Source organism: Zootoca vivipara, chromosome 1 (assembly GCF_965207765.1).
Source record: "Zootoca vivipara chromosome 1, rZooViv2.hap1.1, whole genome shotgun sequence".
Classification (NCBI taxonomy): domain Eukaryota; kingdom Metazoa; phylum Chordata; class Lepidosauria; order Squamata; family Lacertidae; genus Zootoca; species Zootoca vivipara.
In genome coordinates this window covers 105,885,154-106,029,332 of record NC_142582.1, presented here as the reverse complement: position 1 = coordinate 106,029,332, position 144,179 = coordinate 105,885,154, and the positions used below count along the sequence as shown (strand labels likewise).

Below are 144,179 nucleotides of genomic sequence, written 5' to 3'. Positions count from 1 at the left end.
CATAATTTCTTTTGAAATAAATTGTTTTTAGATTGTTACTAGCTGTCACTTTCCTCCCCCTACTTCACACACTCTTGGAAATTTCTCTTCTTTCAAAATGCCCCTAACTTTTGAAATCTTATCCGGCCGTTCTGGTCTGCTGTGTTGAACCAAAGGTGAACTGTTCCAGAAGCTCTGCAAATGCCATCTTGGTAGTCCAGTCCCACAATTAATTTGTAGTTGTTGTAGCAATGAGCTCATATATTCAATTGCATTGATATTGGCTAATTGGCTTGCTTTGATGCTATCCTTATCTGTGGGCTCTGAGCCCAGAAAGGGGAACTATCTGTAAGACTTGGGCATTTGCCATCTATGCCCTCATCTGGGCAGGAGAAAAGACGGGAAATCCTAGACAAAGTGACACATGCTGCTTTGTGTAGAAAGAACGTACGGATGTTTGCTTGGGTGCAGAAAAGCCATCTCCTTTCTGCAGTGGATCGATCCCACACATGTAACGGCTAGGAGACCTGGCAGACTGTAAGTCCGCACCTTTCTTTAATAAAGCACTAGAACTGATCCCTCTGACATTGTTGGCATCCTTCCTGTTATACCCATGCCCAACCACTCTCCTCCGTTGGGCCTACAGTTCAGAACATCAATCCCTGCATTCATGCCTGCTTACACCCATGACTGTCCATAGACTATGCTTCACCCTTGGTGAAAAAGCAAGATTTGATTTAGATCAAATTCCCTCTCCAGGACTGGTTATGTGCCCATGAGGTATATGGAATTTTTAATTTGCAAGGTACTTTACGTTGCTTGATTGTGTTTCCATCAGTTCTGTCAGTTTTAAGATATGGGGAGCGGAGGCTGAAATATGACCCAAGACTATCCAGGAAGTCCATTGCAAAGCAAAGATTTCAGCCTGTGTGTTTACAACCCATCCAATGTCCACCCACTGGATCACACTCACAGAATTTAAGAGTTTGCAATACTCCATTTGCTTCTTTACATCTCTGAAGTCAGTATCCTGGAATCTCAGTGCCTGGCCACAATTCAACGTGCCTGTTAGATCTGCCAAGGCTTTCACCCTTTGAACGGCTTCCTTTGTGCCACTTTTGAATTTCATCCATACTTCAAAAGTAGTTTGAAAGCAGGACAAGCACATTGCTGTGGAAAAGAAATGCCAAAGGCACCTCCGGTTACATATATGGAATGAATCACTCGGTTCTCTAGATCAGTGTTTCCCAACCAGTGTGCCTCCAGATGTTTTGGGACTACAACTCCCATCATCCCTAGCTAGCAAGACCAGTGGTCAGGAATGATGGGAATTGTAGTCCGAAAACAGCTGGAGGCACAAGGTTGGGAAACACTGCTCTAGATTATGACCTATATTCTGAATCTAATATTTGGATTTTCTCAACATTTTATTTTTTTATGATGCTGGTTGGTCCTGCTCAGAGTAGACCCATTGAAGCTAAGGAACATGAGTAACTGAGGGTCATTGATTTCAGCGAGTCTACTCTGAGTATAATGTAGTTGGATGCAACTTTATGTTTACATGAGTCATTGTGATATTAGGGACTACCAATTCATCATGGATATTTCTGCTTCATGGGTTTTGATTGTAGGGTCATTAGTGCCACAGAGTGAACATTGATAATAATGCCTGGTTACACAGAAGAAGGTGTATTGACGGAGATAAAGCAGATTTTCTGGTGATCTCTGTTATGACCAGTTCCTCTCCCCAGAACCTCTGGGGTGGTGATTGGGGCCATGCCCACTGGACAGACCCCGCAGACCCCCTCCAGCAACATGCGTCCCAGGAAATGGCACAACTAGGTGGCAAAATAGCTTCTGATGGAATCTAATATGCATGGCAGTACCTCGAAAGAAAGCAGATGTCAGGCAGAATCAACCCTGGCTTCCGGGATCAGTGTTTGGTTTTGACAGCAGCCTAATATCTCTTCCCAAACACCTCCAAGAGGGTGTCTTGGCTAATAGGGCTCCTTTTTGTTAACAGCCCTTCTCAGTTGTCTGAGAAGCCATGAAGCAAAATTGCTTTGGGGTAGAAAAGAAAACATATAAAGAAATGGGCAGTGCTAAGTGAAGGGCCTCTCCTGCAGAATTAATATCTTGCTGTGTGGGTTACCAAGACATCTCAACTGGACGAAGCCAAGAAAATCTCATTACAGTATATGCAAGAAATATGGATACCCAGAGTTTAAGGCTGCAGACGCACTGTACCTTTAAAGCACATTTGAAGCACATGACACCTGCCCCAAGGATCCTGAGAACTGTAGCTTACTCCAACAAAGCTACAGCTCCCAGGAAATTGCAGTTCTCAGGATACTTTGGGGAAAGTCATGTGCTTTAAATGTATGGTGTGTGTGCAGCCTAAGTCTCTACTAATGTCATTTTCTTCATTTGCCATTTTCTAGTGTCATTTTCCTTTGCTTAGGGATTATCCACACTTCCACTTGTCTCCAGTTGCCTTGCTTCCTTCCCTGCGAAAACCCACTCTTTAGTGATGAATTGGAGCAAATCTGATTGATGCTAAAAAGCTGATTTCCTAGCGGGGGAAGGAGCGGGATGTGTGAACAAGCCCTCACACCTATAACTCTTTGCATCAAAAAGTGGTTACTGTATGCACAATGCCATTTTGTTCCAAGGATTTCAAAACAACAGCAGCACTGCACTGCATTTCACTGAGAATAAATCTGGGCCAAGTGTTAGACCACATGCAAAATTCAGAAATGGTATACCGGGATGCTATTCTTGCCAGTTGCCAGGGAAGAGCAAAAGATGTCAGTCCTCTCTACATTCCCAGGTTGCACAGTATTAATAGCAGCATCATGTCACAGTGATGACAGCAGGCACGGCATTAGGGATAATGTGGATGACAAATGGATTTCTTTTTTATAAAATAGAAATGTTTTGATTTAGATACTCCAGCAGTTTACATCAATATACAAATAAAAACAAAACAAATTGTAAGTCTCTCCCCACAGCCGAACATAGGTTTGATGAACTACATTGCTCCATAATTGTAGATGTGTCAGACAGTGGATGCCAATATATTTCTTCATGTCTGTTGTAAGTGGACATCTGGTTTCAATGAAGTTTTCTTTTTCTTTTTAAAAGCATTTTATTAAATTTTCCAAATAAACACATTTAAAACAATAAACAAAACAAACAAACATTCAAAAACAAACACAACACACACAACTATCTTTTTAGCAATTTTTTCCAAATTTCTTCTTCTTCTCTCTGCCGAGCTTGACTTCCCTCCCTCCCCTCATTTGGTTTTCTATTTAACTCTTATCTCGCGATTCCTTTATTCCATCCATATAAAGTCAATTCGTAGGATTTATTTCAGTCCTGCAAGTGTCTTTAAACTTCTACAGTTCTTTTCCATATAGTCCACAAATTTACTCGTCTTTTTGGAACCTTGCTTCCCCCTGGTTCCGGATCCTGCTAGTCAGTCTCGCTAGTTCCGCATAGTCTATCATTTTTGTCTGCCACTCTTCAATCGTCGGTAAATCCTGAGTTTTCCATTTTTGGGCTAATAAAGTCCTAGCTGTGGTTGTCGCATATAAAAATATTGTATAGTCCTCCCTTGCAATCTCTTGTCCAATAATTCCTAATAAAAATGCCTCTGTTTTTTTGGGAAATGTATACTTAAAAATCTTTTTCAGTTCATTGTATATCATTTCCCAAAATCTTTTAACTTTTTCACATTTCCACCACATATGATAAAAATCTCCTTCCTTCTCATTACATTTCCAGCACATTTTATTACTCATCCTATACATTTTTGCTAATTTTGCTGGTGTTAAATACCATCTATACATCATCTTCCACACATTTTCTTTCAGGGCAGTACATGCAGTAAATTTCAATGTCGCCCCCTTCTCCTAGTGCCCTCAATCTTTCCCAACATCAGGGTCTTTTCCAGGGAGTCTTCTCATGTTGTGGCTAAAGTATTGGAGCCTCAGCTTCACGATCTGTCCTTCCAGTGAGCACTCAGGGCTGATTTCCTTCAGAATGGATAGGTTTGATCTTCTTGCAGTCCATGGGACTCTCAAGAGTCTCCTCCAGCACCATAATTCAAAAGCATCAATTCTTCGGCGATCAGCCTTCTTTATGGTCCAGTTCTCACTTCCATACATCACTACTAGGAAAACCATAGCTTTAACTATACGGACCTTTGTAAGCAAGGGGATGTTTCTGCTTTTTAAGATGTTGTCTAGGTTTGACAAACCTAGACAAGACAATAAAGTCTAAAATTACCTAACTGCACCATTTCCCCCCCACCCCAGAACCTGAAAATTTGAAAATAATCGATCGATTGATCGATCTAAACTACTTTCAGGTGTAGTTCATGCATGTAAAAGATTAATTGCAAGAGCTGTAGAGCTCTATGACATCATATACCCTGTGGCAGTTATTTTCAGTTGGTACAGTTATGACAGTTAGTAGAACAGTCTTAATAGAGCAGCAGATACGTTTTGTGCTGCTGTCTGCCTCAGAGTTAGTTAGTCTGTAATGCTCTATGTAAGACACATTAGCAATTTAAGAAGCATTCACCTGCATTGTATATATTTTAATCTGCAACTGCAAGTACACTAAGAATAATTCTTTGTTCTTTAAAAGAGAATGTCTTGCATAGTTTTCTTTTATTGGGGGGGGGGAGAACTAATTAAAGGATCAAATGACCCTTGGCTGTCTTCTTCATACTCTGCAAATGGGAATGAGAGTCCAATTTCCACAGTTCAGACAGTTTTGAACTAATTCAGCAAACTCTGTGAAACTGAATGAGTTATCTTTTTCCCCAATAGACTTCTGACAACAGCACCTAATATAGTCACTAGGCTTCAGTTCATCTCAGCTAGGAAGTTGCCGCCGCCCACGACACAATATCAGTTTCAGAGATGCTGTTGCCATAACAACCAGGCTTTTTGGATACTCTCTCTCTCTCTCTCTCTCTCTCTCTCTCTCTCTCTCTCTCTCTCTCTCTCTCTCTCTCTCTCTCTCTGCTGAACGGTTAGAAGAAAAGCAATACCACATCTGGAGTTGCAGTAACTCTCCCCCTACCCTCGTTTTCAGACTGAAACAGCAAAGCAGATGCAATTATCTTGCAACCTTTGAATGAAATGTACCAGCAACAAGCACCATCTCAGGCTCAGGCAATTTAGAAATGCTTTATTATACAGTTTGGGATCAACCTCACAGCTCTCTGATGGGGTGCATTGCTAGTGGAAACTGATATTCTTCTGTTCAGCTAGTGTGTATCCATCATATGCTGCAATTAAAAAAATATTGCATATAGATGGAGCAAATTTTCGTAGCCTCCAGTTGTCAAGCCGTGTTAAACAAATCCCACAGATTCGATTGTGCAGGCATCAGAGGAAAATAATGTTCTATTTTTAACACACCACTCCCCGTTGTGCCTCAAAAGTCATTTTCCATAATCAGGATTTTAGAGTACAGACCCAGATCCCCTTTCAGGTAAGCTTGGTTTTACATCTTTCCTTTTTTTTTTTTTGGAAAATTGGAAATCTTCACTTCAGAGTCAGATAAAGATCAGTACTTAGGTTTCCAAGGCAGCAGTCGACATGAGTGTGTTGTTTTGATCCCACTGAGTTGGAAAATGAGGGCAGACATCTCATGTGCATTCTAAAATGTCTTACTTATCACTTGTGAATCTTCTCTTGCTTCAGTATATGAACATTTCCCCAGTTCACAAGTTATTCTTTCCCAGGTTGAAATGTTGCCAATGCCCTGCACTGCACCAGAATCAGGAAGCTGCTTAGCCTTGCCTTGGCCTGATGACGATTGGCTTGTGGTAGCACAGAGGTGGGCTTTTTCACAAGTGCTGTGGAATGTCCTCACTGCTGAAATGCAAGAGGCCCTTCCCACAAGTGATACAAAAAAAGGCAAGACAGCTGAAAATTTTGATTGTAAATCCACTTACCTGTATGGTCACTGATATGATTTAAAGACTGGATACAAGCGCATTTTAAACTGCATTTCTGCCTTTCACACATGCACACCAATGGTAGAGGGAGGGAAACAGCACCGACAGCACCTTCGGAGACACACATGAATTGGGAGGTCATAAGAACAGAGGAGGAGTCACGGGAAAACAAGGAGAACATACCTATAGGGACCACGTAATGGTGAATATTAAAAGACACATTCACACATACTTGGTGAGCTTTTCTCTATCCAGAAAAAAGGAAGGACAATGAGAAGCAAAAGCCAAGAATTGCAAGGTGCCCCATTCTGGCATTTGGAATACATTTAGCACTCAAATGTGTATGTAAGGCATGGTTGTGATCGGCTCACCCCCTCCTGGCCTGGCCCTTACATGGATTCCTCCTTACGGCAAATGTGTCTTGCATTCTCAAAAGAGAGAGGCTTTGGCTATTTTGTTCCTCGGTTTCCACTTCCATCTCAAGCTTGCACATGTGCTAAAAGAGAAGCTGACAGAAACAATAGAAGGAGACAGAGGGATCAGGCTCTGTGCCGCAGTCCGCTTGCGTAAGTGGGAGGGATGTGGGGAAGAGCACATTCCAGACCTTCCCAGCTAAGTCAAATTGGCCTGAAAAAGACTTCCATTCCTAAGGATCTTTTAGATTAAACAGCGGCCCGAGCCAACCAGATTCCACCAAAATTTACTGTAACAACTGGTGTTCAATTACAGCTGCTCACTTGTATATTTTTATCCCCCTCATCATTGTTTGATTTCTCTATTTTTAGAGTCCTAAAAATGTGACTCTTGAGCTCATTGCCTGGTTTTCCCAACTCCTCCACAGATACTTTTTCAGCTCCTATTAGCTGAGTTCAAAATGTATGATTAAAACCTTATGATAAAGATGTTGGAATTAATGTCAAGTCAGTAAACTGCAGTTACCCATCTAAAAGGCAGACCAAGCATGCTTCCACACACAGGTCATAAGGATATGATTTTGTCTGTGTGGAAATTGGGCACATTTCCATCTTGTTGCTATTCCACTGCTGCTTGCCAGCCACAGCCGTAGCTGGAGCTTTGTGGAATGCATTTGGACAATGTTTTTCTCTCCCTCCCCTCAGACGCTCCTCCTCTGCTCTCCACGGCCTTTTTCCAATATGGGTGTGTTGAGCAGGTGGGCATGGCACACACCCTTTAAAGAAAATCAGAAAGTATGCAGGCCAGATTTTCCTATGTATGGCTCCCAAAAGCTGACCATCCTTGCTGGCTACTCATAAATAGACTGCAAATACAGTACTGTAATGTTAGTCAATAGGCTAGGATTAGTCAAGTTTTAGAGCCACAGTGCTACATTTTGCTCCAGCATGGACAAGCTGATAGTCTAACCTCCCTGAAAACAAATGAGGAGGAATGCTCAATAAGCAGCTTGTCTGGAAGTGGCCTATATCTCCATCTCATCTCCTTTGCACGAAACAGTAAAAGAGATCACTTGGGGAAGGGAGACTTTTCCCTCCCTGGCACAGTCAGAGCCAATATTTTTCCTTCTGATTGGTGTCAGTAAGACATTTGCCCCCCTAAGCATTGTAGCTGTCCACGGACAGTGAGTTTAGCTTTGACTGCAGTAGGAAGAAAAGAGACAAGCCTTTTCTGCACTACCTCCCTTCCCCATAATGTGCCTAAAATTTAGGATATGTAGCCACATGCTACACTGTAAGTGTAACATATAGCTTGACCCTCTTTGTTACTTATTGTGAATGAAGATGGAACAAAGGCTTTCTCTTAAAGAAGAACAAATGGAGATACCTGCAGGGCCGGCCCTACGGCAAGGCTGGGTGGCGCAGGGCCGCCAGGGGGCGCTGCGCGGCTGCGCCCGCCAGACAGCCGCACTGGGAAACGGGGTGGGGGAGGCGCCAGATATGCTTAAGACGGCCTTGGATACCTGCAAGCATCAGAAAACTGCTGGAAATCCTTGTTTTACAGCACACATTCTTCATACCCAAGGCTGAGTGGCTGTAATCAACTCCCACTTGTTGGAGAAGCGGCAGAAGAACCGACTGCTTGTTCTTCCAGTCATGCTTACCTCAAGGGCCATCCAAGTGTGGTCTCTTGCAAGGCTGCGATGGAAAACTGGCAGGAGTACAGAGGTCACACTTCATTTGTGTGACGGGTGCTTACCAGCATGCGGGCTGCTACCCTTTTCCTTCTAGATAAAAACACTTGCCTAACAAGTAATGTCTCAGTCACAACAGATTCCACCTCCACTCGAGTCAGAATAAGGAGCAGCAGAAGTCTTAGGCAAAGATTCCTTAGGAAGAAAAGAAATCCCCCAAGGGGTAGATAAGCTTACTAAATTCGTTTAGCTGTGTGAGAGGGAAGACAAAAGAAAAAGGCTTTTGAACACTAATGGAATTCATTTAGTTTCTATACAATGACAGTATAAGAGAGGACATTAATTCATATGGAGCTTTTGGTTTTTTTGCTGGTAAAGGTATTCAATTACTATGCCCTAGGACAGGGGTAGGCAACCTAAGGCCCATGGACCGGATGCGGCCCAATCACCTTCTCAATCCGTCCGGCCCATGGACGGTCCAGGAATCAGCATGTTTTTACATGAGTAGAATGTGTCCTTTTATTTAAAATGCATCTCTGGGTTATTTGTGGGGCATAGGAATTTGTTCATTCCCCCCCCTTCGAAATATAGTCTGGCCCACCACAAGGTCTGAGGGACAGACTGGCCCACGGCTGAAAAAGGTTGCTGACCCCTACCCTAGGATTGCTGAGCTATAGATTTTTGTGCTATCCTTGCTACATAAGTGGCTACAAGGGTGCCAACAGGATTTCCTTGGTCTGATATATGCGTATTAGGCCCTCTGCCCCACCCACAACCAAAAGAACAAATGTGCATAAAATTTGCATGCATATGCAGAAGTATGCAAATTTATATATTTTGTTGTTGTACTAGTAGTAGAGGGCCCAAAAATTAAATCGGGGCAACACACCAGTAATGCATTGTCCACAAGACAGAATGCCAACAAGTGAAGCTTTCCCCATGATTGCATTTCCAGGTCTTAACCTGTTGAGTTTCTGCCTGCCCAACAGCTATTAAGGACACCAGAACCTTTATGAGTTGTGAGTTCATTACATTACTGGAGGTTTTTTCATAATATGCTCTTAAGATGGCAATATTATGCATGAGACCAGTTATTACATATCAGATGGTGGTGCAGAAGGGAATGGTCAAAGGGATTCGAGATTTATTGCAACCAAGGTCCCGATTCCTCTGCAAGGCAAGGCAGTGCATTCTAAGAGAAGGTATTTATATATAGGAACTAGAGCAATGCTAGTGCGTATACTAGGAGCAACTTGTACCAAAATTTAGATTGTAAGCTCCTCGGGGCCTCATGCACACTGATAATATTCTCATTGGTTTAACTGAACATGCCACTAATAACTTTAAGAACCATAGTCCAGGACTGAGCCGTTCTGTAGCAATGCCGTGAACCAAATCTGCTTTAAGTGCTTGGTACTGTCTGCTGTTGTTATAAAGCTGATGATGATGTTGAACTTATATGCCACTTTCCTACAAAGCATATGAGGTGACTTACTGCTATAAATGCAACACAATCTCAGCGCAGAGGTACTGTACTGAACAGGGAGCTACTGTACTGTTGCTAGGGAGAATTCTTGGGTTGTCCCATGCAGTGGCATACCAAGCCCAAGTGGTATGCGGTGCAGTGCCTGTGCGGCACCCCGTACAGACTGCACATGTGTGGCACCCTGCACATGAGCACTCGATACGGGGTGCTGCACATGCGCAGCCCGTACGGGGTGCCACTGGCGTACGACGTCCTTATGAGATACTGCTGGCACACGGCAAGTGGCACCCTATACAGCTACCATGTGCCAGCGGCAGCCCGTATGGACTGCGCACGCGCGGGATGCCACACATGCGCAATCCATATAGGCTGCCACACGCGCAGTCCATACGGGGTGCCGCACATGCACAGTCCATACGGGCTGCCACTGGTGCGCAGCAGCTGTATAGGCTGCCGCTTGAGCGGCACCCTGAGTGTCACCCCCCTCCAGGGTGGCATCCGGGGCGGACCACTCCCATCGCACCCCCTTGCTATGCCCCTGGTCCTGTGCTGTGGTTTGGGTCAGCAAAACATTTTGGCTGAGCCAGGTTACCTGACTGAAAGACAGTAGACTCAATTTTCCAAGGGCCTTTGCCTCAGCTGTGCTGTAGACCAACCATCGCCACCAGAGCCACTTTGAGACCATTTGGCCCCTGAGGCAAGATGTGCTACCAGTGCTCCCAACCAATAGATCCAGGCCCATGTCCTGGTCATGCCACCCAAAGCAGTTGCCTCAGGTTGCCTCATTGGTGTGCCAGACAAGTTAAGGCAGCAAGCTAACAGGGTCTGCACTGCTTTCCAGCTGCTTTCCAGTCCTCACGCTACCTCATAGCAGGACCAGACCCTGCACTCTCCCCCCCCCCAATACATACTCTGTTAGCATCATTCCAGCTTCTACAGAATAAAGAAAGAATAACCCGGCAGCCCTCATTTGGAGCCTCTGAGCCAAGGGGATCCATCAGTCAGGCTGGTTTCTTCTGAACCCAAAATAGGCTTTATTAATAGTCCAGGCAGGGATTGTTTTTTTATTTATTTCCCTTTTCAGCTGGTGGCTGCCCTGAGCCAGGAGCAGAGTCAAGTTACTGCATCCATCTGGGAATCTTGACTATTCCAAGAGTAGGAGTGAGCTGCTGACTCAGGAGGTTTTCTGGTATTTCATGGGAGGCCCACAGACCCTCCAGAGCAAAGGGAACTATGGAATTGACTCCCTTTCCTTCTGGCTCCATGCCTGACACTCCGAGTGGAGTGAGGCCATTTGAGCTGGTCTGATTCCTCGTCACCAAGCCACTTCCACATGTGCAGGCAAAAAAAAACACCACTACAGTATTTGAGAAGCACAACACTGCAGACTTCCTTTTAAGGACTTCTCTGATCTGGATCTTTCCTTAGTCTGTGACATGTCTTCTCATGATTCTATTATTCAAGGAGCAGTTTTAAAACTGTGCAGGGCCAGCCCAAAGCCATCTTCCTGCCTGAGATGGAAGACAGAATGGTGTCTTTCCCTCACCTAAGACCAGCCAAATGTTTATTGCAGCAATTTCCCTATCACTTGTTAGACCTGATGAATTTCAGCCTACAGCACCTGTAACAAGGCAAACTTCTCCCCCACTAGGGACATAAGAAGGCTGCAATTTCAATTTCTGACCTGTCTTCATGACTGATTGTAAAGGTGGAAAAGACTTTTAAAAATAAATAACCCTGCTCTTAACTTAAGCACGGCACACCATTCTTTAAAAACGCATTAGACAAAATCATGGAGGAGAGGGCCATTGATGGCTGCTAGCCATGTTGGCTATGCTCTGCCTCCATGTTGGGAGACAGCAATGTGCTGAATGCCAGTTGCTGGAAAGCACAGGAGGGGAGAGGGCTCTTGAGCTTGAATTCTTTAATGGCTTCCTGCAGACATCTGGTTGGCCACTGTGATAACAGGATGCTGGACTCGGTGGACCATTGGCCTGATCCAGCAGGCTCTTCTTATGTTCTCTTGTGAGGTTTTTATTTCCAGCTCTCCTGTAGAGCTGCCTGGCTCTGGAGAGTGAGATTTCTGCCACGGATGTGCTCCTCCAGAAGAGAAGTAATGCAAAACACAAGTTCTTCAAACATGGGATTTAGTGGAGAATGCAAATATTTTCTATGCTGTCCATGTTTAGCAGGAGGCATTTTCAGAAATAAAATTCTTAATATTTCCAGGAAATGACTTTTAAATAGAGCTGAGCTAAACCCAGCCAACAAATATGCTCACATTCATTTTTGCCATTGCTAAGAATGGAACGATGGTTTTGAGATTTGTTCAGAGCTAGATTTGAAATGATCCTCTGCATTTGGGATGAAGTCGCTGACATTGTCATGTAATATACATATCCAATTATTCTGCAGTATGCTCTCAGCATAGCTGATGCTGTTTGGCGTCCCAGTTCATGAGATTTATGACCCAGTGTACTGATCCTTTGATGTGCTGATCCACCTACTCGATCATGTAATCTGACACCACACATTTCTCACATGCTAGGATGCTCCTTTCCATTTAGCAAAATGATCAGGGGGGCCCTAGCATCTTTTACCACAACATTTGTGGTCATTTAATTCAGAACGAAAGGAAAGAAAAGGGGGAAGGGGAAACATGAACAAGATCTATAAAATGATACATTCATTCCAGAGGTGCCAGAGAAGTAAGCAGGAAGAGAGGGCCAGGGAGAGGGGGCAGTGATGAAGACGATTAAATTCATGACTCACCTTTCAGGTGCCAATCTCAGCCTTGAAAAGCACATAGAGCTGAAGTGTGAAAGAGCAAAACTCTTCTTCTTTCAGCTTTATGTGTTTTTCAAGTGAAGGGAATTTGTGTCACGTGATAGCAAAGTTGGCAGGGAGTGCAGAAGGGGCAGAAAGCCTTTCTGGGGACCATGGGAGGTCCCGGAGCGCCTGATTGTACCCACAGTCACTATTTTGGTGACCACAGCTCTGGAAGGATCGGCACAGTGTCACACCCTCCAATTGTCCCTATTTTCCAGGGACGTCCCTGATTTAGAGAAGCTGTCCTGGTTTCTGATTTGATCCCGGAATGTCCCACTTTTCCTTAGGATGTCCCTATTTTCATTGGAGGAATGTTGGAGGAGACGTCTCTAGTTTCATCAGAGAAATGTTGGAGGCTATGTGGCTGAATTCATAGAATATAGTAGACATCAGTATGTTGCCACCTACAAGGTGTCAATGAAGTGGATCAGAAACCCTGCCTTCGTTTAAGTGAGCTAGAAAGTTAAAGTGTAGAGGGAAAGGGTATCACAACAAATGATATGTGTTGAAGGATGTCTTGCTTGTTACTATGTTCTTATCTCAGCACCAGAGCTACATGTTCAAAATAGTGTCTTGCCTCTGATAACAGAGGAAATATATGGCCATCATGACTGGCGGCTATTAATAGCCTAAACCCCTAATCACCTTTTAAAATTGTCCAAGTTGGTGGCCCTCACTATGATATTAAGCTAGATGGGCACAGTTTGACTTGGTCTAAGGTTCTCCCCATACCAGTGTCTTTTTGTGGTTGTATTCTGCAACATGCCATTGAAGCAATAATGGTGCATTGGGACAGGGACCAATTGGAAACAAAACAGCATGTTTGCCTCAATCCTTTGTATCATGAGCACAAATCATAATAAATACACCAAAAAAGGATGTCTCCAGGAGCCCCTAGAGAGGCTCAGAAAACAGGAAGTACCTACCCCTCCTTCCTGTTTTTGAACTCTAAGACTAGATGACCCTCATGATCCCTCCCAGCTCTACAATTCTATGATGCTCATGAGATGCCTGGTTTTGAATGACTTTCCTCCCCATTGCTGGATATCTGGAGGTGCCCCAAAGCCACTCCCTAAATATCTTCCCCTTCTTTTAAGCACCAGACCCTCTAAGCTATATGCATGATAAAATTATAAATAAAACAGCTAAAATCCATAAAACCTTTTATTTTAGAAATACATAAAATAATCATCAATGGGATTGAGATAAATTCATGGTTTGGTCAGAAAACTGCATTGCAAAATTTGGGTAAGTGTGAATTTTGAACAACCATAGAATTGTATAGAGTTGGGAGGGACCACGAGGATAATCTAGTCCAACCCCCTGCAATGCAGGAATCTTTTGCCCAATGTGGGGCTTGAACCCACAACCCTGAGATTAAGAGACTCATGTTCTACCAACTGACACATCCCTCTTCTGTTGCCAAAAACAATGCCCTCCCCCCCACATTAGGGGACATTGCTTGCAAAAATGTGTACATTTGTCAAAAGTGCATTCAAAAATGTGTTTATTAGGAGATATTCACACTAAATCCACACTAAAATGTGGTTTAATTTTCATACATTATAAAAATAAACGGTTGTTTTTTTGGTGCTCATATTGTTTCAGAAGGTGTGGGTTTGAGAGAATCCCCCTTAACCGTGAACTGAATCAATTTCTTCCCTGTTCCTCCTCGGAGCCTGTGATAAGCAGCAGGCCTTTGGGGGGAAGAGGGGGAAATTTCCCTACAGCCTAAAGGAGAGAATGAAAAGCCAGGCTGGAAGGGGCACAAGTATGTTCCTCTCAATGGAAAAAGGACGTAGTAGGTTCAAGGATGTAAGCCATGGCTCCGTTTCAACTTGTCTCCTGCCCTCCCAGAGAGAGGTTTGCTTCTCTACAGCACAGTGGAAACAATGCAGCTTAAGCTTTAAGGACATGGCTCCCCATGATCCCTTTGGGGATTGTGGGCAGGTGAGAGTGGGTGGGTATCCCTGCTTGGTACCAGACAGTGATACATTAAGGTCAAAGACAGCTTTGCCGATTGCTGGCAGGATGGTGATGGGGAGAGTCACGCTCCTTCTTTGGCTCACAAGCTGTTTGTCTGCCAGGACTTCCAGAGGCTTAAGAAAAACTTTCCAAGAGCAGAGTTCGTCTGAGGCGTGTGTGTGCAGGGCTGGGAGAGAGAGGGATACACAGACAGAAAGACAGACACACTCCGAAATTTGGCCATTCAGCTCTACTCCTGGCTTAAGGCTGCCAATGATATGTGTGAGAACAGAGCGCTCTCTGGTGGCTGTAAAGAGACATGTAAACCCAAACAAACATTGGCTATGGGACTGCAGTGTTGAATGGACATCCCATAGAAGGCATGGCCCTTCTAAGGCTATTGAATAAAAATGATTTTTGACCAATGCAGAGTTTGGGTGCAACTCAGCTTGCAGAAAGCCCTTCGCATGGGGCTAAAAGAGACTGAATAAAGGACTTCCAGATTCGTACACTGTATGAATGAACCTCTATGGTGTACCTTGAACCTCTATAGTGACCTCTCTATCCTTTCAAGTTTAGACTGATACACCTTAGGTTGCATCCTATGAATAGTGAGCTAGCTATCCAGGTGCTCAAGAATTGAAGGGGTGTTGGAAGGTTAGATGCAACTCAATTTGCTTTTGTGTAAACTGTGTTGCATCCAAATTTTCAACAGATTCAATATTAAGCCCGCTCCCCCTCTCCCAGTGCTCACCTCCTGCCTCCCATATTGCTTCACATACAGCCAGATGAAAAGTTCTGGTGAGTTTGAAACTTTACTCACTATTCTGTGACGTTTTGGACACACTAAAAATGCTGAAAGTTGTCCAGATAAAAGTGGCACTCTAAACCTTTGCTATGCGTTTTAACCTGCCTCTTCCTCCACTTGGCTTATTTTGGCATGCAGAGGATCAGAAAATAGCACGCTGACAGATGACATTATAGTCCTTCATCTGTTCTGAAAAAAATGGTGGCACTTTGTTCCTGCCTGTCCTGGCTTCTGCCCAACACACGCAGACAGAGGCTTTTACTTGTAAGTAAGGAAGAGATCCTTATTTAGGAAAGTGAAGGTATAGGCTCGGCAGCAGACACAGTGCTGAGGAGTCATGGATCAAGAGTTCAGGGGCAGGGCAGGCAGCTTAGAATTGGACAAAAGTTATGAGGCTGTCCCAACAAGTTTCACCACCCCTTTGACCAGCTTTGAAAGATGAGGTGTGGTCTTAAGGGAATGTCTAGATTGAAAGTGCATGCTCCATCTGCAAAGGCATTTCATTGTTCAGAATCCTGTTCAAGCTCCCCTGCTCATAGCTGATCCAAGCCCTCCTCATCCTCCAATGAGGTTCTCTGTTCCAGAGGAAGGTCACGGGGGGGGGGGGGGAGCCAGTATCCCTCCTTCCCCTTCCAAAGTGATAAAAGTCATGTTGGAAAGCAGAGAGCCCTGCTCCTCCAACCCAAGTTCCCACCACTTCCATTTCTTCCTCCCTCCTCTGACATTGGAGCCTGCCATCACAAGCTCAATCACATCTCTTGGTAGCTGGGGGTTCTGATTCCTGGGAAAGGGACAGCATTGCAGGGCAAATGGAATGACACTTGGCATTAAAATCTGCCAACAGGGAGGTCTCCTACCACCAGGAATAAGTGCACAGCAGCTGTTTTCTAGGTCATGCTCCCCGCAACTCAAAGTACAAATATGTAATGAAAAACTACCAGCAGAGATTTTTCCAAGGCACTAGTTCCAGGTACATGACTTTCAGAAAGCTTTTCCTTGTTCAGGATATTCCTTGACTTACAAAATCACGGAGAAGCTTTAGGACTGAAGAGGAATGAGTCATCTGTAATAGAAGAACTTGTCTGATTTATACACTATCAGAGATATCCGTTATGGCTTTGACCTTTCCTGCTGTCTTGCAAAGAACATTAGCATCAATCGCATGGCCCAGATAATCTGCAGTGCTGGAAGCAGTCACATTTGTCCTTGCAAACTTTCCTTCTTTGGGCTCTATTGTGGGAATAATGCAGCCACATCCTAAAGCCATGAAATGGTGCTTCTGCGCTCCACTCTCCAAGTGGTATGCAGGCACCATGGCAAGATCGGCTAGGCATAACGAGCCGGATGTAGAGTCTGTACTTCTCCCCATACCACAAGATAGATGGTCCTAGGAAGCCAAGCCAGCCATGAGGAACATCTCACATACATCACAAGTTATCCATTCCTGAGGTCATGCCAGTCCTGGGAACGTCTTCATCCATCTTTAATTATTCATTCCCCAGGAGCTCAAACTTCCCATGGGAAACATGCATACTATGGAGAACAATAGGGTCTGAGCATATATGGGCATAAGAGTGTTCTGCTGATATTATTGGCTATTGCTATATAGGTGTATTGTAATGATTGGTTTATGGCTATTGCATATGCATTTATTATACCTAATAAATATGTGGTCACGAGAGAGCTCGGGGCTCTCGTCCCACGGTTGGTTGATTCTATCAGTTGTCTGTCTTCCTTCACGAGAGCCCACCACTTGTAATAAGCCTCGGTGCTATACCCTTTGCTGCTACATCTGGCTGTTAGCAGCTGGCTGTTACTTTGTAACAAGCCTTGCTGCTACCGTCCAAGCCACTCCAAGCTGCTAGGACCCCTGGCTGTTACATCTGGTGACCCCGACGTGATCTTCGGATACGTCCTTGGGCCTCCCCTGCTCATCGCCTGGAACAGGCTCGGTGCACCCGATCTCGCTGCTGGCAGCCGTGATCTTCTCGTGAGTATGGGGGGTGGTTTCTCACAGCTCCAACAGCGCCATTTATATGAGCTGTGTGAATTAACCAAGCACAACCTCTATTTATTTCATTCTAATGGCAAGTTTCTTCATAACTCCATCTCTAAATCTGAACTTGCCTCATTGCTAAAATACGTGTGGGATAATTGCCCCACGTACCCAGAGGGTGGCTCTTTAAAACCTGAAACGTGGCGGAAGGTTGGTAACTTTCTTCATACCTCCCCACGTGCGCCGCCCAAGATTCTTAGTGCATGGAAACTGGTCTTTGAATGCCTTTTAGCCCATGACCAGTCCCTCATGAAACCCCTCTTAGATCCCCCTCCGTACAATTATTCTGTCTGGGTGGTTTCTCCCTCTGTTTCTTTTGCTTTACATATTGTTTCTCCACCCCCCTCTGCTCCGCTGCAGGTCCCCCTTACCCCCAATCAATCCCCAACGCCTAGTGCCCCCTCACAGGTCCCACTGCCGATGCCCCTGACCCCGGAACCGGTCTCCGTGCAGGATTCAGCCCTGGCCACTCCGGCCGGTACTACATGTACCACACGGGCTGAGGGACCGCAGCAAATTGGTCACATCCGCCGCGCTCTTCTCCAGGGTGCCCAGAGCGGCGCCCTAACCCCTGAAGACCTCTCCCAACTTGCCGCATTCCCCCTCGCATATGCCATTGATCCAGCTACTGGAGACGCTACTGCCAGTTGGATAGCCATACCCCTAGACCTTGTTAAGGAAGCTAAGTCCACCTGCACGAAGTATGGCGTCACAAGCCCGTATACGCAGGGACTTTTTAATACCCTGGCCCACTCCTACTTCCTCATCCCGCAAGACTGGAAAGATCTGGCACGTATGTGCCTCACACCCACTCAATATTTCTTACCTGGGACATAAAGTCCTTGTATCAGCGGCTATCCCTTCTTTTTTCCCTGCTTCTCTTTCGGACCCACCATCACCCTTGTTCGCCTCCAACAGTATCTGGGCTCTGTTAATTGGGTTCGTCCTTTCCTCGGATTGTCCACATCAGCCTTAACTCCCCTTTTCGAGGCTTTGCGTGGCGGCCTTAAACCCTCTGATCCAATCACGCTCACCTCGGCCCAATGGCAGGTTATTCACCTGATCGAAGAGGCCCTGCAGACCAGGTGGGTGGACTGGGCCGTTTCTAACATTTCCATCTCTCTGGTGCTCTTGAATACCCCCTCCTTGCCCACGGCCGCCCTTATTCAATCTCCCCCCTCTGATTCAGTGCGGATCCTGGAATGGTTGCACCTCCCCCATACCCCCCGCGCTACCATCAATCCCAAACCCTCTCAATTTGCCCAGCTTTGCGCCAGAGGCCGCCTCCGTGCAAAAGCTCTCATTGGTTGCGAACCTGAAACCCTTTTTGTGCCTTGCTCTCTGATTAATTGTGAGGCCCTGCAGGCCGCTCTTGCCGATTGGCCTGGCAGGGTGAGTTGCCATCCTCCCTCTGATCCCCGGTTCCAACTTCTACGCAATGTTCCTGAGACGAAAGTCCTCTCACTTTCAGTCTTATAACTCTGACCTCTCAATTATTAAAAGCACTAACAGGGATTTCTGAGGTAAATCAAACCTCCCACTTATCCCTCTAGCCTTTTTTTAAACCCTCTAGCACTTGTGGGTTTTCAAAAATAAAAGAGAGTCCTCTTCCAGCCTAAACGTGGCCAGGTACCTATATAGACTTGGAGCTATAAATAAGACTGTTCCTATATGTATTCAGATAAGGGTTTTCACTTCATTAGAAACTCCCTTACTGTAAAGCTAGCCTCCTTCCTGAGGTAACTTTATTATCGCTCAGAACCTGTCTCCTCCTTTAGCCCCCCTCCTTTTCTTGGTGCACTCTCAGACACAATTAACCTTCCTCCTCTAAAAGGCAGTTTTGACAGTTTAAAAGAGTTCCCCACCAACTGGGTTCCAACTCCTTGCCATCCAGCGGTTCCCAAAGCAACCCATCAATCTTATCTTGGATAGTTTGTATGTTACTCAGATCCTGCTTACCATCTATGCTGCCTACCTTTCCCCCTCAATTGAGCCTGATCTTCTGTCCCTCTTCATTGCCCTCCAGCAGTCTGTAATGAGCCGTCCTGTTCCCTTTTTCGCTACGCATATCAGAAGCCATCAGCCCTTTCTGGGCCCACTGCAGGAGGGCAATGACCGCGCAGATCATGCTGCAGCTCAGGGCCCTTCCCTGTTCCCACTGCATGCCATGACTCCGTGGGAAAGCCATTCCTTCTATCATCAGAATAAAAAGGCCCTCATGAAGGAGTTTGCCATCACAGGGGCAGAGGCAGCGACTATTATTCAACAGTGCCCCACTTGCAGCCGCCAAGCTGCCTCTGTCCCCATTGGGGTGAACCCAAATGGCACATCCGCCTGTCAAATTTGGCAGATGGATGTTACCCAGTACCCACCCTTTTCCCCTTGGAAATTTCTCCATGTCTCAGCTGATACCTTCTCTGGTTTTATTGTTGCCTCCCCCCAGCGAGGAGAGGCTGTGAAACATGTTATCAATCATTGCATTCGCTCTTTTTCGGTCCTCGGCCGCCCAAAAGAACTGAAGACCAATAATGGCCCTGCTTATGCTAGCTTGGCCTTTGCACAATTTTGTCATCAATGGAACATAATCCATAAATTTGGCATTCCATACAATTCTCAAGGCCAGGTCGTTGTGGAACGTGCAAATCACACCCTCAAAACAGCCCTCGATCCCCTTGAGCCCCATAAGGGCGCCCCTACCCTGCCAGAATTCCAAAATCGCCTCAACCTGTGTCTGTTCACTTTGAATTTTTTGAATCTCACGGGTTCGCCACCGACCTCTGCGGCCACCCGTCATTTCTCTACTTCCCCAGCAGCCCGCCCTGTCAAACCGTTGGTTCTCTTCCGTCATCTACCGGATCCAACGTGGAAAGGTCCTGGGGAACTCATCACGCACGCCAGAGGTTATGCCGCCGTCCAGTTCCAAGATGAAGTCATCTGGGTTCCTGCTCGGGCCGTCCGGCCCTATCACCCCCACCTTCCCCTTCTCCTCCTCCTCCTTCTACCCCTCCCCCCTCTTGATTCCTCTGCAGGTGCCGATGATTGTCATCAGTGCATCACTAAGGCACGGAAAGGGGGAGCAGTCACCTCAACGCTGGTCTACCATACTCAGCAACCCCGCGCTTGTCGCCCCCTACATCGCACCTGTCTGCATAATTCCACCATAAGTACCTGTGTGCCGCTAATTCACAGTGGCAATATGGCTCCCCCGAGGCCTGGCTCCCTTGTGCTGGCTCCACCCGCTGCAGCGGCTGGCAGTGTGTTTGCGATTATACGGGGGGTGGCTACACTGGCTGCCCCTATGTTACTTCCTTTTACCGGGACCGCGCCAATATTGTCTCCCTGACTTTCAGTCGCAACCATCCAGCAGTTGCCAGCTATGGGTTCGATATCGATGGCCCCGGCTCCGACCCCATCACATACATCACTGTCACGGTCTCCGAACTGTTTGAAGGCTCCCAGCGCTCATTTCATTGGTCCGTTTATGACTCTCTAGAACAATTGTCCTCCAACCCATTGCAACTTAGCCAAAAGGCTACTAATTTGTTTTTGGAAATGGCAGAGGACATTGCAAAAGAACTCAGCATTAAAAATTGTTTTGTATGTGGAGGGACCAACATGGGTGAGCAGTGGCCGTGGGAGGCTCTTGAAGCCTCCCCTGAAACCTTCAACAATATGTCCATAGCGGGTAACATTACGGCCCACACATCCAATCAGGACTTGATTTGGTCCCTCACCACAAATCTGGTCGGTCATAATTGCTTCACCCGCAATGGCTCAACTCCTGTTGGTGACCTCATTTGTTTGGGCCTATGGGACAATACTTATACCTCATGGACCTCCCCCGGTAATTTGAGTGCCCCTCCCCGGTAATTTGTGTCCCTTCTCCCCTTCCTAAATTCCTCTGCCTCCATCCCCTGGAAAATTCAATCTTACCAACTGTTGTCTCCAAATCAATCCGGTTGGTAAGGTGGTACAGACACTCACTACAGAGCTTCACCAATTGACACACAACCCAGACCAAGTTTGGAAAGGGTTTAGTTTGCATGATGTTTTCGGATCCTGGTTCCCAAAGCTCCCAGGTTTATAGGCCATTGTGGCCCTCATTGGTTTTATAGCCATTGGATGTATTTTGCTTCCCTGTGTGTTACCTATTCTAATGAGAACCATTACCAATGGCCTGTCAGTAATTGCAGAACGCAAAGCAGCTGCCCAAGTTATGCTTCTCCTTGCCCAGCAACACATTACCCCCATTGCTCCACCTCCCTCCCCAGTGGAGGACCTTCTGGCTCTCAATCCATGGGAAGGTACCTCTCAGACCAGATCTCTTAGCCTTGAAAAAACAAAAACAGTGGACATGTGGGAATAATGCAGCCACATCCTAAAGCCATGAAATGGTGCTTCTGCGCTCCACTCTCCAAGTGGTATGCAGGCACCATGGCAAGATCGGCTAGGCATAACGAGCCGGATGTAGAGTCTGTACTTCTCCCCATACCACAAGATAGATGGTCCTAGGAAGCCAAGCCAGCCATGAGGAACATCTCACATACATCACAAGTTATCCATTCCTGAGGTCATGCCAGTCCTGGGAACGTCTTCATCCATCTTTAATTATTCATTCCCCAGGAGCTCAAACTTCCCATGGGAAACATGCATACTATGGAGAACAATAGGGTCTGAGCATATATGGGCATAAGAGTGTTCTGCTGATATTATTGGCTATTGCTATATAGGTGTATTGTAATGATTGGTTTATGGCTATTGCATATGCATTTATTATACCTAATAAATATGTGGTCACGAGAGAGCTCGGGGCTCTCGTCCCACGGTTGGTTGATTCTATCAGTTGTCTGTCTTCCTTCACGAGAGCCCACCACTTGTAATAAGCCTCGGTGCTATACCCTTTGCTGCTACATCTGGCTGTTAGCAGCTGGCTGTTACTTTGTAACAAGCCTTGCTGCTACCGTCCAAGCCACTCCAAGCTGCTAGGACCCCTGGCTGTTACACTCTATGAGGCAGGGGTGGAGAAACTCTGGGCAGTGGGCCGAGTTTGGCCTCCCCATTCCTGCCTTGGACTCCTCCGAGCAAAGTGCAGGCTATAAATCAAAGAAATGAGGAAATATTTGGCTTGCTAGGACATCTGCGCAAAGCCACACAACTTGCCCTACACCTGACATCTGAATGGGGTGGGCACAGGTAAGTAAAGTTGTGATTGAACCAGGAAGGCATTTGCAGGATGCTTTGAAGTCCTGTTGGTCGGCAGACTTGCAAGCATCAGCAATCAGCTGATTATGTGAAGAGAGTCTTGCCAAGCCTAAGGCTCAACTATGAGCTAGATCGCCTGGAGGAAGTAGCTCTGGCTGTTCACCTATAATTCACCTAAACAAAATATGTGGCTTGTATACTTGGCTCCTGGCTAATAAGGAGTCTGCTCCTGCATAGGTATCTGCACAATTTGGGGTGGGTGGGTGGGTTAAAAACTGCAATAATTCCCTAGAATACAAAAAGAGGGGCAATTTCATCTCCAGCAACTAGCAGAGACCACTGAAATGTGCTTTTATGCAATCAAAACAATGCATTGTGATACTAAAAACAGGCTGCTTTATTGATAGCTATCCTGTTTTTGTTTTTTTAATGTTCTTAGAAGATTCTTTCTGCAACATGATACCCAGGCTTCTTCCAAATTTCTGTTATTTGAAGCTCTGCCCAACGTAGCTGGCCTAATTTGAGATGCAATGCTCTCACTTCAGTAGGGACAGTTTCCATATGATGCACACATTCATGGAATTCCTTGCCATATTTCACAGGAACAAGAACTGCTGTGACCAAACAGGCTTGTGATGACCCCTCCAGCCTTGTACATCTGATGGTATTGGAAAGGATGGTGCAATAAACTATGCAATCAACTAGGCAACGAATGGAAGGTGAATAAACTGACTTTTGCTTTCCGCATGCACACCCAATTGCAAACACATGTGCCAGCAGGCAAGCACAAAGCAGGATTCCTACAAGCCAGGAATTGCCATAAGCATGGGAAACGTTTGTTTCTTGTTTTTTCCGTGGAACTTTCCAATCTCGTCTTGGAATTTGCCTGCCTTCTGGAATTAAGTAGCAAACTGCATAGTCCTTCTCTATGGATTTTCACAGCACAACTGGATGGAAGATACGGCACTTGATAGAACAAGCCAGGAAAGCTCTCTGGCTTCTGGGTGGGTGGGATGGGGGGGGCAATGAAGTTTAATCCACCCTGTTGTAAAGGAAGGCTAAGTAAAACTTGTGGCTGCTGACAGCTGTTATAAAAACAGGAAGGTGTTGGTCTGTTTGTGAGCAACAAGATACAGTATATGGAAGAAGGGAAAGGTCGCAGGGTTGTTCTCGGCTCTGGGCTGATGCTTTCCTGAGGGGGAACGTTCAAAGCAAATAGATTCTGAATGGTTCTCAAAGCAAATAGATTCTCAATGGAATAGGCCAGATCTTACCTTCCAAGTTCCGGATTGCAGAATCCAGGACCGGCAGCCATTTGACACCGGAAGTTGTGTCGATGTAACTTCCGGTGTCGCTTTGCCCTTCTATGGGCACAAAAAATGGCCGTCGCCGGCTTCAAAAGTCGCTTGTACGCATGTTAGAATATTGAGTAGGCTTGTAAGTAATCCTACCAATGTGGCTTGGAAAGGGTTAAAACATATTTCCGGATATCTAACAGTAACACATGATTACTGTCTCAAGTTGTCCTCCTCAGGACCAGAAGAACTAAAGAGTTTTGTTGACAGCAATTGGGCAAATTTACCCGACAGAAAGAATCTGGAGCTAAGTTGAACATATTTTGTGGGGCCAGGCTAAGACATTGTAATACACCCAAGTATTTCAATATTGTTATCTATCTTTCACTCATTCCATGGAGGGTTTTGAGCTGCTCAGTGTTTTACAGGGACCCCTGGTGATAAATTTATGGTGAGAAAAATGTGTACTTGCAGGAATTTTTGAGTGTGTTCAATTTTATTTATTGTTGTCTATTTTTAAATATTTATTTCTTTACAATGCAAGTTGCATTTAGGCCTTTGGGTATAATACGACACATAAATAAAGTTGTAATGACAACAACCAGCAAGGAAATTTAAGGATGGTGGAATGATGTTCTAAGGCCTACAAATAAAAACAGCTGGAAGCTTGTTTCCATGGATTGTTGGTAACATCCTGGGCGAGTTTCTCCTTAGAAAGGTAAGGTGACATGGAGAGACTAGAGACTTCCTTTAATTTTGGAACTTCTGTGACACCTAGTGGCCAAGTGGTTGTATAAGCAAACTTAAGGTTGCTCATCTATAGCACACCTGTTGGTTTGAGAGGTTTTTCTTTTGCCCTGTCGCTTTACTCAGGAACAAACATCAACCAGGTTACTGTGGAATGATGTTTGTTCCGATTCAGCAGTAAACCATGGGTTTTCCTGGGGAACATGGCGGGACAAAAGAAAATCCTTTTGGGCCTGTGCCTGGAAATCATGGGACAAACAGAATGAACGGCAAGGGTGTATGGATTAGCCCTAGTCTGTTCATTTCTACCACCAGTGTTTGTTTGTTTTTCTTAAAAAAATTGCTTAGGGGTATTCTCATTTTGACTCAAGAAAAAACCACCATTTTATACTTCAAATTGGGAAAAATAAATACAGTAAACGGACAAAAGTACAAAGATTCACAAAATGTTTAGGGGTATGCATACCCCCAGAAAAAAGCACGTCTACCAGGTCTGTTGCGTTCAGGGAGCTTCCTCTGCTTCTTCCCAGTAGACACAGTCCACTGGGAAGCACACATCAGTGGTATATGAGGGCATTAGCTTTCTCCCACTGTCATTCCTAGTTACTGATTTTCAGAGGCCTGCTGCCTCCGATTCTGGCATACAGCCACCATGACTACCCTGTTTCTCATATTTTAAGACATACCCATAAAATAAGCCATAGCAGGATTTTTAAGCATTCAAGGAATATAAGCCATACCCCGAAAATAAGACATAGTGATAGGCACAGCAGCAATGCCGGCCGCGGCAGGAGGAGGAGGAAAAAAATAAGACATCCCTTGAAAATAAGCCATAGTGTGTTTTTTGAGGAAAAAATAAATATAAGACGTGTCTTATAATATGAGAAACACGGGTAGTAGCCATTGATAGCTCTACCTTCCTTGAGTACATCTCGTCCCCTTCTAAAGCCATCTAAGTTAGGGTCAGGGGCATCACTGAGCCTTGAGGCAGTCAATGGCTCCTCTTCATCCTGGAGAGTAGTGACTAGTGGGGTGCCACAGGGTTCTGTCTTGGGCCCAGTCTTATTCAACATCTTTATCAATGACTTGGATGATGGGCTTGAGGGCATCCTGAGCAAGTCTGCAGATGACACCAAATTGGGAGGGGTGGCTAATTCCCCAGAGGACAGGATCACACTTAAAAATGACTTTAACAGATTAGACAACTGGGCCAAAGCAAACAAGATGAATTTTAACAGGGAGAAATGTAAAGTAGTACACTTGGGCAAAAAATATATGAAAGGCACAAATACAGGATGGGTGACACCTGGCTTGAGAGCAGTACATGTGAAAGGGATCTATGAATCTTGGTAGACCACAAACTTGACGAGTCAACAGTGTGATGCAGCAGCTAAAAAAGCCAATGCAATTCTGGGCTGCATCAATAGGAGTATAGCATCTAGATCAAGGGAAGTAATAGTACCACTGTATTCTGCGCTGGTCAGACCTCACCTGGAGTATTGTGTCCAGTTCTGGGCACCACAGTTCAAGAAGGATACTGACAAGCTGGAATGTGTCCAGAGGAGGGCAACCAAAATGGTCAAAGGCCTGGAAACAATGCCTTATGAGGAACGGCTTAGGGAGCTGGGTATGTTTAGCCTGGAGAAGAGAAGGTTAAGGGGTGATATGATAGCCATGTTCAAATATATAAAAGGATGTCATATAGAGGAGGGTGAAAGGTTGTTTTCTGCTGCTCCAGAGAAGCGGACACGGAGCAATGGATTCAAACTACAAGAAAGAAGATTACACCTAAACATTAGGAAGAACTTCCTGACAGTAAGAGCTGTTTGGCAGTGGAATTTGCTGCCAAGGAGTGTGGTGGAGTCTCCTTCTTTGGTGGTCTTTAAGCAGAGGCTTGACAGCCATCTGTCAGGAATGCTTTGATGGTGTTTCCTGCTTGGCAGGGGGTTGGACTGGATGGCCCTTGTGGTCCATATGATTCTATGAATTTCATGCTCTGTGTGAAGATGTGTTTGCTTTATCTGCCCTAATCTCCCACTCTTCAGCTTCACTGGATGACCCCACGTTGAAGTATTATGAGAGGGAGGAAAACTTTCTGCCCACTCCCTCCTTTCTTTCTAAACTAATTAGCTCCAATTGTTGCAAGCTTTCCTCATTGCTGTTTGCTTGGAAGAAATAAACCACAAGTGCTAGCTTGCCCATCATGGCAAGTCAAGTCTCACAGTTTGTTGTTCCTGCCTCTATTGTTATAATAATAATTATTAATTATTATAATTATTATAATTTATACCCTGCCCATCTGGCTGGGTTTCCCCAGCCACTCTGGGCGGCTTCCAGCAGAATATGAAAACATAGTCAAACATCAAACATTAGAAACTTCCTGATACAGGGCTGCCTTCAGATGTTTTCTAAAAATTGTGATTGTGTAGTTCTTCATCTCCTTGACATCTGATGGTATGGCATTCCACAGGGAGGGCGCTACCGCCAAGAAGGCCCTCTGCCTTGTTACTTCACTTCTTGTAGTGAAGGAACTGCCAGAAGACCCTCAGAAGTCGACCTCAGTGTCCAGGCTGAATGATGGGGGTGGAGACACTTCTTCAGCTATACAGGGTTGAGGCCGTTTAGGGCTTTAAAAGTCGGCACCAACACTTTGAATTGTGCTCAGAAACATACTGGGAACCAGTGAAGATTCATTAGGACCAGTGTTATATGGTCCCGGCGGCAACTCCGAGTCACCAGTCTAGCTGCTGCATTCTGGTTAGTTGTAGTTTCCGAGTCACCTTCAAAGGTAGCCCCACATAGAGCGCATTGCAGTAGTCCAAGCATGAGATAACCAGAGCATGCACCACTCTGGCGAGACAGTCCGCAGGCAGGTAGGGTCTCAGCCTGCGTACCAGATGGAGCTGATAGACAACTGCCCTGGACACAGAATTGACCTGCGCCTCCATGGACAGCTGTGAGTCCAAAATGACTCCCAGGCTGCGCACCTGGTCCTTCAGGGGCACAGTTACCCCATTCAGAACCAGGGAGTCCTCCACACCTGCCCACCTCCTGCCTCCACACCTGCCCACCTCCTGTCCCCCACAAACAGAGTGCATTGCAGTAGGCCAAGCGGGAGATAACCAGAGCATGCACCACTCTGGCGAGACAGTCCGACGGCAGGTAGGGTCTCAGCCTGCAAACCAGATGGAGCTGGTAGGCAGGAAGGGCAGAGCAAAATGGGAATCATTTGGCAGTGCACTCTGTATTGCTGCTACTTCATGTTTGGTGAATGAAGCTGATGGGGAAACTTTATCAGTTTTACAAATTCTCTTTATTCTGAGGGCAAACCTTCATGGGAAAACAAAGCTCATTTCAACATGACAGCTGCGGAATTTTCAGTTTCACTGCTTTGCTACAGGAAGTTTTCTCCTCTTTAGCAGAATAGCACAGATGGGTCCCTGGCACAAAGTACAACTTAAGTTATTTTATGAATTTGGTTGTGCAGCACTGATAGCTGTTTCCAGTACACAAGCTTATGCCTTGCACTTGTTTCACACAGAAATTTCATAGCCTCACTAAAGCAAGATCTCAAAACAAACTGAGGAATAAAGTTCTGTGGCATCAATATTTCATGATATAGGACTAATCCACTCCAACTTTTAACATTTCCATGGACTTGCTTGGGATTTACTTCCAAGAAATTGTATGCAAGATTGCAGTGTTAAGAACTGAATCCTGACAATCAAGAGATCCAATCTTTTCCATCCTGTTGTCAGAATCTTCTCTCTTACTTTGATTTCACATCCCATTTGGGCCCATTGCTGATAATTCTTGACTGCCCGCAACTGGTATTTCTTCTCCTGCTACAAACTTTTAGATTCTGGATGCCACTAATAAGGCAGCTGTCATAAAATATTCCCAGTTGTTTTTCATTGCTTCCTGAGACATGCCATATAAGCACATGAAGCTGCCATATACTGAGTTAAGGCATCGTCCTTTTAGCCCCACACATTCTACATTCACTAGCAGTCGATTGTCAAGGTCTCCAGTAGAGATCTTTCCCAGTCCTGCTCTCTGATAACCTTATTACGCCAGGGTTAAACTTGGGCCCATCTGCACACAACACCTGTACCCTGTCACTGAGCTATGGTCTCCACTCTCCAGCTAAAGGACCCATTTTTTCAAGCAACCTGAGAGGCAGCTCTCCATTAAAAGGCATCCATCCCCATTTCAGAATATGACATAACCTTAAACTGGGGACACACCTGGGTAGGGATGGGCAAATCTGTCAATTTTTATTTCTCTCAGTTTCTAATATTTCCAACTTAAGTTCGGTTATCCACATTTTCACATCCGTTTGTGACCTTTTTTTTGAAGTTCTCATGAAAATTCAGTAACATTTTGTTGCAGATTTCTCCTAATATCTGCACTTTTGTATGCAATTCTGCCTAGCCCAATGCATTTTTATGTACAGTATATTATTTTTACCAATATGTGCATTTTAATGGACATTTTACCCGAGTATATGTATTTTGAATACATTATTTGGCTGGAGAACTGCATTACAAAATTAGAAGTTAGAATTTTGAAGGATAGCTGGGCTTCAATTTGCGTATTGTTTCAGAAACTGCAAATTAGGTAGGTTTGCCTTTACACACAAACTGAATCAAAATTCTCTCCCATCCCTAGACCAGGACATTACTAACAAGCATCCTATACATGATGTATACAGAAACTTCCTATACATGATGTATAGAGAAACTTCTTTATTTATAATTTATAAGTAGATATTAAAGCAAGGGGTTTTAACTTCCTCCGGCAGTCTTATTTTCTGTACAAAATGGTCCTGACCTGACACATAGCAATGGGTGCCTCAACCTATCCTCCTTCAGAGTTGCATCCAGATACTTCCATGGTCTGGATAATTCTCATAACGCTGATGTGGATACGTATCCAGCTCTGCTTCTTCAGCAGCTATGTGTGTGGAAGGCTGCTTCCAATCACATCTCTCTCTTGCCAAACTCACCAAAGTGTCTGATATCAATGAATTCTCCTTGCCTTCTAGTGAACCAGAGTGATAACTTTGTGTCTCATTACTCCTCGTGTGTTCACTGTGATTTCATTTCATTTCATCCCATCTTGCTGTGAGACCTGAGAATTTTGGAAGCTGGTTAACTTTCTTAAACACGGAGAAGAAACTTTTCTTTAGTATGTTTAGCATTGTCATATTATGATTCCAGTGTATTCTGAGGTGGTAAAACATCCTCCCCAAAAGCCATGTGCGCACTTAAGGAAGTTTTTACGCTGCACTGTGTTGTAGGGTGTGGAAATCAAACCAGACTGATTTGCCCTGTGCTAAATCACCTTTGGAGATTTCCTGCTCAACTACTAAGGGGACTAGAGTAACTCCCTAAAGACTTAATTATCTGTTCTTCTTTGCAATTTTCAAGCTGAGCCTTTGTTGCATCTTGGCAACAGTATTATGCTCTTGGGCCCATTGATAGTGGTGTCTGTGGGGAATATGTTTGTTCCCCACAGGCATTACTCTGTAGGACTTAGCCATGTCGCTCGGTTGGATACTGGAATCCACTTCTAGTTCTGAGGTGGCCATGTTGTAATGGGAACGAACTGGGGCTTCTGAGCAACTTAGGTTGGGCTCAGAGTAGAACTTCACTTCCAGGTTGGAGGCTGGCATGCCCCTTGAGGCAGAATGTGGTTCGCTCTGGGAGAGTGGGTTGCTGGAAGAGGGTGCTTGGCCAGCAGAATGTTGGCTGCTGGTGGACACCCCTGTCGCCGCCGCTGGGTAATACCATGAGCTCAAAGGGGTGGCTGAGAAATGGGTGGGAGGAGGGCTGTCAGGCTCCGGCTGCGCCACTGACTTCTGGCTAGGAGAGATCACTATCGAGCTGTGTGGTGTGGCCACTTCCACGGCACTCCGGAATGTCTGCAGCACACGCTCGTTCTTGTGCTTCTCCTTCTTCTTCTGCGACTCCTCCAGCCTGAGCTGACGCCGCTGGTCACGCACCATCTGATTCCGCGTGTCCACCAGGCCTCTGTGAAGCAACAGAGAGGATAGGTAGGAGAGGAATAAAAAATGAGGAATGAGGGAGCTGATTTTGGGATCAAAATCATTTACCTTTCTCTACCGGTACAATTGATGGTTTTGAATTATGGTGCTGGAGGAGACTCTTGAGAGTCCCATGGACTGCAAGAAGATCAAACCTATCCATTCTGAAGGAAATCAGCCCTGAGTGCTCACTGGAAGGACAGATCCTGAAGCTGAGGCTCCAATACTTTGGCCACCTCATGAGAAGAGAAGACTCCCTGGAAAAGACCCCGATGTTGGGAAAGATGGAGGGCACAAGGAGAAGGGGACGAGGACGAGATGGCTGAACAGTGTTCTCGAAGCTACCAACATGAGTTTGACCAAAATGCGGGAGGCAGTGGAAGACAGGAGTGCCTGGCGTGCTATGGTCCATGGGGTCACGAAGAGTCGGACACGACTAAACGACTAAACAACAACAACAACAACCACCGGTACAATGATTTCCATACACTGCAGGGATGGACAGAAGGTTGCACTGGCAGATAAGCCTCTGGGTGACATGCAGTGCATCGGCAAATATTTCTGACTCCTCCCATTTGTTTATCAGTGGCAACAACAAAGCAACACACACACCAATTACACTGCTGAAAGGGAAAAAGCTGCAAAGCAGGGAAGAGTAAGGGGTGTGGTCTAGGAAGAGTTGCAAGGGCCAGAGAGAGAAGTCTGGAGAGCTGCTTGAGGTTCCCCATTTCTGATACAGAGGGTGGGATAACCGGAGGTATTTTGTGTGTGTGTGTGTGGAAGGAATGTACAATCAGTTCAGTTCTGGTACTTGGGCCAAATTCCTGGGCTCAGAATTATTTTATTCAAATTGTCTATCTTTCATCGTGGCTCCAGTTGGTGGACCTCGGCCTTCCAGTAAAAAAAAAAAAGCAGATTCTGCAAGTCTTCCCATTTCTGTTATACCGTTACAGAGGAGGCTTGTGTGAGTGAGCTGCAAGGCTGGGTGGATGCAGGGGCAAAGGATGCTTCCAGGTGAGAAGTCCATTCACTCAGCAATGTAGTAGAACCACCACCTTGAAGACCCTGCCTTAGTAAGCAGCACATAGAATTGCTTTGTCCTGTTGCATGGGTTTCGTCTCTTTTATCGCTTCCTTGAGGGTGGTTTGATCATCACTGTGCTTCACGTGCTTCTCTTCTGCAGTTACCAAACCTGTCTAGTATTTCTACTAGGATACTATTTTGCAGTTGGAGGGTTAGTCTGGATGAGCTCACTCCCAGTCCTGTCTAAAATTCCAAAACTAAGGTTTGCTCAGGAGAGTGATGATGGAGCCAGCAGGACTGCTGGAGATCACCCTGATAGCAGTGCACTGGCAAAGTAGTCAACCATGCAACTTTTGCTAAGATGATTTATATCAATAGATGGAGCCTTCTGGAAGCAGAGAGTCATCTGGTAATCAGGTGTTAACATCCCACCTCCCTGGGAAAAGTCGTACCATTGGTGTGTAAGACCGCAATAGACTGGCAGTCCTGGAAATGGACACATCATTCCTCCAGGTGACATGTTTATTCAGCATTCTTCTTGATTTGCTTATGTAGCACCTGGATGATGTGCAGTCTTTACCGAACATTTGTTATGATTTGCTTATGGGGTGGTTACATAACAAGGAACATTCATTCTTATTTGCTTGTGGTGTGTCTACGCACCCTTCCTAGAAATGGGAAGGCCTGGAAAAAAACCGGGAAATGGGGGGGACACCAGGTATTCCCCCCCATTTTTCCAAAGCCACCCCCCAGAAAAATGGGGGGGAACAGTTTGATATAGTTTGAATGTTCCACACACTCCCCCCCTTTTGGGGGGGGCTTTGGGAAAAAATGGGGAAAACCTGGGTTTTTCCCCCAGGCCTTCCCATCTCTAGCCCTTCCATCAATCATTGTTCATCTGACACTTTTCAATGCATTTCCCTGTCTCTTTCCGAACTGCAAAAAGTCTGCGTGTTGTTTTTAAAGTGGATTTGTTCCACTCAGGCAATAGGGTGCTTTGATGCACTTTAATTGCACAAACCTAAAGTGCTAGTATGTACTTGAATGCACAAGTATGCACAAACAGAGACTTGACTTTCTGTCCTAGCTGTTGGACACCCCTGCTGCTGTGTAAGAACTCTTAACTTGGTCGCCTAAGCTTGCATTCCCCTCTTCCCTCCCCATTCATTTTTCTTTAAGTGGGTCATCTCTTTCAGATTGTAAGCCTGAGGGCAGGATAGGGACTGTCTCGCTACTGAACTTCTAAGCTGCACTGAGACCCTTTTTGGCCAAAGTGAAAGCTTTTAGAGAATGCTTTTAAATGCGCAAACAAACAGGATGCTGTACAGAACAGAGGAATAATGCAGTCTGCTGCACAAAACATTTCATATTAGGATTTTAAAAGAAGTTCGGTTTCCCAGGAGAGTTAGCCAATGCATTAATTTTATTCCGCTCCTGCCCTTCTTTCTCTCCATCTACAGAGCCTGGATAAAACCTTTAAAGAAAGAACAGGCCTTTGATTGGATCGTCATCCTTGAACCCGGGAAACCAAGAGCCAATTCAGATGTTTGAAATAAGTACAACATACAGTCCTCCTGGGCTCGCTTTGTTCTCTGCGATTAAGAAGCCAACCTGCAAACGGAATAGCAACTTCTTTTATAACTATGGAAACTTATTATCTAGTCCTGACAAAGCATTTTTCATCCTCTAGCTAAGTCAGAGTTTTAGCTAAGTCAGCATGCTATTTTGGTGTATACAATCATACCTCGGGTTATGGCCGTTTCAGGTTGCACACTGCACAGAACCTGGAAGTCCCGGAACGGGTTACTTCTGGGTTTCGGTGCCCACACACGTGCAAAAGTGCTAAATCATGCTTTGCGCATGTGCAGAAGCACCGAATTGTGACCCGTGCGTGCGCAGATGCGGCGCTGTGGGTTGCAAACGCTGTGGATTGCGAATGTGCCTCCTGCATGGATCACGTTCACAACCCGAGCGTCCACTGTATTTTCTTATATGCCTGAGCTTATGTTGCATTTGCTTCCCCCCAACCCCCCCAAATAAAAACATTTTCAATTATTTAAGACTCTTCTTTTGCCTTAGCTTACTCTAAGACTGTCAGTGTGCCACATTTCTTATTACCAAACTTGTATAATATCATATTCATGAAGAGGGGCAATGTTGAGATTCAAAGTACCCTGTATTAAGAAAGAAATGGTTGCACAAATTTCATAGAATCACAGAATCATATATCTGTTACAGACCTGACTTTTAATGGATTAACTTCTGCTATGGAACTTGGTCATTCTGTCAATAATTACCATATTTTCCCGTGTATAAGACGACCCCTATTTTGGGGGACTCCAAATTAAGAAAATGGGGGGGGGGAGATTGCCCAGAGTTGTTCAGCTTGGGGGGGGGGGTGATTGCCATAAACCACTCGCCCAATTGCCACAGCGGCAGCGAACCATCAACAGGCCTTGCCACAGCCACCGATCACCTGCCAAATCGCGGCTGACAATCTCCTGCTCACAGCTGCAACCAATCGCCCGGGCCCCCTCTGCACTATCCGTGTATAAGACGACCTCCAATTTTAAACATTATTTTATAATAAAAAAACATTGTCTTATACACGGCAAACTATGGTAAATCTCATCTAAAGGCTGGATCTGCACAAGGGGCATCTTGGGCTCCTCTTAAACAGCCTCACATGAAATCAATTTACTCACCTTTAAACTTTTGACATGATGACCCAGCCGCTCTGCATCTCTAGCTAAAGGTTCGTCCAGATGACCTGTTTATGCAACATTTCATCCTGATTTGCTTACACAAAGCTTACAAGGTGGTTAGACTATGTTTGGTCTTTATTGCACATTTACTCTTTGTTTACAGGGTGGTGATATGACAATGAACATTCATTCTGCATTCATCCTAATACTGTTGTGGAGTGTTTGCACATCTTGTAATGAATCATTCATTCATTTCAGAGTTTTCCATGTATTTCTCTGTTTCTTTCAAAACTACAAAAAGTCAGTGGTGTTCTTTTTGTTTTTTAAAGGGGGTGGTGGGAGGATTTGTTGCACTTTAACAGAGCACTTTAATCCGCTTTATTTGTGCAAACTTAACATTATGATAATTCCTCCTGCAAAATACTGAGATGGGAGGCACTGCAGATAACACAGCCCAGTGTTGTTACTTTGCAAAGCAAGAGTGCCTTGCAATTTGCAATACAGCTAATCTCCTTTGTCATACAGTGAAGCAAGGGAAGGATCTCAGCTCTTGAATAAGAGGAAAATTCCTTAGGAAGCCTCAGCTATTTTGAGAAGTTCAGAGAAGTTGCTGAATTGCAACTTATCACCAAGCTCAAAACCATGGAGGGACCTGGTTTGAACAGAGATATCGGATTCTTATCTCATTATACATGATAAGCGATCTTCAGCCATCTCAACCCTTGCTTTTTCATGCAAAACCATTTGCAGTCGTTTGCGGTCATCAACAGCTATCAGTCAGTCAATCACCCATTTCCACCACCCTTCTGAGTGATCCCCCCTCCCCATCCCCACCCCTCCCCACCCCTTCTCTACATAAGTGCCTGGAAACTTCCATTTCACTGTATCTGAAGAAGTGTGCATGCACACGAAAGCTCATACCAAAATAAAAACTTAGTTGGTCTTTAAGGTGCTACTGAAGGAATTTTTTTTATTTTACTATTTTGAGAAATTTGTCCAGATCCTGCAGGCATGCCTCAAAATGTGCTAACTGCAGTAATCTGAAGCACAGGAAGACAACTTCCAAATCTTTCTTAGGGCTTATCCCACTTCTGCCTGTCCTGTATCTAGAAAGCATGGTTCTGAGCATGGGTTTTGCCTTTGCCTCACCACTTTCCACCAGAAACTTCCTCTTTAGTGCTAAATCGAAACAAATGGGCAATCTGCAGAAAAGCCATTTGTTTCTATTTAGCACTAAAGTGTGGGTTTTTCCAGGAGAAACCAATGGGACAAACAGAAGTGTGGATGAGTCAGGTAGGAGAGGAAAGTTATGCAGGTAAAGCAAGTATTGTACCTGCTAAAATTCACTCCCCTGAAAGAAACAGGAACTCAATGTGCAAGGAAGGCAGACTGATTGGAACTTTTACGCTTACTCTTCATCCTTAAATCACAGCAATATGAAGTATCTTTATGTTTTCACTTTTAGGATACAATTATGCATACTATCTTAATGAATACAAGTATTTAGGAGCATAAGTATGCCAAGTCAGACTATTTGTCTACCAAGCCCAGTATTGCCCACTCTGAGACCTCAGCTGTAATGTAAAGTGCAATGTACAAATGTGACATTTTACAGTCACAGTACGTTTCCGAGCACAATTCAAAGTGTCGGTGCTGACCTTTAAAGCCCTAAACAGCCTCGGTCCAGTATACCTGAAGGAGCGATTCCATCCCCATTGTTCTGCCCGGACACTGAGGTCCAGCGCCAAGGGCCTTCTGGCGGTTCCCTCACTGCGAGAAGCAAAGCTACAGGGAACCAGGCAGAGGGCCTTCTCGGTAGTGGCACCCGCCCTGTGGAACACCCTCCCATCAGAGGTCAGAGAGATAAACAACTACCTGACATTTAGAAAATACCTAAAGGCAGCCCTGTTTAGATGGGCGGGGTATAAATAATAAATTATTATTATTATTATTATTATTATTATTATTATTATTATTATTATTACAGCGGTTTTTTTAATGTGTGTAGATTCCACTTGACTGTCAATATGGATAAGCTTCCACATCAGAGCTGTGTGGCAGAAAAGTGCATGGCTGCTGAAGGGTTGAAACACAAACAAATCACACAATGGGAGAAGCGTGTGTGTTATTCATCACTTGCCGGACTAATTTTTTAATTTTTAAAAGAGCTTGCTTCAGAAACAGCATAAATGTGTCTCTGTTTCAAGCAGAGATGGGGAACCAGTGCCCTCCCGATGGACTACAACTCCCACCATCACTGACCATTGACAATGCTGGCTGGGGCTGATGGGAACTGGAGTCCGTCAACATCTGGAGGTTCTTCATCTCCTGATCTAGAAAGCACTGAAACTGCTTCTGCCACACTATAAATATATAGCCAAATATTAGACGATGGTGTATGAAACTAAAAGGATTTCGCAAAATGGCATGAGCCTAGGTGGGAGAATCATGTTTTTCGTCACTAGTAACATGACAGGAATGTCTAACTGGTGACCATGACACACACAGTTCCACATGGGAATGTAAATATAATAATTAATAATCATAAATGCACTGCTTGGGGGGTTGTACTGTGTTTTCCCTAGAATATATTAGATTCTGTATTTCTTTCTTTTGGAAATCAGTTGATATTTCAGTATATTTTACAATCTAAAGTCAAGACTTTTTGATTCTTTCCCCACTTCCAGTACACCCCCCTCAGCCCACAGGACATGTTTCTTAGCTTCCTGCCACAACTTATCCTTCCACCCTTCACTGGCTGACCTGACTTCTGGGCCTGATTAGCCTTCTTCCTCTTCCACCTCCTCAGGCTTCTTTTCTGGCTCCTCAACTTTATAATTACTAATTTGAAAGGTGAAGGGGAAAAAACAGTGAGGATTTGTTTCTTGAAAACAGAAAGCTTACCGAGGCTTCTATCCAGTGTTGCAGAAACAGAAGTTTGCACAATGAATCTTTCCCTTCCCTTCCACCCTCTCCACCCCCCACCACCATAGCTGCCAAGTTATCCCTTTTTTACAGGGATTTTCCCTTATGCTGAATAGGCTTCCTCGCGAGAAAAGGGAAAACTTGGCAGCTATGCCCACCACATGCTGCTCCCTTTACCCCCTGAAAAGCATCTCAGGAGGGCTGGGAGCCTACCAAACATGGTGAGTGTTGTGTATTGAGTCAAAGGATTTTATATCTGTATTATTATTGTCTGTATTTGCATTAGGATAAAGTAACTGCCTTTTGGTCCCAGAGGGTACAGCTACTATTGGTTCATTTAAGCTGCTGTATTTGGATCCTCTGTCTTATTGGTTTCCTCCAAAAGGCAGCACTGTGATTGCGTGATATTGTTCCCTCCAAAATGTATCCCTTCCTAGCTAGTCCCCTGTCCCTATAAATGTAGCTTTCCTCTCCTCAGTCTTCAGTCTTGTTCACTTTAATAAAGAGCTGTTACTAGAGAACTGTCTCCAGCATGTTTTGTCAAGAGAGCTGAAATCACAAACCCCACGTCACAACAACTGGCGACGAGGATGGGATACATTTTGGAGGGAACAATATCACGCAATCACAGTGCTGCCTTTTGGAGGAAACCAATAAGACAGAGGATCCAAATACAGCAGCTTAAATGAACCAATAGTAGCTGTACCCTCTGGGACCAAAAGGCAGTTACTTTATCCTAATGCAAATACAGACAATAATAATACAGATATAAAATCCTTTGACTCAATACACAACACCACAGAACAAGACGGAGTTGCAGTCATTCCTGGGACTTATTAACTTTTATCATTCGTTCTTACCCCAGAAAGCTTCGGTAGCTGAACCATTACATAGACTATTGCAGAAAAAGAATGTGTGGCGATGGGGGCGGGAGCAGCAGAAGGCTTTTGACTCCTTGCGAGGAATGCTGAGTAGCAGGAGCGTCCTTGCTCATTATGATGAGTCAAAGCCGCTGGTCCTGGCATGTGATGCCTCTCAATACGGTCTGGGGGCTGTGCTGAGTCATAGGGAACCGGATGGGTCGGAAAAGCCCATCTCTTTCTATTCCCGTACGTTGTCGCCCACGGAGCGCAACTATGCTCAAATTGATAAAGAGGCACTGGCTATTGTGTCCGGAATCAAAAGGTTCTATGATTATTTGTACGGTCGCCAATTCTCCATTGAAACGGACCACAAACCACTGTTAGGGTTGTTCAACCCAAACAAACAAACGCCACAAATTCTCTCCCCCAGAATGTTGCGTTGGTCAATATTCCTGAATGGGTTCCAGTACACCTTGACCCATGTGCCGGGGAAACAATTGTGCCATGCTGATGCGCTGAGTCGCTTGCCCCTTCCTGGCGGGAGCAATGAGGATCCTGCTCCGGCGGAGCACATTATGATGCTAGAAACACTTCCGGGGGCTCCTGTAACAGCTACGGATATAGCTGAGAAAACGAGGAAAGATGCTGTTCTCTCCCGTGTGCTCACTTGGGTGGGGAGGGGGTGGCCAGGTGGTCCGCATGAAGAAAAATTCAGGCCTTATGCGACAAGGCAGCACGAATTGTCCATGCATAAGGGTTGTCTCCTATGGGGAGATAGGGTGATCATCCCAGCACCACTGAGAAACAGGGTTCTTGAGACGCTTCACATGGGACACCCGGGAATGGTCAGGATGAAGTCGCTAGCCCGATGTTATGTGTGGTGGCCTGGAATGGACCAGAACATAGAACAATGGGTACGAACATGCAAGGCATGCCAAGAGGTGCGGCCAGAAGTGGCCAGAGCACCAGTCCACTGGTGGGAGCAGTCCAGGACTCCCTGGAGCCGGCTGCACATAGATTTTGCGGGGCCATTCCAAGGGAAGGTCTTTTTGGTTATCGTTGATGCATATTCCAAATGGTTAGAAGTGGCGATGGTCCCTAGCATGGCATCAGCTGCCGTAATCAAGGTGTTGAGGCAGCTGTTTGCTACCCACGGGTTACCTGAGACCATTGTATCAGATAATGGGGCAGCTTTTGTATCCCAAGAATTCAGGGCATTCTTGGCTGATAACTTCATAAGAGGGGTCACATCCGCGCCCTTTCACCCATCCTCCAATGGGCAGGCTGAGCGCATGGTAAGAACAGCCAAAGAATCCATTGCGCGCTTAATGGAGGGTAACTGGTCGGCTCGCATTGCGCGAATGTTATTTTTGCAGCATGCGACGCCGTGTACTGCGACGGGCAAGTCGCCAGCCGAGCTGCTCTTAGGTAGAAGACTGGTAACGGTGCTGGATTATGTCCACCCAGATAAAATGCCAAACCGTAATTCAAGAGCAACCCCCCAGGCTGAGACTGACACAACAAGGTATCTCGCCCCTGAAGATCTGGTCTGGGTGAGGAACTATTCACGAGGTCCGCGGTGGGTGGCTGGTGTGATCACCCGGGCTAGTGGACCTGTGTCCTATTATGTGACCTTGGAAAATGGGCAAGTTTGGAAGAGACATATAGATCAGCTGAGGCGCCGGGCGCTCAGCAGGGAGGAGTCAGATAATTCATCCCTGGCTAATGACGCACAGCTGTGAGACCAGAGTGAAGATGGCCCAGAGGTGCAGTCACCAGGGGCTTCCGCAAATGAACCAGGGCCTGCTAGTCCTCAGGATGACGAGGTACAGGTAGGGGACCCTGAGGTGTCTGGGACTCCATCTGTTCCTGATGAAACCCCTATAGAAGCCCCTCCACCACAGGTAACACCCAATCCAGAACCTGCAACACCTGTTGTCAGGAGATCAGGTAGAAGTTGTAGGACCCCACAGTACCTGAGGGATTACGTCTGCTGTGCTCACTAGGGGGGGAGGGGTGTTGTGTATTGAGTCAAAGGATTTTATATCTGTATTATTATTGTCTGTATTTGCATTAGGATAAAGTAACTGCCTTTTGGTCCCAGAGGGTACAGCTACTATTGGTTCATTTAAGCTGCTGTATTTGGATCCTCTGTCTTATTGGTTTCCTCCAAAAGGCAGCACTGTGATTGCGTGATATTGTTCCCTCCAAAATGTATCCCTTCCTAGCTAGTCCCCTGTCCCTATAAATGTAGCTTTCCTCTCCTCAGTCTTCAGTCTTGTTCACTTTAATAAAGAGCTGTTACTAGAGAACTGTCTCCAGCATGTTTTGTCAAGAGAGCTGAAATCACAAACCCCACGTCACAACAGTGAGCTATGTCATATATGGCCTCAGCTGCCAAGTCTCCCGTTTTCCCCGGGAAAACCACTTTTTTACTTACCTTTTCCCGGTGGTCCCCCGTATCACTTTGTCTCCCGTTTTTCTCCGTTATTTTCTCCTGCCGGCGGCCATTTTTTTCTTTCCGATTTGCCCTTCTATGGGCACCCAAAATGGCCGCCGCCAGCTTCAAAAGTCGCATCTACGCATGTCCGGAAGTGCATAGACGTAACTTCCGGTGTTGGCGGTGGCCATTTTTGGTGCCCATAGATGGGCGGAGCGACACCAGAAGTTGCATCGGCGCACTTCCGGATATGCGTACAAGCGACTTTCGAAGCCGGCAGCGGCCATTTTGGGTGCCCATAAAAGGGCAAAGCGACACCGGAAGTTACATCGACGCAACTTCCTGTGTCAAATGGCTGCCGGTCCCGGATTCTGCAGTCCGGAACTTGGAAGGTAAGTATAGGGCTGCAGTGGGAAGGAGAAATTGCCCAAAATTGGACAACAGAGCCATGTACAAGCTGCCTTGCATCATGCAATATGGGGTGCACACCTGGATTTTTCTCCCTCATCCCCCAACAGTCCTTTGGAAAGAACTTAACACTGGGCACAGGACAGCCAAAGCAAGAGTATTTTTGCATGTGCTGCTTTCAAACCCACAGTCACATGTATCCACCGCATCACATGACGCTGAATGCACATAACCAGCCTGCCAGAGGCTGGGAAGCAACATGTGCTGGCCATTAAGTTGAGAGCTGTCTGAACAATAAACCCGACAGTAGGTTCTCCAGCTGTTTTTGGACTACAACTCCTATCATCCCTAGCTAGCAGGGCCAGTGGTCAGGAATGATGGGAACTGTAGTCCAAAAACAGCTAGTTTGGGAAACCCTGGCATACAGCGTTATCACTAAAACAGTTCTATTAATCGCTTTAGAAAGGAATCTACATTCAGGGTTTTAGGAAGGGTTGAGGCCAAAGGCAGTATTTTAACTGTTTTTAATTCTGACATTTAAAATTGTTGTAACCCATCCTGGGACCTGCTACTAAAAGGAAGGTAATAATTTTCACAACCACCACCACCACCACAACAACATGGAAGAGACTGAGCTTACAAAGGAAAGAACAAGGAACATGCATACACAGTTGCCCACCCCTTAGAGACCATCAAAGTCCAAGCCTTAGCACCTTTAGGCCTTCTCGGTGGCTGCTCCCAGACTTAGGAATTCCCTCCCTAGAGAAGCTAGACTGGCTCCCTCCCTCCTTGTTGTCCTTCCTTGTTGTCCAGACAGAGCCTGCTGACTCCTCCTAACTCAAATGTATGCCATGGAGGTCGGTGGTGTGCACCCTTTTCCGAGCAGATTTGTAAAAGGTGAATGATTTAGGAAGTCATGCAGACCTGTAGCCTGGTTGAGAGATCTATTTGATCTCTTGACGGAAAACCAGAATTCGAGAAGAGAGTAACAGGCAATATCTGGTTACCATTTACTCACCTGTAGTCCACGTACCCCGTCCTGTTTTGGTCTAGCTTGCGCACCAGATCCGAAACCTGTACCCGGTCCAAGGGGATCTTTTTTTGCTTGTGATACAAGAAGAATAACATTGTTGAAATTGAGTGCAGTTGCATATTCCACAGATGGGGAACCTGTGTCCCTTCAGATGCGGATGGACCACAACTGCCGTCATGCCTGGCCACTGGCTTTGCCGGAGCTGGAGTCAAGTAACATCAGGAGGGACAGAAGTTCCACCCTCCTGATATATTCCTTCCTCTGTTGGGTGGCTGTAAGGTAATAGTGCCCACCTCCCTCTCTCCCCTACCTTATCTGCTGAGACACCATGCAACAGACAGAGCCTGCTGACTCCTCCTGACTCAACTTCTCTAATACACCTCAAACTGCCTGAAACATAGGTGCCGACTCCCTGGGCCCCCTGGGTGCCCGAGCACCCACAAAATTCCCCATGAAGGGGCTGGGAACCCACAAATTTTGGTGCCACGGCCATGCACACTGCATGGCACCCACGGCCCGAGGCACCCGCAGCCCTGGGGACCAAGCTGGCATTCCTGGCCTGAAACACAAGGTGGAAAACCCAACCCTCATGACCCTCGCTCACCACTTCCAATATCAATGTCCATGACCAATTCTGAATTTTTATTTCAGCACCCAGCCCTGCCCATTGCCAATCTCACGTCTAGACTTTGTCCAATAATGTTTCAGGGCATCTACACTAATTTGTTTGAGTTATGTGTTCGGGTGGCTCAATCTCTGCAACTTGTCTCGTTCTCTAAACAGCCATGACCCCTGCCAACAAATGTCACTGCTTTTCCTGACTGTTTGATGAGCCAATTGTTTCTCTTCCCATTTCCTTCTCTATACCAGCAATACTGTGACTTACGGGGATGAAAATGAAATATTGTAACAATAAACCATAGGGTTTGTGGTAGATACTTGGAGTAGCTAGAGATGTGGCAATGTGAGAAAATGAGTCTTGTTTTCATCTGTCTACACTAAACATTTAAATTGCTTAATTGTTAAACTTGCTTAACTGTTTCGGTTTCCAACCATGGAAAACATGGCAACTGCAGTTCTGGGAAAGGACTGCAGTTCTCCCAGCCAATATTGCTGACACCCCAGTAAACTTACAAGTCCCAGGGGTCTTTGAGAGAATCCATGATAATTTAAACCAATGAAATCTCTTTAAAATTATAGTATAGTCGGCCTCTGGGACATACCAGCATCATGGTTCTTCGAAACTCCGCCACGGGAATCTTCATGTTGCCATATTTGTCCATATTCCTAAAGAAGTCCCAGAGCCTCAATTTGTGTTCATCTAAATAGTTCTAGGAATAGAAAATAGAAGAAACCTACGTGAGACCACAAGTCCAATCCCTCTCCCCTGGATAGCATTTATTGTTTTTCTTATATATTCAGATTATATCTACATCTTGGACTTCTGATGCAGAGGCTACATTTTCTGTTGCTCAAAACCACTAGATAGAACCACTCTTGAAGCAATTATGTCAGGAAGTTCTTCCTAATGTTTAGGTGGAATCTTCTTTCTTGTAGTTTGAATCCATTGCTCCGTGTCCGCTTCTCTGGAGCAGCAGAAAACAACCTTTCTCCATCCTCTATATGACATCATTATATATATTTGAACACGGCTATCATATAACCCCTTAACATTCTCTTCTCCAGGCTAAACATACCCAGATCCCTAAGCCATTCCTCATAAGGCATTGTTTCCAAGCCTTTGACCATTTTGGTTGCCCTCTTCTGGACACGTTCCAGCTTGTCAGTATCCTTCTTGAACTGTGGTGCCCAGAACTGGACACAGTACTCCAGGTGAGGTCTGACCAGAGCAGAATACAGTGGTACTATTACTTCCCTTAATCTAGATGCTATACTCCTATTGATGCAGCCCAGAATTGCATTGGCTTTTTTAGCTGCTGCATCACACTGTTGACTTTTTTAGCAGCTGCATTACACTGTTGAAGTGTGCATGCACACGAAAGCTCATACCAAAATAAAAACTTAGTTGGTCTTTAAGGTGCTACTGAAGGAATTTTTTTATTTTACTGTTGACTCATGTCAAGTTTGTGGTCTACCAAGACTCCTAGATCCTTCATGTTGATGAGCAGCAAAAGCACGGCTTTTAAAGCGTGTGCTCTCTGGTAATGCAGTGTTTCTGTAGTACAAGTGCAGCCTTGAGATAAGATGTGCGGTCTGTAAATAACCAATGGTGGATGCATTGTTCGAAAAGCCTGACTGTGCAGCAAGGCCACTAAGAAAGGAATGGGAAACCTGTGGCTGTCAGGAATTGAACTCCATCTGATGGGAAGCAAACTCTCTCTCTCTCTCTTTGACATGACAAAAATGTGAGAAGAGGACCTCACCTGAATCAGCTTCATTGCATCTGGCCGTTGTGGAATCTTATGGGCAACGTGGCCTCCAACCCCTCCAAAGACGACATCTAGTTCAGGCCGAATGTCACAGACTACATCCAGCAACCTGATGAAGCCTTCATTCACCAGCACATTCTAAAGCAGAGCAGATTGGATTTAGGGCAGACAAGCTGGATCCCATTTCCATATACAGTGGAACTTTGGAAGCCACACGTCTCAGAAGCCAAATGTTTCGGCTCCCAAACTCTGACAAACCGGAAGTGAATGCTTCCATTTTCTAACATGCCTCAGAAGCCAAATGGCTTCTCTTTTTTCTCAATGGGGCTTGCCGACCGCCCATTGAACCTCAGTTTTCAAACGTTTCAGAAGCCAAACAGGCTTCCAGAATGCATTACGTTCAACAACCGATGTTCCACTGTAATCGGTTTCAATGGGATAAGAACCCTGGAGCCTCTCTGGTTGGTTTCAATGTCCAGGGGATAGGCTGAGTGCACCTTGTGCAATCCATCTCAATCAAAATTTGGGGCCCAGGCAACCCAAAAATTGAATTCTATAAATAGAACAAATGCTCTCATTTTGCATACAAAATTGATTCTGCCCCCTTCTAACTTTTTGTTTACTTTGCTATTTACACACACACACACACACACACACACACACACACACTCACACACACACAGTGCTATTTATCCAAAAAAGCCTTCTAGTGTGATTTGCCAATCACTAAAAACAGCCCCTGTCCTCAGGTTTATAATCTAAAAAGATGCAGCACAAATGGAAAATGGATTGAACCCGGGACAACACCCTGTGGCATTTCATTTGTCACTTTTTCCCAAGATGACAAGGAACCTTTGTGAGCACTCTTGGGGTCTGGTCAGCCAACCAGTTACAAATCCATCTAACAGTTATCTCATCCAACCAATATTTTACCAACTTTTCCACAATAATATCATGGGGTACTTGGTTAAAAGCCTTACTGAAATCAAGATACACTATGTCCACAACATTCCCTCGATCCATCAAGTTGGTAACTCTTATCAAAAAAGAATGAGATTTGTCTATCATGACTTGTTTTTGAGAAAGCCATGCTGGGTGTTAGTAATCACTGCATCCTTTTCTAAGTGCTCACAGACTGACTGTTTAATTATCTGTTCCAAGACCTTTCCTGGTATTGATGTCAAGCCCACTTATTGGTAGTCACCTAGATCTTCTTTCCCCTCCCTTTTGAAGACGGGGACAACATTTACCTGCTCCAGTCTGCAGTGATCTCACCTGTTCTCCAAGAATTCTCATAGATTATAGACAGAGGCTCTGAGATTACATCTGCAAGCTCCTTTGGTACATTTAGGTGAAGCTCACCAGGCCCTGGAGATTCGAATTCATTTAAAGTACCTAGGTGTTCCCTTACTACCTCTTTTCCTATCTTGGACTGCTGCTGCCTCCTTGCATTGCTTAATCTGTTATCACCAGATTGGGCACTTTCCTCTTGGGTGAAGGCAAAGTAGGTGGTGCGTAATTCTGCCTTCTCTCTGTCACCTACTAGCATTTCTCCGTCTTCTCTATACAGAGGACGTACTACTTGCTTGCTCATCCTCTTGCTTCAAACATAGCTGAAGAAACTTTTAAAAATTATTTTTAACCTCTCTCGCAAGCCTGAGTTCATTCTGCGCTTTGGCCCACCTGACCATTTCCCTGCAACTTGTGCATATTCCTCCATGATTTCCCTTTTCTTCCATTTTTTAAATAGATGCCCTCAGCTCATTTGTAAGCTCCTTACGCAGCCACACCTGTTTCTTTAGATGCCTCACACTTTTCTTTCTTGCTGGAATTGTCTGCCTTTGTGCCTAGGCAGGATATCAGCATTATGAATTATGAGGGCTACTGAACTCTTCCTTAGTATTCCTCTTACCGAAATATTGATTTCTTCCATTTTGGTGCTTGTATTCTTTCTGACGGATGAGACAAGAGCAATGGCGCCCTCTACTGTAATGGGATTGTGGGACAGCTATAAAGAAAAGAAATCAGAGATGATCTGAAGATAGGAAAGTTTTCACTTGCTAGAAAGGAATGCACCATCAGTCATTATACAGTACCCCTAAGGTTAAAGAACTGAGTTTGAAAGGTCTGGGATTGTTCCAGTTCTGACATGGATATTGTGTGGCAAGACGGGAACGCTTTACCTCAGTTCTTGATCTGAGAAATGGGAATTATAGTGACAGGAGGACTAAGAGCAGTGGAATGCACTGCTTATCTATTGCCATCCATGGTGTGCTGAGTGGGAGGTGGGAGCAGCAGGGCCTGAAAATTTTAACAAATCGGTATGTACTGTATTTATATTTATTGATGTTTTTATGGATGTTTTTGTTGATTTTGCATTCTTATATTTTGCACTTTGCTATATATTTTTATGAAAGTGCATTCATAAATAAACAAATTGTCCCAATTATATCTAATACATCATAACAATAAATATAAACAGATCTTTAAAGTGAACAATAATAATTTAGTCAGGGCAAATCCTAATCACTACCATTATAACGTGTGTGTGGGAGGGTGTACGACTTGGCTCTTCAGTCACACTTTCTGTGGAGGAAGAGAGAATTCAAAAACAAAAGAAGACATTTGGAAGTTTCTCAGATAAGTTGTGAACTCCCTTTGGCATCTTCATCATATGTTTGTCTCTACATTTCTGACTTAATCAAAAATCAATCACTCACTTAATGTAAGTCATAACATAAGTTTTATGTGGCATCTTGCCCTTCTTAATGGTGTGTGATTTTTTTCCACTGAGTTTCTCATTTTTAATTTCATGTCTGCCTGATCAGAGAATTGTAGATGTAGACATAGTCTTTCAGCTAACAAAAACACACACAAAAAAACCGCTTTCAGTTTAACATGTTCCTCCACTTTGGAATGCCCTTCCCTCAGCTATCATCAATTACAGTGGTACCTCTGGTTAAGAACTTAATTCATTCTGGAGGTCCGTTCTTAACCTGAAACTGTTCTTAACCTGAAGCACCACTTTAGCTAATGGGGTCTCCCGCTGCCACCACGCCGCCAGAGCACGATTTCTGTTCTCATCCTGAAGCAAAGTTCTTACTATTTCTGGGTTAGCAGAGTCTATAACCTGAAGCGTTTGTAACTCAAGGTGTTTGTAACCTGGGGTACCACTGTATTTGTCCCCAACATCTTGTAAAGACGTATCTTTCTCTGCTGGCTTTCTCTGATCAATAGGCTGGACTTTGTACCATTTGACTTCAGCTTTTATGATATTGTTCTAGTTTCTTTAAGTTCACTTGTAGGGTTGTTGAACACTTGGACTTTAAAAAAAATATTAAGTGGTTTAGAAATACTTTTGAATAAACAATTTACAAAAACAAAACATCATTCATATACCATATGCTGCCAAGCTCCAAACCAGCTCAGAAAATAAAACCCTACCTTCAGGATTCTAAGGGTACCATTAACTTCTAACCCCTTGCACAACTTTAGCGTCCCTTCGTTGCTGATATGGTTGCTGCTGATGTCCAGCTCATTTAGCACATTGTTGACCTTGAGGGCTTCCCCAAGGGCCAGAGCACCTTCATTCCCAAAACCGTTCCATGAAAGGTCAAGTATCTTCAATGATCCATTGGCCTCCAGAAAGACAGAGAGAGAGAGGAGAAATTAACATTTATTTGTGGTTTCATGTACTGTATATGTTCTTTTTAACCCTGTAAATCACCCTGGAACCAATTCTGGAGACATAATAGAAATAATAAAAATAGAACTGTTCTGGAGGAGCACAGAGACAAGAAACGCCAAGGTAGCAGAAACAGACACCTTCATCTGCCCAGCTGCAACAAACCATATCTCTCCCATATCACTACCTACAGCCACAGCAGGCGCTGTAACTCCCAAAGGTTTGACTTTACACCCCCCCCCCACACACACAAGGCACACTCCTCCATTGTCTCCCGAGACAGATGGGTACCAACTGAGGGGCTTACTTCCAAGAAGATATGCTGAGGATGGCACTGTAAAGCTCTCTGATGGTAAAAGTCCAGTTTATTACAATGTGAATGGCTCTTTCAAAATTCCTTTAGGATCAGCTGCGTCACAAAATCCTGTCTGCTCCTTCAGTGCCAGTTTTCACATAATGGTATCCAACTTGTACCCATAATAGCACCTCCAAACAATAAAGTACAGTAACTCAATTTCCTCTTGGTGCCTGTCCAAACACCAGTGATTTTATTATTATTTTTAATCCTTTTAGTGGTGCCAGGCAATCGTGCCAGCTTATAACCCACCAGCCATAATTTTCTCACGGGGCTAGTTTATATTCTAGGCTCATGGGTTGTGGTTTTAGTTATGCTTTTAAAAAATCAGTTCTGTACATTGCTTTGAAAGCTTCTAAAATATAAACTGGTGGGGTATAAAAGTGTTTGAAAATAATAAATAATCGTGCCCAATTTGGACTTTGGCCTGATCTACACAACCCAAACCCATATGGGAATGTGGGTTGACTCGGAGGAGCCTCACCTGGAGTGTGCTGCAAGGCAGGTATGGAACACTCACCAAATGTCCCAGAAAAAAATGGGGGGAAATCCTGTTTTTTCAAGCCATTTTGGGTGCCACGATATCACACGCTACCTTCACGATATCACACGCTACCTTGTCCCCAAAAATCGCTTTTTCAGGGCAAGATAGTGGCACAGGTCACGTAACCTGCCCAGGAGCGCGTCCGGAAAGTCGCTCATCCCGGTTTTTTATCTGAAAAAGTTGAATGGTGTGGGTATGGTATACTGCTTTACCCAGTGCTTTTTTTCCTAAAAAAAATGTTTAGGGGGTATACTCTCATTTTGACTCAAGTGAATCACCATTCTATAGTTCAAATCAGGAAAAATAAATACAGTAAACGGACAAAAGTACAAAGAACATGCATTGTCTCATGTTACACAGCTGACAGCGCACAGTAATTTTCCGTCTCGTATTGAAATACTGCCCCTCAATGAGGCCAAACTTTCATCAGTAAAACAACACACATCCACATTCCACACTGCTTCACACATTAAACGCTCGCTTCCATCTGAGACTCAGGAAACACCATGACAGGAAATGAGGCCGCCATCGGAGGTGGTAACAACGAAACTGATCAATGAACGTGCTATTCAATGGAACTGATGATTCACCGTGCTAGAGAAGAAACTAAAAATTTTGAGTTTCTTCTCCCGTTACATTCACAAAATGTTTAGGGGTATGTGTACCCCTGTGTACCCCCAGAAAAAAAGCACTGGCTTTACCACATGTGCCAGCTCCTAATGCATGCCCATTTTGCTGCCACACTGAGCACATTATTGCATTATTATGTACCCCAGCTTCTTTTGTTTAGTACATATACTATATTGTTTCATTCATTTTTTGCAGTCCATGGAAATATTTCTATTACCCATTACAGTGGGACCTCGACTTACGAATTTAATCCGTTCCGAATGCACACTCGTAGGTCAAAAAATTCATAAGTCGAGTTTCCCATAGGAAAAGTGGTTTCCCATAGGAATGCATTGGAAACGGAAAAAATCGTAGGTCAAGGAAACCACATCTAAAAATTCGTAAATTGAGGAAACCGCATCTAGCCATGAACGGGTTTTCCGTTCGGATGTCAAGAAAATCGTAAGCGCACGGCCACTTTTTCCACTCATAAGTCGAAAACGTCTGATGTTGAGGAGCTCATAAGTTGAGGTCCCACTGTACTGTGCTGAAGAAGTAATTACGAAATGGTGGACTATATCCGGAAACACTGTACATCCTGACAGTTTATTAACCACTTCAGCATCGTTGGAACACTAGACTACTTATCTTTTGAATTGATTTCCGATGACTGACCTTTTGCTTTTACATCTTGATTTATGACCAGCAGAAACTTTCAGAGACTTTATTGAATCCTGCTTTATTATTCATGTTTTGAAGAGTATCTTATTTGAGTTGTTTATATTGTATATACATTCATTTTTTGCCCTGTTCATATTATAAAGAGTTCTTTAAGAGTTGATATTGCATTCACGCATATGGTCACATGTTGCTCTGTTTTTGATTCACACTGAGCACAAGACAAGCCTGCTGGATGAGGCCAATAGTGCGTCTGTTCCAGCATCCTGTTCTCACAGCGGTCAAGCAGATGCTCATGGAAACCAGAAAGAGGGACCTGAGCGCAACAGGTCTCTTCCCACCACCACAACCACCTATGACAGGCATCCCCAAACTGCGGCCCTCCAGATGTTTTGGCCTACAACTCCCATGATCCCTAGCTAACAGGACCAGTGGTCAGGGAAGATGGGAATTGTAGTCCAAAACATCTGGAGGGCCGAAGTTTGGGGATGCCTGACCTATGAGATGGGGCAGTAAAAGGTACTTTGAGCAGCAAGGCCACCCTGTTTGCTGCTCTCGACCACTACAGGCCTCTTTCTACCTTTGCCTCTTTGTCACCACATTCTTCCTGAATTGGTCTCCAGCCTCGCCTTGCTCCCGGGATCCTCTCCCCAGGCTCCGCAAAGGGGAGGCCCAACGGACTCTTACCCTGAGGCCTGCACTCAGGGCTACAGCCCCCTTCATGCGCAGTTGATTCCAGCTCAGGTTCAGAACCTCCAGCGATTCATTGTTGGCTGAGGAGAAAGGGAAAAAAGAAAAGCAAAAAAACTTGCTGAAGATGCACAAGATTGGGGTGGGTGAAAATAAATGGCTCTTTGGAGGCGGGATTGTGATGATCCCAGACTCACATTGACATAATTAGGACGGCCCGGGGATTTTTTGTATGTTTCAAGGGTGGTGAGATTCATATTGGGGGGGTGCAGGTTGGTTCTTGCCATTAAACAGGGGTCAGCAAACTTTTTCAGCAGGGGGCCGGTCCACTGTCCCTCAGATCTTGTGGGGGGCCGGACTATATTTGGGGGGAGGGGGGGAAATGGACGAATTCCTATGCCCTACAAATAACCCAGAGATGCATTTTAAATAAAAGCACACATTCTACTCAGTAAAAACACAGTGTTTCCTGGGCCGTAGTTTACCTACCCATGCCATTAAATATGAAGTGGCTGAGGGTTTTTCTTTGCCTTTCACAAGAAAGCCTTCCTGCCTCTTTAACCCTCTGCCTTTCCCACTGCCTGCAAATGCCTCAGCAGCAATGATACTGTCATGACATACAGTTGTCAACAGTGACGGTTCTTTCCCAGGGATGTGGCCAGACTTCTAAGGGGCAACCAAGTTGCCTTCTGAAGCCAGCTCTTTCTTAAAAGGTGAGACTAAGTCCATGTTTGCCCCTGCCCCCCACCCCCGGATATGACCAGAATTTTCTGGTTTATATGGCGACCCCACCTGAAGAGGCAAAATGGGATGCACCACTCCTATGTAGTGACACACACACACACACACAAAGGTACACTGAAACATAAACCAATTGGCTTCCAGAGAGTGGTAGGGGATGTTTTATCCCATGTTGATGGCCTTTCAGCTGATTCCCTGGTGGCCCCCCATCATACAGCCCAGACACTGAGATCCAGAGCCAAGGGCCTTCTGGCAGTTCCCTCACTGCGAGAAACAAAGCTACAGGGAACCAGGCAGAGGGCCTTTTCGGTAGTGGTGCCCACCCTGTAGAACGCCCTCCCATCGGTGGTCAAGGGGATAAACAACTACCTGACATTTAGAAAACACCTAATGTTTAGGGAAGTTTTTAATCTGTGATATTTTAATGTATTTTGGTATTTGTTGGAAGCCGCCCAGAGTGGTGGGGGAAACCCAGCCAGATGGGCGGGAAATAAATAAATAAATAAATAAATAATCAATCAGTCAAGAGTTCCTAAGGTGATTCTAATTCTAGGACCCGATTGTGCCTCTGCGGAGCTGTGGTGGAAAGAGATCTGAGAAATCAGCTGGATTCCTATACTTTCCCAGAAGCTTTCCCTCTTGGTTCATAGAAGTCAACAATTTGTTGTCCCTCAGACGTTGCTAGATTATAACTCCCACCGTAGTGGCTGGGGCTGCTAGGAGTTGGAATTCAGCAACATGTGGAGGGCACCACATCGCAGCTGCTGGGATGGTGCATCCTGTTTTAGAAGCAAGCCTTCGTTTCCAAGCCAGATTTTGACAGAGGCATAAGCATATCAAGCTATGTATCCACCCCCCCACCCATCCCCCGGCTCTCATCATAATGATGGGTTTATCTGCCTCTTGCAGACATCTGCTGACCTTCATGCTGCATTAATAACATTAGCAATGCTGAATTGCTTCTGTGAAAATGCTATTTCTGCTAAGGGGGTAAGTAAGCTCCAGACTAATTTCAAGGAAACTCTTATCTGGTTAGAACTCACAAATCTGATATCCATTTTAACACCCAAAAAACATGTGTTGTTTGTGTGTAATGGAAATGCTCTAAAAGTTTGGGGTATTATTCCCAGGAAGAATATTAGAGGCTTATTTGCCCAATAAGCGAAAAATCAAAATGATGTTGTATTTCTGATAGGAAGAAGACTAAAGCAAGTTGACAGGGCCACCCTTGGAATCTACTGCTTGAATTTTTCATGGTAAGGCTAGCCTTCTTTGCCTTCCACAATAGGGATGGGCAAAGCGACCCACCATTCCAGAAGTAAACTGAATGCCTTAGGGGCACTGACTTGGGCCCCAGGTTATGGGTGCCCAATGGCACCTGTGATGTCCCGTTGGGTCGGCGGGTCAGTGGCTCTTCCGAGGCCTCAGAGATGACGCCCAAGACCTTGCAAAACCTCCGAACGCAACTTCCGGTTTCCACCAGAAGTCTCGTCGGAGGTCTCATGAGGCCTCAGGTAACCGGAAGTCATGCCAGAGCCCCGCATTGCGGGTGCTAGACTTGGCGCCTATGGAATGCCTCCTGGCCACAACATGGTCTCAAATCCATGAAATGATGAGGCTGCTCATTTATTCTGCATTTATGTCTCCAGAGCAGACTTCAGGTTTGTAAGACACACTCCAATTTTTTAAAAATTAGAACTCAAAGATTTATCAACCAGAGCCAGTTAACAAATGAGACGCAGAATGACTCTGAGCACATTATGAGCCGAGAAATTTGTTTTCAGTACAAGAACTGAAGTGAGCTCGCAGTCTTTACACAAGAAACTCCTTCTGATTAGCTTTCTTTGTTTTGGCAATCCACCATACATCTGAAGCACTGAAAGCACATGGCTTTCCCCCAAGGAATCCTGGAAACTAATTTGTTATGGGTGTTGGGAGCTAGTTTTGCAAGGGTGAAACCAGGATTACACAGTCAAGAATTGTCAGGAATCTTATACTGCATTTGGAAGGCAGAGTACCAACATGCATGCTATATTAGCCTTCCCAAAGTCTTCTTACATTTTAAACAAATGGTTATGATAAATTTACCAATGCACTGCTTCAGAAGGAGCCATTGCACAAGAGGCTTCTTGGAATAAATGATGGATGGGTTAGTGGATCTGCTGCCTGCTAGGAATGCTTAAGGTGCTAGTTTCCACCTTTGCTATATTTATTTATTTGCAAATAAGCCAACTGTTACAAAAGCAGCAGAAGACTCCATACCCTCCAACATTTCTCCAATGAAAATAGGGACATCCCATTACACAATGATAATTTTACTATTTATACCCCACACATCTTATTGGGTTGCCCCAGCACTCTGGGCAGCTTCCAACATATATAAAAACATAATAAAACATTAAACATTTTTTTTAAAAAAAACCTTCCCTATACAGGATTGCCTTCAGGTGGCTTGGGGGGTCGCAAAACCCCTACCCTCCAACATTTCTCCAATGAAAATAGGGACATTCTAAGTAAAAGCGGGACATTCCGGGATCAAATCAGAAACTGTAAATCAGGGACGTCCCTGGAAAATAGGGACACTCCTCCAAAAGAAAACCAAGAAAAAGAAAATAGGGACTCTCCTCCAAAAGAAAACCAAACAAACCCAGGTAGTTTGGAACTTCTTCCTGCTTGTGGAAGCAGGGAGCACATAACTCTTTGGTCCTACTGGTAGCCATGTAGAAATAATGAAGAAGGTTACCCAGCATCTGTCCCAGCTGCTCTCCTCCCTTGTCAGCAAACTCATTGTGGCTGAGGTCCAGCTCTATCACTCTGTAATTGACCTGTGGAGAGAAATGGTGCACAGACCTATGAGCTCTGGACTTAGACATCCCATTTCCCTAATTTGTAGTATCTAATGATCATTGTTTCCCGTGCACATAAACACCCATTTGTGGTGTGCATCAACCTAGTCCACCAAGATACTGACAATGATGGCAAAAGAACATAAATAAGAGCCTGATGGATCAGGCCACTGTCCCATACAGTTCAGCATCCTGTTGTCAGATGCCTGTGGGAAACTCACAAGCAGGATTCGAGTGCCAGAACACTCTCTCCTCCTGCGGTTCCAAGCGACTGGTATTCTGAAGCATCACCGCAGGTATTTTTGTAAGTTGGCATACTCTCAGGGTCTGGTTCAATGCACACCTTACCCCAAGTTCTGCCTCTGATTAAGATTTCAACATTTCAACATTTCAATACAGTGACCCATAAAGAAACCCAACCAAAACAACAACAACACAGAAACTTCAGCAGCAATAATATTTCACCCAAGAGGCGATCAACAGGCACAAAGGAATTCATTCAGTTTAGTGGAGCATTGGGGGCGGAGGGGGGGAGAGTGGATGAAACAAATTGTGCTCAACACAGTGCTGCTAGGTAAAGGTAAAGGGACCCCTGACCATTAGGCCCAGTTGTGACCGACTCTGGGGTTGCACGCTCATCTCGCATTATTGGCCGAGGGAGCCGGCGTATAGCTTCCAGGTCATGTGGCCAGCATGACAAAGCCACTTCTGGCGAACCAGAGCAGCACACGGCAGCACACAGCACACAGTTCTTCCTTTTTACTCACAGTACTGAGTACATTTACTTGAGAAGAACATTGTCATTATAGCATGAAATAAAATATTCCCTGTCCTCTTTTCTTCTGGTCACTTATTCTCTGATACTCCCTCCCCAATCCTCCAGTGCATGGAATATAATGGTACCTCTTACCACAGCACTTTCCAGGCAACCCACATTTCCTCTTATGGCTAAATTAAACATGAGCATCAGTTCCATTAGGCTTCTTTATGACAATTTAAAAAAGAAAGAACATCAGATGACCAATAGGTGGGCGGAGTAGGGGGCTCTTCCCTTCCTGCCATTCGCCTGTTCATACTTTTCTACAAACAGCAGTTTTTCTATCTGCAGGGGGAAAGATGTTGTAGGGACTTAATCATTCCCACCCCCCACCTGCTGCATGAATAAACAAAGTTTGGCAAGAACAATTTTGAGCAGACAAGGCATGAAGTAGCTTCTCTTCCCACTGGTCGTCGCCATCCCTCACTTTGAAGGGTGCATCGTAACCTTTCACTTATGACCTTTTGCACAGACTCCCAGAGTTTCCCCAGCTCACAAGTTACTCACCATTAATGATTCCGAAAAATATGGTGCTGTCTCTTCCCTAAAGTTGTTTCCTGAAGAGGAAAAGAGGATGCTAACAGAGGGCTGTTTCACACGAGTCAATTACCGACATTGACCTCACTTCCATGTAGGAAAATCACGTAGACAACACATACAAAGTACATATATCTCTTGTACATGACTGAAACAGCTGCACTTGGAGCGGGAGTCCTCCCGATAAATGTACCATAGGCAGTACCTTTTCTTTTCTTTTAAAAAAAATGTTTAGGGGTGCTCTCATTTTCCTACTCATACTGAAATGCTGCCCCTCAATGAGGCCAAACTTAGATTCACAAAATGTTTAGAGGTGTGCTTAGCCCTGCGTACCCCCAGAAATAAAGCACTGACCATAGCTTTATGTGAACTTATTACTCAGTCCAATGCATGCACAGTTTTTCTTTGCAGAGATTGACTTGTATGATGTGCCCCCCCAACATGGATTGTGTATTACAAACGTCACATGTCAAAACAACGCAGAATAAAGCAGAGGTGTAAGATTGCTTCTCTCATTTCCTTCCCTCCTTTTTCCACCCCTATTCATGGCTCCTTCCAAAGGGCTTACAGACTTCCTACTTTGGAATGACTCAGGGTCATTCAGATGTAATGCCTGGAGTTCACATTCACACACACATAATAGAATCAGAACATTAGAAGGTGGAGACAAAAGGGAACTTCTACTGGTATTAACGGCAAAGATCAAAGTTGCTCCTCTTATACAAATTCAAATAAGTGCAGGTCGGGACTACAGTCTAATTGAAATGGGGTAAAAGTGGACTAACAGCTAATACTGCTGAAATGTGGACAGGCCCTTAGAAAACGGTATGTTTGGCTGGGGTCATGAATAGGAAGCACTCCAAACTGCAACATTTTGTTGCAGGTCCCACTTGACCCTCACTCATTTATAACAAAAACATGAAAACCAGCAGGTTCATTTATTCTTCTAGCCCCAGTGTAGCCTGATCTGACTGGAAGTAGCCAAGAATTCAGGCATAGGTCTTCCCAGCCTGAAGTGCCTTCCAGCTTGGTGCCTTCCAAATAGTTTTGGACTTCAACATTCATCAGCCCCAGCCAGTATGGTCAGTGGTCAATGGTCAGAGAGGGATGAAAGGGGCTTCAGTCCAAAACATCTGAAGGACTCCAGGTTGAGAAAGGCTACTTTCAGGTGTCCCCTTGTGTCTATAGAGGTAGAAACCGTACCTGCAAGCTGAACAGCCCGGATATTCGAAATATTACTGTAGAACATCCTGCAGATAGCTTCAGCTCCTTCTGTGCTGAGATGATTATTGGAAATATTCTGAAATGCATTGGCGGGGGGGGGGGGTGGATAAGGCGAGGAAAGAGGACAAACATCTTAAAAGGATGAAGCTGATCTGAATAAAGTGGTGTTTGAGGAATGTGACCAGCCTACCCCCAACATGGTACTATCCAGATGTCATTGCACTACATCTCTGATAACCCCTTACCACTGGCCATACTGGCTGATTGGCGTTGCCATCCAAAACATCTGGAGGGCACCAAGTTGAGGAAAGTGGAGTCTGACCTTTGCAATTATACAAAATGAACTGATATACACCGCTCAGATTAATGTGAGGATCACAGACACCAACTCTATGGGGCTGAGGACAACTTAGCGCCCCCCATATGGGGGGATAGAGCTGAGCCCCCCCAACCATGTTGAGTGTACCCACAGTGGTGGAGGTCCCCGTCGAGCCTACCTGCAGTGACAGAGGGCCTCCTTGGACTTCCCTGCGGTGGCAGCGGGCCTCTCCAGATCTCATGGCCTCTTTCCGATGTGCGTTATGCCACATATGTGTGTCACACGTGTGATGTCACATGCACACGATGAAGCCCCCCCCCTCCTCAATGTGGTGCAGAACTCGGCACCTCTGGTGAGGATCAAAGCTTAGCTGATGTTTCTGTTCTCCAAATGCTGTGATGCACTTCTCCGCAGTTTGAACATCTCAAAATATGCATTTAAATGTATTATTAAATAAAATCCAGAGAGAAAGTATAAATATGTATGTCAACATTAATTGCACCTAAAATACGTATTTAATGTGCATATTTTTTCATCTGAAGCAGGTGAGAGCAGCATTGAAATAGTACGGTAAGATGTGTGAAGGGAGATCTTAATATTTACCCTGCTGCACTGGTCCAGGTGAAAATCCATCCCCACCTGCTATTTGCACAAGGAGGGGAGTTTTCATTGTTTATGATTCAAGCTTCGCTCCTGGCGCAAGCAGCAGTGAATATTTGTGGGGGGCGGCACCTTTGGTGAGACCTTGGCAGAAGGGAAAGGTTTATACTCTCCACACTCTGAAGTGTGGATACTATACCCTCCTTCTAGACCAGGCATCCCCAAACTTCGGCCCTCCAGATGTTTTGGACTACAATCCCCATCTTCCCCGACCACTGGTCCTGTTAGCTAGGGATCATGGGAGTTGTAGACCAAAACATCTGGAGGGCCGCAGTTTGGGGGTGCCTGTCCTAGATCCTATTTGCATTTGAAACAACCTGCATGTTGACTGCATTAATTTATTTAAAGTCATGTGTATTTGGGCCCTGACTTGTTGTATTCACAAACAGGATGGCAAAAAAAAAATGTGTAATTTTCTCCTCCCTTTACAATTTCAATGCACATCTATGGATAAGCTGCCTGTTTTTCAGATTTGTGTGAATATGGGCCCAGAGTATGATGTTAATCTAGGGGCTAATGCAGAATTCAAAGGATGAACTTACACATGGAACTCAAGAGACTCTGTGAAGATGCTACATATGGGCAATACTGATATGGGCAAAGATACGTATATTATAGAAAGCTAAATTTAGCTTTGAAAATAATTTGATGTGGGGCTTAGCTCTGCTGCACATGGCATTTCTGCAGAGGGCCCTGGGATGGTCTCAGGCTCTCACCACCAGATAAGGAAGTATATCAACAATCTCTCGCTCAGGGACTCCCAAAATCCTGAAGCTGAACAATCCACTACTATGATTCTGATGGTTTTCTAGGGTTCCAGACCTAAGTCCTTCCTAGCCCTTGTATCCAAGAACATATAATTGAAGGAGTGTGGGCTGAACATGGGACTTCATACATTGAAAACATGTAAGTGATTATTGTGAAATGAGAAGGCCAGCGAACAGTTTCCAGAGATAAACAAGAAAAAGGTTGTAAAACACTTTGCACATCAATAATAGCAATAATAATCAATACCAAAAAAAGAATGAACTCGTCAAGTAAGTGAACTCCCTTCACCCTCCATACAGGGAAAGATTGGGTACCATCTCCTGGATGTAGCAGTTCTCCCGCAGCATCTGCACCAGGTATGTGGCTCCTTCGCCCAGAATCCAGTTATCTTCTAGCTCTAAGTGGGTGATGGTTGTGTTGGACTAAAGAATGCAAAGAGGGATAGAGAACTACAGGAAATCAGCAGAACTGACTGACAGAAAAGGCCTTTTTAAAAGTTCTCTGTTTGCCCTAAATATTAGTTTTTGCAGCTCAACATCACAAAACCACAAAGAACTATAAGCCCAGACAGTTAACATTGGAGCTAACGTTAATTGGATGAATGCGGCTAATGGGCTTTGTTTTTAAAGTTTAAACAGCAGCTAGGCAGAGGAGCAGATTAGGACACCAATCGGATCTTTCCTCCTAGTTGACAAACAGCTTTGGGGGAGGGAGAATTTACAAACAGAACTACAGAGGTAAGGAGACAGATGAATTATATTGGGGTAGTTGTTTATCTGTGTGTGTGTGGAGGGGGGTAGTTTCCTGTTTAACCCCATCTGATCAAAATCACACACACACACACACACACACACACACACACACACACACACACTCTGAGGGCAGTATTTACCATGGGAGAAAGACAGGCTGTTTGTTTTTTTTGTTCGTTTACATCTTGGTTGTAAATAGAACCTCTTATATTTACAAAATCAATAATACAGGTACCAACCTTTCCCCTAGCAGAGGGATACAGTAGTAGGAGCTGGGAGATGTGATTATGAGGGGGAAACAGTGTGGGACCAAGTTGCAGAGAGTAAACAAGGAGTTTAACCCCCTCTCATACTAACATTGCCCTGAACTAATCTCCTCCCTTGGCAGCTAGTTTTAAACTTTTTATTTTAAAAAAAGTGCCGGGGGGGATCTAACCCCACAATGTCTGGTGTAGGGAAGGTGAGCATAGCTTGGCTGAAACTGCCTCCTAGGCTGAATTAGGCCCACGAGCCAGAGGTTACTCACTGCTGCTCTAGAACCATTAACACTTCTATAATATACCACTCAGTAGACTTTGTGGCTTCATTTAACACTAAGGGTGCATCCAGACTGTCACTATTTTTGAGTGGGATTCAATCACTTCTGGCAAATTTTGATTTCATGGATTATAGTTGATTGGGAGGTATTGTGCAACAAACCTGCTTCCTCAAAAGATAGAACTTATTGTGATAAGAGCTGGAAAGTGTGGGATAACACTTGCTATGTCACAATGTCATCTAACCTCCCAGTAAATAAATAAAAATGAAAGTTCAATAAGCAGGTTGTCTGCAAATGCCCTACAATGTGTTGAAATGCACCGTGCGATTTCTTCCACATTCAGCAGATAGCACATTACTTTACTCCAGTATGTTGTAAAGAACATCAACACAATTGCAATTCTGGTTAAAGCTTCAAATGTGAAGGGGAAATATGGGGACAGGGAAGTTGCCATCTACGCAGTACGGTTAACAAGATCTAGTGATAAGACAGTGTCCCCTTTCTTCCTACATTTAAGAATAATCTTCTTTCTCCCCTGGGGAAAAGCTTATCAACTTGATGTGAAATAGTGTGGACTATTATTTTGAAGTACTTACAACCAGAGCAATGGCAATGGCTTTCGTTCCCTTGGGTCCAAGCCCATGATGGTTAAGGTTCATGGTGGGCTCTTCCATGTTACGAATGAAGTATGAGACAGGAACCACTCCTACCAGCTTGCAAGCCTCTATGTAGAGTTCTGCACCCTTTATGGTTGCAAATGATCGGTCAGGATCTGGAAAAACAAACCAGTCTGATTGGCATAGCATTTCCCCTGTGATCACTACAAAGAAAACAAACATGTCCTGACCTAGACTTCATGGGCACAGTCACTAAGGAAAGGTTTAAATTGATGGCCCTTAAAATATTAGGCAACTGAACACCTCTGAAGTTCTCCCTTATGCCTTGCAAATGTGCAAAACTCATGCTGATTCCAGGAAAGAATCATAAAATCACAAATATCTATCCTTCCAGTTATGCCCAGCCTGCACTACAACATGCACTGCATCTATAGTTAAATCAATCCTATTTATGTTCAAGACAATATCGACCAGGTAAACCAATACAACAAAGAAAATCCATTTGCAGGGTTGATGTAGGTGCACATTCTTGTACATGGCTGGTCCACATTTTATTTGATGGTTTCCTGATACAGTACAGATGTCTCTGTACATTCACTGGCTGGGCTACTAGTCACATACAAGTAAGTGCAAATAGAACTAGATTGTGGTTCCTGTATAACATTTTGAGACTAAGAACATAAGAAGAGCCTGCTGGATCAGGCCAATGGCCCATCTAGTCCAGCATCCTGTTTTCACAGTGGCTAACCAGCTGTCTATGGGAAATCAGCAAGCAGGATCTGAGCATAAAAGCATTCCCCATTCGCCCTTAGGCTTGCAGCAAATGGAATTCAGAAGCATTACTGCCTCTCTGACTGTGGAGCAAGAGCTTAGCCATTGTGGCTAGCAACTCACATTAAAGGTAAAGGTAAAGGGACCCCTGACCATCAGGTCCAGTCGTGACCGACTCTGGGGTTGCGCGCTCATCTCGCATTATTGGCCGAGGGAGCCGGCGTATAGCTTCCAGGTCATGTGGCCAGCATGACAAAGCTGCTTCTGGCAAACCAGAGCAGCACACGGAAACACCGTTTACCTTCCCGCTGTAGCGGTTCCTATTTATCTACTTGCATTTTGACGTGCTTTCGAACTGCTAGGTTGGCAGGAGCTGGGACCAAGGAACGGGAGCTCACCCCGTCACAGGGATTCGAACCGCCGACCTACTGATCAGCAAGCCCTAGGCTCAGTGATTTAACCACAGCGCCACCTGGGTCCCTAGCAACTCACATTAGCCTTCAGTTAAATAAGATTGACAAGGCCTACTTTTGTCAAATAACTTCGACACTGATATTTGTGGCTGATCCTTGTTTTGTTTTGCCTTGATGAACTAAAACGAAGCTTATAGAGGCATTCCTCAGTTTAGCAACAGAACCCGTACTTTTAAGGAGACAACTACTGACATGGGTGTAGCCAGGATTTATGTTGGGGGGCAGAACCTCAGTTAGTTAAGTTTTTTTTTATTCGCTTGATTGGGGGGGGCAACTCCCCCCCCCAATGCCAATGACTACTGAGTGTCCTTGACAAAGTCACTACTATCTTACAAGGTTATTATGAGGCTGAGGGGGAAGGTTTGGCTGGAAAACAAGATACTAAACAGTCCACCTTCTATCTCAAGGTCTGTGTCAGAATTTTCATCCCTTGACTTCTCTTCTGCTTTGTCAGTGGTGTCAGTAACAGACAGTATCTCTGCAGACGTGCTGCCTTCCGACATCTCGCCATTCTCATCTGGAATGAGATTAATTGCACACATTCTGCAATATGAATACAAGCCCCCTTGCTATGCCTATTACACTACACAAGAAGCCCTCGTTGCCCATCACTGAAGCCATTCATGAACCCAAGCGCCTTAAAGAGCTTTCCTCTCTCCTTCCCCATCCATGGATCTTTGCCCTTCTCTCCAGTGTGCATGACACTCACCCAAAAGCTGTCGGAGGTTGATGGTTGCTTTCTGCTGTGAGATCCAGAAAAGTCCACCACTAGCTGTCTTGTGATGTTCGCCTTCCAATGAGTGTGCTGTTGCTCATTTCAAATGAGGTTCTCCTCCTTTCTTGGTGTTTGTCATTTCTCACACCTACAATCACTTACCGTGACTGGGCTCCCCACATTTTGTTGACCCCACCACCTCTAATGACGACAACTGCTTTCATCTCTTTCTTTTGTTGCTAACTTGGAAGACACGCCGGCTGTGTTTTGTATCAGGCAGAGAAGGCTTTGGAGGCTGGGGGTGGGGGTTGTGCTGTTCTCTAATAAGATGAAATGCTTTGAATGCCACTGTGCACAGGTACTGGAAACAAGATTTGTAACTAGATGCTATTAGATGTGATTCCACCTCTCTCACCTCCAATTCATAATTTATTTTACAATTACTGTAAGCCGAAACAGAGCTTTGGAAAACTGCCCCTTAAAGACAATTCAAACTGTACAAGGGATTTGTTGCTATACCTTGTCCAGCCAAATGAAGGGAAAAAAATAATGTGTTACTCTTTATTGAATCTCTTTTTTTTGCGGAGGGTGTTCAACCTCTTCCTTCCACTTATTGGGTTACTGAGCTGCACTTCTGCAACCTTCTTGAGTGTTATTCAATATTTAAGCTTGACACGAATGATCCCCAGTTCAGCCATTCAGGTATCGATATGGGTGGAAAAAAAGAGTGCTAGTCGAGGCCATTGACAGGTGTGGGAGGGGTGTGTAGGGTTTTTCTTTCTTTTTTGTTCTTGTATTATGTATTTTGTGTTTCTATCTTGCATTTTTGAGTCGTGAACTGCCCTGAGGTCTACAGATGGAGGGCGGTATACAAATTTAATAAATAATAATACCGGTAATAGTAAATAACAAAATTGATAACCACAATTCAGAATGAACTGGGCTTCAAAACTGTCTTGACTTACAATCAAAGATTCTGGTGGGTGCTGGGAATGGATGAATGGCTCGTAAATGAAATAAAGTCATATAGAATAAAGCAGGGGTGCCCAACTCCCAAGGGACTGTGATCTACTCATAGTTAAAAACTGGCAGTGATCTACCCCCGTTTTTGGGGTTCAGGTCAAAGTTGTTGAGCTTTTTTAAGGAAGGGGGAAAACTCCTTTTTTAGGGGGGCCAAAGTTTTTTAGGGGAGCAAAAGTTGCTTCTTTGAGAGGAGCCAGTAATCTACCACAGACATCTAGTGATCTACCAGTAGATCACGATCTACCTGTTGGACATGCCTGGAATAAAGGATCCAGAAAAGCCATCTAGGGTCAACCCCTTCTTTTGAAAAGCAAAATGGATCGCCCAAGCAGGGTTGGCCCAATAATTTTTGCAGCAAAGGATAAGGTAGTGACCTCCTTCCCCAGTTCCATATTCAGAAGCCAGCTGGATGGGCAGCTGAATGCAGCTTCAACACTAGGGATGCAATAGTGTCCCCTCACTGTACCAGATGGCAGCAGGCAAGTGAAGGGATGCAAGACAAGCCATGTGGCAAAACTGAACAGGTAGGTGGAATGACTGAGAGGCTACCACTGCCTCTACATAGCATCTGCTGCCCGAGGCAATTGCTTTACTGTGCCAGCCTTGCACAGATGTTCTTCCCTAATTCTCCTCCCCCCCCAATCCTACCAGTTCAGACAACCTTTCTGTTATGGTAGTGTGTAACCCTGTTTGGTGATACTAATGGTTTGTTCTTCTACCTCAGCCTCACTGTTGTTGCCTGTTTCAACAACCTGAGATTCTTGATAACTCCTGGCACATGTGAGCATCACTTCCTAGTTTTTTTTTGTGAAAAAGATTGCTGTGGGGAGGAGAGTTGGTTTCTGGACTCACTTAACCCTGAATACTTCAAAGTTTCCTCAAGACACCAAAGCCCTGCTTTCCATTTTTGGATCTTATACATACACAGATAATTGTGATTTCTGCTAAAGCTCTAAGGGCATTCTTTTGGTGATTGCTGTTTTAAACAAAACACATACAACACTCTCACCTTCATCCTCCTCAAAGTCAAAGTTCAAAAAGTCCATGGTGTTGTTAAGGAACCAGGCGGTCTGCTTGTTGATTCTTCCCTTTCTTATAGTGTTATATGTAATTTATTGTGCTCTCTATTTCAGATTTTTTTCGAAACAGAATCTTTACTGGAGTCACCCAACCATAACAATTTTTTACATCACAGAAACATTTCCATGACCTAAGGTGTCAGCTGGCGATGTGGAATCCCAGATGGGATTGTTTCTGATTAGGAAGACATTTCCTAGTCACAGGGACTGTTTGAGTGTTGTGCATGCTGTTTGCCTCCTCTTGAGTTCAGGTCACTTTAATTTCATCTCAAGTATTCCATGACCTCATCTAGACATTGTGACTCAAGATATATAGTATCTCCTATGGTCACATAGCTCAGACTTGCATCGGGTCTTCTTTGCTGAGCTGGATCAAAATGGATCAGAATTCAGGTGAGAGATTTTCTTTCAGAAAGTGATGCTGTTGATTGCTTAAGGGGCAGCTAAACCTGCCGAGGTTCTAAGAAATAATGTATGGTTCTGGGTACTAATGCTGCTACTTTTCATGTCCAAAGTTCAGCTCCCTCTCTTTAAACATGGTGATTATTTTATTTTTAATTTTTTTACAACAGTCAACCCTGGGTGACCAATTAAGATCAATATATGGATTTGGCACCCCAAAGCCTATTAAATTAGCCAGATCACAACAATTCATGACGCAGGTGACTGCTTTGTGAGAATTCTTCCCAATCACAACATTTAGACATATACCATCTGTATGCCACTCCTATCTGACTCCTTCATACATAGCAGACATCTGAAAGCGAGGTGTAAATTTTTAACCATAATTTTTATTGGTTAATATTAGCTTTAAAATCTTGCATAATATAGGCATGAACACTGGTAAGGTAGTGCTAAGCAAGAGTCTTCATAATAATAACCTTTCTTAAGGGACAGCAAAAATGGTGAAATTTGTTGCCATCCAAAAGTAGCATACAATACAGAAGGAAACCAAGCGGAATGTGGTAGTGGCATCTTTCCCTCCGCAAATATGTTGAAAAGATGGTTCATTGGGATCATTATTTATTTATTTATTTGATTTCTTACCTACCCTTCACCATAAGGTCCTAGGACAGGTTACAGCAATTAATAAATACCATTATTAAGGTGGCTCGTTAAAAAACGTATATCTTGAGTGTCAATGGACAAGGTAAAGAGAACTGATGTTTAGACATGCTAAAATTTGTATAGGATTGGGCCATTAGCTTCCACTCTTGCTTTCTATTTTGGGTGCCTGTCAAGTTTGTTTTCTTGCTGCAAATTGTGAGCTGCTTACAATTCTAATTAGCAAACAGAGACTGTTTTCTTGCTTTCAGAGACAGTTGCACTAGTCATAACTGTTAGACAAGAAAAAAAGGCTTCTAATTATCACCTAATATGACCTCTTGATTTATTCCATGAGCATGTAAATAAATCCAAGACTGGAGCCAGTGATAGGGTTATTTTGGGAGTGATCTTGCAGACAAGCAAGGGGTAAATTTAGTAAAACCAACCCACATGGTTCAAGTAAATGACCCAGGCCTTACATGACAGGAAAAGGCAAAAAAGATAATGAAAAAAGAGAGGAATTAATCAGAGCAGCTGGCAGTACTATTAATATTTTTAGGACCTTCTTAAATTAGGTAATTTAAAATAGTGGAGTTAAAATCTGATAAACTGTTTTCATTTTCAAAGAAGCTCTAAGCCTTTGGATTGTGGGGGGGAAATGGAAGCTGACTTTTTAAGTATGAGACGCCAGAAGGAAACTCCTTCCCTTCCAAATTGTTGTTGTTTAATCGTTTAGTCGTGTCCGATTCTTCGTGACCCCATGGACCATAGCACGCCAGGCACTCCTGTCTTGCACTGCCTCCCGCAGTTTGGTCAAACTCATGTTCATAGCTTCGAGAACACTGTCCAACCATCTCGTCCTCTGTCGTCCCCTTCTCCTAGTGCCCTCAATCTTTCCCAACATCAGGGTCTTCTCCAAGGATTCTTCTCTTCTCATGAGGTGGCCAAAGTATTGGAGCCTCAGCTTCATGATCTGTCCTTCCAGGGAGCACTCAGGGCTGATTTCCTTCAGAATGGATAGGTTTGATCCTCTTGCAGTCCATGGTACTCTCAAGAGTCTCCTCCAGCACCATAATTCAAAAGCATCAATTCTTCGGCGATCAGCCTTCTTTATGGTCCAGCTCTCACTTCCATACATCACTACTGGGAAAACCATAGCTTTAACTATACGGACCTTTGTAAGCAAGGTGATGTCTCTGCTTTTTAAGATGCTATCTAGGTTTGTCATTGCCTTTCTCCCAAGAAGCAGGCGTCTTTTAATTTCGTGACTGCTGTCACCATCTGCAGTGATCAAGAAGCCCAGGGGGGGGGGGGAAAGTAAAATATATATATATATAAAGTAAAATATAATTTGGAAGCCCAAGAAGCCCAAGATCCTTGATCCAAATTATATTTTACTGTTTTTAAAGCACTAATAAACAAGCCTCATGTTTCTTTAATTCTGGGAAGATGTGATGGCCTGCACTAATTCAGGGCTCCTGAATGCTTCACAAACCACACAGCCCAGTTTTGGATTCATCTATAATAATTATTAACCCTGATTCTGTGCTGCTAATGCTATTATTAAAATCCTCATAAAGCACATAACCAACTGCACGGGAAACGGTGAGAAGTCTACCACAAGGATGTGCTGAAGCGGGGAGTATATGTGTGACATTCCAGAAGGAGATTTCTAAGGTGCACACCTGACAGGCTGCTATGATTTGCACAACCATGAAGCAGTGAGATTTGCACTGAGCGCAAGTCACCTGAATTGCCTACCAACGCAATTCCGTTGCTTCATTGCAGCACCCACCCTGCCTTGAAAATTTGGGAAGCCCCAACTATTTTTTACATCTATATTGTGCCTTTCCTCTTAAGAAGCCACAGGTAGCTGACATTTGATCATAGCATCATAAGAGTACTAAGGAAGGTACCCCAAGGGTCATCTAGTACAACCCCCTGCAATGCAGGAATCTCAGCTAAAGCATCCATGACAAATGGCCATCCAACCACTGCTTAAAAACCTCCAAGGAAGGAGAGTCCACAACCTGCTGAAGGGAGATGGTTCCACTGTCTAATAGACTCCCCTTCCCCTTTCATCCTCACAATTACTCTCTGGGGCATGGGCATAGGCGGCGGGGGGGGAAGCTAGCCCCCATAAATCAATCAAAATCAATACAAATCAGAGGTTCTGCCTCCCCCAACAAAAAATCCTGGCTTCGCCCATGCTCTGAGGTAAAGTCAGGCCTGCGTGAGAGAGCGACCCGCTGAAAGTTACCCTTTATTATTATTTATTGAATTTATATACTGCCCTATACTTGGGGGTTTCAGGGCAGTTCCCAGAATAAAATTGAGATATAAAACCACAAAATACATAATAAAAACAAAAACAACCCACCCACCCCCCAAAAAGGCCTTTGAAAAGGGCATAGGATGTAAATCAGATCAACAAAAGGCCTGGTTATTGGCTCTGTCTTATTTAGTCAAGCTGCCCAGATGTTTAGAAAGCGTGCACGATTTTAAATTTGGCTTCCGGTCTGCGGCCATTAACTGATCGGCAGGGGAACCTCGGTCTCCAAGGTCCCTGCGCTGTTTAGGAGGGGGGGTGCCATTGGAGCGTGGTAGCCCCCCCCAGAAAAATCTCAGATCGGGCTTTCTGAGGACGTGGACACCCGGCAGTGCTCCATAAAGTCCCCCTCGCTGCCCAGGAAGCTCGTTAAGAGCCCCGAGAGCAGGCAGAGTGGAGACGGAGCCTCGGGTCGATTGCTACCTAAACAGTGCAAAGCTCTGAGCTGACGTTAATTTGAGCAGCAGATACCTCCTAAATTGGAACATTTGGAATGTGAGTACAATTTATTAAATGGTTTTGAGAATAATTTGGCCAGGGGAAGGGATTTAAAAGTACGGAGGTCGACCCCCCCCCCCGAATGACTGTGACGCAGCTAGCTTGCCTACAGCCGAAACATCAGACAGGAAGATACTAATTTACTTTATAAGCGGACCTAGAAATCTCCCTTTTGTTGCAGGGCAAGGGGAGGTAATTAAAAGAGTGGAAATCCTGCAATCTAAAGTTTTTAAAGTCTGAAAGACCCTCCTGTAAGCTGGGAACGAGCTCCGGGAGGCTTGGACGAGTTTTTATTGTGGCGTCATAAAGGGAAAGAAAGGAAGCTTGTTATTGCTGTGAACTATTGAACTGTAGTGCTAAATCTGTCAAAACAGTAAGGCTGGGAATCTTCTTCAGTATTGGATTTAAAAAAGCAGAAATTGAGGTGAAAATTAGAGGCAGAACCATAGAATCATAGAATCGTAGAGTTGGAAGAGACCACAAGGGCCATCCAGTCCAACCCCCTGCCGAGCAGGAAACACCATCAAAACATTCTTGACATATGCCTGTCCAGATAAACCAGTCCAGATAAAAAGCTTAAGATCAGAACTTTGACTACAAGAATTAGCACCATCTTGGATCCTGCAGTTCATGCCTCCATGAAATTTGAGACTCAAAATGGAAGTAGACAAAACATCATCCACCAGTTGGAATGATAAATGTTTGCAATATATTCTGGAACAATGCCATGAGATACTGAGTCATTTACGTGAAGCCAGAAGAGAAAGACTTGAACTTTTGGTAAAAGACTTGCCTCAGGAAGAAGAAAAGGAATGCGAGGAACCTAAACAACCCAACAAAGATGAAATCCGAAAGGAGCTGATGGATTGGAACCTGAAGCAATCAGTGAGAGGGGCTGCACAGGACTTTGATGTGACATTAGGGGCTCCTGAAGAGTCCTGGAAGGAGGCTTCTCTAGTGAGAGAAGGGAAGCTCACTCCAGGAAACAGATTGGTCATTTGGGGAGAGATACAGGGGAAATATCTGTATGGGAAACAAAAGGAAGGATGGTGGTGGGTATGGAGTGAAGAATTGGTTAGACTGAAGCGACAGGCGAGGGAGTGGTATGGGTTGAAATGGATCAAAGAGGGTGTGAAAGAATGGGTGATTGTAATAAGGGGACGGATTGAGACGGTCTGGAACTGGAAATGTTTTAAAGGAACTTGTCTATGCATTTTGGGACTTGTAACCAGGGGAAGGAGGGATGATTAAGATTTATATAATGATGGTAAAGGAGGAAGAGAAAATATTATGGAGAATGTGGAGTACTTGTGGGGGGAAATTATAGGCTAAAGGGATTAAAAAATATGAAGTTAGGTATAAGAATAAATGTAAAATAGAAAGTCAAGGAAGGAGATATAGTATCAATATAATTACATATGTTGAAGTAAGATCATTAATTGTGGGATTAATAGATAGGGATTTAAAAATTAAATATTGTGAAAGCTGTATAAATTGGGTTTAAATTAGACTTGGGGGAGGGAGGGACGGGGAAGTTGAAGTTATTAATAAGTGATAATAGAAAGATATGTTTTTTCTTTTCTTTTTTGCCCTGTATGTGATTTATGTATAATGAATAATGATTGCTACCTATATATGTAATCAGAAAATATGCAATAAACATATTTTTTTTAAAAAATAAATTTGGCTTCAGTCTATCCCATACTGTAGTAGCCTGTTCTTATCTATCAGAGTGTTCTTAATTGACGGCTGCAAACTTTTCAGGGATAATTTTATTGTTTTGTCTTATTTTTTAAGCTTAGAGTGTACTAAAATCAAGCGGATGCATACATTTTATGAACTAAGATAAATAAATGAACATGGGCTGAGCGGGGGGCGGGGAGGTTTCAAGAGTTTCCCATAGAAGCGCCCGCTTAGGATATTCCGCGTTTAGCCGCAGGCACCGGGGAGATCCAGCAGCGGGATCTGTACAGGTGCGCCTCCGTCCCCCCTCACAGCCTCCGTAAAGCGGACGGCGGACGGAGACGGCGCCGCGTCCTCCCGAAGCCTCTCGCGCCAGTCCTTAGGCATCGGCCCCGCTCGCCTTGGGAAGCTGCAGTGCTCCAGGCCCGCCAGCCTTCCCAAAGCACGGAGGGCCCGAGGGCCCCCGCGACCCCCAACGGCTCATCCCACCCGCGCGCGCCGCTCCCAATCAGCCCTCTCGAGCCTAGCTGAGGCGGAGTCGGCCTCGCGCGTGGCCCACAGCTGGGAGGGGAGGCGCGGGCGGCATGATCGGGACCGTGCTCTGTTACGTGCTGCTGCCCGTGGCGCGGCTCCTGCGGGCTTTCCGAGGTAACCCCCGCGCTCGCGCTGCCGTCCCTCTTTCTTTCCCCGGCCTCCTTCTGTTTCCCGCCCCTCCCCCCACGCCTCATGAGAAAGAAGAGGCGGCTTCTCAAGGCAAGAGGGCACGGGGCACACGACGCGAGGTCAGCCGAGGCCCAAGGCTGACAGGAATCCCCGCTGCTGCCCCTCCGCGCTTCTCCACCACTAGGCCTGGCCGGACAACGCTCAGCGGCCTGGAAGCCTCCCTTCTCCCCGCTTCGTCCTGCCTCAGGGTCCCCTTTGCGAAGTCCCCCCTCCCCTTCGAGGGACGTGGTGGTGGTGGTGGTGGTTGTTAACAATTCTGCCCCTACATTCACGGAGACAACATTATCTGGCGTCGGCGACCGCCAGTGCTTTTTTCAGTGTAATAAAATGCTTAACATCGGGGTGGGGGCTGTGTTATTTTAAAACCAGGTGGCCATTTTCCCATATGGGCAACCTGTGGGGGGCGGGGCGGGGACAAAGCAGGACAGGAGTGCCAGTTGTGGGCGGGACCCGACGCAGAAGTGGGCGGGGCAGTGAATGCAAATCATTGCCTTTGCACAGTCGGCTGGTTTTTTTCCTATCCATGCTGTTTCTCTATCCCGCAGCCGCGCTAAACGGAACGAAAACGCACGCACGCTCAAAGAGGGTGTGTTTTAAGGTGTGCGTGGGTGCATGCGCACGCGTCCGAGGGGTGGATAACCCTAACGGCCAGACGGAGAAGCTTGGGAAGCTGCGTTTGTCTCTCTCTCTCCCCCCCCCCTCCGGCCCCGGGTTTTCCTACCTTGTTTAAACCAAATGTTGCTCTAAGTAAGAACTAGTAATTGTGGTTTGACTGGATGATGGTAGTGGGGAAAGGGATTAAGGAGGCGGGGGGGGGTGGAGCGAAGTGTGGGCGGGAACGTGGGAAGAGTAGGCAAACGCGTGTATTTGTGGTGATCATAATAAATGAAACATTTAGGCCTTTTGCACTGTTCAAAACACTTCAGATTTGTGTTGTAATCCTTGGAAGTACCTTTTTCAGGTATGCTTTTAATACATTCTCTTCCCCCCTTTTGAAGGAGAGGGGTACAGATGTCCCATTTCAGAATTTTCTAACAATTCAATGCTTTGAACTGTAAATGTATCAAGTTTCAGGGCTCCAGCACATTGGGAAGTACTCTTAAGTGTTAGTCTTTCTCTGACCCCTGGCCCTAGTTTCTTGCATAATAAAGTTATCCTGCATCACACTCCACCCATCATGATGACAAATATTTTGCTACCATATAATATCAGGTGACTAAAAAACAAATGTGATGGAACAAGGATTAGCATGCTAACCCAGAGAAGAGGATTCATCTAATAGCCAAGCTAGATCCAATGCAGGAGATCTGTCTGGTTTGTTTGATTGGGATTATGTCTTTGGGGCATAGCTGTCAAGTTCTCCCTTTTTTTAAGGGAAATTCCCTTATGCTGAATAGGCTTGACAGCTATGCTTTGGGGGAGATTTTTAAACCTCTTCCGCTGTCCTGTTTTCTTGCTCCCTTCCAATCTGAAACTGTTTCCTAAATACATATACCAGCCAGATAACATAGCTTAAACCTTTACATTCTGTACTACTTCATTCTGTTCCAGTTCATGAGGTAATCCAATATTGCTTGTTTAACTTGTTTTAACAATGCCTCCTGATCTGGTAAGAACATTTTGGAAATGAATGTCTGTTAATTGTTACTTCTTTTTGCACTCAAATCAATAATAGAAAATCATTGAGATTTTGAGATCAGCCAAAGTGATCAAGGAAGTCTTGATATTGCTAAACCCAAATGTTCAAAATCATGAAGCTGCAACACTATAAGACTGCTTTAGACAGTGACTTTCCCTCTCACCCACTCAGGATTGGTAAAAGCAGGTGTGCCCTACTGTGCCAACCTTTTGCTGATCCTTCTGAATTGTCCTCGTATCATAAACTGTTGAGTTCTAATAATTTTGTGGCACCTAATTTTGCTACCCTTTGGAAACGTGTTGTTTTAATCAGCATCTGCTGTTGGCTTATTTTGGCAGATGCTTTCTTTACATGTCGAAAGAACGTGCTTCTGGCGAAGAGCACGACTACCCATATAGACGGCCTAACTGCTCCCATCAGTGGGAAGCCTGTCTCAGAGGAGCAGCAAGCCCTGCTGCAGCAGTGGCTGGAGGAAGGTGCTGGTGAGGTCCATGCCAGTGAGAGTGCTTCAAAACAAGAGAAGGTGCCCACGATATCACATGCTGAGTGGCTGGAAGGCCCAGAGCTACTGATGACAAGCTTAAGTGACCTGAATGTATCACCACAATCTGGTGGCAAGGAGCAACTGCCAAGTGAGGTCCAGATTGAGACATCTCCTGGACTACAGGAATTTGTAGAAGTGACAGGAAGTTTACCTGCAGAAGAAAGGGAGGCCTTAGGGGACAATGCTATATGGACAGCAGTAAGGACGCAGGCTGATCCTCAGATGGTTGAAGCTGCTCCTCTGTCTACAGAAGTGTGGATTGAAGACCCTGCAGTGTTAGCCTGGAGTCATGCCCAGGAGACAGATGTGGGACCAACAGAGGGAGCAGTATGGCCTTTTCAGAATGCTGGTCAGTTTCAGCCACTCCCACTAGAGATACCATATCATGGTGAGTATAATTAATGTACATCATCTTCTGATTTTGACTCTGCTTTCATAAAGCAAAACTTTCCATATAATACCACTGTATGATCTTTGCCATGTGTGAGGCTGCAACAGTGCTGAAAAACACCAGTATTATCTTTCCGCAGACTCTTTTAAAGCTTTGCCTTGGAAGCATAGTCCATTGCTGAACTCATTTCATGTTTGAATATGTTATTACTAGTTTAATGTAGTATGACCAAAATTACACCCCAAAAAGCATAGGCAGGTTTTGTGAATAGTTGCCATCAGAATGGCATGGCAAAGTAGTTAAAGGAGTGTTATTCAAGGTGTATTACTGTCTTGTGAAGTAGGCCTATAAAATACCACAATGCATCTGTTAATCTTCAAGATGCCACCATGCTCACTTTGTTGCTTTTAAATACATTTATCCATTGGTCGCCTATCAATCTCTGCCAGTGGAGTACTTTTATATTAGTGAAGGATAACAATCTGAAGAATCTTTCTGAACGATCATATCATAGTTCAGATTCTTCAACCAATTGGTGAATGATAAATCCTTCATTTCCCACATAGCAGCGGTAACTTAGGGCCAAACTGTAAAGATAGTAAATGTCTTTGCATTTAACAAGCACCTTTTAAAGTAAGTAAAGGTGAAGGGACCCCTGACCATTAGGTCCAGTCGTGACCGACTCTGGGGTTGCGGCGCTCATCTCGCTCTATTGGCCGAGGGAGCCGGCGTACAGCTTCTAGGTCACGAACCGCCCTTCGTCCCTCTTGAAAGTAAGTAGTAGCTTCTAAAAGATGGTAATTATGAGCCTAGGGCTTGCTGATCAGAAGGTCAGCGGTTCGAATCCCTGTGATGGGGTGAGCTCCTGTTGCTTGGTCCCAGCTCCTGCCAACCTAGCAGTTCGAAAGCACATCAAAATGCAAGTAGATAAATAGGAACCGCTATAGCGGATAGGTTCCTATAGCGGATAGGTTCCTATAGCGGATAGGTTCCTATAGCGGATAGGTTCCTATAGCGGAACCTATCCATTCTTAAGGAAATCAGCCCTGAGTGCTCCCTGGAAGGACAGATCGTGAAGCTTAGGCTCCAATACTTTGGCCACCTCATGAGAAGAGAAGAATTCTTGGAAAAGACCCTGATGTTGGGAAAGATTGAGGGCACTAGGAGAAGGGGACGACAGAGGACAAGATGGTTGGACAGTGTTCTCGAAGCTACGAACATGAGTTTGACCAAACTGCGGGAGGCAGTGCAAGACAGGAGTGCCTGGCGTGCTATGGTCCATGGGGTCGCGAAGAGTCGGACACGACTAAACGACTAAACAACAACAACATAGCGGGAAGGTAAACGGCGTTTCCATGTGCTGCTCTGGTTTGCCAGAAGCGGCTTTGTCATGCTGGCCACATGACCTGGAAGCTATACACCGGCTCCCTCGGCCAATAATGCGAGATGAGCGCGCAACCCCAGAGTCGGTCACGACTGGACCTAATGGTCAGGGGTCCCTTTACCTTTTTATGAGGATCACAGCTTTGTTGTTGTTGTTTAGTCGTTTAGTCGTGTCCGACTCTTCGTGACCCCATGGACCATAGCACGCCAGGCACTCCTGTCTTCCACTGCCTCCCGCAGTTTGGTCAAACTCATGTTCGTAGCTTCGAGAACACTGTCCAACCATCTTGTCCTCTGTCGTCCCCTTCTCCTAGTGCCCTCAATCTTTCCCAACATCAGGGTCTTTTCCAAGGATTCTTCTCTTCTCATGAGGTGGCCAAAGTATTGGAGCCTCAGCTTCACGATCTGTCCTTCCAGGGAGCACTCAGGGCTGATTTCCTTAAGAATGGATAGGTTTGATCTTCTAGCAGTCCATGGGACTCTCAAGAGTCTCCTCCAGGATCACAGCTAGAGAGGATTTAACCCTTTCATCCCCTGCTTTGGTCCTGATGAAAATCACTTCTAATTGCATTGGGGTGGAGGCAAATTGGTGCTATTTGCAGTTTTTAAAACCATGCATGTTAAATGTAAGGGTGCATTTAACTCCACATCTTATTTGGTCCATAGGGTCAAACTATTTGTGATGCTGGAGATCTGTGATTAGGATCTCCCACTGTATTTATAAATTAAAAGCACCTGTTTGAACTTTTGGAATGGATTGGGGTTCTGGAAGGGGGTTAAGCCTTTTCCCTCATGCAGTTTCCTCTGCCTATTCCCTCATCCCCCACCCTCATATTTCTAACATTTGTCTTCCTTTCTTTGTCATTACGCAGAAATTCTGTGGAGGGACTGGGAAGATCTTTCTGCTCAGGCTTGCATCCCAGAGTTGAGCTCAGAGGCTGGTTCTTTATTTGAATTCAGAGTCATGTCGTATAACATTCTGGCCCAGGACCTGATAGAACAGAGCCCTCATCTTTACATGCATTGTCATCCAGATATTATGAACTGGAGCTATCGCTTTGCAAATCTCTTACAGGAGATCCAGCACTGGGATCCTGAAGTGAGTGTAACATTTGCATTAGGCACTACAGTGGGACCTCGACTTACGAATTTAACCCGTTCCGAATGCACACTCGTAGGTCGAAAACTTCATAAGTGGAGTTTCCCATAGGAAAAGCGGTTTCCTATAGGAATGCATTGGAAACGAAAAAATTCGCAAGTCGAGGAAACTACTTCTCGCAGCGAATGGGTTTTCCGTTCGGATGTCAAAAAAAATCGTAATCGCGCAGCCACTTTTTCCGCTCGTGACTCAAAAAAGTCGGATGTTGAGTAGCTCGTAAGTCGAGGTCCCACTGTATATTAGTTAGAGAGGAGAGGGAGATCCTAAGTATATTGTTCTTAGCTAGTGTCTGATAATATGGCTCCCAGAGTCCTCACTTGCTGCAACTGGAATTTGGGTCCTTCTCGCACATAGTGGTACCTCATGTTGCAAATGGGATCCGTTCCGATGGCTCGTTTGCAACATGAAAAGCCACAACATGAAGCGCTGCATCTGTGCACGCGCATGATGCAATGTGGTGCTTCTGAGCACGCGCAAAGCGCAATTTAGCGCTTCTGCACATGTGCACAGGTTACGGACGCGCCGAACCTGGAAGTAACCAGGACTTCCGGGTTCGGCGCATCCGTAACCTGAAAAGATGTAACATGAAGCGGACGTATTGTGAGGTATGACTGTAGATTCCTATCAAGGGTCACAGAGAACTTTCTGTGGCTGTGAATCTGTGAGGACTTTCAGTTTCAGTTTCCCACTCCTTGAACTCTTTGCACTTCCTCTCCTTATTTTAGGTACTTTTTGAATATGTACAGTGGTACCTCTACTTACGAATGGAGCTCCGTCTGCCATCTTGGATGTGTTAGATAGGATTTTTTCTACTTATGAATTTTTAGATAGAGTTGCTTCTACTTACGAATTTTTTCTCCCAATGCATTCCTATGGGATTCGACTTAAAAAAATTTTCGACTTACGAATGTGCGTTCGGAACGCATTAAATTCATAAGTAGAGGTACCACTGTAATTGCTTGTAGTGCCAAAGGATGCTGTATTTTTTCACTCTGTAATAGGGGAAATAGGTATAGGGAAGATATTCAGTCAGAACTAGTTATAGTGAGGGAACTTGTTCTGCCTTGGGAGAGCTGCTGCTAAGTATGTTCTCTGTTGCTTTCTAGATTCTTTGTCTCCAAGAAGTTCAGGAGAATCACTATTGGGAACAGCTGGAACCAACACTTACGATGATGGGTATAAGTAGTTTTTGAGATGGAGACTAGCTCACAATTTTTCTGGGATGATTTGCTTTACCCCCTGAGTTTGATAGAAGGAATGGTTGTGGGGAGGTTGGAGCTTCTCTGCTATCTTTAAAGCCACACTAGGATATCACCATTTAGTCAGAGGCTTGGTCTGTCTGTCTCCCATGGTTTTCGGAGTGGGGTTGTAGCCTCATGCTGGGGATTAAAGTCAACATTCCTTTTAAAATAAAAAATGAGAAGCAGCCGTGGGAGGCTGCAGTTAGGAAGAGGAGGTTGATGCAGGAGGTGCTGCTTAATTTCTCTCCCTCCTGCTGTCTCCTCACTCAAAATCCTGCTCCTACCCGCAAGCTGCTTTTCCTGTGAGTCAGGATATGGATCCCAGCAACCCTTCTCCCCACTAGTGGAAAAGCAAGTTGGGGAAACTGGTTTTGAGCAGGGAAACATCCAGGCCCAAAAAGGATTAAGCTGTCTTTGACATTCCTTTGCTCAAACTTGGGAGCTCCAGCAGCATCTTTTCAGTTTAACAAGGAAAAATTGCATCTCCTCTATAACCTCTAGTTGAGCTTTGTGAATAAAATCATGCCAGGTTTAGAACCGTCTGACTTTTAGGTGGCCTTTTTTGTACCAGAGTAGGGAACCTTCACCCCAGACATGGTTCCCTGCCTTCCTGAATCTGCTCCAACTCCTGTGACAGTTGGATGTGTATGGCTTGGCATGGTTTTACAAGAGGAACAGGAGGAACATTTGTTGGCTGAACACTGTAAAAACAGAAGTGTAAGATCTCTATATAATTTCAATTTGCCTACAGAGACTTGCAGCCTAATCCTATGCAGATTTACTTATACAGTAGTTCAATGAGGCTTACTCCCACGTATGTGTTAGAGTTGCAGCCTTAAGTTCTTGGTTGTCTAAATTGATCTGAGGAGGCCTTTGTTGTTTGGCTAGGCTTTGCCTGCATCTACAAGCGGAGGACAGGCAGGAAGACAGATGGTTGTGCAATCTGCTACAAGCAAAGCAAGTTTCAGTTGATAAGTGCTAGTCCTGTTGAATACTTTCGGCCTGGCTTGGACATCCTCAACAGGGACAATGTTGGTCTGGTATTACTGCTACAACCTTTACTCCCAGAGAGCTTAGGAGACAAATCAATCAGCCCCTTGTGTGTGGCAAACACTCATGTGTTGTATAATCCCCGTCGGGGCGATATCAAACTGGCTCAGATGGCTCTGCTCCTAGCCGAGGTAGACAAGACTGCAAAAATGGCTGATGGCAATTACTGCCCTATTATCTTATGTGGGGACCTGAACTCTGTGCCTGACTCACCGCTATACAAGTTCATTCGGAATGGCCAATTGTACTACCATGGAATGCCAGCCTGGAAGGTAAGCAGAGAAAGGGGATAGATGGCAACATTTCTTGACTCAGCTTAAAACGTATCATGCCTTTGTAGACTTAGCAGCTTCTGAGATTTTCTACCATTGTACCACTTTTTTGTGGTTTTGGTCAGTTCACTAAGAGAAATTGAATGCGTTAATTTCTCTTGTGATAAAAAGGCCATTATTGTATTTTGGTCATAGGTGCTACAGGAAGAAGTCCAAGCTAGAATCTATGTAAACTTGGGCTATCTCCATGACAGCTTCCTGCATTGTTGCTTTAGTATATTAGCACAAAACATGAAGCTGGGGTGGTGGACAAAGCAGGCACAGAAATAGGAAGTTAATGAGATCAAAACTTTTCTACAAGTTAAATTAAATGTTCAAACAGATATTATGATACCTTCAACTTAGAACAGACAGAAACTATTCCCCCTCAATCTTGCTGCCCCAATGTATTCTGTTATATTCATTTGAAAATAATAAACTTTTTGAAAAGTAGAAAGTCAGATGAGTGTATTATTCTATACTGCAAATGTGAAATCTGTTATGCGAATGACACAAACTATGCTGGTTTTGCTGTATGGTCAGATGGGAGCAGAATAAACTGAAGCTACTAGCCTGTGTGGGCTGCTGGATAGGGTGTGCATTGGATGCACATTGAAAACTGTCCTGCATATACCAGTTTAAAATTACTGGATTCTAAACCTTTTTCTCTCCTTGAGACAATCACACATTTGCTGCTGTACCCCCATCTGCTACCATATAGGCTAGATTTCTAACATTCTTGATTACCCGGGAATAGTCTAGACTGGGTGCTTCCAGACAGGGGCATGGTATTATAAAAGGGTCCTTAGCAACAGGCTTCCTTAACTTGCTGTAGTATTTTTGGAAAGCGTAACTTCAGATTAAATTGGGGTGGTGGAAGATATATGCTGGCATTCTGATGACAGTGGCACTGTACGGGTGCTGCAAAAACTTGCATGCAACAGCAGCCTTGATTCCATAATACACACCCTTCATTGGGTTTTCTTTCTTTTGACTAAGTGACTAATTCCTTTGCTTGTAAATTCCTAGTGTAGTCACAAAACTGTAGATGTGGGTGCCAGTTTTTAAGCTTGTGTGTGTGGCTGTGCCTACTATAAATTTTGCTGTATTTGAGAAGATTATGTGTTTCAAAACACTCGTGTGTGTGCTTGTGTTCTGCTCCTGTAGGTGTCTGGACAAGAAGACTTCTGTCAGAACCCACACCAGCGGAAACTGCTGACTCCCTTGTGGCCCAGCTCTCTGGGGATTACAGACTGCTGCCAGTATGTCAGTCTTTGCCAAAGCAAGAAGTCAGGTGAGCTTCGTGGTGGAAATGAGGACAAGTGTTGCAGAGACTTGTTCTCTGTCATTAATGTACTGTCTGAAAGTTGCTAAAATCCTCAGACTGACTAAGAGCCTAACCACATATAATGTTACTATCCTATAAGTAATGTTTATTCATAAAAGTGTGTATTCGCTCTGTCCATAATTGTGGGTTAGGGTCCCCCTCCTCTGCTTTAACCAGCATTTGAGTTTTGAAATTGCATTTTGATGGTTGTATGGGTGCAGTGTGGACTTGTACCTCCACCTCATGCAAATAACAACACTAGGTTGTGTGAAAATAATCAAAATCAACTTAAATGCTTCATTTTATTTCCCTCCTTTGATCTGCCTTTCTCCCTGTAGACAGGCGCAAATACAGCCGTGACTTCCTGCTTCAGTTCCGTTATTGTGATGTTGCATGTGAGCGACCTGCAGATCTGATCCTGTTGGAAGGTGTGACGGATGCCATGCCAGGTACCCAAAGTTTCCCACCACTTCATTCTGCAACTATGATACACCTAGTTGGAACAGATCTTTTAATACTGAATGGTTTGGACTCACTAGCAGGTTTGCTGTTTTACGAAAATGTCTACAATTACTCTTGGGCATTCCTAAAGTGGTTCTTTCAATCCTGGGCAAAATATTTTACTTGAAAGAGCAGCACTTTTACTCATCACTTGAGCCATGTCTTGGTTTTATCTTGTTCCTGTTTGCATATGAGCTGCTTAACCCAGTTCTGGAGGTGAGAAAGCAGGAGGGACTGATTTTTAACTGTGGTAGATGTTCTCACCTCTTAGTCTCTTTATGCACCAATATATTTCATTGAATGCTGAAACCTTGACCTGTTCCCCAGCCTTTCCCATTTTGCCACTTGGTTTTGACAATGTCGATTGTTGAAGCAGCAATTTGGGTGGGGTTACTAATTGTGAGTTTAACCCCAAAATTGTATGTTCAGTGGTGTATCTGATCTGTATTTCTTTCGTGCATTGCAGACCGTCCTGCACATTGGCCTAAGGAGCTCACGGTAGTGAACAACTCTGATCCAGATCTGTGTTACTCAAGGTAACTTTAAGGGGAAGGGTGTTGGGTCCCATGAATGAGACAGTTCCATAGCCAGGATTGTTTATCTTGAGAGCATAGTGGAGTCACCTTTGGCTGAAGGGAATTGTATGATCCCTGTCACAAAGCCTATGTTAGAGTCAAGGTTTACTCCAAAGAAAGGGGGCTGCGTTTGCAAGAGCAAGTTACCTTCATACTGCCGTTACTCTCTGGGTTACAGGAGAGAGTTTTTTCTTTCATTTGTTACAACGAAATAAATTGAAACCAACCATGGGTGGACCAACTGAGAAACTCTCTTGAAACCAACAGGCTGTATAAGAACTGCTACTGCTACCCAGGAGGACTCCCCTGCTCAGTGCCTGGGGGCCCGGCCCTGCTTCTCTCCACCTGGCTTGGGGCGGGCCCTGACAGGCGCCAAAAAGGACCGCTGCCGCTACTGGGCAGAGAGGGCACTGTTTTTTGTTTGTTTTGTTTTTTTAATTGCTGTTATTTTTTACCTATGTCATTTTAAACTGTGATATTAATGCTGTATTCTTAGTTTTAGATTTTGATTTATGTGGAAATTGTTTTCTATTTGGTTGTATATTTTTTGATGTGGTTTATTTGTTGTTTATGACTTTTGTAATTATGTAAATCTTGTCATGTTGTAAGCCGCCTTGAGCATTGTTTTTAACTGTGGAAAGGTGGCATACAAATAAAATGATGATGAAACTCAAATTGAGGTATAAGATTAGAAACAAAATAAAAAAATCCTTACAGTAGCACCTTAGAGACTAAGTTTGATATTGGTATGAGCTTTCATGTGCATGCACACTTCTTCAGATAGAGAAGAAAGCAATAACAAACTTAGTTGGTCTCTAAGGTGCTACTGGAAGGAATTTTTTTTATTTTGTTTCGACTACGGTAGACCAACACGGCTACCTACCTGTATAAAATTAGATATATGCCAGGATAGTGCAACAGTTATAAAGGCTGCACTAGCTTGGTCCCACTGTAGCAAGATTCAAGGCTCTTAGCAGACTCCCCTTGAAAATAGTCATCTATCAAATAGAGTGTTGTAATCAAATTAAGGGAGTATCCCCAGGATCAGACGGTAATAGCAAAGCAAATGTCTGTGGAAGGCAGAGTTGAGTAGTTGAATAGTAGTACTTTTAAAGTGTGCTTTCCTTGCATTAATTGAGTTTCTTCTCCTCTTCCCCATGTTTTGGGGATGGGGAGCTGTTTCTCCTGTACAGGTACCCAGGCAGTATCCAGCATGGCCTCAACCTGACTTCTGCCTACACCCACTTCCTGCCTGAGAGAGGTTGCCCTGAGATTACAACCATGCCAATGGGTGTTGGGGCCACAGTTGATTACATCTTCTATTCAGCAAAGCCTGTCAAGAGTGATAATGAAGAATGTGAGTGTTACAGAACTTAAATCTCCTGTATGGCTATACTTCAAGTATTTCATCAGAGCTTTTATGATGGACTGCCTGTCTATCTCAGCCTCAGCCCCTCAGTGAGCCACTGAGGATGGCAGTTTACGTAGTCATAAAATGCATAATTCCCTGTTTTTCATCTGGCTATTACTCTGCAGTGAGTTGCAGTGGTGATCATGTAACTGTTTTGCTTCTTACAGCTGTTCCTTTAATTGTGATCTGAACATAACTGCCAAGTTCCTGCCAGAAAAATAAGGGATCGGCAGACCGGAAGTAGCAGTGCCGCCATTTTGGAACTGGGCGGAGCATGCTCAGAAGCCACTTTTGATGCTGCTCTGCCCAGTTCCAAAATGGACGCTGCACCGGAAGTCGCGCGGTGGCCATTTTGGAACTGGGCAGAGCAGCATTGAAAGTCGCTTCTGAGCATGCTCCGCCCAGTTCCAAAATGGCCACCGCGCCAGAAATCGCTTCTGCGCATGTCCAGAGACTCCAGACATGCGCAGAAGGAGCCTCCCCCAGGCGGTAAGTAAACCAGGGAAAAACAAAAAAAATGTTTTTCCAGCTGGGAATGGCTGGAAAAACGGGGTTTTTCCGGGGAATACGAGATACGTGGCAGCTGTGGATCTGAACAGAGTGGGGGGCTGACTTCCTGTTGTTTTGCCATCAGTTCTTCCTGCTTACTGTACTTCAGCTCTGACCTATGCTCCTTGCCTCCCACAAACACTTCTTCAGTAGGATCTTTGCTCACATCTCTGATCTGGCTGTCAAGAAAAGTATCATAATGTCAATGTCCAGTGTGGTGTAGTGGTTCAGAGCGGTAGACTCGTAATATGGGGAACCGGGTTTGCATCTCCGCTCCTCCACATGCAGCTGCTGGGTGACCTTGGGCTAGTCACACTTCTTTGAAGTCTCTCAGCCCCACTCACCTCACAGAGTGTTTGTTGTGGGGGAGGAAGGGAAAGGAGAATGTTAGCCGCTTTGAGACTCCTTCGGGTAGCGATAAAGCGGGATATCAAATCCAAACTCTTCTTCTTCTTCAATGCTGTCCACAATTTGTCACAGGCAGAAACTGTACTGAACATCTACATTGTGTTGTCCCCCCACTTTAATTTGAGGTCTGAAGCCCCAGAGAGTCATTTGATAGGGTAAAACCTGAAATGAAGCTTAGACTTACCAAGCTAGTGATACTTGCATGATGACTGCAACACGTATTGGCAACATGTTCTCTCACTGGTAGAGCATGTGCTTTAAAATGCAGGAGGTCTCAGGTACAATCGCTGGAATCTCCAGGTAGGGCTGGGAGAGACCCGTCTATGGAAAGCCCCTGGCAGTGAGTGTAGACATTACTGAGGCAGACAATTGGTATAAGGCAGCTTCAAAATTGCCATTTTCCTGTTTTCCTGGTTCATATTTTATTGAATGCTGAAAGATCTGGGAATATGAGCTGACTACACATCTAGGATATTGCAGTCAGGGAGGGATGGTAGTAGAATTAGAAAACTAATTGATTATGATTTTGAGAGGCTGTACAAGTGTGTTTGGGTTAGTGCATTATTTAGTTATTGAAAACAGTGGGGGGGGGTTGTGCGTGTGTGTGTTTGCGCGTGCGCGTGCACCCATGACAGTTGCTAATATCAGTATTTTTACTTTCTGACACTTTCATTGCAGTCTGTCTGTGGTTGAGCTTATGCTTCCTTCCGCCACTCCACATGGGGTATGAGTGTGTATGCTGTGTGTGCCTCTTATTGCAACTGTGATTCATTTTCAGGTCGCAGGATGTACCAAGATGGAGCCCTAAAGCTGCTTGGCCACCTCTCCCTCCTCTCTGAAGACATTCTTTGGTCAGCAAATGGCTTGCCAAACCCTTTCTGTTCATCTGATCATCTTTGTCTGCTGGCCAGCTTTGGCCTACAGATCTCTGACTTCTGATCATGTGCCAGATCTCTTGGACTCTCGCAAGAGTTGGTCTGAATGGGAAAATCATGCCGTTGAAGTTTACATTAGCTATCTTTAAAAAAAGCAAAAGCTATTTATCTTCCCCACCCTCACCCCTCCCCTTTTTGAGATGTCCTTGTTCGTTTCTCCTACACTTCTTTGTTTATGAGGATATAACCTGAGTTCACCCAGAATGCTACAGTGCTTCACTGCCAGTTTATGGCTGCTGCACCAGCTTTTTTTTCTCTTTTAACAACGTGTATCCCACCAGCAAATTAGCAGATTTCTCTCAGCCTGGCAAGTATGCTTAGCCACCATTGCTTAGAAGTCAGCAGAGCATGTCTTTGTGCACCACAAAGACCTTAGCGGGGCTAGAGATGATTTGAGCCCGAGTCTAATCTGGGCTTCATTCTTTTTTCTTTTCATTATAAGCAGCAATTGGCCCATACATTACTGTTTCTGTTGCACCTAGCCCAGAATGCTGCTGATGATTTTTGCAAGCGTGCAAAACATAGGGCTTTTTTGAAGTGCTGGTACTGCTCATAACCTCCCAAGGTGGGTGCTTGTTGACTGAAATGTTGTTTCTCTTTATCTGTTTGGAAGTAGCATCAAATCAACCCGTGTCAACTAACCGTACCCTATGGAGGTCACCTTGCCAAAATTCAGCTCTCCTGCATCAACATTTGGAAGCTGCCTGCTCATATTGTAACAGACTTTTAACTCTGCTCTAAGAGCCCGCTTGGTTTTTATGCTCAGGTTCTTGAGAAGGCTGTTTTCTCTCTCCCATCAACGTGACATTTTTGTTGCCTCTGGTGGCACTTCAGGGAAGAAAAAGATGGACTAAAAGTGGCAAAAACCCAAACGAGAGCTGCTTTGTTCTTTGTTACAGCTTGTAAGCCACAGTACTGGGTACCTCAACTGGTCCTGGCAGTTGCTGCTCATTTTTTCCTTTATCACCAATGAATTGTGACAGGAGCATGTGGCTGCAGAGTTAAGGCCAGCCTCTAAATAACCCACATCCTTTCCTTGATACATGGAATCCACAGGATCAACTTCAGCTTTGTGTGGGCCATGGCAAAACTTTATTTTGTGGGGGGAGGGAACGCATTGGGAGTTGTCAGTATTTTTAATGTTTTCTTAAAATTTGAAAAATAAAATAAAGTTTTATAATTTCAGAAAAGTTGTAAATTCAGTTGGTTGGAATGGCGTGGGTGAAACTGAGCAGGATGCTTTGTGAGAGCCCTTTGTGTGTAGCCCTCTGGCGAACACAGTGGGAACTGCTGATGAAGATGCACCCTGCTGTGGTGCCTGCAAATCCTGAAATCCAGTTTAATATTATGCACACTGAGCCTCCCTGGAGTGATTACCTGAGTATAACAGCTCTTAGAAGCTTTCTGTGGAATTTGGCCAATAAGGCTTTTCATTTTTTAGGAATGCAACTTTCTAGCTCTTGCAGATATGAAAGTAGGCTTGGAAGTGTGTGGACACTGGGCCATGCCTTGTTGAATGCTCAGTAGTAGTAGTAGTAGTAGTAGTAGTAATAATAATAATAATAATAATAATAATAATAATAATAATAATAATATATTTATACCCCACCCATCTGGCTGGGTTCCCCCAGCCACTCTGGGCCACTTCCAACAAAATATTAAAAATACAATAAAACATCAAACATTAAAAACTTCCCTAAACAGGGCTGCCTTCAGATGTCTTCTAAAAGTCAGATAGTCGTTTATTTCCTTGACATCTGATGGGAGGGCATTCCAAAGGGCGGGTGCCACTACTGAGAAGGCTTATTCCTCAGGTGTCAGAATGGAGTGTGGAAGGCCTAGTAAGACTTCAAGGGTGGGGAGAGGGGTATTCAGCACAGTGTGTCACTCCCTTGTTGCTCTCCTCCCTTTCACAATTTCCCAGAAGCAAAATTAAGCAAGTGCAAACAAAGTTGCTTAATCTATGCAAGTTGCAGAGTTTGGGTTACATTTGGTTAAGGTTTTATTGGGGTGCAGTGCGGGTTAAGTATACATACAGCCCTAGATAGGAGTATACTCACCTTAGAGGCAGAAGAGACTTGGTCTGCAATCCTGTGTCCGCTTACATGGAAGTAACTTCTAGTGAACTCTCTGGGATTTCTGTGAGAAGGGGCACGGGTTGCCCCCTTTTTTTTTTACCCCAACTGGTGAATAGTTCTGCCTTCATTTATTTAATCTTCCTGCAAGGAAGTGGTGGTGGTCATTTTTAGGAACACATGGTGGAAAGGCTTCCTGAAGGGGAGGGTGGATAAAGAATGAGGAAACTTCTTGGACATAGAAGTGACTACTTAATTGCAGTGCAAGGAGCCAGAAAGTTACAGAGTGATGCTTATTAAGTTCCAAATGTGGGAATGTTAAGATGACAAGTTTCCATGCTATGAGAGGCATATTGAGTGGCTGTCAAATGTATTATTTTATTTCCTTTCCCTAATCCATAAAGGCTCCATGTACCTCTTTGATTAGAATATGTGTCATTGCCAAAGCTTATTTGGCTGTTGGTGTGCATGGGAGGGCAAGCAGCCACATCATCACACCAGAAAGTTAGCAGCAACAACGAAAAGCCAAGCCTTAACTTTACTGGAAAGAACCCTACTTCATGGCAACTTTGGGAATTGACCAGGGCCTCTGGCATTACCTTGTACAACTCATCATAGCTTTACTCTTCTAGATTCTGGAATAATGAGTATTAACTGCACCCAGCAATTATGATTATAGAAATGCAGAAAATTCCTTTGTGTAGGGAGTCCTGGTTCCCAGCCTTCTGATTTAATACATCTATAGTATTTAATAGAGCTATAGTATCTCTATCATGCTGATTAACCCAGAAGTACAATTGTTTTATTGGCAGTTGGGTAGAATGGGCAAAGTGCCCACAGAAAGCAGAGCTTAGCTTACCTTTCATGATAAACACCTTGCAGCACCATTGGACTATGAACATAGGAAGAACCTACTGGATCAGGCCAATGGCCCATCTACTCCAGCATCCTACTCTCACAGTCGCCTGTGGGAAACCTGCAGACAGCTTTTGTGCACAAGAGTATGCTCCTCTCCTTCAATTTCTAGGATACTGCCTCTGTTGGCATAGCCATCATGGATAGCCTTATCCTCCCATGATTTTGTCCATTCCTCTCTTAAAGTCATCCTTGTCGGAGGCCATCACTGCCTGCAAGGTCACACCCACAGCTTATATTTAAAGCACATAGCTTCCGCCACAGAGACCTGGAGTTTGTAAAGGGGGCTGGGAAGTGTAGCTCCATCAGGCTTAAACTAAAGTTGCCAGGATTCTGCAGAGAAGCTATGTGCTTTAAATGTATGGGATGGGAGAGATTTATGCTGTTTTTGTTCCCTTACATCAGTGTTTCTCAACCTTTTTTGGGCCAAGGCACACTTGTTCCATGAAAAAAATCACAAGGCACACCACCATTAAAAAAGTTTAAAAATTTAACTCTGTGCCGCCCTATATTGACTATATAATTATGACTGTAAGAAACACTTGCCAATTGCTGTGTTGGTTGCAATCTCCTGTAATAAGGCTTCACAAGCCGCTGATTTCTCTGCCAGCACAATCCTTTGCTCAGCAAGTTTCAGGTTGAGCTCATCCAGCCAGCTTCTTTAAGTTTGTCTAAAACCACCCTCCCGTGGTGGTGGCTGTTGAGAGCTGCGCTCGCCCCGCGTCATGACCCGGCCGGCTTCCTTTCCGGCGGGTTAGTGTTGATTATTGGCAGCCGCCAGGCACGTGACAATGCAAATTGCCCTTCTCGTCGCCGCACGTCGCGGCACACCAGCCAGCGTCTGGTGAGAAACGCTGCCTTACATGGCACAAATTGTGGAGAAAAGAACTTTGGGAAGAAAAAATCAGAATTGAGAGGCAAGACCTTAAGGAGGGTCCGTGTTATCTACTTAAGATCCAACAAATGGTGTTAGTTTTCCATACCGAGCGCACACAATAGTCACTGAAGAAAGCAAACCATCTGCTTCGGTTATGCGCTGTTATGACAACAGCTCTGAAAACAAAACCTAGCTGCTAAAACTGGGTAAGTCATACTGATTATGTCAAAGCAAACCCACAGGTGCCATGAACATCATCTTATTACTGACACACCAGGCTCTGCTCAGCTTACAGGGAGTCAAAGTTGTCTGAAGCAGGTGGTCAGCACACCATGTCAAGTGGGAAGAGTGGTTTGGTGAGATGCAGGACATCTGCTACTGAGATCATGCTTCGTTTTAGGATTCCCCAAGGAGCCTAGCATAGCTGACTTTCTGGCCTGTTAAAAGGGCAGGAACAGCAGTCAATTAACAAGGCACTACATCACAAGTTCATTTCGTACATCTTAGAGCAGGCAAGTGAATAATTTAGTATTAATTAATTAATTGCCTATACCGCCCTTCATCAGAGGATCACAGGGTAGTTTATAATATAAAAACTCAAAATTACTCTAGTAACAAACAAACAATAGCCCCTCCATAGTTTAAATGGTAGTGATGTATGGAAGTGAGAGCTGGACCATAAAGAAGGCTGATTACCGAAAAATTGATGGTTTTGAATTATGGTGCTGGAGGAGACTCTTGAGAGTCCCATGGACTGCAAGAAGATCAAACCTATCCATTCTGAAGGAAATCAGCCCTGAGTGCTCACTGGAAGGACAGATCCTGAAACTGAGGCTCCAATACTTGGGCCACCTCATGAGAAGAGAAGACTCCCTGGAAAAGACCCTGATGTTGGGAAAGAATGAGGGCACAAGGAGAAGGGGACGACAGAGGACGAGATGGTTGGACAGTGTTCTCGAAGCTACGAACATGAGTTTGACCAAACTGCAGGAGGAAGTGGAAGACAGGAGTGCCTGGCGTGTCCGTGGGGTCACAAAGAGTCAGACATGACTAAACGACTAAACAACAAGAAGTTTAAAAGGCCATAGATTATCATTATCCAAAGGCCTGGGGAAGATTTTTATTTTTATTATTGCCTGGTGCCTAAAGATATGAAATAAAGGCCTTCCTGGGGAGAGCATTCCACAAGCAGAAGACAAGTGTAGACACATAGGTTCGGGTCACAAGAGATATGCAGTGATTTCTGTTTACTGGCTATCCTTCAAAGGCAGTTGTTTTTGATGCAGTGATGCCGGGAGTCCCAAGGTTAGGCAAAGGTTCCCCAGTGTAGAAATCAGAAATAGCAAACAAGCTTTCCTTCCGCTATGCATCATCATCTGCAATAGGGAGCTTGGTGGTACTTGTATGGGGGCACAGGCTCTGTTCATCGAGAGCGACAGCAGCTTCTCAGTTGTACAAACTGGTTCCAGACCTGCTCCAGGGTGTCTGCAACATGCAGAGGTTCTCCAACAGGTGCCTTGTGTTTCCTCCAGGTAGAGTGTTTGATCAGAACTGCTTTAAGTCAACCTGTTGTTCCCCTGAACTGGGGAGCAAGGTAACCTCACAATTAACTGGTAATTGTAATCCTGAGCTCAATATATATTTATAATCACTTGCTTTGATATAGGCTAATTGGCATGCTTTGATGCTACCCTTAATCTGAGACTCGTAATCTGGTGAACGGGTTCAAGTCTCCGCTCCTCCACATGCAGCTGCTGGGTGACCTTGGGCTAGTCACACTCCTTTGAAGTCTCTCAGCCCCATTCACCTCACAGAGTGTTTGTTGTGGGGGAGGAAGGGAAAGGAGAATGTTAGCCACTTTGAGACTCCTATGGGTAGTGATAAAGTGGGACATCAAATCCAAACATTTCATTTTCTTCTTGGGGTGGTGGGCTCTGAGCCCAGAAAGGGGAACTACCTGTAAGACTTGGGCATTTGCCACCTATGCCCTCATCTGGGCAGGTGGAGTGATGCGAAGTCCTGGCCAGAGTGACATGTGCTGCTCTGTGTAGAAAGAAGGCATGAATGTTTGCTTGGGTGTGAGCAAGCTATCTCCTTGCTGCGATGTCCGTCCAACGTCTGTAAAGGCAGGGAGACCTGGCAGGCTCAACTGATATAATATCATTCTTTTAATTAAGCACTAGAACTGGTCATTCTGGCATTTTTGACATCCTTCTTTGGGGCCAGTGGCTCAAAATACTCGCACCCATGAGTTTGATGACAATTGAGTTCTTTCCTAACCTTCTGTCACAATCCACCTCCCTGTAATTATAAAGCTCAGCAGAGACAGCAAACAGCTTCTTCCCCTCAAGATCACTAAAACTGATTTCCCCTTGTGCCTTTTTGTTGCAAATATACCCAGTTCTCACCTCGGCCACAGCTGAATTGCTAGTTGCAGCTTTCCTCAGAGTCTGTTCCAGCTTGCCAACTAAAGCACTCTGTTTACAGCCAGTCTTTTAATTTTTTTAAGAAAACAAAACAAAGGCAAAAACAGGCAGAGACTGCTACATGGCTTGGCAAAAGAACACTTGTTCCAATTGTGTGTAATGTTTACTTTCACATTTGTTGTAAGTTTCATGAACAAGGCAACCCACCAAACCTAGACTGCTTCTTTATAAGGATCTTCCTGCAGAGAGATCACTATCAGTTCACATCAAGGACCACATGATGGATGCCAAACTCCTTTACATCTAATCTTGAAACTTGGCTCTGGAGGATGACTCAACATGAAGGCTCATCTCTCAGCCACCAAAGGTTCATGGCCCCAGTAATGAATGTGATCCCCCTCACCCCTTTCATAATACATTTCTTTTGCAGATAAACTTGGCAGTTAACAAGCTAGGAAAAAGAAAAAACAAGGGATAGTTGGAGCAGTTTGATGAGAGGACCCAGTATTCTAAAGAGGAAGATATTTCAGACATTTCAATACAGGCAATTGCTAATGGATTAATACAGGCTTCGTTTTCAGTAGAATTTCACTATTTATTACCTAAAACTAGGCTCAATGTGAACTACAAAAAGAACACCCATCTTTAAATATAAATATGATCCAGTCATATTTAAAATCTTTTTCTTCTTCTTAATTGTAGAGACACAAAAGGAGACAGGCAACAAGCAAGTTGGATGGTTCCTTAAACAATGATCCAAAAGTGTTGTATTTTTTTATCTGTGAACAATTTCTAATATGGTATGTTTGCATTTGGCTCATAAGTGTCTGTACACATTCCATATTGTAGTAAGACATGTTAAATATTCCACGTGTGAACTCCCACCCACCCCCACCCCAATTATGTTAACATACTGTACGATCTCACCTCCTCTTTGGGCCCCACAGCCCCACACTATATTGCCTCTTCCTCCGTCCACAACTCACAAATAAAATACTGATCTCGGACAACACTCCCTGGCCCTATAGCTAGAGACACCCACAGCACACCATCTTCTGAAATGTTTAATTACTTTGCAGCAGCTCACTAGTCAAGAGGAAGACCAGCTCAACCCTGCTACAGAAAGGCAGTTAAGTAAAACGAGTCCCCCCCCCTTTAAGTAAAAACCTGGGAAATATTGTCTGTCCAGGGGTGGAAGAGTGGTAAAAGGCAATCAGACTTCCTGGAAAAAAATGATGGAAAATCCACAGACAGAACAGATCCTAAAATCCTATGGAAAAAGAGAACTAGGAAACATGATACTGTGAAGCAAGTGCTTTACACTCTTGAAGCAGGGATGGCGAATTTGCAACCCTCCAGATGTTATTGGGCTGCAACTCCCATTATCCCTGGCCACTGACCATGCTGGCTAGGAATAGAGGGAGTCAGAAGACCATCTGGAGTGCATCAGGTTTCTCTTCCCTGCTTTAAGCTGCGTCCCTTACATAATACATGAGCCCTTTTGTGCACTGTCCCCTCTCTCAGCTACTGCTGAGTTCACACTGCTCTGAAAGCCAATTGAACCCAAGGAAACCATAAGCTAATCAACAGGGATGAGTGACGAGTGAGTATCATTTGTCACAGCAGCATCTCAGATTCACTTGCTGCCTGGGAGGGACAGCTCAGCCCCGTTTGCAGAGCAGGCTTCTTTTAAGGTTGTGGCCATACTAGTCCTCCCCACATTTCAGTTTATCATCCTTTATCATCCCAGGGCCTGTCTTCTGCATACACACTATCTGCAATTACCATTCCAGATGCAGAGATTTCTCCCCTTTAAATTAAGCGCTGAAATTGTCCCAACAGCACCCACAGCCACCAGCCCACCTATCCGCCCATGTTTCTTGAGAAAGGGACATGGATGGAGCACTGAGATGTGCTACCACATTTAATTAACAAGGTGGCTTAAGTTTTAGGGGTTTTAAAAAAAGGATTTACAGGTGCACTGGCACAAATTTCCCGCTAAAAACATATGGCAGACAGAAGGGCAACAAGGCTTCAGTCAAGGACAGACATAGAAAACCCCACACTTTTCATTATCTGGAATATGATGAGCAGAGGTGGGGGGCACACAGACGGACCAGAAAAGTGGGCACAAACAGTGACAAATCCACAGGGTGTGATGTGGCTGGTACCCCCCCCATTATATGTTACTATCTACATTTTTAAAAAGGCTATGGGTATACCTTACGAATAATCAGTGTGTGACCTTTAAAGGACAACAACAAATGAACACCTTGATAAAGAGAACGAGCAAGGGTTGTGTTGCTAAAAGAGAGGGAGCGCAAAACATCCTTTTTTCTTTAAAAAGAAGAAATGCTCATGGAGTCAAGTCATATGGATCTGCTCTTTGCATCCACATCACACTCCCACCTTGAAAGGCTATGATGTTCTGCCAATGCACTCGAGACAGCAGAATAGCACCAGAAAGTAAAGAGATGGAAAACTGGTCTCCAACCAATCTCTTGAATGCATCACAGTGGCCGAGGGCCACGGTTAGGCCAGTTAAGACGCTACTATCCTTCATTTGGCTTCTGCATGCAAGAAATGCAGGTGTCTCCTGAGCTGCCTGCTATGAAGGCTCACTTCCTGGGACATCAAACCGGCCAGCTTCACCTTGCTGCAGGAATTGCAGGAGAGCGTTGTTCTCATCATACAAGGCACTCCATCATTTGAAACAGAAGTACAAGATGGTGGTTTCAGGGCATATGCAAAGACGGTGTTTGCTTTCTCCCCACTCCAACTCGATAAAAATATTAAAATTCTCAGAAGGTACAAATTCAAAAATTCTTCCACAGGATTCAGTTTTTTGATTCCAGACCTTACTTCTCCTTCTCCGAGGCCTCATACCAGCTTGATTCTTTCAGAAATAAGGGTGGAAAATATGCCCCCCCTAAAGGGATTAAGAAGTTCAGTTCCGGTTGGGCTGGCGGACACAAGAGTCTCGCCATCAACTCAGCAAAAAAGATGACTTTTCTTACCAATACTGTACATCACTGCAACACTGGCTGGCAGAGTCCACTGCTTGTGCAGTTTGTTTAGCTGCTGGATTACAAAATATATATATAAAGGGGGAGGAAATCACCCTTTTAAAAGTCAGAGAAGCAAACTCCCAGAATGCCCTGTACCCCACAGAATAGTGCTCTGGGGGTCAGCATTGCAGGAAATACCTCAGAGGAAAACAGCACTTCATGCCTCCTGTGCCGCTTTCCCCACACACGGCGCCCCTTTTGGGCAGACTCGGTCCAAACAAGTGTCCAGAAAGCAATCCTTGAATGGTGAGAAGACTTCTTTATACTCTGATTTGGTAACCGTTGAGATCCGGCATAGCTTTGGGCTCTGTAGGCTTCTTCTCTCCAGATGGTCTAAAGGGTAGGGGAGAGAAAAGGGGAAAGGGAGGAACACAAGTGAAATGGAGTATCGTTGTGCAGAACCTTTTCCAACTGTTAAAGAGAGGGTCGAAGAAGCACCTCTCAATGCCCCACCCGGCTACTACAGTGATGGGACAGATTTTCAGCCAGCTGGACATGCTGAGTGTTCAAAGAGTTAAGTTCAGGCAGAGGTCCAAGTCTTGGCTTGGCCAGCCACATTTTCAGTCCCCAACTATCCATCCGCTTTACCCTCAGGGGACCTTGGGAGAGATGGTGGCAGCTTTGGGGAAGGCTAGAAGTAGTGCCAACTTCTTGCTAAGCTTCCCCACAGTGATCTGGCCAAGCCAGAGGGGAGTGGGTGAGGTTGCAGATGGCATGGATTTATTTTCTGCTATGCATATCAGGGAGAGAAGACCTCCTTGACCTAGATGCAGGTGCAGATTTCTGCCCCAACTCTGTGGAACACTGAAGCTGCTGTCCTAACACATGCTTGCTAGGGAAGAAGTGGGGATCCTTTGACCTTGCAGATGTTGCTGGACTACAACTCCCATCAGCATCAGCAAGCATGGCCAATGGCCAGGGATGATGGGAACTGTAGTTCAGCAACATCTGGAGGACCAAAGGTTCCCCACACCTCAGCTGAACATAGTTGGGCTTATGCTTAAATAAACATCTTCAGAATTGCTCTGTAGGACTGAGGAGCTGCACTTAAAAGCTCAAAGATAGCAAAGAAATAAATGTAACAACACTTTTAAAGTTGCTGGTAGGTGCTATGATCAACTTCACAACATCCAAACAGATGGAAAGCGAGGTGCTGAAGAAGCAATCAGAGGCTGTACACACCCAAAAGATGCAAGTAAATTTTTATGACATGTGCCTCAGCTCACAACCAGCTATAAAGTTTCAAAAAGTGTGTACTGCATATGTGTTTGCATGCTTAAACTACACTAAGTTGTTACAGCTATTGGATTTTAATTAATAGTATGTATATTCTATTGCTGTTTCATATAAATCATTTTTCTATATGCAATTGCTTTAACTGTTTTTATGAAGGCAACTGTTCCAAATACGTTTTTATTATATTGCAAAATGCTGTGGAATGTCTCAGGGGAAGTGATTCATAAGTGAAATGAATAAGAATAAATGAGGAGAGATATGGGGACAAAAATCCCACACCAGGGTTGGTCATCTGCATAGAATCAACATCCTTTGCACTCACCGCCGTTCTGTCCTGCTGTTGCGACGATGTGGACTGGATTGGCTTCGCTGTGGGGATGACACATCCTTCTTCCTATCCTTGGTGGGTGATGGTGGCCCTGTTCCTTTGCTGATCTAGGAGGAGGAAAGTGACAATGAGCAGTAGAAGCCATTACCGTAGGTTCTTCCCACAGCAGCCATGTAAATTCACATCCGACAAGTGCAGTAAACATTAAGAGCAAGGAGAAGGAGGTTACGGCGGAGAATGCTAACACTAAGCATCTATGTATAGCTCCTTCTGAAATGTTCAAAGCACATAACCAATATGTTGCATTAATCAACCTTCTTCAACTTGCACATCTCCAGATGTTTTGGACTACAACTCTCACCATCTAGTACCATTGGTCACGCTGGCTGGGGCCGATTGGAGTTATAGGCCAAAACAGGAATGCACCAGGATGGGGAGAGCCTTGGTTTTACATTCATACCTTGGTTTTCAAACAGCTTAGGTCTCAGATGTTTTGGCTCCCAAATGCCGCAAACCCGGAAGTGACTGTTCTGGTTTGTGAACTATTTTTGGAAGCCGAACATCCGACGGGAGTTTCGCAGCTTCCGATTGGCTGCAGAGCATGGCGGAGTGAGATTTTAATCAGGGATGGCCCAGCTCATACTCTTGGCCATTTTACTGTGTCAACTCTTGGTGGTTCTGCATGCATTTTACTACAGTGTGAGCTGTCTTGCACCATCTCACATCGACGCCTTATTAATTTAAAGCATTTTTTCCTTGCTGTTCCACTAGAAAGTCTCCCAGAGTGGCTTGCGTATGATCAGTAAAACTGGTCTCTGCCCAGAGGCTTACAATCTACAGTAAAACCACACCACACAGAAAGGAGATAGGAAGGAAGGGGGGGGAAGCAAATTACACACCAATTCTTACAGAAATATAGTACTTATTGTGTAATGACCAACTAGAATATAAAACAGTTCAGGGAGAGGAGGAACCAAAGTAAGCTGCTCTCTCAGCAGAGCAGAGAGAGTAGCCCTGGTTCCATCTGCTGCAGCCTGATGGAATCCTTGGTACATCTACAGAATAAACGAGATACTGCAGTTATCAGTTTGTTAATAAAAACACAATATAAAAATGGAGTTAACAGACAGATCTGAGGCCTGGATCAATGGAGAAGCAAACAATTCTCCTCTCCATTCCTCAGCCCACTTCTGCCTAGCACTCAAGAGACTCTTAAAGACTTTGCCCTAAAGCATGGCATATAACATTCATTAACAGGCATACAAGTACGGTAAGAGGATTCAAGGACAGCCAACACTGCGTCCTTCACAAATCCCACCAGTCCTTGTCAGCATGGCCAATGGTAAGGCATGATTGGAGCTGTTGTAGTAGGGGAGAGGGGGTTATTGGTTTGGTTTGTTCTTCTTCTTATTATGTATGTTGTGTTTTTACCTTGTATTTTTATGCTGTGAACCACCACTGAGATCTACGGATGAAGAGCAGTATACAAATTTAATGAATAATGATTATAATAGTCATGTTAGTAATTGTCCAACAACCTCTGGAGGGAACTAGACAAACTAAACCGAGGGCTTTTGGCTTTAAGGCTTGACCCCAGCAAACAGAACTCAGCGTTAATAAACCACTCGCAAGGTAACAGCATCTCCCACCCTCTCACCTTTAGCCTCATATCACGGGAATGCCTCTCGAGCTCCTTGCGGAAGTCATCACGGCCCAGCTTCTCTACATCCAAGATGGAGTGCTTCCACTCAATCTGCTCCACGCTGTGTGGGTCATGGGACACACACTGGCCAAGCTTCACCTTTTTTAGGGTGTGCCAACAGCGCTGGTACGCCTCCTCATAGTCAAAGATCAGATCGCTCAGCGTGCGGAAAGTGGCCGCTTTGTACATGAGATCCTCACGCCGACTAATGCCCAGGGCACCATAGCGGCCCCCAAAGTTCACTCCCAGCACAATATGGCGGAAGTAGTTCCCTGAGAAGTAGGTTTTGAAGCTGATGGGGAAACGCTCCAGGGTTGGCATGTTGTTGGTGAGGTAACTGTGAATGGTGAAGCATTCAGGAAACAGATGGTACAACAGAAAGAAGAATATAGTAAGGGCCCTTCCCCACATCTCCAACGATATCTTAGCCACCTTGGTTGATTATATCCAGATAGGTAGATCTAGATAGCAAACCCCATTGATCTCACCTGAAGATACAAGCTGAACAGACCTGTCTGCTTTGGAGGGACCTTCTCCTCTAAGTGATATCCACATGCAGTCATGTACTTGGGCATAGTCCTGAAGCATCAGCGGACCAAAAAGACTATTTGGTACAAAGCTCATTTGGTTCTTCTTGGTTGACACACAAGAGAACTCCCTGCCTGAGGAAACTCACCATGCCCTTCCTTGATGTCGGTCTTTTGTCACCTCCTGAATATTTTTATTTATTTACTAGCTAACCGGCCACGCGTTGCTGTGGTTCTTTCCTGTGACCCCCCCCCGTCCCGATCCATGACTTATCCTGCCCCTCCTCCCTCCACCCCGGCTCATCCCTGTGTTTAGGTAGGATACCCTTCCCTCTGTTGTCCCTGGGGAGTGTTGGCCCCTCCCCCCTGTATCTCCATACCTTGGCCCCCACCCTTCAAAAAGGAACTGTCAGCTTCTAGGTTCTATTTCCCAGCATGCACTTTTGTCTGAGCCTTCTGTTGTCCCTGGGGAGTGTTGGCCCCTCCCCCATGTATCTCCATACCCTGGCCCCCACCTTTGGAGAAGGAACTGTTAGGTTCTGGGTTCTATTTCCCAGCATGCACTTTTGTCTGAGCCCTCTGTTGTCCCTGGGAAGTGTTTACTTTGTGGAAAACCAGGTCTATACCTGCCCAGGTGTGAGATTTGAGGGATTTTCTTTTCCAACAATGCTCGGGGAGTGGCCTGGATCGCTGTGTCAAAATTTCAGGGCGATTGGTCAAGTGGTTACAGGGGAAAGTGGAACACGCACTTTCACAATTTTTACATTTATATATATATAGATTATTAGGGCAATAATTTGTTCCCCCAAATTGAATGCTTGGTAATACCAGATGTATTTTGCTAGCTGGTTTGAAATGACATGATGTGGTGGGCTTCAAATGCTACAATATTAAAGCCATCCTGTTGAAATTATTGTGCTTGAACTGATATGCACACACTCTCCTGAGAGAAAAGGATACATTCCCAGGATCACAGCTTCCAGACACTTGATTGGCAGAGCCTCTTTTGTCATTTCCTTGGCCAGATCCATCAGCCTATGGAACAAGACAACAGGAGGTGCAAGAGAATTAAGGGGGGGGAGGGAGCTAGTGTCAAGCAGAACATAGGTAGAGAGAGTGGTCTGGGAGAAGACAGAATCGTCTGGTCGCACAAGGAGAGAGGGAAAACCCTTTGCTTGATTCAGACTAAGTTCCCCTCACCACATCCCTCTTCCTCACTGATGACACAGTTTCCCTTCAATAATTCAGTGACATTTCATCTTCCAAGCCAGACTGCATCCTGCACATATATTTGGATTAATTTCTATTTTGATCAAACCCATGGTGTTCCTCTTACTTCTGTTATTCGATGTCCCAAGGTAGGAGGAACAAGTGCAAGGTGGAACGGAGGTCTGCAAAAAGCCACCCATAATCAGGAATGTCCAGTGAACGAGCTGAATGTATTTATATAAGCAAGACATCAATAATGACAAAGGTTCCGAAATACTATGCTGCATGGAGTTCAGGGATACTGAAGCAGAAAGTATATGGACTATCAGTGTAAGGCAGGCATAGGCAAACTCCAGCCCTCCAGATGTTTGGGACAATTCCCATCACCCCTAGCTAACAGGACCAGTGGTCAGGGATGATAGGAATTGTAGTCCCAAACATCTGGAGGGGGGAGTTTGCCTATGCCTGGTGTAAGGCTTATAAATCCAGAAAATAATGACAGAACCTTGCTCTTTTACAGGCTATTATGCATACTTTCCAGGATGCTGATTAATGGGTCCTCAGCATCTGGAAGAGCACTGTGCTCTTGTACTGTAGTTTGGCCAAGAAGTCAAAACTCCAAGCAGCTGCATCCAACTTAATAGTTCAGTTTTTGTGCTGTGCCTCCCTTGGGAGGCAAGTCATTGAGACGTCAGCCAACAAAGAGCTCAGCCTGGGCCTTTTGGCCAGCCTCAGTAGAGTCTTCAGAGAAGGTAAGATCCAACATGGGTGACTTCAGAGTGATAGTACTTACCCAGTCAAAGGCCTGCTTTTCTTGATTTCAAAGAACTGTGTCCCAGTGTGATTGTACCTGGGAACAAGGAATTAAGGGCCACACAGCTTGGAAGAGGTGACTGAAGTTGCTGCAATCACAAAACTCCTAGCTAGCAAAGCACCAACAGCACAAAAACAACAAGAAGAGAAATTGGGTGCTCTGGGACAAACTAGATGTGATGCTAAATGCATAATTAGAAACCATGCCAAGACTGTTGCTTTTATTATTAAATAGCAAGTCCATAGCTCCCAATTTTCATCAGGGCTGCAGTTGTGCATGGAGAAGTTTAATCCTTCTCCCTCTGGCCACAATACTAATGAAATTCCATCCCTTCTCTGGCCATGCAGCCACAGAAAAGCCCCCACTGGTGCCAGTTGCAGTTATGGGCACCTACACAGATGGCTTTTAGCACAGCCAAGAGCAGGGGTCAGCAAGCTTTTTCATTAGGGGGCCGGGCCACCGTCCCTCAGACCTTGTGGGGGGCTGGACTATATTTGGGAGGGGGGGAGAATGAACAAATTCCTATACCCCACAAATAACCCAGAGATACATTTTAAATAAAAGGACACATTCTACTCTTGTAAAAACACGCTGATTCCCAGACCGTCTGCGGGCCGGATTTAGAAGGAGATTGGGCCACATCTGGCCCCTGGGCTTTAGGTTGCCTACCCCTGGCCCAGAGCCTTCAGCAACACAATGTTAAATTCCTCTTCTTTACCAAAGCTAGGCAAAGGAGAGCAGCACATTATCTACTGTCCTTGACCTTCCTCAAAGAATTAAATGCAGAGTTCCTCCCTTTGGATTGCACAATGGGCATCAAGTAAAATGCATTTGAATGGTGCATTTCTCATGCCAGAAGCCTCCAATGGATTAACTTCATCTTGCTTACACAGAGATGCCAAGGGAACAAATAAAAGGAAGCTAGTTTTAGATGGCAAAACCACAGGCTGTAACAAACAGCAGTTTCCTTTGGGAGGGGACTGGGCTTCTTTCCCCAGTTGGCCTGAAGTTGCAAGCAGGCAGAAATTCTCTTTTGTGGTCAAAGCAGGGAACTTGCCCGGCTTCCCTTTTTATTCCTTGGCAATGTGGCAGAGGTTAAAAGGATACTGAAGCTCCCTGATATAACGCTGTACAGCTTCCAGGCGCTCAGGGATAGGAGTGGATGGCTGGAGCGTAGGCACACTTGGTATGGGAATCTGTGCATAAAAGGGGGAGGGTGGAGGCAAGGTATGAGATCACCAAACAGACATCAACTTACAGACACAGCCCACACCCAGACACAGCACCAAAGGCACATTGAATCATCGCTCCACAGAACCACACGAAATAGCTCATTTTTATTACTGGTCACCTGAGGATAGTCATGCAGAGCAAGCGATCAAGAGGGAATTATTCCATTTTCAGATAGCTAAAAGAGAAATCTGATTATCCCAAAAAATTCTCAGAAAGAAAGAAGGAAGGAAGGAAGGAAGGAAGGAAGGAAGGAAGGAAGGAAGGAAGGAAGGAGCTTTGATATGCAGGATGAGCTAGGAGGATACCACAAAGTAATTTGGAAAGCAGTTGCAGCAGAAATAAAAATGTGCATCACAGACTTAAGGAGTGTTATGCGAGCATTAACAATGATAGGTAGTAGTAACAAGTACGGTAGATGTAGGTGAAAAGGACAGGGTATTCCTGTAAATGAGGAATACTTTTCACATCTCTTAGGGAACAACAGTGCAGGAGCCCCAGCTAGCAGTACCACGCAGCCACTCTTAGCAGAAGGCGTTTAAAACGAGGGGTAGGAATTAGAGCACCTACAGCCACTCCTGGTGCTGTAGAGCTTATTACTATTCAAGATGATGAGCTGTGGTCTGAAATCTAAGCATGCTAAACACAGAGAGACCAGCCCTTAGGCAGAGCCATTAAAGGTCTATATGACTTCAGGTGGTTCAGGTGCAACATTTAGCAGTTATTAGTTTCTCCAGAAAGGGTGTGCACCGGAGAAAGAGAAAATGGAGAGCCGAAATGTACTTGCCAAACAAAGTCATAATGCTCGATGGGCTTCCAGAAATGCAGTACAGGCACTTGGGCATTTTTAAGGTGTAAGAGAGGAGAGAACTGCCTGGGAGATTCCAGATTCCCCCCCCCCTTTTTTAAATCAACAACACACTCCTTAAGCCAAGGAGCTAAGCTACAGATAACAAGCGGATGGTGGAGGCACAAAAACCTTTAAAAACAAACAAACCTCCACACACAGCCTTCCAAATACTAGAAGAGATGCTAGTCAACCTAACCCATACAGAAGTTGTGCCTTATCTAAATTGCAGCTATGTTAAAAAACAGTTCTCTTAGTTGCTTCCTCCTCTGCTGGAAGAAGCAGAAGTTGCTGTTGCTGCTTCTCCCCATCTGCTTTACCTCAAGGGCATATGAAATATTCCCAGTGTAACTGAAACCACTTAAAAGTGCAGAAGAATCTCCTAATACCTATGACTAGTCCTTCACTTAAGCAATTAAACTGATGAGGAATTCTGTATACTTGTCTACACAAACCTGGGCCTGGAGCCCAGACTAGGTTAAGGTTTCATCTTTATCCAGCATCCTAGTCTTCACTTAGTGAAAGGGAGGGAGGGAAGAAGGAGAGACAGTAATCTGCCCCTTTTATCTCAAAGCTAACTGATAAGCTGTGTTAATGCTTTGTTGGGACACTGCCCTGCTGCTTTCCACTCAAAATATGTCCAAGCAAAAGCTTTAATTGATCCAAGCAACTGCTAAAAGGAAACATAAATCTGTGGCTGCTAGCCCTTTCTGAAGAGCTTTGAAAAGCAGAGTGTCGTGCTTATGGCTACTCAGTGAAGTCAGCAGCACAGCCAAGAAGAGACAGTGTGCTTGTCCACATCAGAGAAAAATGTGGGTTTGCACCTGCCTTTCTCCCCTTTAATGTAGGGGTGTCCACATTATGTCTCCCCCCTTTAAATGCATGGCTGTTTGGTCTTAGGCATTTTGGATTTTTTTTCAAGGACTGAAATCCTGTTCTTCTTAAGTTTGATTCCTGAGCCAGTTAACATGATTAGGAATTGTTTCATCATGTTCAGGGGAGTATCTGAAAGGAAGCAGAAAAGTTTTCATGTAATAAGGTGGTCTCCATGTGGACTGGCAGTGTGCATTCAATGTAGGATGCCATCAGAGATAACTGGGCATCTAATGCAACATTAAAGTGGTCAAGGTCAATAGGCTTTAGAGGCCCCCCCCCCCAAAAAAGACAATGCTTTACTGGAGAGTCTACATTGTAGAAGATTTGCAAAGCATATATATTTTCCTCAGAGGCAGGACAGTGAACACCATTGTTAGTTTGCAACTGCTCCCACACAAAATACTCTCGTTGCATTTTGCAATACAGACAAAACCATAAATCTACGTAAGTGTGAATTCCTGGCATTGAACTACTAGACTTGACAGCCACCCATGTTTGACTCTGAGAACTTGGGACTGGATCTCATCCAGATTTGAAGCCTACAGAAAAAAAGATTACAGAGATGCTTTGGAACTGTGTAGATTTGGCAGGTCTAGTGTGTTCTAGCATTAAGTCTCAAAGCATCTAGGGAAATAGTACAATAATAAAGTATCATGTACCTTTAATGTGGTCTTAAGTGGTACATAATATAGCCCAGTACTAACTCTGAGATGCACTTTTGTTCACTTCTTTCATAATAAATAAGTCAACCTGGATCTTCTATAACCATTATTCCCAAATCTCCCCTTATGGACCTGTCTCTGTACCTTAATATAATCAATGGAGCCCCCCTTTTAAAGTGCTCCTTCAAGCTCAAGCACGGAGAGTTACTCCATGGATGCAGCCATGACCCCACTTCATCGCAACTGAGGAACACCTCCATGGCACCTACTTAATTGGCCTTTCTGCACACCACAACTTTTTGTTCTCCCACAACTTTTTAACATCCTCCCATTTTAAATGGACATTTTAATATTAATTACATTGAACAGTTAATACTCTCCTTTTTTTGGCCTTTTACAGCTGGACTGTTTTTTGCTTTCAGAGATGGTTTTTAGGTTTCTGTGATCAAGACCACTTGATCCAAGTGACTGTGGCTGCTATTAGATTTTGCTCTCTGTGATATGGTGGCATTGGGATGGTCTTTTATCTATTTTGTTCTTCTTCTTTAAAAACTTGTCCAAAAACTTTCTACACATCACCCAGAGAACTGTGTATTGGATTTTTTATAATAAATAATGGAAAGCTACGTTACTAAAGAGCATGAGGAAGAAAAGACAGTATAGGGGGGCATTTGGTGCATTGCAATGTCAGCTGGCTGAGTTGGGTGAGTCAAGGGTGACAGCAGTCTGGCGAGAGCAAGGACAGATGGAAAGCCAGCACTCTTGAAATGGGGAAGTAGAGTGGACTCCACTTAATACTGGTTGCACTTGCTATTAACAGCTGTTTTGTCTAAGGCAAGCATGCTAACCATCTGCCATACATGGTAACAGCAGCCAAGGTCCCGCTCATGAATGTAGTCCTCGGCATGGAAGCTACTTGAAAATGCAGCCATGTGGCAAACCTTCTGGTTTTGGCACCTTTAACTGCTTGCTACCGTTGCAAACCCCTAGAAACTTTCCCCTGCTGTGGGTGCACAGCAGGGATCCCTTCACATGCTACTGAGGAATCTCCCTAGATCAAGGGTGTGGAGAACGTAGCTGAAGTTTCTGGGCTAAGCATGTGCTCAGAGGTATCCGGCCCACCCTGAACTCATTCTTTGCACCTCAGGATTTGAACTGCAGGATTCTATTTTTTTTTAAAAAAAACCACCCAAGCCCACTGGACTAAGGGCTGAGACTGTTAAGGTTTGTGGCATTCGCATTTTGTCTGCCTCCATTAAATGTTACACTACTTGATTTGATACAAGTCGGCACCTACAACTCTTTTGCAACTCTTTTTCCTGAATCTTCCCTATACATTTAGGGTCTAGATCACTTCAGGCACCTTGACCAAGCTCAGACCACGATAAATGTTGATGGCTACCCACTAGTCATTTTTGCCACAACATAATAAGATGGCTGCTCTGATCTGGAATTTGGTTTCCTACATTGGTTCATTTCAGAGACACCTTCAGCACACAGCAAGCAAGAGCAATCCTTAGTCTGTGGGTGTGTACACACATATAGCTGTAAAGTGCATTTGTTGCCTTCCCTTCTGCAGATGAATCTTCTGGACTGTGTACACACTTCGTTGCCTTCATACAATAGGCATATTGCTCTCTTGTTTTGAAATCACAGGTGGAAACAGCAACCAAAACCTCTTTCTCCTCTGTAAGGGACCCCTGACCGTTAGGTCCAGTCGTGACGGACTCTGGAGTTGTGGCGCTCATCTCGCGTAATTGGCCAAGGGAGCTGGCGTACAGCTTCCAGGTCATGTGGCCAGCATGACAAAATTCTGGCTCTCTGGCGAACCAGAGAAGTGCACGGAAACGCCCTTTACCTTCCCACCGGAGCGGTACCTATTTATCTACTTGCACTTTGACGTGCTTTCGAACTGGTAGGTTTGCAGGAGCTGGGACCAAGCAACGGGAGCTCACCCCATCACGGGGATTTGAACCGCCGACCTGATCGGCAAGCCCTAGGCTCAGTGGTTTAACCCACATCACCACCCGCGTTCTCCTCTGTACTTGAACACAATTGGAAAGGAGCTGGCTTCCTCCACAGCATTTTAAAATAATAATAATCCCCACAGTTTATCAAAATCCCAAAGCTTTGATCAGCTTAATGTTGCAATGGCTATAAATGTTTCCCACTAAAAGCCATATTATCTGACTTCTTATGGCGGCAGGTCAACAGATTTGAAGCTTCTCTATTTTGTACGTTGCCCTTTAACAAAATGTAGTATCTATATGTTGCCCTTTAAAAACCACAATGTCTCCAGTGGAATCAAATGGTGTAACAGGGAGCCTGAAGTGCCTTTTTTTGCACTCCTCTTTCAATAAATGAAACTGTTGTAATGTTGCGTGCCTGGTGGCAAGACAAGGGAGACTTTGAGACCTTTTCATATCATACTGTAGGCATCAAGAGTAGTATACTAGCCTCATCTGTCCAGTATAAAAATTATGGCAAAACTTTTCCTAATACCGTCTCTTCCTCAAAACGGTTCCTTTTCTAGCCCAAACTAGTTGCAGTATGCCTATTCTGTAGCCCTTTTGCAAGTCAATTCTCAACACATAGTTATACAGCCTTGGATGATGATGTGCATGTTATTTAGTTACCGGTACTTTTCCCCAGCACATGTCCCAACCTCATATGCTTTCAGCATTAATATTTTAACAAAGTTGTTCAAAAGCCGGATAGTGCTATCAGAGGCTACTTGAGTTACTTCAATCACTAATGTACACAAAGGGCACTTCTGGAGCCAATCTGCGCGCACTCCACATTAAAACAGGCAGCATTCCCAAACATTGTTCCAAGAATTCTGCATTCCCTTGTGCTGCTATGGAAGATCCTGACTTCATTAACAAACAAGAAGTCGCTAATGTAGAGGACACAAAAACATCAAAGACCTGTTGATACCGTCTCAGGTATGCAAAGGCAGAACCCTAGCAGTTTGCATACTCACTCTGCAGTTCATCTCCTTCCTCACTATTAACTAGAATCTTGACATTGCCGGGTTTCAATCCCAGATTTCCCCCTCCCCCTCTATCTTCTCATTTCATTCATTCGCTGGCCTGTAACTCTGAGATTCAGTTTACACCTGCCTTCGTCCTGCACAAAACAGCTCCCTCTCACCTTGGGCAGGTCAGTGGCTCCCCGGATCCTCAGGGCCACCCTTTCTCCCTCGGGGTGGATCTTGGCCACGTGCTTCCACATCCTCTCCCAGGTAGCCTGGTTGACGGGCAGCCCGCCTCGGTTGACGAAAAAAGGGACTCCTCCATCTCGAAGATCTTCCTCCGCATCTTCTTCCTGCTCCTCGTCTCTCTGCACCACCCCTTCGCTGGCCTCGGACCTCCGATGCGCGGCCGCGCCGCTCCCCCCGCCGTCCACTCTGCCGCCCGACATGCCGGCAGCCGCATCCACCGGCTCGGCGTCCCGCTAGCTTAGGGTGCCGCGCCGCCGGGCCTCTTGCGCTTGCTGGGGCCCGAGCTGGCCGCTGCTGGAGACATGGCAGTTAGCGAGCCGAGGCCCTTGAAGACAGACAAGACAAAGAGGGTGTGGCTCATTCACGCGAGGAGCCCGCAGCGTCCAGGGGAGCCGAGGGCAAAACTCTCCCGCCCTCCAACTAGAAGGGCGGAGGATCCCCGAATGACTTCAGGAAGCGATTTCTGGGCGATTTAACGAAATTGCTATCCATTCACACGCAAAGGCGCAGCGCAGCAATGATGCGGATTTAGGGGTTGGGGTTTTTTGTGTTTTCTTTTTTTTGCGGGTGGGAGAAATGCATACTTTAAAAATTTGTTCCTAATTCTTATTAAATCTGAATTTACTCTTCACTCACCTAGCAGGGCATCGCCAGCCGGTAGAGCAGCAAGTCCACGAAACCATCCCAAGGGGAGCCAACGGAGAGACTCGCCGCCCGCCCGGCGGCTGAGAGAAGCCAAACAAAAGGCGGCGGCGGGATTCGGGCGTAGGCGAGCGGAGGAGACGCTCTTCTGCCAGTTGCAGAAGGGGAGAGAGGGAGGGAGGGTTTTCCTCTTCCTCCTCCTCCTCCTCCTCACCCTCGCGGGGTGCTTCCGAGGCGCAGCCCAAAGCCGGCCGGCTGCGAGGCAGGTGAGCTCAGCGCCTGTCACAATGCCAAGAGCGGGGACTGGCGCGCGCGGGAGAGAAGCAGGGGAAGGGGCGCGCGCGCTCTCGCTCGCTCGCTTCCTCTCGGCCAGACCCGCTAGCCGTGCGCGGCTGAGCCGGAGGGACAAAGGCCCGCGCGCTCTGAGGCAGCGGCTCTCTTTGCCCGCTGGACGACAAGCAGGAGGAGGAGGAGCCGGCGGGGCAGATGCTGCTGCTGTGGCTGCTCCTCCTGCGCGCAAGGGCCGCGGTTTGCGGAACCTGCAGGCGGCGCCTCGGGCCCAAGCGCTCGCGCAAAAAAAAAAAAAAAAAAAAGCCGGCCTAGGGCGACACCGGGGGGCGGCGGCCGCTGGGTCTCGCTCCCTCCATCCCACCCCCTGAAGCCAAACTCTCCCTGCGCATGCGTTGCTTCCTGGCGGCCGCGGCTAGTTAAAGGGACAGTGACAACCCCTCCGCCCCAAATCAGGCAAACTGCTGCAAGTTTGGCTGGAGCCAGAGCGGCAGAGAAGAGAGGGAGGGGTGTCTCTCTGCCCAAAGCTCCCTTCTTCTTCCCTTCCCTTTCTAAAGCTGCATGCAAGACGCGCAATCTGCTGCGTATTCTTAACCCAGGATCTTGGGAACGGATTGTTGTTCCAATGGCACTCTGCACATGCTCAGAGGCAATTGTCTTCGGGTTTTACTTCTCTTGCTCCAGGGCGGAGCTCTCTGGCATTGAGGACAGGCTTCTGGACGGGGGCGGGTATTGTTTTTGTTCGTTATTGCTCTATATAGAATTGTGTTTTTATATTGTAAACTGTCCTGTGATCTTCCAATGAATGAATGAATTATTCTTTTCTATGTCTGCTTAAAACATCTTAGTTCAGGCACGCCTATCCAGACACGTAGAAATTACATGTGTTTTATTTCCTTTTTAGCTAATGTTGGTTTTAACCATTGCTGGAATGCTATAGATACCAGTTTTTAATTGTTTTTATAATCGATTGTAATGTTTTATATTTTTATTTATTGCTTTAGAAAAGAATATACAGTACAGTATACAGGACAAGACAGAGACTATAATGTTACGCATTCCTGAGCAAATATGCAGTTGTAACAAAATCAGTCACAGATTTGCTTGGGCAGAACAGCTGCTTGTCTCATCACAAAACGGAGCTACAAGCATCCCAAAGAAGAGACCCTGCTTTGTTATTTGATGGGCAGCAGAGGTTTTTTAAGGCCTGTGAAATAATCTGAGAGTTGCAAATGTCCAAAGGGCATTCTAAAAATTCCTGTACTTGCACAAAAGGTCCCTGTGAGACACTTAAGAAGCAGGGCATGGACTCTTTGCTAGTAAAAGTGATTGTCTTAGAGCAGGCATCCCCAAACTTCGGCCCTCCAGGTGTTTTGGGCTACAATTCCCATCCTTCCTGACCACTGGTCCTGTTAGCTAGGGATCATGGGAGTTGTAGGCCAAAATATCTAGAGGGCCACAGTTTGGGGATGCGTGTCTTAGAGAAAAACCTTTGGATCCCCTGGACTCTGACATGATTCTCTATCTCGGGCATCCCCAAACTGTGGCCCTCCAGATGTTTTGGCCTACAACTCCCATGAGTTGAAGGAGCCATTTGCTGCTTGTCCTCAGGCACCATAATGTCTTGGTCAGCTCTGCTGGCTCATTTCCAGCTCTGGTTGGCCATTCCCTTTAAAATCCTGAGCAGCTTAGGATCAAGTTTTCTAAAGTTGTGCTTCCTTGCCTTTTTGGTTTGGCGACCCACAAGGCCAAATTTACATTATTTTTGGAGTGTAGGTATTCATTGGCAATCAGCTGCATGCATTTAATTGCAAAGTTCGCCTATTTTATAATCATTACCTGAGGCATTCAAGCAAAAAATTACTTAATGTGAAATTGGTTGAAATATTTATAGTACTTACAAATTTATTCACATTTTTCTTTAATGGGAATGCAAGATCACCAGTTATCTGATTACAGGATATTGCTTCATAAGCTATACAAATCAATTCCAAAAACATACAGATACACAAGCAGTGCTAGATATAATGAGCTAGGAATATTTCAAATAGTTTTATTCACATTAATGTACCTTTAGGCAAGTATCAGTTGGATGGCTGAGCTTGCATTCTGCCAACAAGCAGGTCAATGTGGGGTTTGATGGTTGTCAGATATGGCCTCAGATCAGTATTGATACATAGCCTGCTACTGTATTTCATTTTCATAGCAGTCACTGCTGAAAAAGTTCCACAAATACACTGTGAGATGCCACCCCAATCTCCAAACGGGGCTTAGTTTGTGTTTCCTTCGGGAATGAGGCACAATGGAGACTGTGGTGTCTTTATGATATATGGTTTATTTACACACGTACAACCTGAGTCTACCGAAGAAGAATCTCCAGCAGTTACATCTCAAGAGGGGCTTGCTTTTTACAGAAGGCAGCTTCTGTGTGTCTCTTTGAAAAATGGTTTGTCCCAGCTAGCCTGCCAAGACCTCTGCTGGCTCTGCCTTCTCCCCTGCTTTTCAAACTTTTTTCAAAATACCACAATTTTCCTTCAGCCTATGTCATCCAAGCTGAAACCCTAAACCCTTTATTTCCCTATCCACTAACATAAAGGTAAAGGTAAAGGGACCCCTGACCATTAGGTCCAGTCGTGACCGACTCTGGGGTTGCACGCTCATCTCGCATTATTGGCCGAGGGAGCCGGCGTACAGCTTCCAGATCATGTGGCCAGCATGACAAAGCCGCTTCTGGCGAACCAGAGCAGCACACGGAAACACCGTTTACCTTCCCGCTATAGCGGTTCCTATTCATCTACTTGCATTTTGACATGCTTTCGAACTGCTAGGTTGGCAGGAGCTGGGACCAAACAACGGGAGCTCACCCCGTCACAGGGATTCGAACCGCCGACCTTCTGATCAGCAAGCCCTAGGCTCAGTGGTTTAACCACAGCGCCACCTGGGTCCCTTATCCACTAACATACACTGCTAGAAAAGGAGCCCCACCTCTCCCTGTCTTGCACAGGCTTTGCCTGTCACTGATGGCTTCCCCAATGAGTTGAATAATAGAGTTGGAAGGGACCCTGAGGATCTTCTAGTCCAATCCCCCACAATGCAGGAATATGTAGCTGTCCTTTATGGGGACTGAACCTTCAACTTTGGAATTATCAGCACCACGCTCTAAGCAACTAAGCTATCCACATACGACATCACAGGTTGATGACTGGCCATCATTAGCCTTTGTTCGGAAATGCCCTGGTCTGGAAAAACAAGGTTAGCCTGCATCTTTACATTGCTGAATCCAACATCTGTCGGATCATCTTAATTCTCAAAGCACCAATAAAACCCCAGCATCCAGGAATCCAGAGTGTTTCAGGGCACTCACAAACCTGTAACAATATGTATTACCAAATGGCATCAGCCACAGCTACTGCTTCACCAGCAAGTTCAAGATAGTACCGGTAAGTAGTAACTGGGTAATTTTGGTGATGTGAAGCTAAAATCATATAAACTTCACTTCCAAAAATGCATCTTTGAGAGTCCTTTCACATGACAGTTCAATGAGTTGTGCTTTTTGCACCAGCAACTGCTGCAATTGAGTTTTGCATCTGCTCAAACTTCTCTGCTTCTTCCACAGAAAAGCGGTGGACAAGTCTTGACTAAGCAAACTTCAAATCCCCCTTGGCTAAACTGTTAACTCACCGTGGTGGGAGATCCGGTGACAGTTCACCACAAGATACTCACCCAGGAAGTTCTTCGGAGTGACTATTACAGGTCTCCTCTGATGTGCAAACAAGCTGTAAGTCACTTAAAACCAGCGCCGTCTTAAGCGCTCCCGGCGCCGTGGTGTGCCGGATCCTCCGGCGCCCACCGGATCCCTTCAGCGCCCTCCTGCCCCGTTCCGGCGCCCTCCCACCCTGTTTCCCAGCGCGGTGGGCGCCGCGCGCAGCGCGGGTGCAACAGGGGCTGCTGCGCGGCAGGCGGACGGGCAGGCGCGGCTGCGCGGCGAACCGGTCGGCCAGCGGGTGGGTGCAGCTCGCGGCGCCCTCCTGGCAGGCCGGTGCCATGGTGCCCTGCGCCACCCAGCCTGCACGTAGGGCCAGGCCTGCTTAAAACCACTCCCTATATGATAATGATAACTATTATTTATACCCTGCCCCTCTGGCTGGGTTTCCCCAGCCACTCTGGGCGGCTCCCAACAGAATACTAAAAACAATAAAAGATCAAACATTAAAACCTTCCCTAAACAGGGCTGCCTTCAGATGTCTTCTAAAAGTCAGATAGTTATTTATTTCCTTGACATCTGGTGGGAGGGCATTCCACAGGGCAGGTGCCACTACCGAGAAGGCCCTCTGCCTGGTTCCCTGTAACCCCACTTCTTGCAGTGAGGGAACTGCCAGAAGGCCCTTGGCACTGGACCTCAGTGTCCGGGCAGAATGATGGGGGTGAAGATGCTCCTTCAGATATACTGGGCCAAGGCTGCTTAGGGCTTTAAAGGTCAGCACCAACACTTTGAATTGTGCTCGGAAACGTACTGGGAACCAATGTAGGCCTTTCAGGACCAGTGTTATATGGTTATATGAGCACTTTGTGGCCAGCTGTCATTCCCAAGTGTTAAAAAGTAAGATTTTAGCCTTTCTGATTTTTGGTTACACTTGCACACTCTTCACAATCCATAGCTTGGGAAGCACTGACCATCTCCTCCACTTCTCTGCATGAAACTAGGGGGATTCATGCAGCCTGAGATGTGATGAAAGCAGTGGTGCTGCTCTGGTGCTCCTGCTAGCCACGCCTCCCACCAACCGCCCTTTGAAGTTGTTGCCTAATTCCACACACTGTGTGATGCGTGTGAGACAGTTTGCATGTAATTTTTTTATTGGGGAGGTCACAGTGCAGGGAATGTTATTACCAGCTCCAAAAAACGACCCTTTGAATGGCAATTAGGTTTGAAATCCACTCCTCGTTGGAGTCAGTGGAAGGCACTTTGGTGTTGTTGAGCAGGGCCGGCTCTAGGGGAAGGCTGGGTGGCGTGGGGTGCCAGGGCGCCGGGCTGCCAAGAGGGCGCCACGCGGCAGAGCCGGGCTGCAGCTGCGCTGCGCCCGCCCACCAGCCGCGGCAAGAAACGGGGCGGGGCGGGGCGGGGGCGCCAGAGCGATCTCGGCGCCCGGGCGCCCGACATGCTTAAGACAGCCCTGTTGGTGAGGTTGCAGCAGACGTGAAAGGGAGGGTTAAATATAAGGTTGCCAACTAACCAGAAAATACCCTCTCCTCTTAATAGGTTTTTATTAGCAGCTTCACTAGCATAAATTGGCAATGGAAGCTTTTTATGCCATGGACACAGGCATTATTACCTGCTAATAAACTGTATGTTGAGCTATTCTTGGCAGAGGAGCAGAGGCTAGTAAAAAATTGACAACTTTTGGCACCAGTAGCTAGCTAGATTGATTGATAGATGGCCACAACAAATAAGCAATAAACAGTGCTTTTTCTTTTTTTAAAAAAAGTTTAGAGGTACTCTCATTTTCATATTGAAATGCTGCCCCTCAATGAGGCCAAACTTAGATTCACAAAATGTTTAGGGGTATCCCTACCCCTGCACCCCCCCCCGAAAAAAAGCACTGGCAATAAGCAAAAAGAAAAAGTTGGCAACCCAGTACAGTACAACTAGTGATGAAATATAAGAATTCAAAATCTGACAAACTCCATGGTTCAAGATGACCACACACCTGGCAGGTTCCTGTATCTTTAACTGCATAAGAGGCAAATACTCAGTGGAAGACTTCAGCACTCCAGGATGTTGACAACTCATCATGAATCACTAGAGCTTGTGGGGGGGGGGGAACAACCTCTAACTGAGACTGCCAATCCTATACATATCTAAAGGTAAAGGGACCCCTGACCATTAGGTCCAGTTGCGGACGACTCTGGGCTTGCGGTGCTCATCTCGCTTTATTGGCCGAGGGAGCCGGCGTACAGCTTCCAGGTCATGTGGCCAGCATGACTAAGTGCACGGAGTAGCGCATGGAAACGCCTTTTACCTTCCCGCTATTTATCTACTTGCACTTTGATGTGCTTTTGAACTGCTAGGTTGGCAGGAGCTGGGACAGAGCAACGTCTGATCGGCAAATCCTAGTCGCCATCTAATCAGATGTAGATTCCATTGATTTCAAAGGTACTTCCAGCTGTTAAGGTGGTCTAGCACTGAAGCCTTAAATTGTGAATCATAACACAATTTTTTTAAACGTTCATACGTTAAGTTGCAAATTCAAAATCTAGGCTAGAAAATTATTTATCTATTCAGTTATCGTGGTGGTTTATCCAGCTGTGTAGATGGGATTTCCATCTGGTGTCATCTCACTTGTGATGTGACAGGCATTTCCCATTGAAGAGATTGGGCACAGAGAGCGAAACCGGAATACATTCTAAGGCAAGCAATCGTGTCTGAGTCATTTGTTCACAAGCTTCCCAGAAGTATAGCTTCATTACCCATAATTGTCGAACTGCTTATTGGAAGAACTGCCTTCTGGTTTCTGGATTTTAAGCACATTTAGAAAGCAGTTGCCAAAAATGATTGCCATTTTAAAAAATGAATAAACCCCCGAGATGTCCTGATATTCATTCATGGCTGCCTCTGGGGCCATCTTGTGGCTACTGGAGAGATTTTTAAGGAGGAATCAAGACAAGGTTTGAATGCTGCATTTTCTGGGAGTGGGGGCACATTTCAGTCATGCAATGACTTGATATGAAGATGCATTATTATGTAGCCTTATTAGCTACTAAGGGTTCTTAAGTTGCGCCCAGGCAGGGACAGAGACAGTCAATACCGACACTGGGATTGAGTTCCATTCAGAGAAAGAGTTTAATTCTTAAATTTAAGAGACTCTCAGTGATCAGCTCACGACAAGAGTAAAGCAACACAAATTTGCAAAGATTTTTATACACTTCTTTGGGCTCCTTCCCCCTCCTCTGTAAGAGTGTGCACGCAAGGGGGTCACAGGTTACAAATCCATATTAGGAAAATCCGTATCCTGTCCTTCTCATAAACACAAAGGGGGTCACAAGTACATATAAGGAAGATCCGTGTCCGGTCCTGTGCATAAACACATGCTAGACAAGACTATCTTGCCTGTGTCTCTGTGCGTCAGACTGATAGCGCCAGACAAGGCCAGCCATCCGGCATTGATAGCAAGCTGGGCATCCTCAAGCAGCCTTGAGTGGGGGCTTGAGACCTTGAGCATCTCCTGATGCAGACTGCAGACCTTGTGCTCTCTGGCAAGGCCATCCTGTCTAGCTGTTGAATGTTTTCATTACACTTTAACACAGAGACAGAGAGGCACTAGAAGCATTTTAAGGAGAAAAGCATCCCAGGAATATGGGGGCTAAGCCACACAATCAGAATGATACAATGCAGGTAATGCAAACCATAGGATCAGATTTAGCTCAATAATACAATTGGCAAACCTCTCTCCACAATTCTAGCCCATATTGCAGGGGTCCCCAAACTACGGCCCCCGGGCCGGATGCGGCCCAATCGGCCTTCCAATCCGGCCCGCGACGACCCCCGCCGCCCGCTGCCGCCGCCCGCTCTCACGGCGCGCGGCGCAGCGACAATCAAAAAAATCGGCAAAAAATCGCCGAAAATCCTTTGTGCGCATGCGTACAGGCCTCTCCCGACCCGGAAGAGGTCATTTCTGGTGCACTTCCGGGTCGGGGGAGGCCCATACGCATGCGCACAAGCGATTTTCGGCTATTTTTTTCCGCCCGTGCGCGTGTGCGCATGCGCACGGGCGCGCACTCCCCCGCCCTCCGGCCCGCTGCGCGCGCACTCCCCTGCCGTCCGGCCCACCGCGCGGGCGGCGCGGCGGGCACCGGCCCGCCGCTCGGTAAGTCTGGGGACCCCTGCCATATTGGATCATCATAATAATAATAATAATTTATTATTTATACCCCGCCCATCTGGCCGGGTTCCCCCAGCCACTCTGGGCGGCTTCCAAAAAAAACACACACAGAAATTCTAAAATACAGAAATCCATCAGTATAGATATTGAATCAGGCCCTGCACCAGACTTCAGGAGACCCCTGGCATGATGTTGCTGATGTCCCCTGCAACACATGTACCCCATTGTGGCTACATATTTTTTCTTCTGCTGCCACTGCCCATGTGGTTCAGCAAAATCGAAAGCAGCACGATGGCCAGAAACAATTACAGTATAGAAAACTTTATGGAATGATGCAAAATATCAAAACTATCAAACTGAAGTCTCTGGAAGTCCTTGAATAAGTCACGGTGCCAGACTTTACCCAGCAGAGATCAAGCTTGTAAAGCTTTGTATAATCGGCAAATGTCCAATTCTGATGTCCAACTCTGAACTCTGCTGAACAGCATTTCCAGATAGCAACTACTGTTTCGTTCAGTTCTTCATCAGCCAATTCATTAAACAAACACTCGTAAGTAGAAAGATGTGTAATTTCTTCATTAACCAATCTTTTTTTGAATTGATATAATATACATGAGAATGAAAAATACTCTGGAACAGAGCTCATTTTTCATTCTCATATTGGACATTTGCCGATTATACAAAGCTTTACAAGCTTGATCTCTGCCGTGTAAAGTCTGGCACCGTGACTTATTCAAGGACTTACAGAGACTTCAGTTTGATAGTTTTGATGTTTTGCATTATTCCATAAAGTTTTCTATACTGTAATTGTTTCTGGCCATTGTGCTGCTTTTGATTTTGCTGAGTCATATTTTGCAACACAGGAGTTTGTTTGTTTGTTTGTTTACTGGCCATGTGGTGGCAGCAACACCGCTCATTTCTTCCTTGCTGGGCCTCCGAGTGGCATTAAAGCAACGTCTGGTTGGCAATGCTGCTCCCATCCAGGGTGGATACCCACCATCTTATTTTACACATAATACAGTGTCTCTGCCTACAGATCTATGAAATCACCCTTTGCAAGAAATCACTTATCCTTGACCAGCTATTGTAGTAAATAAGAGTCAGATCTCTTTGGGAGGTTTTGCCATTCAAGTGGTCCTACCATCATGTAGCGCCTAACCTTACAACAATAAGGCTGGAAGGGATCCCAAGAGGACATCCAGCTGAACCCCAATCCCACAACATTATAAAGGACTAGAAAAATCTCAGGCCTCGTTTTCAAGATCATACATTTTTTAGCCTTTTTCCCCTTTTCACTGTTATAGAGGCGATGACTTAGCTGAAAAGTTCAGATTAATACTATGAAAGTCCACGGTGAGCACCGTGTTAATTACGTACTGCATAGATGACCATGCAAAATAGATGCAGTACCATAGCTGCCAAGTACCCTGTTTTCCCCGGGAAACCCCTGTTTTTTCGTACCGTTTCTCGGCGGTCCCCCGTATCGGTTCCTCTCCCGTTATTCTCCCTTATTCTGCTCCTGCCGGCGGACTTTTTTTTTTTTGCTACTTTGCCCATCTATGGGCACCGAAAATGGCTGGCGCCGGCGCCGTAAGTCGCATCTATGCATGTCCTGAAGTGCGTAGACATGACTTCCGGCGCCGGCCATTTTCGGTGCCCATAGATGGGCAAAGTGACACCAGAAATTGCGTCTACGCACTTCTGGACATGCGTAGACGCGGCTTTGGTGCCCCTATATGGTCAAAGCTACACTGGAAGTTGCGTCTACGCAATTTCCGGTGCCACGCAGCTGCTGATCCCAGATTTCGCAGTCCAGGACTTGGCAGGTATGTGCAGTACATAGTCTCATGAGATGCTTGTCTTGTCCTCCTTGGAACAGATTATATTGTTTCACCTTAACTTAATATAGGCGAGCTCCCATCATCCCTTGCAATCCTGCCTGGGGCTCATGAGAATTAGCTGGAGACACAGACTTTTCTTGCTCTGTGCTGGGTTCTAAGCTATGTATTGGGAATCTGCCTGGGAACCTAATGGAGAAGCAAGATTTGTTGGGGTGTTAATTCTGTGAACCTTTCCATCCTGAGCTCAGGTTGTATATATGTGTAAATAAACCATATATCCTAAAGAAACCAGTCTCCAATGACCTTCATTTTAAGGAAACACATTACACAATAGGCACACAATACACAACAGACCCCCTTTTATTCCCGCAGGAATGCATGCTTGAGCAGAACAGAGCTAACTGGAAATGATCCCCGTGATAAACTGTATTTGTATTCTTATGAAAACAGTCCCACAGAGACTCATTATGGTTACTGCAGCCAAGTGTGAGTGTCAGATTTGCAGTATTTATATGACAGTGGACAATACTTGTCTATTTATTTATGTTACACCCTTCAGTTCTTCAATAGAAGTCAAGGTGTCATAAACAGGGTTCCCTGGTGATCTCTCACCCAGGCAGTGAGGATAGGAAGCTGCCTTATACCAGGGCATCTAGCTCAGAGTGGTAGTGACTGGGCTGCCATTTGTCAATTCAACCCAGACTGGCAGCAGCTCAGACTCTAGGAATCTGTCCAACCAAGAGCACCCCAGGGGAGGCGCAAAGGAAGAGGATTTCGAACCTGGGGACAGGGTGCGGGGTATGGGAAACCGGCCACACCTCAGAGGAGGAGACGAGCTGGAAAGTGCTAGAAGCAGGGCGCTTGAGGGGTAGCAAAGTCACAGGACAGGGTGAAAAGGTTTGCAGTCTGGATGCAGCCATCAACAGTCATGACAGAGGGGAGATAGACCATGGGCATAGCTAGGGGGTGGGTGGGGGGAGCTCCCCCCCTAAATCAAGTAAATAAAGGTTGTTGTTGTTGTTTAGTCGTGTCTGACTCTTCGTGATCCCATGGACCAGAGCATGCCAGGCACTCCTGTCTTCCACTGCCTCCCGCAGTTTGGTCAGACTCATGTTGGTAGCTTCAAGAACACTGTCCAACCATCTCGTCCTCTGTCGTCCCCTTCTCCTTGTCAGGGTCTTTTCCAGGGAGTCTTCTCTTCTCATAAAATGGCCAAAGTATTGGAGCCTCAGCTTCACGATCTGTCCTTCCAGTGAGCCCTCAGGGCTGATTTCCTTCAGAATGGATAGGTTTGATCTTCTTGCAGTCCATGGGACTCTCAAGAGTCTCCTCCAGCACCATAATTCAAAAGCATCAATTCTTCGGCGATCAGCCTTCTTTACGGTCCAGCTCTCACTTCCATACATCACTACTGGGAAAACCATAGCTTTAACTATACGGACCTTTGTCGACAAGGTGATGTCTCTGCTTTTTAAGATGCTGTCTAGTTTTGTCATTGCTTTTCTCCCAAGAAGCAGGCGTCTTATAATTTCGTGACTGCTGTCACCATCTAACTGGCCAATTATGTCACAGATAACTTGGTTCTGCCCCCCTAACGAAAAAAGCATGCCCAACCCCAACTAAAAGTTTCAAGGCAAAAGCCCTTGTCCCACAGATGTTGTCAGTCTTGCCTGACTCAGACTTTGGCTTTCAACCATGCATGATGACATCACCTGGTGCTGCCTGCCAAGGGATTTCACTAAGAGTTTCTCCCAGTTAGATTTGGCATGTTCCCAAGTTTGGCTGATACATCTTCTCTTTAAATAACATACCTTCCAGGGTCACATCCACACCATACATTTAAAGCACCCTTAAACCACTTGAACAGTAACGGCTTCCCACAAAGGATTCTGGGAACCGTAGTTTGTTAAGGGCGCTGGGAAATGTAGTTCCTAGGATTATTTGGGCAAAGCCATGATTTCCAATGTGGTATAAGAATTTTTTTAATCTATGGTGTGGACTTGACTGACAAATCAATCTCTTCCCACATCAGTAATGAGCCTCTGCTTCTTGGGGTTTTTATGTTACTAGCCTTCATAGGAATGACCATATTGGAGCTCTCTCCATCCTCCCTACCCTATTCAGTCTTATGCCATGGACCAGAGATCTGACTGGCCTTTCTAATCTTGTTACTTCAAGGCTTCTCTGTTGCAGTAGACAGGCTGGTCCTCAAGAACAAACTAAAGCTGGACACTTGGAATTTAAGTCTTTTAGGCATAATATGCACCAGTTCTTTCCAAACTTGATATTTAGCACTGAGAACGAATCCATTTTTAATAGAATGCAACTGAATGAATGAATCCTTTACGTTGATCTACCCTTTAACTGTCTGTCCTCCCTCCAGTCTGTCCTTGTGCTACATAACTTGTTAATAAAATAAAATAAAATTGCATTTGTGGTTTTAAGAGAAAAGTCTGTGAAAGGCTTTGGGGGCAGCTCAGTCATCTAGAACACCATTTAACTTCTGAAAGGGAAGAAAGCGACTTGTTCATTCCCCCCTTCAAATATATCTATAAATAATATGCTTGCTTAGGCTGTAGCAAAGTGCTTCCATTTAATTAGGTGGAGTTCCAATTTACAAAACACTTTATTGTTCTTGCTTTGCTGGGTCTGCCTAGCTGGTGGCAGCAGCACAGAGCCTCAGCCCTGCGAGTGCGTTTTGTCATTGATTAGAACAGATTGAATAATATTCGCCAAACAGTCATTGTAATGAATGGGAGTGGATTTGATTCCCACAAATTATTTAATAAATCTTATGCCACGTTCTCTTAGGCTGTTCTAGGAGCTGGCTGAGCTGGCATTAATCAACATTTCCTCCAGTTGTGATTATGTTAACAGCAGGGGATGCCAGTCACCGTGATACCATGTCCTGATGAAATCCGAACATTTTAAAATAATGTCTTGGCACATATTTGTCAAAGTCACTGAAGAAATAAGATGGTGGAGCCTTTCTGAAACGTCCATGTTTCGGCAGAATTGCTTCTTGAAACACAGAGGTGGACACAAAGTAGTCCCGCGATAAGGCCATCAAAACCTGTAGAAGACACAAGTTTAGAATCGTTCAAGGAGGACTGGAAACTTTTTCTAGTCTATTTGAAAAGTAACTTTTCATATGCGAAGTCCACAGTGGGGTTTGAAGTGTAAGGGGAAAAAATAGCAGAGCACCGTAAGAAATTTGTTAAAGATGAAACTGGATATGATGGAATTTTTAAAAATGCAATTGTATGTAATCATAATTATAAAGATCAAGGTTGGGTGGGCGGGAAATCATTAATATTGTAGAATAGAATTATAACTGTTGAGTGACAATGTGTCACTTTGAATGTTGAAATAAAATAAAAATATTAAGAGCCAAGACGAAAAAGGAAGCCTGTAGAAGATAGTACTGTATTTTGTATATGATGGTTGGAGGTGGTGGTGACTTTGGAGGTGATATGAATGGGAAACAATTAGGACCGAATGAGTGAAGGGCAAAAAAGTGAAATGGTTTTGTCATAGATTTTACAGCAGCGGCGACTAACCTGGGCTAGCCTCCAGATGCTGTTGAATGACTTCTCCCACCAGCCCCAGTCAGTATCTTCAACAGCTAGGGATAATTTGAGTTAGGGTTTAGCTAGGCTTGCCATATTTCAAAAAGTGAAAATCCGGACACAAAAGTTGTTGATCTGTACTTTTGACATGGGTTGCCATCAGGGCAGAATTTAGGTTTGATGAGGCCCTAAGCTATTGAAGGTAACGGGGCCCTTTATATGTCCAGCTGTCCTTTGTCAACAACAATTTTTGTGTGTGTTGAATATATGCTATATGGTAATTTATGGACCTAATAGGTATCTAAAGCCATTTTCACGTAACAAAATATGTATTACTTACATCATAGGAGCCTACACAACACAAAACACTGTTGCTCCATGTAGGTATTATTTTATTTGTTTTTTATATCATATTTTGGAAATGTACATCCAGGTGTTTTTTTCCTTTAAATTTTTTTGGGGTCCCCAAGAGAGTGTGGCCCTAAGCCATAGTTTGTTTAGCTTATATGTAAATCCGGCACTGGTTGCCATACGTCCGGATTTTCCCAGACATTCCAGCGATTTCTTCCCGTGTTGTCGATGGCTAATTCCCGGCTATGTCCAAGACATTCTGGACATATGGCAGCCCTGGTTTAGCAGTGTTTGGAGGTCCTCAGGTTTGCCACCCCATTTTACAGTATACAGTAATGAGCATTGTATGGCATTTAAAAGAACAAGGCTGTGCACAGATGCTTGCATTCTAAAAAAGTTTGAAAACACCCAGGGGTTACGTTAGATGACTCTCGGGGATTCCTTCCAACTCTGCAATTCTATGATTCTTATTTTCTTTTTTCTTGTTTTTCCAAGGAGCTGGGCTCTAGACTAGACACACTTTTACCCGTACCTGACTTATGCCATAGTACTGTAACAAAATTTTATTTTGCCATCTAGTGGGAAGCCATGGAATTTCCCCTAGCCTGGCTATTTTGCTAAGATTTCATTTTAAAGAGCATCTCCCCTGATCTGTTGCTGTGCATGTGTGAAAGATAGAAATGTATTTAAAAAGATAGAAATGTATTTAAAACAACAACAACAACAACAACAACAACAACACTTGCATCGGCTTTTATATTGATTTCTGATTTTGAACTTCTCTCACAGAGGGTCCAGGAAAAGGGCCAGGCAAATTGATAGTGCTATACAAATAAGCAATTGTATGACTAGCAGTAAAAGTGATAATAAATATCTGAAGAAATTTGATTCCCTTTCTTCTTTATTACAGTACAGTAGTACAGGAACCCCCAAATTTCTTTTTAAAGAACAGGTCCCGTCCCCGTCCCCCCCGGTTTTTCAAATTTTATGTCAGATACATGGCCTGCAGAGAAGAAGAGGCAGAGGAAAACAGATGGCTGCCTGTCACTTCTCAAAGCAACACTGAGATGCAGGAGCAGGAGGCAGGCGGTAGTAAAGGGTTGGATGCAACTCCAGAGGAAGAGGAATTGGCTGCACCTGAGTCTCCCAGAGGTCAGAGGCAGAGCAAGCAATTGCAGCAAAGGAAGACCAGCTGGAAGCCAGGGCAGGCTAGGCATATATCTGGCCTTGGAAGGGGCTGGAGGCCAGTCGAGTCAACTGACTCCAATAGTGAAGAATGAGCTGTAAGCCTGTAATTGCCAAATAAAGTTCAACTGTGGAGTTAAACTGCCCGCTTGCTGTCTTGTGCATGAGAGATGTGCTAAACCTAACATTTTATTCATACTTTTCAAGTTTATACATTTCACTAATTTTATACATTTCACCAATTTTAGAATCATTTCAACATTTCAAAACTTGACTTCCTTCCCCCTCTTTCTGAGGTTCCTTAAATTTATTTTTAATATCCACTGCATAAGCCGCACCGACAGGTTAAAGAACAGTTTCTACCTGTGGGCCGTGAGGCCGCTGAATGGAAGACAGCAACATTGCAGCTGATGTTCAGGGTTGGTGGTCATACAACAGCCCACTGAGTGTAACAAGGACTGAGAGATTGGGGGGGGGGGTCATTTAATCTCACTGAAAACAAGGGGTACAATGACAATAAAGTATTTCTATTTCTGTATCCAAATTAACTTAATTTGTTCATTTATTCATCTACTTTAAATATATACTCTTATAAAACTGCAGGTTATTACAATAACCTTATCTGTTTACAATTTATCTGTAAATATTCAATAAACCATTTCCATTCTTTTATAAAAAGTTTGTTATCTTGATTTCTTATTCTTCTGGTAAGTTTCGCCATTTCTGCATATTCCTTAAGTTTTTGTATCTATTCTTGCTTTACTGGGACTTCTGCTTCATTCCATTTTTGGGCGAATAACATTCTAGCTGCTGTAGTAGCATACATGAATAAGTTTTTATACATTTTAGGTAGTTCTGTCCCTATAGTTCCTAAAAGAAAAGAAAAGCTTTTCTTAAAGAACAGATTCAAGCAGGGTTTGCTTTGACTAGTTAGCATTGTTTTCTGCTTCTCGCAGAAAAGAATTGTCTTCTGAGCTCTCTCCTACATTAGTGTGGGCAGAAGTCAGATAGACCAAGATCTACGGTCAGATATCTGGCTGGTTTGCAGTAAATTGCCAAGGCTTTTTGACTTCCCCCAATTAAATTAGTGACAGGAGCGAGCCAGCAGTAAATCACACCATGCACCCAGCAGCTAGGCGAGGAGGGTGGAGGAAAAACCCACCCATTAGCCAGGTGGGCACCATCACCTGTTTGTAGCACTCGCAACATAGCTCATTCTTTTAGGATGCTGATGAGGACACACCAGTGGCTAGCTAAGGCTGTTGTCTTAGAAAGAAACTTATCTCACCAGTTCAGCAAACTCCTCTGTTAGGTTCTAACCATGCCTGGGTATAGGACCCCAAGAATTGGAAGGATCTCAGGGCATCACTAGACTGACCCTGTTCAGTATACTTATTTAATTGACACTGAAGTGGAGAATGCCGTAATGTGTATATCGGATTTTCCCAGCCAGCATACTGAGAGCTCTCTAAGCTCTAACTAGTTGATAATTAACTGTGGTGTTCTCTGCTCTTAAACTGAGTGTTTAACTTTAGATCATGTGATGAAAGTGTTCAATTGCAAATTTGTCATTTTGGAAGGGTGGTGGCTGTCTTTCTTTGTTCCCAGGCTCAGCATTCTTGGGCTGAAATGCAGACTAATGGAGCCCATGTATGAGTTACTTTATTTCAGAGATTAACCTATGCCTTGGACAGGCATATGTCATGGAATAATTTGAGTGCATCTTTGATTACTTTTGCACCTTTCCCCCCATGAAGGTCTGGTTAGTACGCTTGAACACTGTTTTATTCTAAAAAGAGTCCGTTTTTATCCTTCAAACTGCACAGTATTAATATCTACAATAGACTCCCTCCTATCAACAACAATATGCATTTAGAAACACAGGACTGGAAATGTAGTGAATACACAATAAATGGGTGTGTGGACTCACACAGCCTGTATCTCCTTTGCATCTGGCCCTGATTGGGTCAATCAACCAGAGTCAGGAGGAAGAGAAATACTGTCTGGTAAAAGCAAATACCGGTAAGCAGACCTGACAAGCTTGAAGTCTGCCCACTCTTGCCCTAGACTAGCCAAACTGTCTTTGGAGCTTTCCCTCTGAGAAGAAAAACATGTTTTTTTGGAGGAAATTTCATTCCAAGGATGTGTGTGTAAAGGCATCCCATAGAGCAGGGGTGGCCAACTCCCAAGAGACTGCGATCTACTCACAGAGTTAAAAACTGGCAATGATCTACCTCCTTTTTTGGGGTTCCGGTCAAAATTGTTGAGCTTTTTTTTAGGAAGGAAAAAGGCCCATTTTGGGGGGGGGGGTTTCAGGTCAAAGTTGTTGAGTTTTTTCAAGGAGGAGGTAAAATGTTGAGCTTTCTAAAGTGGAGCCACAGTTGTTCAGCTTCTTTGGGGGGAGCCAATGATCTACCAGGGATCTACCACAGACGTCCAGTGATCTACCAGTAGATCACTATCTACCTGTTGGACATGCCTGCCATAGAGCAGAAGGGCTGGAAGGCAAGTATTCTATGTGACAAGTGAGGATTAAGGCCTCCAGCATTTCAAAATGGATTCTCTATGGCAACTCTATTTTCTGGCTCCAGGCAGACAGAGTTGTGAGAGAGAACTTCATGGGGAGATATATCCGACACCCTGACCTGGGAGTGACAGGAGACATTTGGCTCAAGTAGGAGTGTCCCTCTGAGTCCCACAGTACCTGCTTCTGAGTTAATGACACCTAACCTTGCTCAGTCCCTGGAAGGACACTTTTTGTTCAAAAAAAGAGAAAAGGTACACAGTGATAAGACCATTTCCTTTCTCACAGCGTCTCCTTTAATGTCAGGCCTGAAATATGAAGTCATTAGGGGATATTAAAACAGTGCTGACAAACTAATTAACAAAAGACATTACGCCGGATGGGCTCAATTTATCCTTTTTAATGGTTCTTATAAATGGGCGCCGCCAATTAAAATTAATAAAGATTTACCAGCGATTGCCTGGCATACACTGCTAAGGAGTTCCACTGAAGGTCGAACTTAAAGTCAGTCTCCTCATAGCTGCAAGTTCAGCTTCCCACCCTGTGCCCAGCAGGGCTGCTCTTGGCTCATTTTCTCCCCATGTTGTTATCTGTTTCTAGGTGTTTACCTGGTTTTTGTCTTGGTTGCTTTAGAAATCAATTTGTCTCTGTGTTGAAGCACCCTTCTCACTCCCCAGTTCCTAATGCACGTTTAGATTGGGCACAACTTTCTGTTGGCAGAATGACTGGAATAAAGCAGATGGAGTCCAGAGAGAAAAGAAACTGATAATACTTTCCTGAGGTAAACTGAACAAGAACAGGGTATAACTTGAGGAGAAAGGCACAAAGAGCTTCGTCTTTCCCAGGCTTCCTCCCGCTTAATCTGCATCCAGTGCACTCCCATTGCTGGTATGGGACGCGATAAACTCATGATGTTAGCCACAATCCATATCTAACCTGGCTTTTCTTATGAAATACTGTGTTTGGATGCGTTTCTTCTCCCAAACCACTTTTGATCCGAATTGTGAAAAACAACAACCTGGCAGCCTTTTAAGCTGGTAATGTGGACAAGGCCTCAGTTGGGAAAGGTCTATGGAAAAGAAAGAAAAATCCTTCAGAATCACACAGCCAGTCAGAACTTGAGTCACCTCAGAAAGATCATCCCATTTTGAGTGGTTGCTAGGAAACACTTTCACCCTTTCTTTTGCATGCTGTCCAAATGGCAGCAGAATTAACCCTTAGGTTACCAACTGGATGATCCCTGCTGTTGTACTTCTGACACCTTTACAGCAGAATTTCAGCCTTCGCAGTTCTGTTGAGAATTTGGTACTCTCTTAATGCTTATCCACACTGACTCTCATCCTACTGCATTTCCGGGGGAAATCCACTCTTTAGTGCTCAATTGGAGCAAACAGCAATTTGGACTTTCTTCAGATTGACGTTTGCTCTGATTTAGAGCTAAAGTATGGGTTTCCCCTGGGAAAAGAGTGAGGCAAGTGGGAAACCTCTCAGTCCTTTGCCTAGAAAGCTATGTTTTCTAAGCATAGTAGTAGTAGTAGTAGTAGTAGTAATAATAATAATAAATTTATTTATACCTTGCCCATCTGACTGGGTTTCCCCAGCCACCCTGGGCGTCTTCTAACAAAAGAGTAAAAATACATTAAAACATCAAGCATTAGAAACTTCCCTAAACAGGGCTGCCTTCAGATGTCTTCATAGGACATTTACAAGCAGAATTGTGGACGAGCCCAAACTTTGATGTATTTGGAGTGCATCAACAGATATTGAAAAGTATCTGTTTTCTGAAAATGCTTTGGAACATTCCATTTACACTAGGGCAAAGAGGGCTGAATTGCTTGGTTGAATGGGGCATTCTGGGTACAGGGGCACATTGGTGGAAGATGACAGTCCTGTTTGAAATATCACAGTGGTGCCCACAGGAGACTACAGCGTATATTGCAGGGTTTTTGCCATTACTGTCGGATGTCATGTTTTACCTTTTGAGATTTTTCCTTTTGAGGTTTTGTGTGTGCTTTTTAAATGGGTTTAAGATTTTGAACAAAGCAAACCTCTGATGAAAATATCCACGTGCTCCTCTCATGCATGTTCTGCCTGAGCCTTGAATCTGTTGACTAGCTCAACAGCTGGTTATCTCTTTTCTATTACAGTATTTCACTACAAATATGAAAATCGGACTCTGGTTTGTGTAATGAAGGGCATTTTAGGTCAAGCTCAGAAGAGGGAAATACATAAGCCCTGGAATTTAGTATTACCGAAGCACTGTTCCTATGTGTGTGCAGTGAACATGCACAAGGGGAAGTGGAAGTGCCGTCACATTCATTTGCCCATCTGCAATGTGCCTAAATATGTACCAAACGTTCTGTGAACAGGCTGATATGCTGAGTCAAGGACTCTTTAAATAGCATCGCCTCTGACTGCGCTCACGAGCCTACATGTGTACAGTCTGGAAGCATGAATATACAGCAGGCATAGGCAAACTTGGCCTTCCAGATGTTTTCGGACTACAACTCCCATGATCCCTAGCTAACAGGTTGAGTGGTCAGGGATGATGGGAATTGTAGTCCCAAAAACACCTGGAAGGCCGAGTTTGCCTATGCCTGATATACAGTCATCATGCAGATCATAGAATCATAGAGTTGGAAGAGACCACAAGGGCCATCCAGTCCAACCCCCTGCCAAGCAGGAAACACCATCAAAGCATTATTGACATATGCCTGTCAAGCCTCTGCTTAAAGACCTCCAAAGAAGGAGACTCCACCACACTCCTTGGCAGCAAATTCCACTGCCGAACAGCTCTTACTGTCAGGAAGTTCTTCCTAATGTTTAGGTGGAATCTTCTTTCTTGTAGTTTGAATCCATTGCTCCGTGTCCGCTTGTGTATGCTTAGGGAACCAAGTTCATTGTCACGACGTCTCTTCTCCATATGCACACCTGTGGGGTAGGAACAGGGGTCCCCAGACTACAGCCCGGGGGCCACATACGGCCCCTGAGGCTCTTTTATGCGGCCCCCGGGGACCCCTGCCACCCGCTTTTACCGGCGCGGTGCAGCGCGGCTGCCGACTTCCGACCCAGAAAAGTGACGGAAATAGCTTGCGCACACACGCAAGCGTCCATTCCGTTGTACTTCGGGGTCGGAGGAGGTTTCTGCACATGTGCACAAGCTATTTCTGGCACTTTCCAGGTCGGGAGTGTGCCAGAAATAGTGTTTGCACATACACATGGGTGCGCACTCCCCCACCCTCCGGCCCACCACACAATCGGCGCGGCGGGAGTTCGGCCCAAAGCTGGGTAAGTTTGGGGACCCCTGGGTAGGAACATCTGAATGGGGCTTCGATGGGATTTTGCATTTCTTCCTTTCCACTAGCATACCTGTTGTGAACAAATTGTTTTACAACCATTTCACAAGCACCACTTCTTGTTTTTTTTTTGCCTGTGGCACTATAGATGCTGCAACACAAATCAGTCCTATTGCATCCTCCCTCCCCGTCCCCATCCACAAGCCATTCAACAACTCTTTCCCTCCTTTCCCCCAGCTCCACCACCCCACTAGGAGGCAGATCCCCTTTTGCATTGCTGAGGGGGTAGAGCACACAATTCCTCAGGTACCTTAACAATTGCATCACCTTGCAATCACACCACCTATGCCACATCTTTTATTTACATGGTAAGCTGAATTCACTGGTGCTGGTACCCCTCTACGTGTTTGAAACGCTCAATATTTATGGTTCAGCATAATTTGTATTATAATCTGTATGAAATAATTACAAATGTATTAATTACATACCCTCCAACCTCTAGAGGGAATTGAAATCGGGGCACTCGTTTTTTGGTCAGCCGCTCTGGCACGAGCCAACTGACTCCTGTCAGAGCATATGACCAAAAAACAAACATCAGTGTGTCAGAACAAAAGGCAGGACATTCCAAGATCCAAACAGAAGCCGGGGTGGCTTCTGTAATTAGAATCATAGAATCATAGAGTTGGAAGAGACCACAAGGGCCATCCAGTCCAACCCCCTGCCAAGCAGGAAACACCATCAAAGCATTCCTGACATATGCCTTTCAAGCCTCTGCTTAAAGACCTCCAAAGAAGGAGACTCCACCACACTCCTTGGTAGCAAATTCCACTGCCGAACAGCTCTTACTGTCAGGAAGTTCTTCCTAATGTTTAGGTGGAATCTTCTTTCTTGTAGTTTGAATCCATTGCTCCGTGTCCGCTTCTCTGGAGCAGCAGAAAACAACCTTTCTCCCTCCTCTATATGACATCCTTTTATATATTTGAACATGGCTATCATATCACCCCTTAACCTTCTCTTCTCCAGGCTAAACATACCCAGCTCCCTAAGCCGTTCCTCATAAGGCATCGTTTCCAGGCCTTTGACCATTTTGATTGCCCTCTTCTGGACACGTTCCAGCTTGTCAGTATCCTTCTTGAACTGTGGTGCCCAGAACTGGACACAGTACTCCAGGTGAGGTCTGACCAGAGCAGAATACAGTGGTACTATTACTTCCATTGATCCAGATGCTATACTCCTATTGATGCAGCCCAGAATTGCATTGGCTTTTTAAGCTGCTGCATCACACTGTTGACTCAATTCCGGGGTGTCCTTCTTAAAATGGGGCTGTTGAGCAGTATGTAATTATCAGTCTTGCTCTCTCTCTATAACTGAGATTTCAGAAGCATTCGGGTCTGCCTAATGTAGTGCCATAGTTTTCTCCTCCAGCACCATAGAATTTTGGTGCTGGAGGAGACTCTTGAGAGTCCCATGGACTGCTAGAAGATCAAACCTATCCATTCTTAAGGAAATCAGCCCTGAGTGCTCCCTGGAAGGACAGATCGTGAAGCTGAGGCTCCAATACTTTGGCCACCTCATGAGAAGAGAAGAATCCTTGGAAAAGACCCTGATGTTGGGAAAGATTGAGGGCACTAGGAGAAGGGGACGACAGAGGACGAGATGGTTGGACAGTGTTCTCGAAGCTACGAAGATGAGTTTGACCAAACTGCGGGAGGCAGTGCAAGACAGGAGTGCCTGGCGTGCTATGGTCCATGGGGTCACGAAGAGTCGGACATGACTAAACGACTAAACAACAACAGTCCCCCTGCTTTCTCTTTGCCTCCCTGCTGGAATGAGAAGAAGTGGCTTAATCCATTGAATTTTGGAAGTCTCCAGGGGAGGTCTTTATTTGAGGCAGGCCTCCTGCTTAGCCTTGGCTGGAGCACTTTTCCAATGCTAGGACTTTGCAGAAGAGGACTTTGTGGGAGAGGATCAGAGATATGAGAAATAAACAAATTATAATGAAGCATCTTTAAGCCAGGGATAGTGAAACTGAGAGCTGGTGGTCAAATGTGCCCCTCATCCTAGTGATCTGGCCTCCCCAGGCCTGGTAAGAAAAGCCTGCTAGATCAAACCAATGGCTATCTAGCCCAGCATTCTGTTCTCACAGTGGCCAGCCTATGGAAAAGGCCTGCTAGCAGGAGCTGACTGCAAGAGCACTCTCCCCATTTGAGATTCCCCAGCAACTAGTACAGTACGTTGCTTCCAGCAGGAGAAGCAGGAAACCGCTGTAATAACATAATAAGCTGTTGCAATGTAAGCCATATTGAGACAGAGCAGATGAATATTTTAAAGTAAAAATGAAATATGTAGAATTAGCAGCTGGTGGGAGGTTTAAGCCCTGTCCTGCATGAATGTCCTTCCTTGGAAATGTCCCCCCCCCCCAGTGTTTGCATTAGTGTTTCAATGGAAACAAACATGGGCTTCTAGTTTGGCCCTCAAGTGCATGCCAACTCCCCTTCTTTCAAAATACAGTATGGCTTTCTACAGAACCGCTAGCTCAAGGCATTCAACGCCACGTTACCAAATTTCTCTCTTTCCCCCTTTGTAGCTGTGCTCTGTCGGCTCATGTACATTACATTAATCGAGCCCTCCCTAATTCCTGCATCATGATAAATCTCCTACTGTCCTATTATTTGGCTAATTGCTGTGGATTATATGGCAGTCAGGTGCTCCTTGGCAGGAAGAGATAAATGGAGGACATTTCCCTTGTTTTGATTTCATTTACTAATTGCCGTGTGGAGAAGTGGTTATGTTAATTCATCCCCTCTCCCTGTTAGATAACAAGCACTTGTTTTTCACAAGCTGGGGAGGGAGTGGAAGAACAAGAGCTCCGGAAGGATGACATTCATTTTGTGCTCAGAAATTTCCCCGAAGGTAGTGTGTCTTTCCTTTCAGCCTGCTGTGGACAGAAGCCTCAGCTCAGTAACATTCATTCCAATGGCTAAACTCTGAGTATGAGTAATATTGGGTACAACCCATTTGCTTTCTGACTACAATCCCATAACTTTCTCTCTCCTTGGCTGATTTTGCTTGGATTGCCCCAGAAGCTTACCTATGATAATACCAAGGACTGTGACCAGTTAGCTTCTGTTTCCCCTTCATTAGTGATCTTCGTGTTTTTGTGCCCTTCCTTCTGATTTCCCATAGTTTGAACCTTTTTCCAAAATAAAAATCCATGTGCTTTGCTTTGTATTCTGTTTTCTTATTTGACGTTTGAAAAATTCAAAAAATTCAAAATTAGCTGTCCCATCTGGAGGGAAAATCCACTTCCATTAGGGCAATGCCACCCTTGTTACAAAGCACATAGGCAAAACCTTTGCATTTCAGATGGAGTTGTGAGGTTCCCCATGTCTCTGGACGAGGGCCTGGGCTATTTAGCTCTTCGCCAAGCAACGAGCAACCTGTCCCTCAGGGTGACCTTCTAGATCTCCTGATCTTTTAATTAGTAGGAACTGATAACAGGAAGGTGACTGCCACAGATAGTATAAAAGCAATGACACTGAGCCTTGCATAGAGATGGTAAAAGTTTAGACAGCTGAAGTGGTGGCGATGTATATAGGGACGGATCCAGAGTTCCTGTGTCTGGGACACTCCTGCTGGAGAACAGGTGGGTGGGAAGGTGATTTTTGCCGGTTCCTCCTCCCCCCTGAAGACCCCTGCCCTACTCCCAAATCTGCATTTAGGGGTTGAGGCACTTTCTGGTACAACCTGGGAGATGGCGCAAGAGGGCTATAGTGGGAGGGAGAACTGTTGAAAATCTTCTCTCCCTTCTTCTGATATGTCTCTGCCCACATTCACACCATACATTTAAAGCACACTGGCACAGTTCCTAGAGTGGTTTAACCATCAATCCCCGGTCTCAGGGAAATCTGGGAATTGTATCTCTGGGAGGGGAACAACTTTCAGCACCCATAACAAACTACAGCTCCCAGAATTCCTTGGGGGAAACCATGGCTGTTTAAAGTGGTGTCATTGTGCTTTAACTGTATAGTGTGAATGTGGGCTCTGCTGGATCTCAGTCCTTTCCATAAATGCAAGAAGCCCTTCTATTCCCAAAAGGGCATGCTGTGCACCACATTCTCATATCAGTACAAAACCATTATGAGCACCATGGGAGCCAACTCCTAGTGGCCGAGGTCCCTTTGCCCCCCCCCATTGATGGGCATTGCCATTCGAATGGTGTGTGCACGCAGCATCATGTGATTGATTGTGCAGGGTGGGGCTAACCTGCCCCCCCCATATTTCATTCAAGTTGTCACCCCTGATGAGCACAATGACTCTGGTAAAGCAGTGGTTCTCAAACTGGTATTCAGGTGAGGTGACAGAATCCACACGAGTGGCCACAGGAAAAGCACATTTTGTACAGGGCAATTGAATAAATTAGGGTTTTGTATCTGGCAACTTCATTATACGGTTTTGTTGAATGCTGACGACACACCTCTTCATCCTGAGATATATATGTTTAGGACCCACTCCAGTTGTGACTGTAATTTGTTTTAAACAGTTTTTTAAAAATGTTGTATATGGCTGTAATCTGCCCTAGGGCCTTCTGGTGAAGGGGGAGCAGAAGAAGGAGAAAGAGAAGGAGGAAAAGTTGTTGCTAGTTTCATCTTTAGTGCTTTACATCAGTAGCTTTAGAAGAGTGAAAGGCTTGGGAAAGGCAAGAGTTCGCTGGAGCAGAGCTGCGGGCGCTGCAACTACAAATGCTCATGTGACCACCACACTGGCCTACAGCCGCTGCTCCTCATTAGCCCCAAGGAAGAGGTCATGCGTGTGCTGCGGAGTGCTCCCTTTCCATTCGTGAAAAATGGCGAGGGGTGCGAGCACGACGCATGGGCCTTTAAAAATTGTTGTTGTTGTTTTTAAAATTATTGGGTGTTTTTTTTTTAAAAAAAACACAAACATAAACCCCCAGACATTTTGCCAAATTTAAATAATCCACCCAGACACAAATTTCAATCTTGAAAAAGAGGACATGTCCTGAAAAAAGAGGACATATGGCAACCCTTGTAAGTACAGTCAAATTTCTCAACCAGTTCCTTAAAATCAAATGAGAATATAGCTTCCCTTTGGGGTCATCCCTTCAGCAGTAACCCACCATTGGTGACCCAGTTCTGGCGGTGAGCCAAATGAAGAATAGCATCCCCAGAAGCCCATTGTAGATTTCACTTCTCAAGGTAACAGGGCTTTGTCTTACTCTATTACTGATCTCACAAAGCTGCAGCTACTCACAGCAGCAAAGGTCTGAGCCTACAAGGACATCAACTAGTTCTCCCCCCTGGTCCTGATATTGTCCCTTTAGTACTGCAGCTCTCACTTGGGCTGTGTGTCAAGGTTCAGATCTAGTCAAACATTTACTTATATTCATATCTATATATTTAAGTATTTATTTCAGGGCCAAAGCAGAATGTAATAACTACAGTATATGAAACATAAAGTAAGAGGGGTGCAATGGGGAATACCAACTCCAGCCACAGAAAATCTTTGGTGATAAATATTGAGTCTAAATGTGATAAATGATGAAGAATATGGTCACTCAACTCCAACTGCTCTTGGGAGAAGCTGACAAAAGCAAACATTTAGCCCATAAGACTGCTCACCAGAAAATCATTTTATAAATGGACTTCACTATGAAATGAAAAATTTAAAACGTAGCATGCAAATAAGTAAATATCCTCAAAGGCCATGAAGGTTGTGCTCATTGATTTTTCGCTCTCGGTGGGACACGGTCTTCCGGGAATACTAAACGGCATGTCCCAGGCCACATTCAAGAACAAGGAGCTTGCAAATGCACTTAATCAATCTGGAGATATTGATTGCGTTTCACAGGGACAAATAAAGGAAAGCTGGCAATGTAGTGTTGCTACATGTTCCTTCCTTGCTCCCTAAAAGATAGACCCATGGGAGATTCTGAGACTTCATGTATCTGGACAGTCTGCTCCAGGTAGAATTCCTGGACTGTACATCATAACAAGGGATGAGCCTTACATACTTACATGGTTTAAACCAGAGATGGGAGAACCTGGAGTCTTCCAAACATTGTTGGACTCCAGCTACCATCATCTCTGACCACTGGCAGACCTCCCAAGTGTCCCTATTTTCCAGGGACAGTCCCAGATTTACAGAAGCCATCCCAAAAGCACCTTAGAGACCAACTAAGTTTGTTATTGGTATGAGCTTTCGTGTGCATGCACACTTCTTCAGATTAGAAGCCATCCCAGTTTCTGATTTGATCCTGGAATATCCCACTTTTTCCTGAGGACGTCCTTAATCGGAGAAATGTTGGTGGGTATAGATTTACCGGTATACAACCCACAAGCCAAGGGGATATAACTTTTAGAAGACATCTGAAGGAAGTTTTTTTTTAAATGCTGAATGTTTCATTATTATTTTAGAAGCTGCCCAGAGTGGCTGGAGAAACCCAGTCAGATGGGTGGGGTATAAATATGAAAATTATTATTATTATGGAATAAAGGTAAAGGTAAAGGGACCCCTGACCATTAGGTCCTATTATGGAATAGGATGTCCCTATTTTCATCGGAGAAATGTTGGATGATATGCACTGGCCATGGGACTAATGGGACTTGAAAGCCCACAAAATCTGACATTTAGAGGCATGTTCCCTCCAACAGCACAGGGAGAACATAGATATTGTGGCTTGTACCCTTCATTAGATGGATGATGAAGAGGGGGGAAATTGAATGGTTGCACAGTACTAAAAAAAAGGAATATTGCAGTCTGATGCATGCTTACTTGGGAATAACTTCCCTTGAACTCAGCCAGTGGCTTACTTCTGAGTAGATGTTCCGGTGTCAGTCAGGATGGCATATTGCAAGTACACTAAAGATCTGCACCTCCATAGCACCTACTTATTTATTTGAACTCATTCCTGAATTGGTTTCCATAAAATATATGGAAGTGGTTTCACAATAAAAACAAAACATTTGTAAAAAAAAAACCAAACAAACACAATTCCCTATGTAAAAGCAATTTCAAATCCAATTCAGATACAGTTCTCCACTTAAAAGCCTTGTTGAAAAAGGAAGGTCATAAAAGGCACTGAAAATAGAGATGACACCTTTCTGATGTGTAATCGAAGTGGGGAGGAGAGGAAAAGTTCCAGAGGGTAGGTGCCATCACACAAAAGGACAGTTTTCTAGAGATTTTTTAAAAAAATAAATAAAATAAAATGCAAAAGGTCTCTCTCTCTCTCTCTCTGTTATTTTCTTGATGAGAATCCAAGGTCAGCTCTTGGTCCTTGCTGAACACGGCTGACTGATACATACCTATCAGCAGATGTTTCTCTAAATCAGGTGGTGTTGGTAGGTGGGAATGAGAAAGTTCTAATGTACTGTACATACACTGGCTAAACTAAAGGCAAAATCATTTGGCACTGGAGCTTCAGATCTGTCTTAAATGAGTTCACCTAACTCCCCTAAGACATGTATTATTCAAAGGGAACCATCCCTGCTTGCTTAATCCCTACAGTCAGTGGCATAGCGTGGGATGCCAGTGCCCGGGGCTGCACAAAGGTGGTGGGTGGGAGGGAGGGAGGGAAATGAACAGAGGACACATGCGCATTCAACTGCCTAATGGCACCCACGTCACCCAGAAGATTGCAGCCGCAGAGATAAGAAAAGAAGAGTTGTCCGTTGTCTGGAGAGGTCACTTCCTGGTTTGCATGGAGAAGACATTTTCAATGGAGACCAGCAACAGAAGCATGCAGCTGTATTGAAGCAGCATCAGGTATTGAAAATTTGTGCCTCCTAACAACTTTGCACCTGGGGCAATAGCCCCTGTGGCCCCCCATGCTGCGCCACAGACTGTAGGGATTAAGCAAGCTTCAAGCTGATGTTAAGGGATGAGGAAGCTGTGGTCCTCCAGATGTTGTTGACCTACAAGTCCTGCCATCCTTGACTACTGGTCATGCTGGCTGGGACTGAGGGGTGTCGGAGTCCAAAAGCATCTGAAAGGCCACAGGTACCCTTACCCTGATTTACTTGAACATCTTATACTTCGCCTTAGTGAGATGGTTTGCAAGATCCAATCCCATATCTTGGGTGGGGGTGGGGGGAGCGGATAAAATACATTCTGATTGCTGCTGTTTTTTTTCCTTATGTTATTTATGATGCCAAGTGATCAGTAATCAAAGTGGGAGGGTGGGGAATTTGTACTACCTGAAAGGCTGGGATCTCTACTCTTAGAAATTGCATAGAGGATTAATCTAGCTGCCGGAGAGATCAGAAGCTAGAACCCAGTGGCAAATACATAATTTTAAATGGATTTGTAATGTAGTCCGTGTTGGCCGCTAAATGCTCAGAAGCATGGGGCCTCAAGCTAGGATCACAAGGGAAGCTGATCTATGCTCATAGTTTTAGGATGTCTTAGGAAGAAAAGGGTGTCCACAACACTTTGCCTTTCAAAATATTGATTTCACAGCCTTGCTTTTCTCATTTGTCAAAGTGGTAATATTCTTGATGGCTCAGAGCAGATCAGTGCCACTCAAAACACAAAAGTGACACTCGTGCTTTTGTTGTACACTGTGTACCTCTCAGTAGTGATGGGACTCAAAGCTACAAAGCTTCACCTGTCCATTGTTGCCATCTGTCTGTCTTGAGAGACAATGGAGTGCTCCCCCAGGGCTGAAGTCCCTGGGGCACAAGCCTAGGCAGTGTGTATGGAGGTCCTGGGGGCTGCCCACCCCACTCTCAGCCTCACTGATGTGGCCCAAAGGTAAGCAGAGCAATGTGTTTGGCACCAGCATGACTGCAGGAGATGTGTACATATGGAGTACCAAATTACGACCACACTTGTGGGGGATTCTGCTTCTCTTTGGGCTCCTCCAGAAGATCAATTTCTTGCACATTCATCCTGACTTGCTTGCACAAAGCTTGCTTGGATTATATCCAGTCTTTACTGAGCATTTGTTCTGATTAGTTTACAGGGAGATCATATAGTAATGAACATTCATCTTGATTTGCTTGTTATGTCTTCTCATTAGTTATTCATTCATCCCACATTTTCCAAAGCATTTCCCTCAAAAATGTCTGAGCAAGACAGTTTGAGCATATTACACCGATCTTGGCCTGACTGCACTGGATACCAATTAGTTTCCGAGCCCAATTCAAAGTGTTGGCTTTGACTATAAAACCTTAAATGACTCAGAACCACAATACTGTATCTCAATGACCACCTGTTTCCATAATAACCTATCTGGACCCCTGAGGGTGGCAACACAAGAACGGGCCTTTTCTGCAGTGGCTCCCTGTCTGTGGAATGCTCTCCCCAGGGAGGTTCGGTTGGCACCTTCATTATACACCTCTTGGCCTTTGTCTGATTGACATCCTATATCCTTCTAAAATGTGTTGGGAGGGGGGTTGTTTGTGTTTGTGTTTTTATTTTGATTATGTATTTTGTGTTTTTATATTGTGATTTTTATCTTGTGACCCACCCTGAGACCTGTGGGTATTGGATGGTATACAAATTTTACTACTACTACTACTAAATACTACTCTGAGTATTTCATCAGCATCATGCAAAATTTGTATTATTAAAAAGAATAGTAATTATTATATTAAGACACCTTAATATTAAGACTAAGATTCATAATAATTATTAAGACACCTTAAGGAGTCTTCATGATTAACGAGCACACAACTTTTCAAAATATATGGTAGATTTACCCTGATTTGTTTGTACATACTTTGCAAGGAGGTTAGACAATAGTTGCTATTTATTGACTAATAATGCTAATAATTTTATTATTTATACCCCTCCCATCTGGCTGGGTTTCCCCAGCCACTCTGGGTGGCTTACAGCACATATAAAAAATGTAAAACATCAGACATTAAAATTTTCCTGAACGTTTATTCTGACATGTTTGTGATGATGGAAGATGATGATGGGTCACGTTTTCCCACACTTTCCAGTGCTTTTTCCTGTCACTTATTGGGACAAAGCTGGGAGTGCCCTGAATCCATACTTAAATGCTTTATACCTATTCTGGCCTGTAAGCTTCACTCTATGTTGTTGTTTAGTTGTTTAGTCGTGTCCGACTCTTCGTGACCCCATGGACCAGAGCATGCCAGGCACTCCTGTCTTCCACTGCCTCCCGCAGTTTGGTCAGACTCATGTTCGTAGCTTCAAGAACACTGTCCAACCATCTCGTCCTCTGTCGTCCCCTTCTCCTTGTGCCCTCCATCTTTCTCAACATCAGGGTCTTTTCCAGGGAGTCTTCTCTTCTCATGAGGTGTCCTTCCAGTGAGCACTCAGGGCTGATTTCCTTCAGAATGGATAGGTTTGATCTTCTTGCAGTCCATGGGACTCTCAAGAGTCTCCTCCAGCACCATAATTCAAAAGCATCAATTCTTCGGCGACCAGCCTTCTTTATGGTCCAGCTCTCACTTCCATACAGCCCTTCATCTTTCTCAACATCAGGGTCTTTTCCAGGGAGTCTTCTCTTCTCATGAGATGGCCAAAGTATTGGAGCCTCAGCTTCACTCTATAGCTCTCAGCTATTCTGATTCTTCATATGGGTCTTCATCATGAAATGACTTAGAACTGGATCTTCTATAAACTCAGGTTTTAAAACTGCTTTGCTATCTAACTCCTGAAAGGCAGCCTGGGTTATGACCTGAAAGCTAAAACTCAACTGCTGCTGGCTGCCTTTTATGCAGCCTAGTTCCTCCACAGCTTTGTGACCAGAAAGAACAAAATGAGCTACTCTGTAACCCATTGGCCACGTGGGGGCACCAAATGCCTACTTTTCCAGCCTGAGCCAAGTTTCTATAAATCTTCACTTTGGTTAGTCAACAACAGTACTTAATCCTGAATTACTGCCATTCTTTTGTTCCATGCTCACAGTCCTTATAATGACAGGTTAGACTCCCCACTTCACCATTCAGCGTGCGTGAAAAAGGGGGAAGCACCTGCTCTTCATTCATAATAATAATTATACCCTGTTTCTCATATTTTAAGACATACCCATAAAATAAGCCATAGCAGGATTTTTAAGCATTCAATGAATATAGGCCATACCCCGAAAATAAGACATAGTGATAGGCGCAGCAGCAATGCCGGCCGTGGCAGGAGGAGGAGGAAAAAAATAAGACATCCCTTGAAAATAAGCCATAGTGTGTTTTATTGAGGAAAAAATAAATATAAGACATGTCTTATAATATGAGAAACACGGTAATAGTGCATTTGTGGTGGATTTATTCTGCTTTATTAGCTGTTCTGCAACACTGCCACATTACTGCTGTCTGGGAGGGCTATAGCACAATGAAAGTGGGACAAAAATAAGCCAGAACGATTGTTGCTGGTATAAAAAGTTAGGGGATTTCAGAAGTAAGTTACAGGAGATGCACTGGACTGGAAATCAAGCTGTGTGGTTGCATACCTCAAAACGTTTGCACTGCAAATACCGGTAGTACTGGAAGCATCATGGGCACGAAACATGAATGTGTAATAACAGACCCTCCAAGTGCCCCTGTTTTCCAGGGATGTCCCTGATTTAGAGAAGCCATCCTGGTTTCTGATTTGATCCCAGAATGTCCCACTTTTCCTTAGGACATCCCTATTTTCATTGGAGGGTATCTCCGACCCCCGAGCCGTCTGAAAGCAATCCTGTATAGGGAAGGGTTGGGTTTTTTTTAATGTTTAATGTTTTATTATGTTTTTATAATAAAGTTGGAAGCTGCCCAGAGTGTCTGGGGCAATCCAGTATGATGTGTGGAGTATAAATAGTAAAATTATCATTGTGGAATGAGACATCACTATTTTCATTGGAGAAATGTTGGAGGGCATGTAATAAAAAGGAAGTTTTTGAGGAACCTGTCTACAGGGATTATGAGGCTATATTTTCTGCTTTCTGGTATGTATTGAAGAAGATACTCACACCAGATATCTAATTAATGGACATGTTAGCTATGGTAGCTAGACAAGTACAGAAAATCATTATTTGAGCAACTGCTTTATCCCTTATGCATAAAGTAGATTGCCACAATCTGTGGGAGAGTATCTCCTGCCACTTCCAAAGATCTCAGAATCCAGTCCTCACCATAGCTGCCAAGTTTTCCCTTTTCTCACGAGGAAGCCTATTCAGCATAAGGGAAAATCCCTTAAAAAAAGGGATAACTTGGCAGCTATGGTCCTCACTGATTGTTTTAGTGTGGCTGCCCTGGTTCTATGGAACTAAATTCCTGTCAATATATGACAGGGAATCCACTACTGGCACTTTCTGGAAACAATTGAATATATTTCTGTTCCAACAGGCTTCCCAGCTGTATAGATGGGCCTTCACCACGAGTGTCCACTTGTTAATGTTTTAGTCTTGTTTTAAATGTATTTGGGGTTATTTTTGTATTTTTAACTGTTCTTAATTATCTCACATGTAAATTGTCTTCAAGCAGTGGTTTAGAAGGTAGTTAATAAATACTAAGAATAAGAATTTCATACTCATTTTAATCAACCTTTCGCAGGTTCAGCAATTGATTTCTTCAAATGGAAAACAGCAATCAAACAATCATCTGGGAAGACTTTATAAGAGTCATTGGGTTCTCTCTTAATAAAGGCCTGTATGAGGGTCATAGAACTTCATTTAGCATAGTTATAGTACTTGTGCCTTTAGCACAGTTATCCACACTTGTGATGAATCACTGTCATTTTTAGTTCCCATTTAGTTCCATTTTATATTCAGTTTTGGCCGAAGTTATAACTTCTGCTATACGGTATAATGCAACAGTGAGGATGGGCGTTGAGGGGAAAACACCATCGAAAGACAATTGAATGCCACTGTTTTTATATCACTTCGGTATGTACAAAAAAATCTATATAACATTGCATAATAACAATGAGGGTTGCTTAAAAAAAGATGCTTTTTATCTAGTCACTAGCTGACCCGGCCACGCATTGCTGTGGGTTTTTTTTGGGGGGGGGAGTATTGATGTCATTTGTGTTTTGAATGGTAATGGTTGCATAACTTGTTTGTGGTTAGTGTTTTGATGTAATATGCTTTTCTGGATGTATGAACTTTGTCCTTGGATTTGTTGTTTTAATTACTCAGGCCTAACTCAGGGCCTTTGTTTCCCAGGAAAGGGGGAGGATGTGTCCGTTCCCCCCTGGACTATGTGTTTTTTCCTCTCCCCCCCCTGTTGTTGTGTCTCATCCCTGTGATTACTCCCATCCTGTAGCGACCCATGAGGTATCCCGTCCCCCCTCCCCCTGTTGTGACGTGGCTCCCTGACCCTACGTCAGCCCATTACCTATTCGGGCCCCTCCTCCCCCCACCCCCCCACCCAGGGGTCCACTCAGAATAGTATTTAAAGTAGAGTAGAGGCCTAGTTTGTAGGCTGTAGAGCTGAGGCCTAGTCTGTAAAGTGGATCTGAGGCCTAGTCTGTAGGCTGTAAAGTAGAGCCGAGGCCTAGTCTGTGAAGTAGAGCCAAGGCCAAGTCTGTAGGCTGTAAAGTAGAGCCGAGGCCTAGTTTGCAGGATTTAAAGTAGAGGCGAGGCCTAGTCTCTCGGCCTTGGCTTGGGCTAGCATTTAAATGCGAGCCGAGGCCTCCGCCCTGTATCTCCATTCCTTAGCCCCGGCCCGACTCTGTGGGTTGTCTGGTAATGGCCGCCTTGGTGGTTTCAGTTGCTCAGTTGATGACGTCATTATTTGGCGCCACCCTTCGGAGCCTTTGCTGGTGACAGTGCGCGATCTGCCTTTCTATTGGATGCTGCTGGAGTCTTCAGACCTTCTGCTGGTGATGTATAATTTGGGTGCCACTTTTTGTGTTTAATCATTATTTTAGGTATGAAAGGTGTGCTTTTTTGGAATTTTTAAAATGCCAGATCCCTCCCTGATGGGCAAGGTACGCTTTGCCTTAATTTGATGTAATTCGGGTCAGCGGTTACGGTGCAAGGGTGTTAGCTCCGCGCACACAGTGTCTACATTTTTATATATACACATGAATGAGGGAGCAGAGGCCCCTAAGGCACCAGCATGATATGTGAGTTTGTGGAACTCTTATAACAGCCAAAAGACTTTACATTGAAGATCAGTGAGCACTATGTTTGGAACTCTCTGCAACACATTGAGGAACCTGGGAAGAGAAACAGGATAATTTGACTGAACACCGTGTGCCTTTTCAAGCCTTTTCAAGCCTTTCATTGCAGGGATACTTCTACCAATTCAACTACAGTGGTACCTCTGGATACGTACCTGATCCATTCCGGGGTGCCATTCTCACCCCAAAAAGTACGTATCCAGAGTGGCACTTTTGAGCACGCGCAAAGCGCCAATAGAGCGCTTCTGTGCATGCGCACGCGGTAGAACCCGGACGTAAACACTTCCGGGTCCGCCGCGTACTTAACTTGAAAATATGCAACCAGAGGTATGATTGTACTGCCTCTGTGCTTTGGTTGTAGGGGAACACAATTGAGCCACCTATTTCCTCTCATTGGAGAACCAAAAAGTAGCCTCAGCCAATACCTCATCAGGGATTCCAGAGCTTCCTCATTGCTGCTGCTTCCTGCTTACATCAGTGCCAAAGGTAGGATGTACAGGTAAGCATCCTCCACTGAGAGAAGGGGTACAATTTGTGCTGTGTGTCCATGCATGCGTGTGTGGTTGCATAGGTGGCATATTTGGCCCAGGGCATTTCAACTGATATACAGGGCACAGTTGTCCCCCATTAGGCTATCAGCAATGCCTTCTTAGCTGCAGCCTTCCATTCCTATAACAAAGGCTGACCAGCCATTGGCTGGGGTCATCGACCCTGTGACTCCTCTCATGCCCTTTGCCCTTCCCCTTTTAATAAAACTAGTCCCAATTTAACGGCTTGTGTGTGTTTTAAAAAAGCTTGCTTTAATCTATTCCTCAGGCTTCTAAATCTTTAGGACTGGAGGCTGTCAGAACAGCGCATAGGTAGAATGGGCAGGCAAAGTGGTTCAAAATGTGCTGTGGGTGCCATCATTATTTATTCCCCTTAGCTCTGTAGAGGGACCATCTTGAGCTGCATCCGGCTTTGTATGTCAGCCGAACATCCAAGCGTCTCTACCTTTCATCCTCAGTGAGTCCTCATGGCTAATCTGGCAGACTCGTCCTTAATGTCTGGCAAATCTAATGCTAGCTTTGCTACTTTATGGCTAATGTACTGGTAAGAAGGGGCACGCCTGTCAATTTTCTGCTGAGTTTACAGCCTTTTTGAATTATTCCCCCCTCCACACACATATTTGATGGGCGAATAAGGCCACATTCACACCATACCTGTCAACTGTCCTTATTTCCTGGGACATTAATGGAATTACAGAAGCCTTCCAGTGCCACCACTGAGGATGATGAACCGGTGCTTGCAGCCAGCGCTTGCCCTTAGCAATGGAACCCTCCTGAGGTGGAACCCTTGTGTGCAGAGAAGGTTGTTCTCTGCCAGAGCGGAGGTGGCGAATGTGTGCAACACTCTTGCCAGCCCCTTTCTGCCACCGGCAAATCCACTGCTGCTGCCTTGATGGCGTGAGGTGCAGTGCAGGCCAAGGAAGCAAGAGAGGAGGGGAGCCAGCAGCTGCCAGGTAGGGGCAGCAGCAGGGGAGGTGGCCACTTGACTTGCCCATCTTTTGGTACCATGCTTCATTGTGAGCCGGCTGACTCACCTAGCAGCACAGTTCCAGAAGACACACACCCCAGTTTTCAGATTGAGGGCACTGATAATAAAGCTGAAATGTGACAAATCAACGCTATACAGTAGTACCTCAGTTTACAAACTTAATCCGTTCTGGAAGTCCGTTCTTAAACCAAAACCGTTCTTAAACCGAGGCGTGCTTTCCCTAATGAGGCCTCCCGCCACCGGTGCCCTTCCACCATTCGGATTCTGTTCTTAGACCAAGGTAGAGTTCTCAAACCAAGACACTGTTTCCGATTTTGTGGAGTTTGTAAACCAAATCGTTCTTAAACCGGACTGTTCTTAAACCGAGGTACCACTGTATGTGGTTTCGGTGGTAAGTTTGGGGAGAGGAACCATTCTTGATTCATCTTTGAATGTGCGGAGAAAAGAACCTGGTAATCATGATTCATTATTAGTCAAATAGTTCAGATTTATTATTGCTGTTTCTCCCCCACCAGTGCATGTCTCTTTG

General features: G+C 44.9%; 3 protein-coding genes across 5 annotated transcripts; 1 reads left to right on the top strand and 2 right to left on the bottom strand.

Moving 5' to 3' along the window:
• Positions 1 to 37,011: 37,011 nt before the first annotated feature.
• LRRC74A (leucine rich repeat containing 74A) lies at positions 37,012 to 64,698 on the bottom strand. The gene is made up of 14 exons (XM_060282991.2): positions 64,662 to 64,698; positions 62,309 to 62,431; positions 60,650 to 60,825; positions 59,078 to 59,185; positions 56,996 to 57,092; positions 55,763 to 55,812; positions 54,336 to 54,417; positions 50,849 to 50,934; positions 47,735 to 47,929; positions 46,203 to 46,298; positions 44,285 to 44,428; positions 43,124 to 43,231; positions 41,886 to 41,971; positions 37,012 to 37,072 (listed from the first exon to the last, which is right to left on the bottom strand). The coding sequence occupies exons 1-14, from the start codon at positions 64,696 to 64,698 to the stop codon at positions 37,012 to 37,014; spliced, it is 1,449 nt and encodes a 482-aa protein (XP_060138974.1).
• Positions 64,699 to 70,604: 5,906 nt separating this feature from the next.
• ANGEL1 (angel homolog 1) lies at positions 70,605 to 85,625 on the top strand. 2 transcript variants are annotated; one of them, XM_035108116.3, is made up of 10 exons: positions 70,605 to 70,936; positions 72,989 to 73,582; positions 75,841 to 76,067; positions 77,234 to 77,303; positions 78,257 to 78,690; positions 79,897 to 80,023; positions 80,395 to 80,505; positions 81,024 to 81,093; positions 82,326 to 82,489; positions 84,279 to 85,625. In XM_035108116.3, the coding sequence occupies exons 1-10, from the start codon at positions 70,873 to 70,875 to the stop codon at positions 84,437 to 84,439; spliced, it is 2,022 nt and encodes a 673-aa protein (XP_034964007.1). In that variant the 5' UTR covers positions 70,605 to 70,872; the 3' UTR covers positions 84,440 to 85,625. The 2 variants fall into 2 exon arrangements, with proteins under 2 accessions (XP_034964007.1, XP_088528647.1); XM_088672521.1 differs by lacking the exon at positions 70,605 to 70,936 and adding an exon at positions 71,636 to 71,758.
• A 5,677-nt stretch (positions 85,626 to 91,302) lies between these two features.
• VASH1 (vasohibin 1) lies at positions 91,303 to 107,755 on the bottom strand. Of its 2 annotated transcripts, none has more exons than XM_035108117.3 (8): positions 107,087 to 107,755; positions 106,381 to 106,775; positions 100,720 to 100,808; positions 99,592 to 99,648; positions 98,550 to 98,624; positions 97,018 to 97,399; positions 95,355 to 95,467; positions 91,303 to 94,129 (listed from the first exon to the last, which is right to left on the bottom strand). In XM_035108117.3, exons 2-8 carry the CDS (start codon positions 106,648 to 106,650, stop codon positions 94,057 to 94,059), a joined length of 1,059 nt encoding a protein of 352 aa, XP_034964008.1. In that variant the 5' UTR covers positions 106,651 to 106,775; positions 107,087 to 107,755; the 3' UTR covers positions 91,303 to 94,056. The 2 variants fall into 2 exon arrangements, with proteins under 2 accessions (XP_034964008.1, XP_088528637.1); XM_088672511.1 differs by having other exon boundaries at positions 106,381 to 106,741; positions 107,087 to 107,227.
• Between the last annotated feature and the right edge of the window lie 36,424 nt (positions 107,756 to 144,179).

What these genes read in the sequence shown, in the direction of transcription:
- LRRC74A (XM_060282991.2), bottom strand. Translation starts at nt 64,698, where the DNA reads ATGGACTTTTTGAACTTTGACTTTGAGGAGGATGAAG. An exon ending in ATGCAATGAAGCTGATTCAG is followed by an intron (nt 43,232 to 44,284) that starts GTGAGGTCCTCT and finishes TTCTATTCCTAG; the next exon opens with AACTATTTAGATGAACACAA. An exon ending in TTCGAAGAACCATGATGCTG is followed by an intron (nt 41,972 to 43,123) that starts GTATGTCCCAGA and finishes TTGTATCACAAG; the next exon opens with CAAAAAAAGATCCCCTTGGA.
- ANGEL1 (XM_035108116.3), top strand. Translation starts at nt 70,873, where the DNA reads ATGATCGGGACCGTGCTCTGTTACGTGCTGCTGCCCGTGGCGCGGCTC. An exon ending in CCAGATCTGTGTTACTCAAG is followed by an intron (nt 81,094 to 82,325) that starts GTAACTTTAAGG and finishes TCTCCTGTACAG; the next exon opens with GTACCCAGGCAGTATCCAGC. An exon ending in CAAGAGTGATAATGAAGAAT is followed by an intron (nt 82,490 to 84,278) that starts GTGAGTGTTACA and finishes ATTCATTTTCAG; the next exon opens with GTCGCAGGATGTACCAAGAT.
- VASH1 (XM_035108117.3), bottom strand. Translation starts at nt 106,650, where the DNA reads ATGTCGGGCGGCAGAGTGGACGGCGGGGGGAGCGGCGCGGCCGCGCAT. An exon ending in CCCGTGATATGAGGCTAAAG is followed by an intron (nt 95,468 to 97,017) that starts GTGAGAGGGTGG and finishes TCCTCCTCCTAG; the next exon opens with ATCAGCAAAGGAACAGGGCC. An exon ending in AACAGCAGGACAGAACGGCG is followed by an intron (nt 94,130 to 95,354) that starts GTGAGTGCAAAG and finishes CCTACCCTTTAG; the next exon opens with ACCATCTGGAGAGAAGAAGC.